Below are 144,179 nucleotides of genomic sequence, written 5' to 3' on the forward strand. Positions count from 1 at the left end.
GAGTCCATTAAAACTGTTTTTCCTTGTAAATTACCCAGTCTTAGGTATGTCTTTATTGGCATTGTGAAAATCGATTAGTACACCTTCTATCTCTGAACTGAGGAAGTTACTGGTTTGCATCAGTTTGGTACCATCAAGTTTCTGAGTGGCTTATATAGCTAATTAAGGGAAGACCTTAAAAAAAGTGACATAATAACTCACCTAATTATTATTTTTTAAGTGAATTTCCAGGCATGGGATATATGGCTAATGAGCACTACCATGATCTTCATAATTTTCAGGTTTGATATTACCTGATAATGAGAAAAATCATTACATGGATTTCTACCTTAGTAATAAGAATAGATTGGAATTGGGAGCACAAATTATTTACATCTCTCCTATCAACCACTCCAGTGACCCTATGCTTTCAAGATTGTTCAATTATATAGAATCACAGACAAGAAGGATACAGCAATAATTAACCTGGTCTCAGGTGATCCATCCTAGATGAATCAATCAAGATTTGTTTTAAGGAATATTAAAGAATTGGTGGCCAGGCGTGGTGACTCACACCTGTAATCCCAACACTTTGAGATGCTGAGGCAGGTGGATCGCGAGGTCGGGAGATCGAGACCATCCTGGCTAACACAGTGAAACCCCATCTCTACTAAAAATACAAAAAATTAGCCGGGCGTGGTGGCGGGCACCTGTAGTCCCAGCTACTCAGGAGGCTGAGGCAGGAGAATGGTGCAAACCCAGGAGGTGGAGCTTGCAGTGAGCTGAGATCACGCCACTGACCTGGGCAACAGAGCAAGACTCCATCTTAAAAAAAAAAAAAAAGAAGAAAGAAAGAAAGAATTGGCTTCCATGATTGTGAGGACTGGCAAGTCCAAATCCACACAGAACAGGTTGGCAGGTGGAGACCCAGGGAAGAGTTGATGTTGCAGTGCTAGTCCAAAAGCAGTCTGGAGGAAGAATTCCTTCTTTCTTCAGGGGACTCCAGTCTTTTTCTCTCAAGGCTTTCAACGAATTGGATGAGACCCACTCACGTTATGGAGAATAATGTGAATAATCTGCTCTACTCCAAGTCTACTGATATAAATGTGAATCTCATCTAAAAAAGTACGTCCACAGAAACATTTAGACTGATATTTGACCGAATAACTGGTACTATGGCTTAGGCAAGTTGGCACATAAAATTAACCATCACATTAGCATTCATATTTCCTAATAAAAATCATCTGATTTGGTCAGTTTGCTACTCTCTAATACGAAATACGGAAGTGGGAAATGTTTTTCACTGACATGTTAGAGGCCGTTGGCTCCTTTCAAGTTCACTGTGTAATACTCTTTATGCTTTCACTGATCCCTGGGATCTTTGATTGTGAGCCAGGAATCAGGGGAGGGTTTAAAAGATGCCTATGAACCATGGCAAACATTGCAAAGAGAACTGTTAGGAATCGTTTCCTTGGAAATGGGCAAAGAATAAGGCAGGCACTTAGAATTTCAGTATTTTCTCTCAAACCTGCATCCAAAATGTGTATGTCAGTTTGCAATTCTATCAGCAATAAATGTGCACTGAATAGAAATTTAGAATGATATTAATCCCTTTAAAATTTTCTCATTTCTCTAACAGGCATAAAATGAAATGCCAAATTGTTGTCATTTTCATTTATTTGAATACCAGTGAGGACAAACATCCTCAAGTGGTTTTTTTCTTTTTCCCCTTGAGCAAATGTTTATTCATATTATTTATCCATTCATCTGTTAAAATGTTGCAGTACTCTTTGTACATTTGAGTGAGATTTTTATGTACTGAAGATATTAACCTCTTTATACCTTTATCATATCAAATATAAGAATTTCACATTTAGATATTTTTCTCATATTTTAGTTGTATTTATTTTAATTCCAGAAGTAAAAAATCGTGTATTTTCAAATCTTTCAATTTGTTCTTTATTACTTTTTTCTTTTGTTTCAAAATGTATCATTCCTTTATACATCTAAAAAATATTCTCTTTTATTCTTGGCTTATATACATATATACGTACACATATATACATACATATATATATAAAAATTAAGTTTCAAGACTACCTACAGTCTATTTGAGAGAATGGTATCTATGCCATTTAACACTCAGTTTTCTTTATTCCTATATACTTGTGAGATTATATAATTGATTAAAAAGTAAGATATATATGTACAAATATGTGCATAAACATGTATATGCAATTATATGTATATTTATCTAATACATACATATGTATATATAGAAATGTCTATGTCTACCTATCGTCTATTTAAAAAGAAACCTCTTTTTCTTGACAAGGAATTAGCCATCTGACAAGGGATTAATAACCAGAATATATAAGGATCTCAAACTGAATAGGATCTGTTCAGTGGAACAGAAAAATAATTTAACAATTCAATTAACAAATGGGCAAAATACCTGAATAGACATTTTTCAAAAAAAAGACATACTGGCCACGGCACTCCAGCCTGGGCGACAGAGCGAGACTCTGTCTCAAAAAAAAAAGAGCAAACAAATATATAAAAAGTTTCTCAACATTATTGATAATCAGTGAAATGCACATCAAAACTACAAGGAGATATCATCTCACCCCAGTTAAAATGACTTTTATACAAAAGACAGGCAATAACAAATGCCGGTGAGAGTGAGGAGAAAAGGGAACTCTCGTACACCATTGGTGTGAATGTAAATTAGTACAGCCAAGATCCAAAACAGTATGGAGGTCTCCCAAAAAACAAAAATACAATTACCATGTGATCCAGCAATCTCATTGTTGGGTATATACCCAAAAGAAAGGAAATCAGTATATCAAAGAGATATTGCTTTCAATGGCAAAAATTGTAATTACTTTTATACCAACCTAATGTATGAACTCCCATTTTTATTGCAGTAGTATTCATAATAGCCAAGATTTGGAAGCAACCTGCGGGTTCATCATCAGATGAATGGATAAAGAAAACGTGGTACATATAAACAGTAGAATACTATTTAGCCATACAAAAGAATGAGATTTTGTCATCTGCAACAACATGGATAGAATTGGAGGTGATTAGGTTAAGTGAAATATGCCAGGTGTAGAAAATCAAACTTTGAATGCTCTTGCTAATTTATGGGAACTAAAATTTAAAACAGTTGAACTCAAGAAGATAGAGAGTCGAATGATGGTTACCAGAAGGTGGGAAGAGTAGGGTACAGGGGAAGTGAGAATAGTTAATGAATACAAAAAGTTAGTTAGATAGAATGAATAAGATCTGGTATTTAATAACTCAGTAATGACTACCGTCAACAACAATTTATTATACATGTAAATATAACTATAAAAGTATAATTGGCCGGGCATGGTGACTCACGCCTGTAATCTTACCACTTTAGGAGGCCAAGGCAGGTGGATCTCCTGAGGATAGGAGTTCAAAACCAGCCCCGCCAACGTGGTGACATCCTGTCTCTACTAAAAATACAGAAAATTAGCTGGGCGTGATGGTGGTCACCTGTAATCCCAGCTACTTGGGAGACTGAGGCAGGAGAATCCCTTGAACTCAGGAGGCAGAGGTTGCAGTGAGCAGATATAGTGCCACTGCACTCCAGCCTGAGCAACAAAAGTGAAACTCCGTCAAAAAAAAAGCACAATCGCACTGTTTGCAACAGAATAGGTGATAAATGCTTGAAGGGATGAATATCCCACTTACCCTGATGTGATGATTATTCATTGTATCAAAATATCTCATGTACTCCATAAAAATTTCAAAAAAGAAAAAAAGAGAAAGAAATTTCTAGTTGTCTAGTCAATATCCATTTCAAGGTGCATCATAGGGTTGGAAGTATGCCATTTTCTAAACTTACACAATTCCTATTTTGTTCGGGAAAACAGATGCTTAGTTATAAATAGTCATCCCTCCTTACTTTCCTACAATAGGAATAGAGATGTAACCACACCCTGGTCAATTAGATGTAAATAGAAATCAATGAATGGGGCACCTGAACAGTAATTTAAAGGGAGTCATATTTAGTTGGCATATTTCTTTAGCTGTTTATCTTTATCCTTTTCTCCTTTGTCCTATCTAGAATAAGGATCTGATACCTGAAGGTGAAACGGCTCTCTGGGGGAAGTGAGAATAAAAGCCACACATTGGGGTTGGTGTAACAGAAAGCTGGAATTTTCTGGGTTTTTAATGGCATCATGGAGAAGTCTTACCAGCCTTGACTTGCCTATGTCTCCCCCAATTTTGGTATGCAAGAAGAAAGACCTTTGTGTTGTTAAGCCAGGGTAGGCAGGTTTCTGTTTTCTGCAGCTCCATGCAGGCCTAACAAATGCGTTTACTTCTATCTAGGACTTGTAAGGCTTTTTATTTATCTATACCACAGAAAATAGCAAATAAATCACGCTTTTGCTTCTAAAACAATTACTAGTTTTGTTTTTAAACATTACATAAGATAATATAATGTTTATAGAGACACTTTAATTTTAAAGATAAAGGGAAGTTAAATAAAACAATGCATATTTCATCTCTGATATAGAAAGCACATTGATCTAAACCATGGACCCACATCTATAATTAAGCCATAGCCCTTGACACAAAGAACTCAAATCCTAGTGGGTAAGAAAAACATATATGGATAGTTGTGATACTATCTGATAAGTGCAATAAATATAATATTTCCAAAGCTCAATCCAAACCCTTCTCAAAATCATTTTTTTCTTTATTTTTTCTTTATTTCTCAAAATCATTTTCCTTTTATCACAGGACAGCATTTATTAACTCAAGTCCCATCACTCAACCAAGACTCAAATTTCAGAATCTTGTTTCTCCTCTATGCTTATAATCAATCCAATTTCCCTTAAGTGTGCACCACATCTATCTCCACTTACAGTACCACTGTTTATATTCAGCAATCACCTAAGAATTATTGCACTAGCCAGTTGACTGGCTTCTGTATCCTTCATCTTTTTTTAACTCCTTTATGTTTTTATACCTGTTACCATACTCATAAAAGCTTTTTTCTTTAAAATCTGTTTTTGTTTCCCAACATCTACCACATAAAACCTAACTCCTTAAGGTGACTGATGTGTTAGTGAGAGTTCTTCAGGGAAACAGAATGAATAGAGTAGTTACACATAAAGAGATTTATTATGAGAGGTTGGCTTATGCCCGTATGGAGGCTGAGAAGCTCCATGATCTGTTATCTGCTAGCTAGCGGGCCAGGAAAACCAGTGGTATAGCTCCAGCCCAAGTCCAAAGGCCTGACACCTGGGGAAAAAAAGGCGTAAGTCCATGCCCAAGTCAAAAGGCCAGAGAACCAAGAGCTCCAATGTTAGACGATAAAAGAATAGAGATGGTACAGCTCAGCAAAGAGAGTGAATTGCCTTTCCTCTGCCTGTTTGTTCTATTCAGGCCCTCAACAGATTGGATCATGCCCACCCATGCCGGGGCAGACGATCTTCTTTACTCAGTCTGTGGATTCAAATACTGACGTGCTTCCAGGGATACCTTCATCGACACACCCAGAAGTAATGTTTTACCATCTATATGGGCATCTCTGAAACCTGTTAAGTTGACACATAAAATTAGTCATCACATCTGATAAGGCCTGTCACCCAAACTAGGTACCCACAGCGTAAGTGCCAGCCCCGTGGGCAACTGGGAGTTCCCGGAATGTGTCATGTTCTTTCAGGGCCCCTCCCTGTGCTATGGGAACCCTTCTACTCTCTTCTCTATCTGACTTGTAAGAGTCTTTGTGGAAGCTTTTCTTTTCTTCCCTCGTAACTTTAGTTCTCTACCTTCTCCCGGCTCGTGGGATTTTCTTCATTTTTTCTTTCCTTGTCCCTCTCTCTGCCTTCCCTTCTTCCGCCTCTTTCTCCTATTCCCTCTTTCTTTTTCCCATTGTTCCCTTCCTTGCTTTCTTTTTTACTTTCTTCCTTTTCTTTCTTTCTTCCTCTTCTCCCTAATCTTTATACTAGAATTATTTGTTGATATATTTGTGCTTCATAAAAATCCATGAGGTCCTTGCAATAGGTCACTTTGTGTTACAAAGAATCTGGCTTTTATTTTTCTGATCAAGATGTTAAGATCTAATTTCAAAACATATGGAAATAATTGCATATATTTAACATTGCTCTTAAAAAATCTCTTAAATCCTTCAGGAAATAATAATATTATTTTTGAGACAGGGTCTCACTCTGTCACTCAGGCTGGAGTGCAGTGGTGTGATCACGGCTCACTACAGCCTTGACCTCCTAGGTTGAAGCAATTCTCTCATGTCAGCTTCCTTAGAAGCTGGGACTACAGGTGCGCTCCACCATGCCTGGCTTAGTTTTATTTTTGTATTTTTGTAGAGACAGGGACTCACTATGTTGCCCAGGTGGGTCTTGAACTCCTGGTCTCAAGCGATCTTCCTGCCTTGACCTCCCAAAGTGCTGAGATTGCAGGCATGAGCCACTGCACCTGGCCAGTATTATTATTAACAGGAATAATAACTAATACATCAATTATATTACTATGTGAGAAGTTTTGTGTTTGAGCAAATATTCAATATGTATTTGTGTCTGTACAATCTGGACAGTTATATATATTGATAACTATCTAATGTACACGATTATATGCATTAAATGAAAAACATGAGAAAATACATAATTCATTTGTTAAATTTGTATAATTTTTTGCTGAATTCAGTGTTAAATTTGTGTAAGTTAAATACATTTATATTGTGACTCACTTATATTCTGGTTTTTCATTGCCCCAAATTTGATTAAAATTTACTCTTTAATCTTTCTGAAGTGGGTTTAGTTTGTAGAATGAGGAGTAAATCTAATAAAGCTATTCAAGACCTCATCGAATTTTTCCCAGCCTTAAAAAAACAAAATCCAGAGAATAAGATCTAATTTCATAACATATGGAAATAATTGCATACCTTTAACATCACTGTTAAAAATCTCTTAAATCCTTTAGAAGATAATAATATTGTTTTTGACACAGGGTCTCACTCTGTCACCCAGGCTGGAGTGCAGTGGTAAGATCACGGCTCACTGCAGCCTTGATCCTCTCTTCACCAGCAACCAACCAGGCCTAGATCTCCAAATTCTGAAATCCAGAAATGCTGTCCTTTCTCATCTCAGTATTCAGAAGGTGGCAAAAAGCACTCTCCTTTTCAATCTTCAACTCCCTACCCCCAATACAGAGTTTCATACTGGCCTTGACTAAACAGCAGCTCTTCTCTGCACTCAGCATCCAGAGCTGCCCAACTTACACTCAAGAGGGCTAATTGATACCTGTACCCTGGTGGTAAAATGTGTTGTCCTTAGGAATGTGAAAGCTTGGCTGCCCTCCTAAGAGAGGTGAGAGACACCTTTTATTCCATCCTGAAGAGATAATGGCCACAAAACAAGGTCTGATGTAGTTTCTCCATAGGCCACCCTGCTAGTTTAACCTCTCAGTTACTCTCTCTGTTTTATGTTTCCTCTTTAAATTCTGATTCGGGTATTTTGACGATCTGCTCAAATTGCTCTTAGCTCAAGTCATTCAGCTGGGCCAGGTTTGGTAGCAAATATGCTTGTGGAACACCCAAGGCTAAAGACATGTCAAACAAACTGGGCATAAACGTAACATTAAATCCTACTTTTTTTTTCGGAATCTCCAACTCCCAAGTAATGTGTAGTTAAGGAGCACATTAAGTTTCATCTTAATAAAAACCTGCAAACCAAACAACAACTTTAAAGGTAAACTGATTAAACACAAGAATTTATATTCTCAAAAAATGAAGAACTTTATCTCTTCACTATGAGCTCCTAATAAGATAATGGGGCTTTGCAGACGCTGCCGCCGAGGAAATTCTTGTACTACTAGCCATGGTCAACCCTACCGTGTTCTTCAACATTGCCGTCGACGGCGAGCCCTTGGGCCGCGTCTCCTTCGAGCTGTTTGCAGACAAGGTTCCAAAGACAGCAGAACATTTTCGTGCTCTGAGCACTGGAGAGAAAGGATTTGGTTATAAGGGTTCCTGCTTTCACAGAATTATTCCAGGGTTTATGTGTCAGGGTGGTGACTTCACACGCCATAATGGCACTGGTGGCAAGTCCATCTATGGGGAGAAATTTGAAGATGAGAACTTCATCCTAAAGCATACAGGTCCTGGCATCTTGTCCATGGCAAATGCTGGACCCAACACAAATGGTTCCCAGTTTTTCATCTGCACTGCCAAGACTGAGTGGTTGGATGGCAAGCATGTGGTCTTTGGCAAAGTGAAAGAAGGCATGAATATTGTGGAGGCCATGGAGCGCTTTGGGTCCAGGAATGGCAAGACCAGCAAGAAGATCACCATTGCTGACTGTGGACAACTCGAATAAGTTTGACTTGTGTTTTATCTTAACCACCAGACCATTCCTTCTGTAGCTCAGGAGAGCACCCCTCCACCCCATTTGCTCGCAGTATCCTAGAATCTTTTTTTTTTTTTTTTTTTTTTTTTTTTGAGAGGGAGTCTCGCTCTGCCGCCCAGGCTGAAGTGCAGTGGCCGGATCTCAGCTCACTGCAAGCTCCGCCTCCTGGGTTTACGCCATTCTCCTGCCTCAGCCTCCCGAGTAGCTGGGACTACAGGCGCCCGCCACCTCGCCGGCTAGTTTTTTGTATTTTTTAGTAGAGACGGGGTTTCACCGTGTTAGCCAGGATGGTCTCGATCTCCTGACCTCGTGATCCACCCGTCTCGGCCTCCCAAAGTGCTGGGATTACAGGCTTGAGCCACCGCGCCCGGCCAGTATCCTAGAATCTTTGTGCTCTCGCTGCAGTTCCCTTTGGGCTCCATGTTTTCCTTGTTCTCTCCCATGCCTAGCTGGATTGCAGAGTTAAGTTTATGATTATGAGATAAAAACTAAATAACAACAACAACAAAAAAAGATAATGGAAAATTGCTTTATATTTTTATATCTGAAGGTGTACCCTGGGTGATTTGCGTAATGTAAAAACAGAGACTGCCCTGAAAACACATTGAAGTTTCTCTGAGGATAGAAATTGATTTCAATTTTTCTCTTCTTTCTCTATGTTTCCCAAACACCCCCCACCCCCCGCCACCCCGCCACAATTTAAGTGTCTAATTAGCTAGAGTATTTTGTTAGGTATAGCATTCCTTCAGAATGTACTCATATAAAATGTGAACATTGTCTATACTTTTGAATTGGTTGCAGTAAATCCAACCCTATGTTACTTTACAACTCTTGCAGTAAAATCATGGGATTAGAAAACTGTGCATTGGAATGAGCCTTATAGATCAAAAAACACTGAATTGGAATGTATTTTGCAGGCTATTGGATTCTAAATTGGATATAAGGAAAGTAAAGGAAAGAAATGAGATGATATAAGTAGGCCCCACAGGGAGAGAGGACTGTGCTTCCTAAGCTGAGATGGGAGATACGTGAGTTACACATGAGTCACTAAACTAAATACACATATAATTGGTTTACTTAAGGAAGAGGTCTAAGATACAGACCCTGAGCATAGTATTACAGAGATTGTATCACAGACACATGCTGTCTGGGTTATTTGTCTGAGTACCTACAACCAAAGTATTCTCTAACAGAGATAATTAGAGGAAAAGACAGGACATTCTACACGATTATTAAGGAGAATGAAGCAGAACAAAGTACTTGTGAAAGGTTCATACTTCAGAAATAGACGGTTTTCTATGGTTTCCATAGAAGAATAAAATAAATGATGAACCATCAGCTTAGATTGCTCTTAGAAAGCAAAGAAAACAGTGTGATGATTCTGCAGGAGCCTAAAACAGAACTGCTATTTGACCCAGCAATCCCATTACTGGATATATACCCAGAGGAATATAAATCATTCTACCATAAAGACACATGCATGCAAATTCTCATTGCAGCACTATTCACAATAGCAAAGACATGGAATCAACCTAAATGGCCATTAAGGACAGATCGAATAAAGAAAATGTGGTACATATACACCATGGAATACTATGCAGCCATAAAAAATGATACCATATCTTTTGGGGGATCATGGATGGAGCTGGAGGCCTTTACCCTTAGCAAACTAACACGGGAAACTAAAATCAAATACCACATGTTCTTGCTTATAAGTGGGAGCTAAATGATGACAACTCATGGACACAAAGGGAACAACAAACACTGGGGTCTACTTGAGAGTGGAGGGTGGGAGGAGGGAGAGAAACAGAAAAAATAACTGTTGGGTACTAGGCTTAGTAACTGGGAGATGAAATAATCTGTACAACAAACTCCCATGACATGAGTTTACCTGTATAACGAACCTGTGCACATACTCCTGAACTTACAAAGCTTTTCTAAAAAAAGAAAGCAAACAGCAGCAAAATAACACTTGTAGTCCCTGAAGACTCGTGTGAGAAATAGATCATCAACTGATATATGCTGAATGAATTAAAAAACCCAAAGAAAAGTTTTCTGTGTTGTTTTTTAAAAAAGACTCTGTGTCTCTCCGATAATATATTTGAGGGAAGATTTGCATTTTGGAGGTCTTCATATTACAGAAATTCAGCCCTTACATGTATTATTTTTATGTCTATAAAAGTAATGACTGAACCAACATGAGAATCATAATAGTGTTTCCTTATTATCTTCTGTAACCAGTTTTGGTCTTTAATGGGGATGATATGAAAATACATTATCAGTTATTATGCGCCTTTGTCTTGTTTACTTTGCAAACTTCTTGCAAACTTCTGATATAATATATGTGTGCAATAAATATTTGTTCATTGAGAAAGAAAGGCTATGGAAAAAAAGAGCAGGGAGAGATAAAAGTAAGGCTTTGAGTTATCAAAATGAAGTTGTCTAAAGCAAATTTTTTTGTTTCTGAGTTCTGGAAATACAGAAGAAAACACACAAATGAACAAGAAAACAATGAATAATTTCTGAAGTTTTCCAGTCTTAGGTTCCATCTGAGTATTATTTGTCCCATACAGAAAATCTCATTTTCCCTTCTTTTCCCTCTAATGCCCACCTACTTCTTCCAAATCAAATTAGTCTTTTTAAATCACGCTTAAGACACCACCGTGAATAAGTTATGGTTGTTTTATAGAATTATTTATTGACTTTCAAGAAGATGATTCTACCTTATTAACTGCTAGGTTCTGCACCGAGAAATTGAGAGTCTGTTTTCTTTTTAAAAGGCAACTAATTTAACAAGAAGGATTCACCAATCTCTTTCCTGTCATTTTCCAGAAAAAATTTTTGAATAATTTATTACCAGTTTCCTATTAGTAAATCAACACACAGCAAAAATAAACGGTTCCTTGTAGCTGGGGTTGTCCTTGTCAGTAGAAATAGGTAACCAGGGCCTTTTACATTTGATGATAAATGTTTTTCCAAGTATTTTGATTAACTTTTTTTTTTTTTGAGATGGAGTTTTGCTCTTGTTGCCCAGGCTGGAGTGCAATGGCATGATCTTGGCTCACTGCAACCTCTGCCTCCTGGGTTCAAGTGATTCTCCTGCCTCAGCTTCCTGAGTAGCTGGGATTACAGGCATGTGCCACTATACCCCGCTAATTTCGTATTTTTAGTAGAAATGGGGTTTCACCATGTTGGCCAGTAGTTATCCTGACCTCACGTGATCCACCCACCTCTGCCTCCCACAGTGCTGGAATTACAGGTGTGAGCCACCATGCCCAGTCTTGATTAACTGCTTAAATAAAATCAAGTGTTTACTCACTTTACTCTCCCCTGGATTCGGAACATTGGCAGAAGGTTAAAAGTATTGTTAGAAATTAATTGATCCCAGGCCAGGAGTGGTGGCTCACGCCTGTACTTCCAGCACTTTGGGTGGCCAAGGCAGGCAGGTTCACTTGAAGTCAGGAGTTCAAGACCAGCCTGGCCAACATGGTGAAACCTCGTCTCTACCCAAAATACAAAAATTAACTGGGTGTGGTGCCAGGTGCCTGTAATCCCAGCTACTCTGGAGCTTGAAGCAGGAGAATTGTTTGAACCCAGGAGGTGGAGACTGCAGTCAACTGAGATGGCACCACTGCATTCCAGCCTGGGTGACAGTGAAACTCCATCTCAAAAAAAACAAAAAGAAATTAATAGATCCCAGAGATCTCATCTAATATCCATAATGAAAGTTCAGGGTAGTCAAGATATAGGCCACACTTTTAGATGTCAGATATTGAATCAGATATGTCAATGTAGACATTATCCGCTCTATGGTAAGATACGTTGTATGCTGCTTGCTATGCCTACTGTAGGCGCTTAGTAAACAGAGGGGGATGGAAATGTAAATACATGTACAAATTCAATCTTAGATTGCAGGTTTCTCCTCAGGAAAAAAATACAAAAGACAGTTTTTCATGATTTAGCACTGATTAACATGATTCACAACTTCTTTCTTCTCTCTCTGTCTCTCTCTTTTGATGGCATAACTTTATTGAGTCCCTCAGCACTAGTTCTCTTTCTGCTGCCCGATCTTTGTTCCCTAGACTATCCAGTCTGGTGGACAGCAATGAGACTCACTTTGGCCAGTAGAGGCATCTCTGAGGATGGTGGAGGGCTTGCCGATGTGCTGGTGGCTGCCACCTCCGAAGTGATGTTCCACAGGGTTCATGTTCACACCCCACCCCATACTTGTGGCCAGCAGTTCCTCTTTGCCTTATATTTGTAGTGTGCCCGGCCAGCCTTCAAGATGGGTTTGTCAGTTTGGCCACCTTCAGCCACCACACCAACCACAGCTCTGTTGGCTGAGGAGGTAACCTTCTTGGAGCCAGAGGGTAGCTTTACACGGGTCTTCTTGGTCTCGGGGTTGTGGGAGATAACGCTGGCATAGTTCCCTGATGCCTGGGTCAGCTTGCCATGGTCTCTAGGCTTCTCCTCCAAGCAGCATATGATCATACCCTCAGGCATGGTGCCCACAGAGAGAACATCGCCAATGTTGAGCTGGGCAGCATTTTACTATTTCATATTAAAATGAGGTTTAATATTTTATAATGATGGTGGTAGAATTTCAATTCATAATTTGAAAATGTAACAAGAATTTTTTTTAAAGACTCTGTCTCTAAAGTCCTCTACAAAATGTGACATCTTCCTGCAATCAACTGAGACTTGCAATGACAAGTCCCTCTCTTGTTGAATTTGATTGAGCCACCTTCCATTGTGATTTCCATGGAGACTCTGGGCTGGTGCTGATGGAGCATTTTTTGTCATGGGGCAGGAAATGATCCTTTCAGAACATTTAGCAATAAAAGCAGTGCAAAAATAAATTGATGTCCCTGACCTTTCTCTCTCCCTATTTTTGGCACCAAACCTTTTGCTCCAAGTTGTCATTTTTCTACACATGCTGAGAATCACCTTCTTATTCTCCAAGTGTTCCTATAACTTCTCCATAAATTTCTCAGTGGCATCTCCGTTTCTTTCTGTTTCCAGTTATGTCCCCATGGTTGGGTTTGAGACCGTTAGTATTGCGTATTAACTATTCATCTTCTGTCACCTTCCTGCCTTACATTCCATTACTGGTACTAATTTAGCTGATTATTTTTTGTATTTTCAGTAAAAGTTTTGTTAAATGAAAATCCTTAAACACATATTCTGTGAATAGGGTCACACCATTATCTATAATAATAATAATACAGATTGAGTATCCCTAATCTGAAAATCCAAAATTCAAAATGTTTCAAAATCCAAAACTTTTTAAAAAAATTTTATTTTATTTTAGGTCCTGGGATATATGTGCAGAATGTGCAGGTCTGTTACATAGGTAAACGTGTACCATGGTGGTTTGCTACACCTATCCCAAAACTTTCTCAGCACTGACATAACATTAGAAGGAAATGCTCCTTGGAACATTTCGGATTTGGGATTTTCAAATTTGGGATGCTGAACTGTTATAATGCAAATATTCCACGATCCGAACAAATCTGAAATCCAGAGTGCCTTTGGTCTCAAGCACTTTGGATGAGGGATACTCAACTCGTAATAACAGTAGTTGTGGTATTAGCTATCATTCACTAAGTAGCTACATTATTCCTGGTACATTTCTAAGCTCTTTAAAACATATGTATTATCTTATTTAGCCCTTACCATCACTTGATGGAGTTTTATTGCAATCCCTGTTTTACAGAGGAGGAAACTGACGTGGAGACTCTAAAAGTAGCATCCCAGGCCACATGCTTTAGGCCTACAGTTCAAATTCAGGAGCTTCTGCCTGAGACTTTATACTTCACAGTACAGAGTTTACAGTAGTAACTCTATACTGCTCCTAGATGTGGGAGAGCTGACCCACAGGGTTTATATATTCTAAATTTTAGCAACGGATGTCAAATTAACCTCTAAGTGGACTCTATAAATTTAACTCCCATTATAGTTAGTAATAGTTATAGTTAGGAAGTATGAATAAGACCTACGATTTGATAGCAAAACAGGTGACAATAGTCAATAATAATTTAATCGTATATTTAAAAATAACTAAAAGAGTATAACGGCCTGGTGAGGTGGCTCAAGCCTGTAATCCCAGCACTTTGGGAGGCCGAGACGGGTGGATCACGAGGTCAGGAGATCGAGACCATCCTGGCTAACACGGTGAAACCCCCGTCTCTACTAAAAAATACAAAAAAAAAAAAACTAGCCGGGCAACGTGGCGGGCGCCTGTAGTCCCAGCTACTCGGGAGGCTGAGGCAGGAGAATGGCGTAAACCCAGGAGGCGGAGCTTGCAGTGAGCTGAGATCCGGCCACTGCACTCCAGCCTGGGCGGCAGAGCGAGACTCCGTCTCAAAAAAAAAAAAAAAAAAAAAAAAAAAAAAGAGTATAACAAGATTGTGTGTAAGGGGATGGATATCCTATTCTCCATGATGTGGTTATTAAGAATTGCATGACCGTATCAAAACATTTAATGTATCCCATAAATACATACACCTACTATGTAGCTACAAATATTAAAAATTAAAATTAAAAAAATAAAAATAAATTTAACTCCCAGAAATATTTAACAATAGTGATGCTTTCAGTCTTATTTTTATCTACCTACTAGATCAGGAAAACCAAAATCTCAGGTTTTAAAATGTGTATTCCTGGGTATCGAAGGCTGAAGGAATGAGGGTCATGATCAACTCGGTATACTACTGGAGGCTATATGACTAAACAGCAAACTGTTTCTCATGAAAGCAGGATGTTGGCAAACTGACAAACTGTGTCTGCCGCCCAGAAGGAATGCTGAGGGCAGTCACGACCCAGGTACAAGTGTTTCTTGTGATTAGGCACATCTGAAGTCTGTTAGCAATAATGTGAACCTGTGATCAATTAAGCAGCTGACCAATTGTTACCGCCTCCTCTCTGCTCATTCTTTTTTTGTTTGTTTGTTTGAGACGGAGTCTCGCTCTGTCGCCCAGGCTGGAGTGCAGGGGCCCGATCTCAGCTCACTGCAAGCTCCGCCTCCCGGGTTCAAGCCATTCTCCTGCCTCAGCCTCCCGAGTAGCTGGGACTACAGGTGCCCACCACCACCCCCGGCTGATTTTTTGTATTTTTAGTAGAGATGGGGTTTCACCGTGTTAGGCAGGATGGTCTCGATCTCCTGACCTTGTGATCTACCTGCCTCGGCCTCCCAAAGTGCTGGGATTACAGGCGTGAGCCACCACGCCCGGCCCTTCCCTGCTCTTTCTACCCAATAAATAGGAAGGGCTGTAGAAGCTTAGGACAGCTGCCTTTGCTCACTAGGAGCAGGGAGCCCTTTTCTTCTTCCCCTGGCCCCTGCCTTTAAAACAGTTTCTTTTGTCTTAAGTTTTCATTTATACCTTAGTCCCCCTTCATTCAGTCTCGTAATGATGGTCTCAAGTAGTAACAGTAGTAACTGCTGTAGTGACAGTCTCAAGTAGTAACCGTGGCAGTCTGCCACACCTGGCGGCAAATTTTACCCATAAAAATACACTGAATTCTTCAGTGCATTAGTCTGAATTGTTGAAAGTTGGGAGTGAAAGACTACAGAGAGGTACTCTAGCCTCCTACTATATGATGGTAAAACCTGAGTATCTGAGGGTTAATATGACTTCCTTAAGTTTCCACACAGAAATACAAGGTTTGGGGAAAGCTCAGATGTTTTCTCTATATCTTTTAAAATGCTATTTCTGCTCATCAGAAATAGCTCATCACTGCCTCCTATAACCACTTCTTTAGCAATTACACTCACTTACAGTATTTCATGTTGATTATTTGATAGATGTACCAAAATACTACAATGGACTTTGAATGCTCATGCTAGAGGTCAAAGAAGGCACCTAGAAGGCAGGATGTAGGATAATAAGTCCTCTTTTCTAACCTCTGGTACTATTCTCATGAAAAATAAAATACCAAGAGAATAGAAAATGAAGGAAAACCCTATATATGGAATCAGCCCGTACGTTTCTGGCTACCCACCAAACATATTTATTTTAGCATTTGTTTATGATACAGACTTTGTGATTACAAAACCAGCCATGGATTATCCAAACCATAATGTGAAGATGAGTAACAGAACTGTGAAATTGGAATGCATCCCAGTATTAATTTTAGATAAAGGCCTATCACGCCATATGACAGACAAGTGATCGAGGTCTAGAGATGTTAAATTACTTGCCCAAAGTAACACTGCTAGTTAGTATCGAAACCAGAATTTGAATTTAAGTTTTCTAAACACGCATTTCCATAAAAGTAAGAATCGATCTACTCAACCTGTTCAACAAATGACTATTAAGGGATTATTAATTGACAGACAATAATCTAGCCATTGACGATTTGATGGCAAGACAGATATCTTGACTATTTCCCTGGCATTTATTACCAGTGGAGTTAGAGAATGTGGAGAATGACTCCCCCACCTCCAAGTCTCAGCTCTTGGTGTTCACATCCATGTGGTGGGAGCACCACTAGGAAAAAGTTTCTGACCTCCCTCTGTCCATTAGGTAGGTAGAGGGAGGTTTTCTTGTCTGATCAGTGGGCTTGGATATGGAATTAGGCATTGCTTAATCAGCACCTCCTTTCCTTCCTATCAGGTAGCTTCTATTCTGCTCTACTTCTCTCCTAAGCATGATTAGGCCTCCAGTGGTCTAGCACTGTCTGTCTCTAGGTGAATGTCTTAGCCCATTTGGCTGCTATAACAGAAGTAGTATAAATTGAGTGGGTTATCAATAACAGAAGTGTATTTCTTATAGTTCTGGAGTCTGGAAAACAATCAAGGCACTGGCAGACCCAGTATCTGATGAGGGCCAGCTTCCTGTTTGAAGACTGCCAACTTCTCCGTATCTTCACATGGTGGAAGAGGCAAGGCAGTTCTCTCTGATTGTTTTATAAGAGCATTAATCCCATTCATAGATGGCTTCTCCCTCATGACCTAATTATCATCTCCTAAATGGTCCATCTCCTAATACCATCAAGTTAGGGGTTAGGATTTCAACATATGAATTTTGGAGAGAACATAAATATCCAGGCCATAGCAACAGATCAATCTATTTAATTCTGGAATTAATATCAGAACAACTCTTACCTTTAGATAGAGGCACCTATCTCTGTGAGAAGTAATTTCAGTAGTAAAAACAGCAGTTTACTCTTATTTGTTGACTATTTTGTTCTATTTTTCAGTTGGTTCAAAAATTGCTGAGGGAAAGGAGTGTTACTTTTGGGATTGCCATCAAACCTAACACAAAAATTCAGATCAATTGTTAAGTAGCAAAAGTCTAAGGCCCTATGGAAACATGCAAGAGTGGTTTAGAAGATATGAAGGCTGTACTATCTAATTTTAGGTCATATAATTCTGATTTGCTATCTATATTTTATTTGTGTATTAGTTTGCTTTTCGTTTTGTTTTGTTTTGTTTTTTGAGGTGGAGTTTTGTTCTTGTTGCCCGAGCTAGAGTGCAGTGGCATGATCTTGGTCCACTGCAACCTTTGCCTCCCGGGTTCAAGTGATTCTCCTGCATCAGCCTCCCGAGTAGCTGAGATTACAGGTGCCCGCCACCACATCCGGCTAATTTTTTGTATTTTTAGTAGAGTCAGGGTTTCATCATATTGGCCAGGCTGGTGTCAAACTCCTGACCTCAAGTGATCCACCCTCCTCAGCCTCCCAAAGTGCTGGGATTACAGGCGTGAACCCCTGTGCCTGACCTAGTTTGCTTTTAATAATGGGCCAGTCTTGCTTTTGAAATAGGCATCTTTTATACTGAAATGATATGATAATTCACTAGAAAGAGATTCATTATAATGTGTGCCTATTCTAAAACTCACCCAAGAGTTTCTTTGCTCGCGTAGATATAGGATAGTGACTCATTCCATGGACCTTTGAGACATAACTATAGCAAAAACCTAAAATATTTTCTTCTTTAAGAAAAAAAAAACAGTCTTCTGGTCAACTACATATTAAATGCACTTATTATTTTTATAGATGTAGTCTAAAATGGCAAATATATAGCATAAACTCTTAGAGCTAGCTCAGAAGAGCAAAGTCGGTCTGTGATGGTTATGAAGCTATGGTCTGTTTTAAACCTTACTTGTTATGTTCTGTCAACAGGGGGCACTAGAGAGTAACCGTCAGGCAGGAGGAAAAAGGAACTGTTCCTTCTTTGCCTTTCTGTATCTGTTAAGGTCACCCTGGCAATGGCAGTTGGTTCCAGTCTCCCCCTCCCACCTTCTGATTTGAAGAACTAGTCCCATTGAATTCCCACCACAGAAATCAGCACACCCCAACAGCAGTGCCCCCTCCATAGAGGTCTGGCTCACAGTTCCACAGCATCCCCCTGTTCCATTATCTGAATTGCGTCTCTCTTCAGAGGTCAGAGTCTCACTCACCTAGAGCTTACTGGATTCTAAGCAACCCTGACTTCTTGCCTTTGTCCTGGATCCCACAGGTGAGGCTGCTTCCTGCAATTACTATTCCCATCATCTTGGCATTTCTAGTCCTCTAATATTTGTCTAACCAATTCTCTATATTAAATTGCCCTGGTTGCTGTTTTCCTGCATGGACTCTGAGCAGTTGCCCAATGCTAGGCATACCATATACACTTAGGAAAAGTTAAAATTCCAAATGGTCTTTCTCCAACCATTCTGGGTCCACAGCTAATACATAACATTCAATATCCAAATCAGTTCTAGAACACATCAGCATCATCCACTCATCAAATCAGTAGTCATGTGAACAGACTGGTGCTCAGCAGCACTTCTAGAAGTAAAATGTTAAAGAAGAAAGTTCCCAAACAAAAATCCTTGACCATCATACTTATCGCACAGTATCTTTGCAATTAGGGCAAGGGTCAAAAGCCAGCAATATGAACTGGTTTCTGAGAAATAAGCTTAAATTATGTATGCATTCTTTAAAATTGTTTCTCAGATACATTATTTTACAACTAAAGTTGCCTCCAGGCAGGAATAATGAGAGAGAAGGAGACAAAGAAAAAGAGTGTTTGGGGGTATGGGGCAAAGGAAACAGAACTACTTGTTCTTGCCTTATGTTGAAATTCCATTCTTCAGACTGAGTTAGCAACTATAATAAAACTCACTCAGCAGTTTGAAAAACTAAGTAAACATTCTCCTCATTGCTTTTTCTTAGCCTGTAAAAGACTGTAGTTTCTAATGATAATCCATTCATGGAATCTTCCTCTGCCCACCATCTCTCCCTGTGATCAGGTTATATTCTGGGGCCCGGCTATAATCTACTTTTGATCTTCAGCACTCCTAGAGTTTCTAAATATGATAATCTCACCTATCAGCGTTCCTTTCCTTTCTTTGTTTGCATTTTCCTTTTATTTTATGGCTGTAGAAATAAACACATGTTGTGTCTGGATCTTCATATCAGGAAGGGGTATATGACTTGATAAGCTTTCTCACCAGCTGTTGAAAGTAGTCAGATTCCAGCCCAACCAAACTGGAGTTAATATGTTGCTTGCAAAAATATGTCAGACTTTTTATTATGTTACTCTTTTAAAAGGTTAATAATTGTAGAGTTTAAATGGTCAAGGTTAAGGTGAACCTTATTATTACCTGATTATGATATTTAGTGTCTTTAGTTGTGAAATCAGTTCCATCAGACACTGGCCCAGTGTCTACTGAAAGCTTTAATGATCTGGCCCGGGGCCCAGGCAGATTTTACTAGTACACTTAGGTACATGTGTTTTACAAGAAGGGTGGAGTCTCTGAGTTAAAATGATTGCACTTTGCAGCGTCTCTTCCGAAAATTAACTCATGGAGGAAATTCCGGTCTCCTATGGCACTTCTTCTGTTTTTCTTCTTTTGAAACATAAATTAGCATTAGCCCAAACACAGTGTCTTGAGGAAATATGTAAGTTAGGTATAAAGCTTCCATTGGTAGCTCTTGGCAATTCAGTAATTAAGGTGTAACAAAACTAAATGCATCTCTACTGATTTAATGGCTTATTTGTGACATGTAATGAAAATACACCTGTATCTTTACAAGACATTCCTGGGCTTGGATGGATTCTGATAAACGCTTTGGGAAAGGAACATGCGGAAGGAAGGCATAGTTAAACACCATAAAAAAAATTTAACAGAGCTTAGGGCCAGGTGTGGTGACTCATGCCTGTAATCCCAACACTTTGGGAGACTGAGGTGGGTGGATCACCTGAGGTCAGGAGTTCAAGACCAGCCTGACCAACATAGAGAAACCTCGTCTCTACTAAAAATACAAAATTAGCTGGGCATGGTGGTACACGCCTGTAATCTCAGCTACTCGGGAGGCTGAGGCAGGAGAATCGCTTGAACCCAGGAGGCGGAGGTTGCGGTGACCCAAGATTGCATCATTGCACTCCAGCCTAGACAACAAGAGCAAAACTCTGTCTAAAAACAAAACAACAACAACAATAAAAAAACACAGTTTATATCTAGAATGATAGAATCATCATATTTTAGAGGTGTAACTGTTCATTAAATTCAACCTCCTCTTTTTTTCTGGTAGGGAATCTGAGGTCCAAAGACAACATATGGCAATAATAAAACTAGAGAATAACCTCCTATTCCCAAGCCCAGTCTCCTTGTGCGACTCTGTGCCCTGTCTTTTGTCTCCAGTCATCTGCCTGACTCAGCTGCAGTGACAGGCATCATCTTCACTTCCCACAAATATGTGTGTGATCCCACAGACCACCAGGCAACTATCCAAATGGCCTTTAGATTTTATGTAGAAAAGTTGAAGGACTGTTCACTTGCAAAGATTCATTGGTTTTATATTTTAAAGACTTAAATGATCCCTGAAATTGCTTTCTTGGTCCCATGTTCTGTCTCAGGGTAGCAAAATATATAGGCATCCCTGTGACAGGACACAGACTTCTAAAATCAACACGATGTTTCTAACAACCTTGTTCAATGATATCCTCAACCCTACTTGGTAGCGATCATGAAAACCCTTTGCCATTAACAAGTTTATTTTAGAATATGTTGCATAGTCATTTCTAAAGGTATTTACATGGAGATAAATATGCACCAAGTTTCATGCATGGAATAAAGTTTCATAACTGGGTAAATAGATGTTGACAGCATGGAATGATGTTTTGCAATCACTGAAAACAACAGAACTTCAGGGCTTGGGACTCTGGAGGTGAGGTCTCCTTACCCTCTTGATCAGCATAGAATGTGAGCCTACACTGGAATCAGAAGAATAACATTGTGCTCTAATTTAGATCAGAGAAGGATTTGGGGCTGCTTTTGTGTTTGGTTAAACCATCATCACCTAAAATTATTGTTTCAGTGTGTGCTTCCTAGAAATATGTCTCCCAGAATATTTAAAAAATTTTTATTTTTAGAGACAGGGTCTTGCTCTGTTGCCCAGGCTGGAGTGCAGAGGGATGCAATTGTAGCTCACTGCAGCCTCGAACTCCTGGGCTCAAGTGATTCTCCCATCTCAGCTTTCCCAATAGCTGGGACTATAGACATATTCATGCCCAGCTAATTTTTATATTCTTTTCTTTCTTTCTTTTTTTTTTTTTTAGAGGTGAAGTCTTACTACTTTGCCCAGGCTGGTCTTCAACTCCTGGCCTGAAGCCATCCTCCCATCTCAGCCTCCCTAGTAGCTGAGATTACAGGCTAAAACCAACATGACCAGCTCTTCCAAGAACTGTGTATTATAGTTTCTCTGCCATGGAGTAGCTGTGGTTGAGAACACCTTCACTGTGCCTTCACATTCAGCTTAGTTAGATACTTTCTAGGCTAATGAGTTCATGCATTCTCTGGAATGAGCAGAGAAATGTTCCCTGAAAACCACCACAACTATTTTGATCAGATAGAGCTGTCATACCAGGTCCCTGGAATACTTGTGTTTTTATATTATGTTTCTATTAATATTTTATAACACTACTATGGTTTTTTAAATCTAAAAGCAAAGAGAACTGTAGATGTTTTATGCCTCAGGCTGGATTGCACTGTTATGCATAAAATCTCTATTACCTATCTTTCAAGAGAGACAAGAAAAAAAGGAAACTATATGCTGGCTAAGTTCTCTCTTCTTTATCAACAGTTTTCTAAGTTATGGAGATAATATTCTTTATTATGATAATTATGCCCATGTCTTAAACAGATAATTAAAATAGAAAAAGAGCAGTCAATACGTATTTTCAAAAATAGTAGAACTATGACTTCTGGATATATACACAACAAGTGTAGGAATCATGATGAAAAGACATATATGTGTATTCACACACATATATAAGCTCACATACCTATTCACAATTATTCATCAAGTTAGCATAGTTATTGCCTTTATCTGGTTCCAAGAAAATCTTCAAAGAACTCATTAGCTTTAGTAGAAATTCAAACTTTAGTCATCATCCACATTAATGAGTTTGTAGGAGATGGAATTCAGAGTCAGATGCGACCTGCTATGGTGAGGAAGCCTGGGGCAGTATGAGATTAATTCATCTCCAGTTTGAGGGTCTTTCTAGTTTATTGGGATGCCAAGGTTATGTGTTTTCAAGTCAATGATTCTCATATGGGGCCAGGAAGGGGAGTTGCTGGAAAATGCTTAAAAAAGCCTCTTCCCTGCCCCTTCCTTTCCTTTTACAGGCTTTCCCTTCTCTTCCTTTTCCCATTCCTCTTTATCTCCACCCCATTTCCTTCTCTCTTCTTGTTGAAGGTGGTGGTCCATGCTGTGTGTTCCAAGCCGGAAATTAAGAGCACTCTTGACTAAAGTTATACCTTTTTCTTTGAAAATGTACTTATTTGTTTATTCCTATTCTAGACTATTTCCCTCAAATTCAGGCAAGATCAGGAGTACAACTTCTAAATTTTATAAGGTTCCTCCCCCAAATTTTACTTCTGTTTGGAACCAGTTCTTAAATATTTTAATTTGTAGATATTGCCTCCATGTGAGACATTCTCACATGCCATCTTGCTCTAGGTATTGTGGAATGAAAATTTATTTATGTAATTCAGTACTTCAGGAAAATATTCTTTCCCAGAGGTAAAGGCTACCTGTGGCCAGGCACAGTGGCTCACACCTGTAATACCAGTGCTTTAGGGCGCCAATGTGGTAGGATTGATTGAGGCTGGAAGTTCCAGATCACCTCTTCAAAGTAGACCACTTCTTGGCACAATAGTAATAATAATAATAACAACAAAAATTAGCCAATTGTGGTGGCACACACCTGTGGTCACAGCTACTCAGGGGGCTGAGGCTGCAGGATTGTTGAAGCCAAAGAGTTTGAAGCTACAGTGAGCTATGATTGTGACACTGCACTCCAGCCTGGGAGAGAGAGCAAGATCCTGTCTCTAAAAAAATAAAAAATAAAGATTACATATGCTGTGCACAAATTGTTTCTGGCATCTTTCCTTTAGTTTCCTAACTTAAGGCATCAAATGGAGTGTAGATGGCACAATCTGATGTTGGAGTACCAATGCTGAGAGGTAGGAAGATTGTAATACTTTTATTGGGCCCAAAATATTTTTACTCTCCTTACATACTTTTCTTTTCATCATCTATTGCTTCTCCTCATAACATTACACGAAAAAAAATAAGGAAAATAAGGGTATGTCTGCATTCTATCAAATAAATATCTTCCATTTCAAGTTCAATTTGCTTCCTAAGTGTGGTAACAACAGAAGAAAGCCCTAATGGAATGGAGCGATGTCATCTGATTTACTTTACACCATGAACTCCTTTTCAAAAAAATGCAGACTGGTTGTGCCCTCACAATACAAATCTTCATTAATTTAGTTGTTTACTAGTTACTTATTGCTAGGCAATCTTCCCTTAAATGATAGGTAGTGTGACCTATTTTTAGGAAGCACTGTTTTGGGTCCGGAGAAACCACTCTTTGTTACTGGGTTCTGAACACTTTGAAATGGCAAAAAGTTGCAGGCAGAGAACATATATGTCACCTTTATTTTTGACAGTAGAATTAGGTGTGTTAAAACAAATGGCTTTGCCAACACTAAATCCTAGAATCAGACAGTTACCCATATCAGGGGAGCATGGGTCCAGGAGGAGTTCCCTAAGATGGGGAAAGTAGTGGGACTGGACAGCCCGTGGGCAATTTGCACATGAAAAAAAAAGGATTCCCAAGATGGGGAGGGTCAGGGATAAAAGGCACATGCCCAGTTATTCTTCCTGTATATATCAATCATAAAGGTGTCTTCACCTCTCCAGAGGCTGAGTGAATAAAGGGTTAGAGAAAGGTCAGAAGAATATTTAGGGGAAAGTCATTCCTCATAGGAAACAGTAGTGAGAAAAAAGCCCTTTTAGTACCCGACACTACTACAACAAAAATAATTTAGATTCAGGCTCTAGCTTCCTAACAACTAGCTCTAAAACCTTGGATTGTGGTTCTCAATCACATCCTCTATAGAAAAAAAGGCTGTAGAGTTGGTGAATTTTAGGGCCTCTTCACTTTTATAATATAACAAAAAATACTGTCATTTGTCATTTGTTGAGCACTAGTTCCAGGTACTGTCAGAGCATCTTGCACTCTCCTTTATTTAATTCTCAGAAAGTCCATCACTCTATAAAAATCCAGAGCATTAAATGGTGGTTTATGCTATACAACTTAAGTAGAATAGTCAGGATTGCAACTCAAGGTCAGTGAGTCACTCTGCTCTGCTCATCATATGTGAATTAAGGTGCCACACACAATACATGAATAAAGAAGCACTTGGTATCTTGGTATTTTTCTTTGAGTCTGTCAGCCACCAAATATTTCTCAAAATTACCCGAGATTTATATTACAACCAGCTATTAAAGTACAAAGTAGAAATCCGGTGTCTTCCCCAATCTGAGAGAAAAGAGCTCAGAAACGACTCCTACCTATTAGAGATTACTGAGTAAAGCTGTAAATTGATGAGAAAGACTAGCCTCTGCAGTAATACATCCTCAGTGCCTTCATTTCAGGTAAAAAATGATTCACCTTAAAAAGTCATAACCGTGACAATAATAACCATCATTATCATAGTTGTTTCCTGAAAGGTAGAATTCTGGACTTAAAATCTTTATTTTTTCTATTTTGAATGAAACCATTCCAGATTGAGAATATTTATTCTTTAGATAAAGAAACGTTAACATAATTCTTCGCATTAAATAGCAGAATCTGAATTGAAATTTGGGAATAGTATATTTTTGATTTAAAAAAATAAGAAAAGTACTTTCTACTTTTGAATAATTTTTCCTTTAAATATGTGAGACCCTAGAGTTTGAGGCAGTGGATAACTGCATCATCTAGAGTTTCCTGGATTCCAAACTATAAGATACAGAAAACAAAGGTGAGAGCTGAGCTTTAAATGCTCTTCTGATTTGTCAGTAACCTGACTGTAGATACACAGCTTGGGGACTCGCTGAGTCCTGTCAATCAAATTAAACTCACAGACCAAAAAAAAAAAAACAAGCACCATGGGCATACTGAGTAGTTGAAGACAGGAAACATTTTGTTAGATCAGCTCTGAGACAACACCTATGCACATCTGATCAAGAATTCAGTTTGTTTCTGATTCTAAATCTAGTCATCTAGAAACCATGATTCCAGCCAGCACTGATATAAGTGGAAATTTTAACATGGACAGTACAGTACTGGGGGTTATGGATAGAGTTCCATGATCTTGGAATATTGTCTCATAATGTTGGGAGTGGCCATATGGTTAATTGAACTGTCATGTGAGACCTCTGCTCATTAAGGGCCTCCTGGTAGGTGGAAACCATTTTCCTTTAGTGAATCACGTGTAGCACACTAACTGTATGATGAGAAATTTGATAGGCAGCTTGTGGTGAACGCAAAGAAAAAGAAAAAATTAAGAAACTCAATGGAGGCAGGGTGCGGTGGCTCAGGCCTGTAATCCCAGCACCTTGGGAGGCCGAGGCAGGCAGATCACTTGAGGTCAGTAGTTTGAGACCAGCCTGGTCAAAATGGCAAAACCCCGTCTCTACTAAAGCTATAAAAATTAACCAGGCCTGGTTGTGTGTGGTTGTAATCCCAGCTACTCAAGATGCTGAGGCAGGAGAATCACTTGAACCTGGGAGGTGGAGGTTGCAGTGAGCCAAGATCATGCCACTGCACTCCAGCCTGGGCAACAGAGCAAGAGTCTGTCTAAAAAAAAAAAAAAAAAAAAACTAAATGGAACAAAGAAGTTTCCTTGGGCTTAGAAAATATGTAGACTCAATACACCAATCAGAAAATATATTCTATGAAAGAAGGGTTCAGAAAGATAGTGGTCAGTAATACAGTTTCAAGATAGCAGGCAGAAATAAACATGAAAATTATGCTATATATTAATGCTTTTCATAGCATGCCAAATGTAGTAGCTTTATCAACTCTTTAAACTATGTTATAGAGTAAATTGTTAGTCATCTAAACATAAACTGTCTTGCATATACATTAAAACAGATTTTCATGGTTAAGTAGATTGTGCATTAAATAAATTCTAGGGTAGGGTTTTGTTTGATTTATACATTTGGGACAGAAGGTGCCTATTTATTTCGTTTTCTCGCACTTCTTTCTCTGTTGTCTATAAAAGTGAGGGGGGTATGCCTAATAAACACCTGGATGCTTACAGCTCCTTATAGTTCATATTTGGATTTGTAAAATTTTTACAGCTGTGAAAAGTGATACTTCAGTTTATAATCAGGGTTTATTTCTTATAAAACAAATGAAAATTGGGTGGTTATCTTTTATTTAGGAGGCAGAAAATTTAAGTCAACTATGCAGTGAAATTTACAGGAAAAGAAATTTAAGTTGTGTATTTTTAAATATATTTAAAACATCTTGGCTGATTTCTTGTCACTGGAGCTATGAACTTAGTGTGTTGTTTACTAAGGATATTCTTTGCTTAATAAAATTTAACTAAAATTGAATCAGACAGACTCATATGAATCCTCACATTCTATGGCTTTCTAGAAGTCTATGTGCTGTACAGGACTGATGCCTATTTCATTTTGCTATTCAACATTTTTATTAAAGTAGTTTGGAGAATGTTGTTGACTCTAGCAATTCCTAGAATGGGACCAACTTTATTTCTCAGTACTTCTATTTTTCTAAATTTTAAAAATTAATTGTTCATCAAAACATAATTGTTACATCTAAAAATCACTTTAAGATCCTAGAACTAGAAATACCATTTGACCCAGTAATCCAATTACCGGGTATACACCCCAAGGGTTATAAATCATTCTACTATAAAGGCACATGCACACCTATGTTTGTTGTGGCACTATTCACAATAGCAAAGACTTGAACCAACCCAAATGTCTATCAATGATAGACTGGATAAAGAAAATGTAGCACATATACACCATGGAATACTATGCAGCCATAAAAAAGGATGAGTTCGTGTCTTTTGCAGAGACATGAATGAAGTTGGAAACCATCATTCTCAGCAAACTAACACAAGAACAGAAAATCAAACACCTCATGTTCTCATTCATAAGTAGGAGTTGAACAATGAGAACACATGGACATAGGGAGCGGAATACCACACACTGGGGCCTGTTGGGGAGTAGGGGGTAGGGAAGGGATAGCATTAGGAGAAATACCTAATGTAGGTTGTGGGTTGATGGGTGCAACAAACCACCATGGCACGTATATGGTTATGTAACAAACCTGCATGTTCTGCACATGTACCCCAGAACTTAAAAGCATATTTTTTAAAAAAAGAAGAATCTCCAATCCTCATTTCCAAAACTTCTCCAAAGCTAACAATTTTTACGTAGACTGTGTTTTTGTAAAGCTATTTATTCTCTCTCTATATATGTACACACATACATATATACAATATACAAATGTATATTACATAAAGAAATGTTTATTTGCAAGTGGTTAAACACAAAATATGCCACTCTACGTAGTTTTATAGATCTAATTTGTTAATTTTATAATTTTTGTCATATTAATTTATATGGACCTATGCCACTCTTTTTATCTGTTGTAAAATATTTATTCATATGACTATATTATAATTTATAGTCTCCAATTGATGGACTTTTTCATTGTTCTCAATATTTCAGTGTCCAGGTGGTGCTGATGTGAATATTGTAGAACTTGGAAGAATGTTTTGGTAGAAGGGACTTTGAGAAGTGAATTTACCTTGTCATAAAGTGTGGGTATTTTAAATATTCACATATATAGTGGCTCTGTCAAATTCCATTTCCATCTGCAGTATGTGAGAATATATTTTTAAGTTGCCATATGATTAACTTTAAAAAAGTCTGCCAAATGGATGATGAAAAATAATATTCTGGTGTATTGTTCAACCTATTACTGAGGTTGAACACTTTTTGATATTTTTATTAAATCATTTTTTGTTAGTAATTGCTTATATACTTTGCTTATTTTCTATTGAGTCATTTGTTCTTTCTTTTTTTCTTTTTTTTCTTTTTGAGACGGAGTCTCACTCTGTCACCAGACTGGAGTGCAGTGGCGCGATCTCAGCTCACTGCACCCTCCGCCTCCCGGGTTCAAGCGATTCTCTTGTCTCAGTCTCCTGAGTAGCTGGGACTATAGGCATGCGCCGCCACGCCCAGCTAAGTTTTGTATTTTTAGTAGAGATGGGATTTCACCATGTTGGTCAGGATAGTCTTTTAATTTGTAGGAGTTCTTGAATATTTTGGATAGTAATTTTATGGTACATGTTGTATACATTATCTCTAAATCTGGCTTTTTTCCCCTATGCTTTGTTGCTAGCTTGATTTTCTCATTAACAGACTATTTTTGTAGGCTTAATATTTACAGAAACATTGAGTGGAAAGTACATGGTGTTCTGGTAGGCATTATCATCCCCCCATCCCTATACATGCTCTTGCTTTATTTTTAATTTCTTCATGATATATCTCATATGACCAGGAGCTTTTCATTTTGATGTAGCTATATTTACTAATCTTTTATTTTACAATTATTGTTTGTTTGTACTTACCTGAAAAAAATGTTTCCTATCCAAGCTCTTTAAGGTAATGTCTTATATTTTCTCTTTTTTATTTTAGACTTTTTTTCTCTACTTAAATTTAACTACACCTCTTTTCAAATTTGCCTGTCACCTCACACCCTTTTTTCCATTAAGTACTCATACCCTAGTTACCTTACCATTCAGATGTCACTTCCATGCCATTTCTTCCCCCGAGTGTTCTCTTGTTCTTCAGGTTAGGAGCAATCTTCTTGCCTGCCAGAGAGTCTTGCAAAAAAAAAAAAAAAAAAAAGTAACTTTCTTTTCTTCCCTTGAAGTTTTTATATTGTACTTAAAATAGTCAAGACAGTATTATGTTTGTTTCAGTATATTACTCTTCTGAATAGCTCTTGAGAACAGGATCTATAGATCTTGATATCTCCAAAGAGTCCTACTCAGTGTCTCAAAGAATAGGTTTAACATTAACTTTTGTAAGGAGAAAAAAAAATGTACATTTAGTTTGGACAACTGAATGCTCATCTGGGACACATGGTAATTATTTCCAAATACTTGAACACCTATTCTAGGTTAAAGGCATTGAAGTGGTCCTATATGGTCAATAGATCATTGCTAAAGGCAACTATACAGTATTTTTCTCAATATGAAGAAGACATTTTCAGCAAATAGAATTCTCTGAAAATTGAATGAGCTCACAAAGGAGTGACTTGATTATTCCCAGATATGTTCAAGCAGAAACAGTGCATTAATATTTCTTCTAAAGCCCTTTGTACACACATATTCCTACTGAAGGAATGAGTGATATATTAGCTCTATTTATATGCTTCATGAGTTTTAATTTTGGACATTGACTCTTGATATTGGAGATTCTTCCCCATCTTTCCAGACTTCAGCTACACCCATCTCTGGGGATCATTTTATTTTTCTTTAAACATGATTTGCTTTTTATTTACAAAAATGCTTGGGATGTTTTATCATGTTGTTTTCACCACTCAAATAGGTGATTTTATTTTTATTTTTTGGATAATAACTTACAGAGGTTAAATCACTTCTAGGAGGTTCAATATTAAATTTATTTAACTTCTGAAACCTTATTTACAGAACCAATGAATACACATACTGTGCTGAGAAACAAACATATATTTAATACTCTATGTACTCTTTATTAAATTGATTTATTTTATGTTTCCAAATTTCTGTATATCAATATTATTGTAGACATTCTAGTTGAGATAACCATAATATGTTTAAAACAGAACAAAACAAGTCAGAAGCTTGTGATTCCATATTGTACTTTTTTTGTTTTTTTTTTTTTTGAGACTGAGTTTCACTCTTGTAACTCAGGCTGTAGTGCAGTGGCACAATCTCGACTCATTGCAACCTCCGCCTCCTGGGTTCAAGAGATTCTACTGCCTCAACTTCCCAAGTAGCTGGGATTACAGGCATATACCACCACGCCCGGCCAATTTTTTTTTTTTTTTTTTTTTTTTTGTATTTAGTAGAGACGGGGTTTCACCATGTTGGTCAGGCTGGTCTTGAACTCCTGATCTTAGGTGATACACCCCCCCTCCGTTGGCCTCCCAAAGTGCTTGGATTACAGGCATGAGCCCCCACGTCCGGCCCCTTCTTTGTATTTTAAATGTAGACTCTAAACTAATATGGCAGGAAAGCAGCATTTTGACAATGCTATGTATATTGCCCAGAACATGGATGAAATTTTAGTAAATGTGAAATAAAGCATAAGGAAAGCCATTACTTCCAGTCAGAAATTTGTTTATTAACTAAGAATGAGGACATATTCCAGAGTCATAATGCAATAAATCAGCAAGGCAGGATAATAGGAGAATCCTGAACATAGATTAAACGTTAATTGTAAAGAGTCTCTAACAGTATTTGTTCTTCTTTCAACAAATAATTTTCCTGCTTTAGCTAATTCTGAGGCTTTTTCTTAGGCATGGAGAACAAAAGCTGAGTACCAGTGAATCTTGTTTTATAGCTTCTCTGGAAGAGAAAATTTGCTGAAGGCTTCTCTGGAAGAGAAAATTTGCTGGAGGCTTCTCTGGAAGAGAAAATTTGCTGGAGGCTTCTCTGGAAGAGAAGATTTGCTGAAGTCTTCTCTTTTTGAGCTCTAGTCACCATTGCTATTTGCCTGTTCTCACAATCAGTCAGTAAGAAAAGGATGAAATAGTTCAACTTATTATGTTCAAGATAATGTTATCTCTTGGCTTATTAGCAAGGTGCTAGTTAGGTAGTTGACAAAAATATTAATGAAAAGCAAAGCCATCCGAACGAACTTGCATGCTGGAATCTGCAGTCAAACCATGGAGGCCCCATTTCATCAGAAAAGGTAGGTGATAATCACACTGTCAGACAAGTGACAGTGACAGCCAAAGTAAGAAAGCTGGCTGGTGATGGTTGTATTTCAAATGGAGTCTCTTCGGTAAGTCCATTGTAATAAATCTCAGAAATAATGATGTTACCTTCAGGGTCAGCTTTTAGTACAAAGAGCAATAACAGAACAACAGAAAAAAAGAAAAGCTAGCAGGTGATACTGGCTGTGGTTAATAAGCCTGGGAGCTATATTTGAACCTAATGTAACGAGATTCTTAGGCTGAATAAAGAGATTCAGCAGAAAATTAGACATTCTACTACTTAGTAGAATCTTCCCCACTGGGCAATTTCCAGTTGCTATAAATTCTGTAAGTTGGTCAATAGCATTTCAGAGGTCTGCTACCACTGCATAAATACCTCAGAGGTGGAAAGGTACTGGGTATACAGCTCAGAGACCTGAAGCTTTGAGATAAATAGCTCAGTGGTCGGCAGCTCGTAGGCCTGTAGCTCAAATAGTGATAATTTCTCATTAAATAGCTTTGGGGTTGGCAGCTGTTGGAAGTATAACATAATGGTGAGACGTAGCTGGGTATGAAGCAAGGATTTTGGTAGCTTTTATACCCCAAAGTACTCAATCTGCAGTGGTTTAGAGTTTGGAAACTCTTGGATGAGCAGTTAAGCTGTCCAAAGCAGTTGGAACCATTGTGGAGGGTTTGGCAGGCTTTGGATGCACTTCGAGTGGGTGTGTGGCAATTGCATACATACCCGTTGATCTGAGTGCATGGGCTGCAGCTGGGGCTGGGTTTGATGTTGGTAGTTTCACAGACACTGAAGACTTGGCCTGCTGATGGGGAGTTGCAGGGCACAGAGGAGTCTGATGGGTCACAACCAGTGGTGCTGCAGATCTTGGGCTCACAGCTGGGAGATTTGCAGGTTGGTGCTTCACCGTAGGATTCTTGGCAGTAATCCAGGAGCCAGAGATTTCCTTGGTAGCTACTGGGTAAGTAGTGTCCACAGGCAGGGCTTAAATCATTGGAGCTAAGAGTAACAGAAGAAGTCACTGGGATATAACAGTGAGTTCGATATGATGTGCAGACCCCAGGATAGCCTGGAGTAGACATGGAGCCTGCATACATGCTCAGTGGTCGCTGTGCAGTGTGGCTGTGGCCTAAAGACGTTTTATACCTTCCCTGGTGATTGTCAAAAGCCTCTCCAGACTCTTCCTCCTCTCGCTTGGGGCGAAAACACAGCAACATCTCATTAGTGTGTTGGTTAGCCACAGAGGCTAATGTTTTCACACATGTAAAAATAAGTTTATTTTAATTCTTCAAAGTATCCATAATCACCACTTTGACCATCACCCATCACTCATTATCTGTAGACCATACCTTCAACAAATAGTGATTTTCATGTTAATAGGCAAACTCTCATCTGTCAATCAGAGGTTAACAAGAGTTCATGTGTCTATAGGCTTTGCAACATGGTTATTTAAAGGTTCACAAGGACTCAACTAAAGCAAGGAACCTGTATTTTTCCACTCTGTTAACTACTGGAAAACACTGAAGGACTTAATCATATGCTCTGAAATAAGCCAAGTAGTTTGCCTGTCTCAACATGGTTATTCAAAAGCAGGCATTGACTTTTCAAGAATCAGTTTCTCCAAATATGTGCTATACTCTTACCTGGCAGGGCCATATACTGGTAACAGCTTCTCATGTAATGTATTAGGAGAAGTCCATAGGTAAGACTTACAGCAATACTTGGGAAACTTAGTGACCTACACCAGGCTAAAAATGAACTTGTTCCCAGGGGGCATTGGTTGCTAAGCAACCAAGACTTCTGTTAAATCCCTTCTTAAAGAGTGTCTGCAATGTGTGCTATCAAATAAACCCAGTTTTGCAAGATTATACCTTCCTAATTGACTAAGGTTACCAATCACGTGTTCCATTGCCTGCTGTAAACCCCAATTGTTGTCAGATGTAAACGTTTTTCCCCAAATAAGCTCTCTTATTCTTAATTTGCTTTCTTTTGCACCTACCCTTTATTTTACTCCTGTGTTGAAAAACGCAGTTATTTTTAGTTTATGTCAACAAAAGGAAATAACTGTTTAAAAGTTTTATCTGAATAAACTGTGTAGTTCTTATGAGCACTGTATATATTAAATAGCACTTTTTGCTACTCAGGGTGAAGGCTAAATAATTTTTTAAAAGATTGTAATTTAAACTGAAGAATTGAAATTTTGTTCTTCAAAATATAAAATTATAATTTATACTTCCAGCCGCCATTGAATTGGAAACAGCGATGCATTTATTAACAGTGAAGCGTTCAGACAGAGAATAGAACAGACTTCTTCTGGTAGGATCAGCTATAGGGATAGTTTTAAAAATTAACTCTCATTGTAGCAAACTATGAGATTTCTCTCACTGTTTTTGGTTACTTTTCAGTTAGATTTTTCAAATGCACACCAATTTAAACCTACAGATATTCTCTTTTTTAAAATAATCTCCATTTTCTCAGTGCTTTTCTCAGTATATTTATTCTGTAAGTTGACAATAAGCAATTCTGTATTAAACATGTTTTGCTGCCTTCTGCAGTTTCTCTCAGGTGACAAAGGCCACAATCATGAAACCGTATTTCCAGCAAATTGTTTGGCTATAGGGAGCCTTGGGATTTTGTGCAGAAAATGTTAGTCCTGAGGCAGGCAAAACAGGAAAGAAGATACATAGTTAGTTGATGGCCAACTTTCTGCTACATTACTGAGCTCCAGTGATACACAGAAAAGCCAGAGGTTGATGAAGTTTTATTTCTACGCTTCTCTATCGTATCATTGTTGCCTCTAGTCTTTTTTTTTTTTTTTTTTCCTTAGGCATCCTTGAAGCAGGTTTGAGGGCTAACACCATTAACAAACACAGAATGAGTTAAGTCAATTACCTGTAAATCTCACATTCTTCCCTTCCATCTTAAAATTAAATAGTGAGGTATTTTGAATTAATTTTATTCACACAGGTGTAAGTCAAAAAAATAATGTGGAACATCATATGGCATGATCAATATTCAAAGCATGAGCCATTACAACATATTTCAATTGATTTCAGTATGATAATATTCTAAACACATAAACAATGAGATTTGAGAAAGCAACCCTAGCTCACCTCCTCTCATTTGCTTTTATGTTTCATCTCCTTCCTTACTCAGAATATCACACACCTATGGAATCATCACCCCATCCCATTCACGCCATCATTTTCTGTACGTGATACCTCTGCAGAATTGTCTCCTACCCTAATCTCAACTTTTGAAAGAGATGGAGCACACCACATCAGAAATATAGCAAAATATAGCAAATACCAGCTTCATAGTGATGGCAGGCTTGAATAGAAAATAAACACCATTGTCGTTTGAGTGGCATTGTGGTCTGAAGGCTTTGGAGAGGCATATGCATTTCTCTGTTTTCACTTAACTCCTAAAATAATGTTTTCTTCCATTAATTTCCCTGTTACTAGTATTTATTGTGTGCAGAAGGTTAAATAATGTACCCACCCAAGAGGCCCGCTTTCTCATACTGGGAAATCTGTGAATGCTACGTGACATGGCAGAAAGGGACTATGCAGGTGTGACTAAAGTAAGGATCTTGAAGTGGATGATCTGGGTGGGCCTGATGTAATTTCCAGAAAATATGAGGATGGAAACAGAGTTTGGAATGACGTGGCCACAAGCTAAGGAATGTCAGCAATTGTTATAATCCAAAAAAGGTAGGGAACGGATTTCTTCCTGGGGATTCTAGGAGGAATCAGCACTGTGGATAACTTCGCTTTAGGTCGGTGAAGCAGATTTTGGACTATTAGCCTCTAGAACTGTAAGCAAATGCACTCTTGTTTCTGCCTTTCCACTGAGTTTGTGGTAAGTTGTTACAGCCGTCACAGGAAATAAATACACTATGCCAGAAAAGTATAGGAAAATACAATAGATAGCCCTTACATAGTTTGAGAAGTTTGTGCTCTGTATTCAGGGAGAGTTTCAGATGTAAGGAATAAGCTTTCTAGCCATCAGATAATTCAGAGAGATACCAATACTGTCTGTGGAATAAGCAACAAACTTCTTGTATCTAATGAGCCAGTAGATTCCTTTCCTCATTAAAAAAGAGTTATGGAACGCTTTCCCAGTTTTATCCAAAGGTTAAAAATCCTTTCGGGTAAACAGAAGATCAAAGAAAGCTAAATTTTCCAGTAAATGGCCCTTAAACAAAATAATAGAGGACATTTTCCTAGTCTTTTAGGTCAAATAAAATTTTATATTCTCTTTCGCTACTATATATGCAATAATGTATTTTTCCACTTGCCAAAATGGTGTTAAATTAGGTAAAACTGATCTTATGATTGAAAAAGCAAAATGTTTGTGAATCCATACTTATATAACAATTGAATTGCAAATATTGAGTCAAAAAGATTCTTAAATTTAGCGTTGGTAACCTAAAATATTGGTTACTTGCTGTTTACAAGTAGCATTTATATTGCAGTAAATGTAATGCTGCTTTTACATTGTTGGCTTAATAGATTATTAGTGGTTTAAAAAGCTGAAGAACAGCTGAGAAATATAACAATTTTTAAGAACAAAAAATGAAGGTAAAGCGTTTAAAAATAACACAAATGGTGGAAAGATAGGAATTTTCATGTTTAAATTCAGGGAAACATGGTATATATGTAATGAAATACAGCTGTAGTAAAAGTTAAACATTTTTAAATGGAACTATCAGGACTGTACTTAATGAGTTATGCATTACTTTCTTGCTGACTACCATTTAAATGTATTTATTAGCATGTGCCCTTGGAAAATTGTTCTCTCCCAGTACATCAGTATCTTCTTATGTAAAACTAGAGCTAATAGCATGTACTTTGCAGGACTTTCCTGCAGATGCAATGAGATAATAAATATGAAAATACCTAGAAAAGTGCAACGGACATAGTAGATGCAAATTAAATCTTTTCTTTCTAATTTTCTAAAGCTCCACTTCAGGGAATTCCAGTCACCAATTAGACTTAAAAAATATTATTCGCAATTTACTTTGATGTTGTAAACACACAGTCCTACAATAATCATTGTGTCCTCTAAAAGTAAATGCTAAAATTGAACAATTCTACCTTGTGTAGTTAAGAAAAATGACTTGCGGCCAGGCGCGGTGGCTCAAGCCTGTAATCCCAGCACTTTGGGAGGCCGAGACGGGCGGATCACGAGGTCAGGAGATCGAGACCATCCTGGCTAACACGGTGAAACCCCGTCTCTACTAAAAAATACAAAAAAACTAGCCGGGCGAGATGGCGGCCGCCTGTAGTCCCAGCTACTCCGGAGGCTGAGGCAGGATAATAGCGTGAACCCGGGAGGCGGAGCTTGCAGTGAGCTGAGATCCGGCCACTGCACTCCAGCCTGGGCGACAGAGCAAGACTCCGTCTCAAAAAAAAAAAAAAAGAAAAAAAGAAAAAAAGAAAAATGACTTACTTGACAACAGATTACTAATGACTCCTCTTGTATAACTCATATCCTTCAGTGCCATATATCATTAGCTAGTTCCTGAAAGCCGCATATGCATTGCTTGCAATAAAGGCTCAATGCTCAAATTCCCTGGATACTAATCCTGTTTCTGATGCTCAGTTTAACTACCATGTGCTTCTGTAACTTAATTTCCACATCTTCAAAATAAAGTTAATAGTAGTATTTGCTCCATAGGTGGCTATGAGAATTAAATAGGTAGCTGTGAGAATTAATAGTACTATTTGCTCCATAAGTGGCTGTATTTATTGAATTAAATAAATACTACTAATAGTAGTATTCACTCAATAGGTGGGTGTGAGAGTTGGTCAAGCACAGCATAGGAAATACAGTTTTGTGTAGCTGATGTTTTGATGTTAACCTTTATCATTATCATCAGCCTATAATGTTTGTTAGTATTATTATTTTTTATTGTCATTATTGGATCTCATCTAAAACCCACTGCATTTCGTATGTGTACATCAAAAGCAAGAAGAAAGATAGAAAAAAGAAAAGAGGAAGGAAGCAAGAAAGGAAGGAATGAAAGGAGGGAAGAAGGAAGGGAGAGAGAGAAGAAGGAAGGAGGGAAGGAGGAAAAATGGAAGGAGAGAGAGGAAGGGAGGAAGGAAGGGAGGGAGGGAGGAAGGAAGGAAGGAAGGAAGGGAGGAAGGAAGGGAGGAAGGAAGGGAGGAAGGAAGGAAAAACAGAAGGAAAAAATCATGCCAGAATAGGCTGTTTTAGGCTAGGTAACTTGCGATAATGTGTATAAATTATATGTTGATCTTAGAAATTAAATTTGGAGGGATTAAATAAGTTGAAGGCATTTACCACCATTTACCTGGGAAATAAGGATCCCAGAGAAGGCATACCCCATAAGGGTACACACCATTAAAGTTAGTCCACCTAGAGAGAAAAGCTGGGCAGGGGCTGTGACTGAGAGGATTGAAATTTAGATTTGTTATTCTAGAGTTGAAGATTATGGTAACCAAGCAATTGACAACTTCCAAGTGGCTTCTAGATTAGTCAAAACCTGAATGAATAAAAATAGAGACAGTATGAAAGATAAAGAAAAGTCTTTGAAATATAACTTATGTAGGTCTTCGGGCAAATTTTTTGACCTATTTAAATTTTCTTATCTGTAACAATGGGGATAATAGTATCTTTTCATACATGCATTGGAAGATTATTGATCATGCAGTGGTATGCCCAGTCCATTGAAGATGATCAATATGGTGGAATAGTTACTGGAATATGAGCAGTTGCTTGTAAGAAGAACAAGTTCCCAGTGAGGAGGTGGAATAACTGAATTAATTAGTTACATATATATAACAGAGAAATAGGTTCAAAGTAATAACAATTTTCTCTATGCAAGGATCCATGGGAGGGCATGGGGGAGGACTTAAGTTTAGTTCAAGAGGAAAAAATACTGTGCTGTCCATTGTACAGAACTAAAATTTATGTAACCCCTTTGTGCTTAATCTTGTGGGGCAGACTGGGCATTGTAACTTGCTCTGTTCAATGGTAATTTAGAAGACATATGTAGTGCTGATGAGCAATTAATTTTCCTTACTATTTTCCCTCTGCCTCTACTGGCATTATTCCTGATAGTGAAGATCCTCTATGTCTGGGTTCCAGAATGAGAATGATTTGGGAGCTGAAACAATGAATGTGTAGTAGGGGTGGTAAGTACACCATTCTAATTTTAAGCATCTGGAATTTTGAAGTTGTTGGTTGCTATGGCAAAATGTAGTCTATTCAGGCTAAATAATTCTCTTTCTAAGTGTTAGAAAATACAGGTGCATATTTAATGTTTACATAGTAGGACACGTGCATTCAGATTCTTGAAAGGATCTATCTTGCCTGCCTTTTCCAGATACTCTTTCTTTTCTTTCTTTGCATTATATTTCTTTAGTGAAACTAGCTGTCCTTAACTTCATTGAAGATAATGAAGAACCAAAGATACTCTTTTCTATATCATTTGAAGACAGATTATTTATAAATAACCATGAAACCTTGTCTTCCTATTAAAGGACATATTACTGGAATAGAAATCAAGAATCCCTGGCAGTGAAAATTTTCTAGTGAAGAAACAATTAGAATCTCTTAGAATTTGAAAAATTTCTAGTGAAGAAACAATTACAGTCTGTTAGAACTTGATCACATAAAACAGGACATGTTAAAACAGCACCTGAACTATAAACACAATGATCCATCAGCCTAAGAGCAAATCTTCAACCTAAAGATAAAATTTCTGTAAAATGCTGTCAGGCAAGACACTGAAATAACAATTCAGCATGTTCTTCTACGAAATGGAGATTGCCAACCCACAAAATCAGAACAAGCTGGTTGGAAACTGCTGTGCATGAAGGAAACAGGTTGGAAATCATGAGACACATAATTCAGGGCTGTGAAGCTGTTGAATATAGAACCTATAGGTTGATAGCCATAGGAGAAAGAGCTCAAAGGATAGCAGGTCCTGGACACAAAATTCAGCGGTTGACAGCCACAAAAAATAAAGCTCAGTGATTGACAGCCATAAGAGATGTGGTTTTGGGAGAGGCAATTACTGAAAAAATAGTGTTGAGATCTGTTATGCATTGAGAATTGGCAGGAACTTAAGAATTAAAGATTGATAGAAAAACAGCTAGTTGAGTAGCAAGGTCTGGAGACACAATAAGTAGTAGAAAGTAGCAAGAAATTTCACAAATTGCAGGCACACAACTGGATGAATGGTAGCTGGAAGGTTTACCACACTTCTCTGGGGAGTTTTCTAGAAACCAAATTCAGCATTGGTTGGAGAAGCACAGAGCATGGCTCCAGTTTACATGAGTAGGGCAGAGTGCAATGGATGAGGTTGACAAGAACATGGCAGTAACTCCCATGACAGCAGAAGTTGTAGTTTCCATAATAGCAGATGCTGGCTGACATGACAGAGTCTGAAGTAAGGCTTTCATTCAGATAAGTAATAAAGAATAGCTTATCTAAGTCTACATCAAACTAGACCAAATTGCTTCTATACCTTGATAGCTATATACCCAGACTCTCCGCCTCCCAATATTTTAGATTAATTTGCATCATAGTATCTCATGAATTTAGTGTTGTGTTGCCTATGAAGATAACTTCCTTTCCATCCATAAAATAAGTTCGGTTTTAATCTTCTAATATCTACAATCCTAATCTTTCTCCTGTTTATCAGGTTTGAGAATGCATGTGATGTAATTACTTGTATATTTTTATCTGCTTTGCTTCTGCTTCCACCCCCCAAATAATGCTTAATTAAAAGGAGTCCATCTGAATGGATGTTTATCCTATTCATTATCTACAAGGAACCCCACAGTTAGGAAGGCATAGTCCTCATCCTGGAAGAAGAGATACAATGTTGCAATGCTTAGAGGAGGTGTATGTCCCAAAATAGTTTCCATATATCAAAGTTTCTTGAGTTTTCCAGACAAAATATCTCATGCTATTCTCTGTTTTTCATACTTAGCTGACAATCTAATTTTGTGATGTTGCTATCTGTATATTTGTGTTGATAGTCAATTTTATATAAGCATGTTAGGGTACATTTTAAAGAGCTCAGCTCTGACAACTTAATATTTTACATACTTAAAAGTTGTGTTTGATTTCCAAAGACTTGAGAAAAGACACATAATATTTCTACATGGTAACATTGATAACATACTTACTTTTACTAGTACAAATATCTTTACATGTACCTGTGGTCTTCAAATAAGAGGATAAACATGACATAAATAGTCATCAGCTTGTGTACTAGCTTTCCAGAATTAATGGATGTCTTCATCTGAAAGAATTTATCAGGAAGATCAATTTGGTCTTCATGCAATTAGCTACACAAGGATTACGCAAAACTATAATATCATATAAAAAAGATGTTCGAACACTGCTTACTTGGATACTATGGAAGGAACAACCATCTTTATTTTGACTTCTTCCCCAAAGATGCAAGTTAATGTTTACAGGCATCTATTTCCTGGAGTCACTTGTCTTCCCAAACCAAAACATTCTATTCTCAAGCATCTTCTCACTTATCAATGTTGAGGGAGTTGTTTATGAGCAGAGGACACTAAAGATTCCAAGTAGCCACTTGACATCTTAGAGTCATTGATGATCCTTTTGTTGAATACTTTCCTATTGTACAATAGTGCTATTGTCCCTGCATTGTTCACTGAAGATTCTGGAAGGCTGGTTATTATTTTATTTCTGAGGAAAAGATAGTGAAATATCTTTTTAATTGGAAGGTTTTACAGAGCATTCAGGAAAGTGAAGATATCTCATCACCCGTGCAACATGCACAAAGGAAGAAAAGAAAACAGAGACAGAGAAAACACACTTATGATATATTTTTCATATTTATTGACATAAACATGACATTTGATACAGATGTAATATAAGGTTCTTCCTCTGAATTTCACATTTTTTTTTGTTTCAGATAGTGAAAGAAAAAATGTTTGACATTTCACATGGGAAATTTTCAAAGTCAGTGTGCTACATTCTTGTTAAAGAAAGCCTCAGATCACATCAATGTAAAAGAGGACTATTACGGATAAAAAGGAGCAGAAGAGATTGGAATCATCAAGGATTGAGGTAAGTTTGAGAATCTGTCTGACATTTTTCCATCTTTTCTGAGAATTTTAAGCACTCCAGATAACTGAAATCTTTCAAATCCTTATATGCTTCCAAAGAAGATTCCTCCAAAGTGAAATATTGTAGTTCAGGTGTGTGCACCTCACCTAAATGCCTCATAATTTAGTTGAAGTTTTATGTTCGCTTCTTATATTCTTTGTGAAATTTGAAAACAAGTGGTAACCAACTAGTTTATAAAATATTTTCCTCAGCATATCGGCATGTTACATATGGGTTTCAGAATGAAAATTAAAGTTTTTCTTTTTAAACCATAGTGAAAATAGATTTGATTGCAATAGAATTGCTATTGAAACATATCTGGTAACTGGAAAGTCATTAGGGCTACAATTATCAAACTAAATATAATCCCATCATTAACCATCAGTAATTAAAATTTAAGTCAGATGTGGGGCATGTAAATGAGAGAAACCTGGTATCATCAAACAATGTATTACATCTTGATGACAAATGCCAGAGAAGCCCTATACATATACTTACCTGACACATGTCCTGATTTATTATTTCTAATTCCATTTATAATTTCTCCAAATGTCTGTAGAGACTAATGGTTCTTTAAGTTTAAAACATCTCCATGTAGCTGCCTAGCTTAATAGCCTGAGATCAAAAAAGCTACTGAGAAGTTATATATTTTGTTTGAAATGATTGGTGGGGGATATGATGAAATTAACATAAAGTAATAAAAATAGCATTTAAGAGTTCACATTTTCACCTTGGGAGGCTGAGGCAGGAGGCAGGCCGATCACCTGAGGTCAGGAGTTTGAGACCAGCCTGACCAACATGGAGAAACCTCTTCTCTACTAAAAATATAAAATTAGCCAGGTTGGTGGCACATGCCTGTAATCCCAGCTATTCAGGAGGCTGAGGCAGGAGAATCGCTTGAACCTGAGAGGCGGAGGTTGCAAGTGAGCTGAGATCACGCCATTGCACTCCAGCTGGGCAACAAGAGCGAAACTCTGTCTAAAAAAAAAAAGGAGTTTACATTTTCATTCTCACATACTAATTAACATGCTAAATCTTATTTAGAGTTTATAAGTCTAATACATCCTCCATATTTTCATTAGAGTTCTTTGTAAAATACAGATTTTAATGACTCCTAATTGCCTATTTAATAAAGTACACACTCCTGAACAAGGTTCATAAAATCTTCAATATTTGGGATCAACATATATTTTCAACTTTTCTTCATGATCCTATTCCAAAACCGCCTTGTTTCAATTTCAATTTAATGTTCAAATGTCATAAAACCCTGCTTTTTAGTCACAGAAACTCTGCATAAGCTACACTGTTCTGGAATATCCTTCTCTATTGTGCCTCTGCAAATTACTTTACATTTTTTAAAGCAGGTTAGAAATGGCTCTCTCAGAGATATTTTCTGCATCTTTTTACCCATTTCCATGCATTATGCCTCAAACATTGTATTTGATTTTCTCCTGTCACTATAGAGGTTGGAAAAAATATTCATACTGGCCTAATTTTCTTGGTTGTGTGCAGAGATAGGGAGAAGGATCACTTTTTGTCAATTCCTCACTCATCCTTTCTTAGAGATCCTCTGACTTAATAGAGTATTGATCCCAACATAATGATTTATAATTATTTTGTTCTTGTCAAATGTATATCAACTTGGCCCAGGATGAATAATGCTTATTCAAGAATTTAATAGCACTATTCAGTACATCATCACATCTGAAACATCACATACTTTGAATGTATACAATAGGCAAATAATACCAACCAAGAACCGTATCAAGATGAGTGCTCCCATTTCTTTCCTTTCCTTCTTCCTTTTATCTATAGAACTTTATTCAAAAATTAATTAATGCAATGATACAGGATACTGAACCTGTTTGCTTAGGTTCAATATCTACATGATAAAGATATCTTATAGGCTATCCCTCTAGTCTCTAAGACTTCGACCTCCTTCAGGCCAGAGGTATGTCTTACTCATATTCATATCAATTTTACTAGTTGCCAGTTCCTTAAACAAAGTAGACAGTCAATAAATGTTTTTGAATGTAAGATGAATGAAATAAACTATTTTTTACATTGAGATCAGATTTTTAAAAATCCAAGCCGCTTATTTGACATTGTTCCTTTGATTTTCTTCTCTCTTTTTTTATATTAGCCACTGAAATTTAATATCTAGAGTCAAATTATTGATTCTGGTCCTAAAAATTTCCTCTCCTATATTTCCTTATCTTAGTAAGTTGAAATTTATCTACTCGATTTCTCAAGCCAGAAATCAGAGTATCAAACATGATTCTTTTATTTCCCTTATTTACCACTTACAAACAATAAGCAAGTACTGTTTCTTTCTTCTGAGTGTATCTCAAATGTATCTGCTTCTCTCCATATATGTGATCTCATCATAAATCCTCCAAGCCTTCCTCATTCTCACAACTGCACACCTTACTGATCTGCTCCACTCTACCCTTCTACTCTTATTTCTCCTTTAAATTTCTTCCTCTCATTAAGTAAATTCAAGTTTCTGACCTATTTCATTTTCTTTTGTTCCAAAGAACTTCTTTTAACATTTCTTCCAAGGCAGTTCTCCTGTCAACAAATTCCCACAATTTCTGTTTGTCTGATGGATAAGTTCACTGGATACAGAATTGTAGGTTAGTTTATTATTATTTATGTATTCACTTATTTCCATAGCATTTTGGGGAACAGGTAGTATTTGGTTACATGAGTAAGTTCTTTAGTGGTGATTTGTGAGATTTTGGTACACCCATCACCCAAGCAGTATACACTGAACCCAATTTGTAGTTTTTTATAAAAAAACCTTTCAATATTCTGCTTCACTTTTTTCTTGTTTGTATGGTGTCTGATGAGAAGTCTAATGTGATTCTTATTCTTGCTTTTCTATAGGAATGGTGTTTTTCTTCCCTTTAGTCTCTTTCAAGATTTTCTCTTTACTTTGCTTTGCTTTTCTGTAGGTTGACCATGCCTAGCTGAAGGTATTTTGGTATTTATCTTGAATGGTGTTTTCTGAACTTCCTAGATCTGTTTTTCAGTGCCTATCATTAATTTTTTTGAAATTCTCAGTCATTATTGCCTTGCATAGTTCCTCTGTTACTTTATTTTTTCTTCTGATATTCTCATTATGTATATATTACACACTTTTTGTAATTGTTCTACAAAGATGACCTCCAAGCTTTTTTTTTTATTTTTTTTTTTGAGATGGAGTCTTGCTCTGTCACCCAGGCTGGAGTGCAGTGGCACGATCTCGGCTCACTGCAAGCTCTGCCTCCCGGGTTCACCCCATTCTCCTGCCTCGGCCTCCTGAGTAGCTGGGACTACAAGTGCCTGCCACCATGCCCGGCTAAATTTTTTGTATTTTTAGTAGAGATAGGGTTTTACCGTGTTAGCCAGGATGGTCTCGATCTCCTGACCTCGTGATCCACCCGCCTCGGCCTCCCAAAGTGCTGAGATTACAGGTTTGAGCCACCACGCCCAGCCAACCTCTAAGCTTTTTAAATGCTGCACCAGAAACTGGAAGTTCAGATTTTTTTTTTTTTTTTTGAGATGGAATCTCACTCTGTCACCCAGGCTGGAGTGCAGTGGCGCAATCTTGACTCACTACAACCTCCGTCTCCCTGGTTCAAGCGATTCTCCTGCCTCAGCCTCCCAAGTAGCTGGGATTACAGGTGTCCACCACCATGCTCAGCTCATTTTTGTATTTTTAGTAGCGATGGGGCTTCATTATGTTGGCCAGGTTGGTCTTGATCTCCTGACCTCAGGTGATCCACCCACCTCTGCCTCCCAAGGTGCTGAGATTACAGGCGTGAACCACCGTGCCCAGCAGAAACAAATTTTTTATAACCAGACAATGGCAGTCTCTTATTTAAAACTGTAACAAGCATTTTATTACCTGAGAGTAAAATGAAAAGCATGTATTTCACAGCCTTAGTAATCTGAGCCTTGCCGACATCTACAACCTCATATTGTACTCCTCTCCCTTTGTCTTTCACCACTCTAGCCACACTAATTTCTGTTCAGTGTCTCAGACTGACCGAGCTCTTTTCAACCACTGGTTCAGGCACATTTCATTTCCATTGCAAATCATGCTTCTTCCTGCACTTTGCACAGCTAATTTTTTTCATCTGTCAGGTCTCAAGACTTCACTGCTTAGAGAGAATCCAGTTTATTCCATCTCATTTGCAGTCCCTCTACCTAACTTTATATCTCTACAAATGAACTCAATATATTTCCTTCATAATAACTATGATGAATTATCATTAGGAATAGAATTATTTACTTTTATGTTTACTGATCATCTGTTTTACCAGATGTCAAGTTCCATGAGAGCAAGAATCAGTTCTACTTGCTCACTGTTGTATCACAATACACAGAGTAGTGGTGGAATAGGCCGGGCGTGGTGGTAATCCCAGCACTTTGTGAGGCCAAGGCGGGTAGATACCTGAGGTCAGGAGTTCGAGACCAGCCTGACCAACATGGTGAAACCCCATCTTTACTAAAAATACAAAAATTAGCTGGGCGTGGTGGTGGGCGCCTGTAATCCCAGCTACTTGGGAGGCTGAGGCAGGAGAATTACTTGAACCCAGGAGGCGTGGGTTGCAGTGAGCCGAGATGGCACCACTGCGCTCCAGACTGGGTGACATAACGAGACTCTGTCTTAAAAAATAAAAGAATAGTGAATAGCATAGGTCACATAGTAGTTATTCAATAAGAATTTTTTGAATATAGCAGTGAATGGAGAGTTATCTATTTTTTAAACATCTGTGTAATTTACTTAATGTAGCTATAGAACTGAAAAAAATAATTGTTATGATCATTGATTTAGGTACCCTAAGTGGGGACAGAGTATTCTAAACATTGCAGGGAATGACTGCACCTGCCCAAGACAGAGGCTCCAAAAAAATGAAAAGGCATTTCACAATTGAAAATATGCCTCTTATATTTATATGATCTAATCACATTTTCCTATATTGGATTATATTTTATATTTCTGAATGGAAGGAATCATTTCTAAGTGGATGTTTGATAAAATTAGTCACATATTTCCTATGTTTGTAGAACATGTTTACTGTTTCTATTAGCTGTGAACTATTCAATTATGTTGAATTTTAATCTTCGGTATTGTTACAATATGATGTTCTGCTTTTTTGGTCTCTTTGGAGACTAGTAACATAATCAAAATTCACTGGTATATCAAACTGTATCAGAGAAGTAACATTAGTATTCAGTTACATGTCATGAGAAAAATAATATTGCTTTGAATTCAAATTTGAACTCTCTCACTTACTAGTAATGAAATTTGGGTATGAGGTTTAATCTCACTAAGGCTGTTTCTTCATCAGTGAGACAGAACTAATGTTAACAATCTTGCAAGTTGTGAGAAAAATTAGGTTTAATATTTATAAAAAGCCTGGCACCAGATATGTGACAAAAATTATACATTTTTTCTTCCATTATTTTTTCTTCAGGGACTGGTGTAACAGCAGAACTGAAATATTTGAAAATCAAATAAATGATTGTAAAATAAGGCATATGTTCTAGAACAGGTGAATGTGGTTTTGAATCTCAACTGTGCCTAAAACTTTATGTATGTATGTATATATGTGTATGTACATGTGTGTGTATCTCTATTTATCTATATTTTAGTTTACTCTTTGTTTATTCTGAACCTAAATCTTCTCGTTTGTAAAAACATAATAATTTTGGAACAGGATAGTGGTTATGAGGATTAATGTGTTCATATATAAGACGTGCCAGGCCCATAGTAGTTATTCTCCATGCTTCCCATCCAATAGTAGACACTTCCGTCAGGACCAATCAAAATCAAGCCATGGTACCCACTTAATGAGCATCAAGTTGATTTGACAAAACAAGTAACTGAGAAACTGCAGTTTGAAAAACAGCAATTTTAGGAAAGAGAGCTTTAGTCCTGTAGTTACAATGCACATTAAAAGCAAAATGGAACAGCGTAGTATAACAAAGCAAGAGCATCAAATGTTTGAATTCTGCCAAAGTTATATTTTTCATAGTTATATCAGATCTTTAGATACAATGTGGTAGCAGATGTAGATGTTCTTTTTTTTTTTTTAATCAATTCTCTCTCAAATTAGTCCCTGCTGTAGATGTTCTACGAGTCTATGCTCTCCTCTTCTTTCTGGACACATGATTGCATTTTATATATAAGAGCCTCTTCTGAGGTTAGGAAAGGCCAAGCTGCTGAGTTCTATGCTAAGCTGCAGTTGAGTGCAACCTTCGGGGCAATGCTGAGAGCCACATCATAGTCAAGTCTGCCAACTAATTCCTGACTGCATGGGGGGCTTCTCTGCTGATTTTGTTCCTGCCCAATATTGTCAGAAGAACAAGAAGTTTAAACTATTGCATATTTGTGGGCTTACTTGTTACAGCACTTAACTTATTCTTACTTGCTCCTGCGAGCATCCTGCTTAGTCTAAATTTACTATTACTCGAAGGATACTGATTTCAAATTCCAAATGTAGCCACATAGTGCATGAACACTTTGGCAGTCACTAAGTCATATTGCTCCATGTACTTTAATATTTTTTCATAGGTCCTTTAATAAATTATTTTTTCTACCTCTGGAAACCTTCAATAGTCTCCACAATTAATTCAGAGTCTAAAAGTCATCCATGTTACATAAAGTGATTGACATATCTTAATAACTAGGCAAAAAATAAGGTACATATAAATTATAACATATGAAAAAGTATGATTTGTATGCCAAGATATGATTTATTAGAAATAAAATAGATGAAAATAGTTTTACCCATATTGAAAAACATCAAGCTTTAAAATAGTATATGTGTGCATGTATGCATGTGTGTGTGTGTGTGTGTGTGTGTGTGTGTGATAAGAACTCCGGAAGCAAAGAAAAGTTGTTAAGAATATTTGATGTAGAATTGAAAGAGATAACATAACCCATGTAGAATAAGAAGCCATTGATGAATGATCTATCAAAGCCAGTAAGCACGAGTTTTTGTTCCAGCTATTCATGATGATTTTCTTTCATAAGGATACTGCCAGTTGCTCAAGGAAAAGAACTATGGTTGAAAGCTGCTATATGTATAGCTTATGGGTCTCTAGCAGTCAGACTTGTCGCTAAGAGGTTGGCATCCATAGGACAGATTTCTTAGGGGTTGATAATCATAAGTCAGGTAGCTCAGTGGCTGACGGCCACAGGGAAGGGAGCTCAGTCGCTGACAGCCATCAGATTGGCAACTTGGAAGATGGCAGTTCAAAGACTGTCTACAGGATTCTGAACAATAAGAACTGGAACCACAGGATGAAATAGGAAGACTAGTTCCTTGATGGGATACAGACCATCGGAAACAATCGAAGAGTAGCCAGAAGGGCTGCAGGCACCACCCTCACCACATGACTTATAACAGTTGTCATGGCACGTGAGCTCCACAGCTCACCTTAGTTATGCAGAGAGCACTGGGTGAGGTGACAGGAACTTGGTGGGGGTTCCAAAGGGAGTGAGAGCTGTAGTTTTCAAAGCAGAAATTGCTGTTAAGACATAGTCGAGACAGAAGATCAAGCCTTGATTGAATTGCAGAGAGCAGGTTGCTGAAGTATAGTTGTTATCTATGTGAACTATCATTTCTGTATACCCTGAATGCTGGGTGTTGGTTTCCTCTATAGCCCATCCTCCTGCTCCTATTTTGGAATCATTTGTATGACATCTTACTAGATTTTTACTTAGTCGCCTACCAAGCAGTCTTCCCACCACTGTATAAAATATATATTATCAATATCACATCCTTCAAATAACTGTCATTCCAAAGTCAATCTGGTCTTCCTTGCTTAATCTTTCTTACAATATAGGTAAACTGCTTCTTTAGGAATCATGTTCCTTTGTCAGTCTTGATGATTCCTTGAAGTCACTGCTAAAAAGCCACAAATGGATCTGCATAATTGGAGATAATTTCTTCACGGTCACTTTTTTTCATAGAACCAAACTATCTATATATATAAATATTTGAAAGTATTAGTGAGATATTTTTAGAAGAGCTAAATAATGAATATTCTTAATTTGGGAACTGAACCTTATTTTGCATTCTTCTGAGATGTAACCTAGATCCAAAACCTAATTCATCTCTGGGAAATTTGACATCACTTTAAAGTGTGTCTTTCCAGTGAAGAATGTTGGCCTCAAAAGCTTTGACAAGCTTTGCTAAGATCCACACCCAATGAACATATAAGTCACTGTTCTATATTTTGTCAGCATGAAATTGAAGGTGTTTTGATAGATGCTGTATAACAAAGAGGCCATCTCGCCTTGGATATTTACTAGGTAAATCTCAGCATGACATTGCAAATATAAAGAGAATGTTTATGTTTGTAACCTGTTTCTATATTACTATTTTCTGAGGAATATATTCCTGTACATAAAAGATTTTGAAATAATTCATGTTTTTCTAATTATTTTGCTAAGAAAGATTGTTTAATTTACGATTAAGTTTTTTCCAAAGATACACTTTTTGGTTGATTATTGGAGTCAGAATGTATTTACACAAGGAAAGGAAGTGAAAATTCCTAGACTAGTCTTCCCCAAAGAAACATATGTTTAGCCTCATAACATAAATGAACTCTACAACTCAATTTTGACCACATTAGGATACATGGATCTTACTACTTCCTTGAGGGGTTTCATTTGAAGAGACTACTTAGATTATGGCACCTCTGAAAACCTGCTTTTGGTGGTACACATTGTGGTGGGAAAATAGATCTTATCTAGAACAGCGTTCCTCCTCCTAGCTCTCAGTGTTAGAATCATCCTTTTCAATCGTGAAGGAACAAGAGCTGACATTTATGGTTCAAGCAAATGTAGCCAGAACTCATGATTTGGCACTATCTAGTTATAAAGCTCTCAACATAACTTTTCTACGTTTCATTTTTCTTGACTATAAAATGGGCACATTAAACACCGTTTCACCAGTATTTTTAATGATTTAATTTTTAAAATGTACATGAAAGATCCTGAGAATTATGCACTTAGCACACCCAGGATGAAGTGGGTTATGCAAATTAGTCTGACTGAGACATGAGGCACAGTGTATTAGTCAGGGTTCTCTAGAGGGACAGAACTAATAGGATAGATGTATACATGAAAGGGAGTTTAGTAAGGAGAACTGAGTCACAGGATTGCAAGGTGAAGTCCCATGATAGGCCGTCTGAAAGCTGAGGAGCAAAGAAGCCAAATAGTAGCTCAGTTCGAGTCCCAAAACCTCAAAAGTAGGGAAGCTGACAGTACAGCCTTCGGTCTTAGTAGCTCAGTTCGAGTCCCAAAACCTCAAAAGTAGGGAAGCTGACAGTACAGCCTTCGGTCTGTGGCCAAAGGCCTGCGAGCTCCTGGCACACCACTGATTAAGTCCAAGAGTCTAAAAGCTGAAGAACTTGGAGTCTGATGTTCGAGAGCAGGAAGCATCCAGCGTGTAAGGAAGTTGAAGGATGAGAGACTCAGCAAGTCTCCTCATTCCACTTTCTTCTGCCTGCTATTTCTAGCAGTGCTGGCAGCAAATCGGATGGTGCTCACCCAGATTGAGGGTGGATCTCCCACTCCTCGTCCATTGACTCAAATGTGAATCTCCTCTGGCAATACCCAGAAACACCCAGATACACCCAGAAGCAATAATTTTCATCCTTCAATCCAATCAAGTTGACATTTACTATTAACATCACACACAGCAATCATGGCCCACACAGAATTGACTGAGCTGGTTTTCTAGATTGCTGTCACATGTTGCCTTGAAACTCAGCTTGTGGAAAAGGGCAAACCTTCCTCCACCGAGGAGAGACATTTCTTAGTTGAGGGTACATGAGTAGCTGAACTTTCTTGCTCAAAGCCTTAAAATCTCTCATGACTCATTTATGCAAATTTAGTAATTAGATAAAGTATTTTCCCCATTTGAGACAACAGGAAACTTCCACACTGGTGTTGAGTATATATCAGTTCCTGTGTATGCATATTCAACAGTCATATTTATATGAATCCCAATAATATTGGTAGCACTATAAATACTTTTTATGATCTTTGAATAGACTGGAAATCAAGTAAGTCAGGTTGTAATTATTTTTATTGAGTGTCTGTTGTAACTAGCAACATACTCCACCCTCCTTGCCTTGAAGAGTGGAACATTTATTTTTACAGTTTGGCCAACTGACCATTAAATTTAAAAAATGGATACCACAGGCAACACATCTTTCCTAATCCTGCAAAGAGATGTTCTCTAACGATTTAAGACCCTCAAACCAATTCAGTTCTCACATACCCACAAAAGTTCAAGTGTCTCCATGATTCACAAGGATTTATCCTTTATATTTATCAATAGCCAACCCCATGGTTCGTTTTGGGTGAGTGGATTGTGCTATTGTGTGAGTGGATAGATTAGCCATGGTTAGATCCCCATCATCAGATACCCATGACATAACTAACTGGGCATCACTCTACATAAGGCTTGTTTTTCCTTTTTTTTTTTTTTTGAGATGGAGTCTCACTCTGTCACCTGGGCTGGAGTGTTTTCCTTTTTAAAATTCAGTTAGTACACAAGACCATATTTAGTGAAGTATATAATGCTGATTTACCTCCAATATACTATATTTTCAAGTACATGTATGAAAAAAAACCCCACAAGTATCAAAAGAATGGAAACGTTACTATCTTCTCCCTGAGGCTATAAAAACATAAAAGAAAAACAAACAAACAAAAACAACCGAATTATTTGTAGCTCTAACTGCCTTCTAAAGCTGGGTCTACTTACAAGGAGGTTGATTTGTTATTTTGAGAACATGGATTGGTGCAGATATCTAAATTTGGAAGTAAGATTTAGAGAGTGCTGAACTTTTTTACATTTGAGAATGAGAAGATTTTGGAGCTCCCAGAATTAATCCAAATGTGAGATAACTGGGGACAAAATAACACAGGGGCTGGTATGGGAAAGAGTTATGCTATATGCACTGTTACAAGGCCCCACTATTTGAATAATCTTTAGAGTAACATTATTGATTCATTTCTTCTGGAAAATAGTAAAGGGCTATATACATCTTCTGGGGGGATGATGAGATAACTAACCAGAATAGAATCAGCAAACACACTGGGCCATAACCCCAGGGAATTAGTAGAAATGGCAAGATGGCATAAGATTTCACAGACCATGGAAATGGTAGGGATCAGAGTCAATTACAGCCAAGGATGAAAAGAGGACAAAATTCTGCCACCTTTTCTAGCCCTATCTGTATGTCATATCATGAAGTTGTAAAGCTAGGGGAGATACCAGTAAACCACCTTGTTTTCTCATTTTACTTAGAATTTGATTCTCTTTATGTCATAAGGATAGTTTCTGTTTCTGTATTTTGAAATTTAATAATATTTTCTTCTGCAGTGTCTAATCTTCTGTTAAAGCCATTTATTGTATTTTCCACCTCACTCATTTTAGTTTTTATCTCTGTAATTGTGATTTGAGTCTTTGTTGATATCTTCCATTTCTCTACTTAACATGAATAATATTTTCTCTAGCTTCTTAAATATATGAATACAGCTGTATTAATTTTTTAATGTCTTTCCTAACAATTCTGTCATCTGTGTAATTTCTGGTTAGTTGTGGTTGATTTATTTTCTCCCTATTATAGGTCTTATTTCTCTGCTTCTTTGCCTGCTTGGTAACTTTTGATTGAATGCCAGATATTATGATTTAACATTTTGTGTGTGTTGTATTTTTTATATTCTTATAAATACGCCTATGATTTGTCCTGGAACACAGATAATTTACTCGGAGACAGCTTGATGCTTTTGAGTCTTGCTTGTAAGCATCATTAGGTAGAACGAAAGCATCATTTAATATAGGATAATTTTTGCCCCAGCACTGAAAGAAAACCCTTCCTAGTTTTATACCAGTTTTCTACTTTGTCTGTTGAGAATATAAACTATTCTCAGCCATCTTCGGGCTCTGATTATCTCTCTTCTAATTCTTTTGGGTGTCCCTACACTCAGCTTCATGCAGTGCACTGATGGTTATGACTCAGTGAAGGCTTTGATGTATCTTCTGTAGATCCCTGAAACCCTCTTTCTATTCAGCTCTCACAACTGTCTTTCATGGAATACTGTGCTTTATTTGCCTATTATCCAAAGTCCTAAAACCCATGTTTTAGATACTTATCTAGTTATGGTATTAATTCAGATGGATGAATAATCTGTCTCTATAACTCCATTTTGTTTGGAAGCAAGTCCAAATCATCTCATTTGAATCTCTGTTTTCGTACAGATAAATATTGAATAAATAAAGAAAATCAATTTACCATAGTTTTTGAAGATAATTAAATACAGACTTTGTATTTTGTAGAGTCATAGAGATAGTTTTTCTTACTATAAAGATCTTGTTTGTGCTCAACAATCACCATTCCTATTTTATGTTAATCCATTGTTTTCACTTATGGTTATTTTGAGTATGAAGATCCGTTTCTTAGGATACCTTTCAAGCAAAAGAAATAAGTTACGCTTCACTTTAGGCCAACAAGCCCCACTTCTTTATTCTCATATGTATATAAAAGTTCTCAAGCAATTTCTTTGCTTTTTTTTATTGCCGTTATTGTTGTTTTAGAAAAACGGGGAGCAATGTTCTACCAAGAGACTCTCAAAGGCTGAATCTGGAAAGGAAAGTAACTTCTCAGCTAACAAATATTTAATTCCCTACAAATGCAATCAAAAATCATATTGTCATTGAATAATTCTTCATATATATTGCGTGGTCATCCATGTCTTGGATGTAGCTTTTTCTCTTCTTTTTCATAAATATTTTTATTCAATGATATGTCAAACATGATATCATAATAATTACCAAAATGGATAAATCATTATGAAATATAAGTTTACTATGAAGAATATTTTGATGAGTCTTTAAGCAACACCTTCCTCAGGCCAAAGGCTCAATGAATCTGCAAGGGTTTGTGATGTCTACAACATTATCTGCTCACATGGAATATATATACATATACATATTCCTCACAGGAAATATACAAGATGAAACTAGAGACCTTCTTCTAGAAAGAAGGAGTGTTCAACAACACAATGAAACAAAAGTATGAGGTATGTTAAAAAGACACAAGAGCCAACTAATGTAGCTCTTAATGGTCAAAGCTGGAAAAATTTGAGCAAAAAATCTGCACGTAACATTAGATTATAACCCAATGTATTGTATTTATGTATTTATACTGACATAAATAAATAATTGTACAAACAGAAAGTAGAAGAGAATAGGCAAATATTCGAATGCAGAAGGACTCCAAGTAATATACACAGATACTCCTTCAAGAGGTAGAGAATGATTCCTGCTTAAATGTGAACTGCACACAGCAGCTTTCTTCCAATACAGTATGAAAAGGGGGAAAAATGAGTAACTTCACAGCGGAATCTTGATGAACACTACTGCAGCAAAGTGACCGAGGTTAACACCAATAGTGATTAGTCATGTTGATGTCATATGCTCTTGATGTGGAATTTTACCTCTTTGGTCTTTCTCCTGCAAACCTAGAATTCTATTCTAATCCTGAGAAAGATATCACCCAAATCTAAATTGAGAACAATCTATAAAATTCCTGACTGACACTCCTTAAAAATGTCAAGGGCATCAAATGCAAGGAGTATCTGAGGAACTATCACAGACAACAACAGCCTAAACAGACGTGACAATTAAATGTAATGTACTATCTTGAGTGGGATCCTAGAACATAAAAAAGATATTAGTTAAAAACTAAAGAAGTGTGAATGAAGTATGGACATTAGTTCATACTAATAAATCAACATTGGTTCATTAATTGTGACAAATATGAATACCAATGCAGGCTATCATTAATAGGAGAAACCAGGTGCAGGTTATATGGAACTAGGTACTACCATCATGACTTTTCTGTAAATATAAAACAGCTTAAAATAAAGAATTTATTTATAATGCAAACAATAGGTTAAATTCTTTACTAATGAAAAGTCAAAGGGATTTGTTTATTTTACATCTTCATTAGCTTATTCCAAAGCTACTGAGGCTTAACTTTTGTCAAATAAGCTAACATTTAATTATAACTCACATTTTGGTACCATTCAGGTACTATTTATAATGCAGTTTCTCATATTTCACTTCATTTAATTTTTGTGATAAGTGTCTGAGGCAGCAAGGCATGTTTGTTTTACTGATGAGAAGATAAATTTAAAATTTTACTCAACTTATCCAAGTCACAGAATTATTAACAAACACAGCTGAGATTATAAATCAGCTCTTGTGATACCTTACGTAGCATTTCTTCATATTCCCCTTAAAAAAACCTTAAAAAGGAAAATATCTTTTCCTCTGACTATAGTCATAGAGCAAAAAGCATATTACTATACTGTTTTTTGAATGCAAAATAGCAGTATTGTGGCCTATAAAACAATGATGATAATACACTTTCCTAAGTGACTTCCTCATACATAACTTTACTCTCCCTCTGGTAATAAGAACTGGGCAATTGACTGTACCTTTTATTTCTTCTACTTTATTTCTCAGGAAATGAAGTAAAGACAATGGGCTTCATGGTAAGAAACTTTGTTATTATGGTCTCGACATATCACCAGGCAATATTCAAGGGAAGAAGGATTTAACATTTATGACAGTTCAGTGTCTCTATTTCTTATGAATGAACAGCAGCTGTAAACATGCCTTTGGTAGGTGTTTTCAAAGTCTTTATGAGTTTTGGAGGCTATTTACTTGAAAAACACACAATTTTCTAATTATAACAGGTTATAGAAAACTAATGCTTTACCAGAATATCTAAATAGGCCTGTTGTGACATCACTATATACTAAGTCATGTGACTAATTTACTAGAAAGAGTAAAGAAAGTACTGAGGAAAATTTCACCCTCTGCACACATTGTATACTTCTCTATACATTGCATTTGTATTTTAACTCCTAGAATTTATACAGTTTTTAGTAACTGGTACAATACATTAATTTTAGGACACCATCTTGTAAATAATGAGCACAATTTTTCTAGTTGTAGAAGAGTTGGTGGAATTTTAACAGATATTAATTAATTATGAGGAATTTGCACATACATTTTATTTGACAATCACTAATGGCTCTTCCACACCTATATCCCACCATGTTTGCTTAGCAGTTTTATGCTTTTAATCACAGTGGCCACTTGAAAATTCATCAGTAAGGTACACAATTATAATTACTTTCCATCTTTGAGAAACATAAAAAAGTAGCATAAACCCTAAGCACAGTCTTAACTGGGACTCTGTGAACCACTGTTGAATGAGGTTTAATCCCTTCTAGACTTAGTCCCATGAAAGTCTCAAAATAAGGATTTGAGTGGCTTTAGTCAGAGTAATTTATAAATGATAAGAAAGCCTTAAGCCTGGCACAGTGGCTCATGCCTATTATTCCAGTGCTTTGGGAGGCAGAGGTGGGAGGATCACTTGAAGCCAGGAGTCGGAGATCAGCCCGGGCAACATAGTGAGACCATGTCTCTTAAAAATTATTAAAAATTAGCTGCACATGGTGGTTCATGCCTGTGGCTCTAGCAACTAGTCGATGACTGCTTCAATATTAGGAGGCAGGAGGATCTCTGAGGCAGGAGGATCTCTTGAGCCCAGGAGTTTGAGGTTATAGTGACCTATGATCGTGCCACTGCACTTTTACTCCAGCCTGGGTAACAGACTGAGACCCTGTCTTAAAAAAAGAAGAAAGAAAAGAAAAGAAAAAAAAAGAAAAAAAAGAAAAGAAAAGAAAAAAAGAAAAGAAAAGAAAAGGAAAAAAAGAAAAGAAAAGAAAAAAAGAAGAAAGAAAGAAAAAAGGAAGGAAGGAAAGAAAGAAGGAAGGAAGGAAGGAAGGAAGGAAGGAAGGAAGGAAGGAAGGAAGGAAGGAAGGAAGGAAGGAAGAGAAAAAGAAAGAAAAAGCCTTAGGAAGAGAAACATCCAGAAGAATCCAGAGAAAATATTACAACACACTACCTGGCACACTTTTGAAAGTTAATGAATACTTGCTGAGTGAAGAAGTCAGCAAATCACTCAAGTTACATTTGTCATTCTTTATCAAGCAGCTAGAGCTCTCTCATTAATTAAAAGCATCATAAATTTACTAGAATTAACAAATAAGTATTAACAAAAGTCATATTTTCAGTACCTGAGGAAGCACATTTATTAGGTGTTAAAACAAGTCTTTTCTCACTTGGTGGAACACACAAACAAAACCTGAGGGACTGTGCTTGCCAGGAGAATCTTGAAACAAGTTGTACAAAAAGAAAGAGTTTTATTTGGAAGAGTTTTGTAAGAAGTGATATATGGCAAGCTATAATTAGCAGGAAATCTCAATCCTAATATTGATTCTGCTTAGCCAAACTTACTGGAAGGTAAATGCCAGGTCCTCCAGAGAGAGCACAAACTTTAGAAATCACCAGAAGCATAGCTCAGAGATCTGAAGTTAGCTGACAATAAGGTTAATGGTTGGCATCTGCTATGCGTCTGGTCAATGGCTGGCAACAACAGAAGACATAGGTCAAAGGGAAGCCACTACCAGACATACAGTTCAAGATCTAGTAGATACAAGAGAAGTGGGTCAGTGGATGGAAGCTGTTAATCGAGAATCTTGGCATCTGGTGTGTGTTGGTGGATGCCCCGAACTACAGACACAGGAAGTGGCAGGAACAAAGTGAGTTTCTTGGCAGAGTCTGGACACATGACAAGCAGTAGAAGGGCCGCAATAGATTTCACAGTTGCTGAACCCACAGTTGGCTGGCTGGCAGCTGGTGGGTTTGTTACTGTTCTCTTGGCAGTTGTCCAGGAACCAGGTTGGAAACTGCTAAGTAAGCAGAGGGCACCTCTTCAGCTCACTCTTCTAGAGCAGAGAAAAGCAAATCAGGAAAAAAGAATGTAGCAATAACTACCCAAAGAGCAGGCGCTCTCATTTCCAAAGCAGCAGTTGCTGAAAGACATGCATTTCAGAAGAGGTAAAGAAGCTTTTTCAAATGTGTTCATCACCTTCTAAGCAAATTTCCTATATATCCTCACTGTTTTCTGGCAGTTCTATATACTCACTCACATCCGAATAGTTTGTTCGGATGTCCATGAAAATGCCCTCCAGCCTTCTTGTATAACTTTACTTATAATTTTTAATGTCCCAGCTATTAACTCTCATTCTTTTCATTATGTCTAGGAAATGTTCAGAATCATAACTAGCTGAGATGGAATTCCTTCTTTAGGATATGGTGCAAGGAAGAGGGTAACATAGGTGCTCTTCTCCACAGGTGGTGGATACAACATACTGAAGAATAGTTTAGTGACTTGCAAAACAAAGATGACTTCTCATTCTTGAAGGTTTCACAGTTTTTTATCAGCAAAAAGAGAAAAAAGGTATACAATGTGGTGGGTTTTCTATAAACTAAACTCTTCAAAATAAAATATTATCATTTATTCTAGGATTCTATCCAGATTGTATCTCCATATAGATTCACACATTTAAATAACATACTAGGCCAGTGTGGGGGCTCATGCCTGCAATCCCAGCACTTTGGGAGGCCAAGGTGAGCAGATCACCTGAGGTCAGGAGTTTGAGACCAGACTGACCAACATGATGAAATTCCATCTCTACTAAAAACACAAAAATTAGCTGGGCATGGTGGCGAGTGTCTGTAATCCCAGCTACTCCAGAGGCCAAGGCAGGAGAATTGCTTGAAGTTGGAAGGCAGAGGTTTCAGTGAGCAGAGATTGCACCATTGCATTCCAGCCAGGGCGACAAGAGTGAAACTCTGTCTCAAAAGCAAAAACAAACAAACAAAAACTAGCATGTAAAATTCAAATTCATTGGAACCCTACCTGAGGTGAATTGGATTCCAAAGTCCTGAGAGATTTTTGCAAATGTTTTGATAGACCCTTGTGAGAACTAGAAAATTTACTAAGATTTATTTGGAAGGGGCTCTTATTTCTGGTTTATTCTGATTTAGTTTATTATTTTATTTAAAAACAACATAACCTATTGAAATCATAAGATATTTAAAAGATTTTTGATACATGTGTCCAAATCCACACTTGGACTACAGTGATGAGTATCTGGTTCCCCGCCTCCTCAACACCACTAAGTATTGTTAGCATATCTATTTTGATGGTTTGATGTGAAAAATAGTATTTAATTATTGAGCTAATAAGTATTCATTAGATGACTGGTGAGGCTTTCTATTTTGGTATATTTGTATTGATTATTTAGCTTCCTAGTTGTAGATCTTGATTGTCAGTTTTAATATCATTCAGTAAATGTATCTTTGATTTTAAAAAGAGATATTTTTCTTAAAAAAAAAGAAAATGAACATTTTTAGAAAGAGTAGTTTTGAGGGATTTTGTATTGTCAAATAAAACTTTGCTTTGAAAAATATAGTGAGTTTTTAGAAAAGAAAATAAAGCCTATTCCTGGCCTATCACTTAGAGGCTGGGCCTATATTTAGAGAGCTGGAATTGGACCTAAGAACTTGATTTACTTTGAGGATACATCTCAAAGCCTGGTTAGAAATCCACTGGATGAGAAAATTTCACAGGCATTTGACAATCATCAAAGTTTCTGATTAGTATGGCTATATAAAATTAAAACAAAGTCATTGCATTCCAAAAGATCTAAGATAGAAACAATTTTCCATTGAAACTTCTTGGGGAAAGCTCTTACACAACTTTGACCAAATATTTTCTTTTGCAGATCTCCCCCCGACACACATATATCAAACTGCTTTGACATTTGATAGATAGATTAGATTATAGAGTGACACACTGGATTAAAGGTTTAGTAGTGTGTGGCTTCCATATACCAAAGCATTAATATGGTAATTTTTCTAAATTGCTTGTTTATAGATGTAGAAGATTCAGTAAAATTAGTATCCATGAAAATGAACTGTGGTCAGCCCCTAGAATAATGCTTAGTATATAACAGCAACTCAAAAGTATTTGTTGATTAAATGATGCTGAATGATGTGTTTGAAAATATAATTTTAAATAATGGTATTCAGCTGTGTTTCAGCAAACATGGTATGAGACTCTATCCCTGAGGAAAATTTATTTTTCTTTCAAGATTTCTCTCTCCCTGTCTTCCTTTTTCTTCTTCATTTTTGCCATTTCTTCACACTACTGGGAAGGAGATAGAAAGTATTTTGTTTTACTCACAGTTTCACCCCAATAATAAATAGAGTAACGAAGTGTAGGTCTCTTTATAGGAAACAAGGCAACAAGTATGCTTTAAAATATAGCAGTCTCTTTACCCTGTCGTTGAGAAAGTTCTGTAATCAATTCATAAATTTGTGTTACAGATATTTCTTGCAGGCCATCATCACCTCCAGAGATACAGCTCATGCTGACTTGACAATACCAGATATTTATCGACCAATAAGAATTTCATAAAGAAAATGGAAAGTGCTCTTCTATTTTAATGGAGAATGAAGGCTCATCAATACAACTGTCCCTGGAGCAAACAGGAACAGACAACGTGTTATGTGTGGGCCACATAACATTTCCTTGTGTGGTCTTTTTTTGTCCACTGTATCGTTACATCTGATAATTGTCTATTTATATTGGGAGCCAGAGGTAGATTGCACTTGTATATGGAATTAAAAGGAATAGAAAAAAGTGAAGAGGCAGCAAAATATTATGTTTTTGTGTGTGTATCCTTTGAATTTGCCTCTGAAGTCATTGGTCTTGAGTGCCTATGTGTGGCTAAATTGCTCTTTGGAAGGTTCTATAAAAAATTCCTTATTAAGTACACTACATTTTTTTAGGTCATGGAAATAAAACAATTTTGACATTTGCAATAACGCTCTGATTTGAGTTTAGAAGAAAACATAGCCTGCAATTGATTTCGCTAACTGGAGTGTGACCTATATTGCAAACCCTATATCCTTCCTTTAATTTTTAAATAATTAATTGCCAAGATATGCAAATACTAAAAAATTTTTTTTGATTTTTTCTTCAGAGAATAGTAATGTCTTTTGTCTTTTGACTTTGGATGGAAAAATAAGATAATAGCAGAGGAAATACAAAGCTAAAACACCTGTGATCCAGCGCAACTGTGGGTTAGAAAAGTACAAGTCAATGTCCATAATCAGCTTATTAAAATTAAGCAGGTGCATCAGAAATGACGACAGGTACTTGTGCATAAGAAAGTACGAGCTTCCATAACTGAACTTTTATTGCTCGACATCTTCATGTGGACCTACTTCATAGAACCATTTTAATGTGAATGTTTCTATCATAAAAGGGATATGTTATGTTTTGCTAACTAATTTTATCTACATGTTGTAATAGAGCTGGTCAATATAGATATAATTAAGAAGGCAAACCATAATTTATTCAATATTGCGTTAGTTCACAGAGTAATTTTAAAAACTTGACACTTTATTGACTGTTCTGTAATGAGGCATTAAGTAATAACAGGGTTTTTATTGTTAACTTCAAATTTAGATAAACTTAACATGGGCTTTAAAGAATTTACTGAAGAGGATTAAATACATTTTTGAGGGGCCACACTATTATTTGGTTAGATTAGATTACTATAGAAAGTAGCTTTAGACTCATTTTCTAGTACTGAAAAGTTCCGGCATTTGGTTGAAAGATCTGTATATCAAATGTCCAATTTGCAGTCCTGTTAGTCTGGATTCAAGTGAAGAACCTTTATCAGAATGACCTGGTCAATACTGCACTGTCTATACAGAATGGCTGTTCCTCAGTTCACCCTTGTTGGGATATGAGCTTTGAAGGTTTCCTTTCAGTTCATCCTATAGCCTCTCACTAGTAGCACTTTCTGTATATGGCATGATATAGGTGCCTTGTGTGCAGTAAATTGCCTGCTTATGTCGTCCCGGAGGCCTAGATGTCACATAAAGGGCATTCATCTACTTGAAAAAGGTTACTGCTTTTCATAGTATAAAAGTACTGGAGTATGCATAGGACATGAATGCTTTCAGTAATCCATGGGATTTTTCCTAATTAATGCTATCTATCAAGACAATTGTTAGACACCTCAGAGTATAAATAGCCACATAATTGTATTTTAAAAGTAGATCTCTAGTTTCATTGCCAGATATCTCTCAGCACAAACTAGATTAGTATGAGAACAACCTGCTTTTGTTTCAATACACAAACAAAACTTTGAACATCTGCATTCCAAGTACAAAAAAACTCCATTGTAAATATGTCAGCAAGAATTAATATCATTAATGACATATGCTTATTTGATCAAATGAATACATTAAAATATAGAGTAATTTCCTATGAAAAAACGTAATAAGACCAGTAAAAAGGAACAGAAATGTCCAAACAATTCAAGAGAAGAAAAGTGCTTAGACTTTGAACAAGGTCACAAACATTTAAGTACTGTCATGGTAATATATGTCTGAAAAGTTATAGAATTAAGAAAGTTTTATTTTATGTATTTCCTTTAAAGCTTGCAATCAGGTTTACTCTGGTATCTTAATATATGTTTTAGTAATTTGTTAAGCTTTAAAAAGTGAGTAAAATGTTTACAAGGTATTGGCTGAGGAACTTTGTGTTGAAAGTTAGTAAATATCAGTGTCAAATTTGAAAGATTTTGCATATTGCAAGGAAAAAGTAACTAGGCTTTCTTACTTGGTTATGAAGGGCACTTCCATATGATTCTCCCTTCTATTGGTTTAAAAATTACACAGACTATATATTCTTCTATCACAAAATAACTTAGAAGGATTTATTGAAAAGTTCAGAATATGCTGTTTTTGTTTTTATTCCATTGATGAGATAAATTCATGAATGGGAGTAACAGAATATATTAACACATCTAGAGAAAAAATATTGTTGCTTATCCCTGCATAGCTGCTGGTACATCACAGATAGCAACAACAAAAGTCCATAACCAGTGCTATGATTTGGATGTCTTCTCCAAAACTGATGTTGAAATTTAACTGCCATTGTGATGATCTTGGCAAGTGGAGGTTTTAAGTGGTGATTAAATGGCAGAGTCTTCATAAATAGATTAATCCTGTTATTTCATGAGTGGTTTAATTATCCAGGAGTGAGCTCCTGGTAAAATAATGAGTTCCCCAGGATACCCTTTTTCTCTGTCTCACAGGCTCCTTGGTTCCCTCCCATCATGTGATAGCTTTCACCATGTTTTCACACAGCAAGGGGATCCTTATCAGATACAAACCCTCTATCTGGAATTTCCAGACTCCATAGCTGAGAACTGATAAAAATTTCTACTGTTCATAATTTGCGCAGTCTGTAGAATTCTGTTACAGCAATAGAAAATGGACTAGGACTACCAGCCAAAATCTTAGGTCAGAGCCTAAAGTGACTCCAGTGAGACATTAGATGAATAACTGATTAACAAATCCTAAAAATTATAATTGCAATATTTAAAAAAGAATAATTTTATGAAAGAATAAGTCTTGTTATGTAACATGGACCACTTGGATCTTACTATCTAAGCAAGATGATATAATTCATAGCAAGCAAAAATTAAATACTCATCTTTAATTAGAAGTCTATCTTGTTGAACTTACTCTACTTTTGGAAAACAACCAATGATGGCTAAATACATTTCAGACATAACTATTTGAGGCGACCCTGTTGTTGGCAAAGACTCTAATGTATTGAACACATTGGCAAACTCTCTGATCCTGCTCTTTCTTCACTCACTACCATCTAGCTGCACTGGGTTCCTTTTATTCTGCATTCTCTCCAAGTTCTTGCCTTTGATCTTGTTTTCCATGTCTAAAACTGTTGATTGTAGGGCACTCTCCTTTTAATATTTCTAGATATGATTCAAATGAAATTGTTGTTAATGCGAAAATATCCCAACTGTGTTAAAATTAGCCAGCTTCCCTCTTTTTATAACATAATTTGTATCCCCTTCATACTGTTTTATGTACTCTTATATTATCATATTTCTTTATCAATATTTATGATTTATTTTTTGTCATTCTCCCAGATTGAGTTATTATTGTATTTCCAGAATGTGGAAAAGGGCTTGACATATAATAGAAATTCCTTATTACTGACTGAGTGCTTATGCATGCTGAAATTACTTCCAAGGATAAAAATGGCATTTATCAAATTGTACAATGAATCACTGACTGAATTACCAATATGAACTGTTTAAGTAGATTCTCCCAACCATTTCAGGGAAAATAGTCCAAAAAAAAAGCAAAGAAAATGACTGGTTTAATGATTTAAATGATAAGTGGAACAATGAGTCGGTAGTCATGTCACTGCATATGTTTTAAATATTTTACTCCATGCTTTTCTTGCATGCATGACTTCTGACAAGGAGTCTATTGTAATTCTTGTCCCAGTTTCTCTATAGATAAGGTATTTTTCCCCTGGCTTTTTTTTTCTAGATTTCACATCATTTTTATTTATCTGAAGTATGAATATGATATGCCTAGGTCTAATAATCTTTTTGTTTTATTCTAAAACGCTGCTTGGTGTTCTCCGAGCTTCCTGAATATGTGGTTTGGTGGTTTTCATTAAAATTAGAAAGTTCTCAGTCATTACTGCCTCACAATCTTATTTCTTCTCCTTTTGACATTAAAGTGAAGAGTATATTATATGTTTTGAATTGTTCCATAGTTTTGGATGTCCTCTTCTGTGTTTTGGTGTTTGTTTGTTGTTGTTGTTTTCCTTTTTTTTTTTTAATCTTTGCATTTCAGTTTGGGAAGTTTCCATTGGCATAGCTTCACGTCCACTGATTCTGCCCTTCATCATGTCCAGTCTACTAATGAGACCATTAAAATAAGTATTGATTTATATTGCAGTAATTTTTATTTCTAGCTTATTTAATTCATTCTTTAAATTTCTATCTGCTTTGATCTTGTTTTCCATGCTGCTTTGTCCTGCTTCCATTGTCCATCTGTCTTTATATGTTATTATATCTACTTTTCCCGTTAGAGCTCTAAATGTATTAATCAGAGTTATTTTAAGTTATGTCTGATGATTCCAATGTCTATGTCATATTTGAGTCTGATGTGTATGCTTGCTTTTACTTTGGAGGCTGTGCTTTCATTGCCTTTCAGTGTGTCTCTTAGCTTTTTTGTTGAAAGTCACTTGTGTTGTGTTGAGTAGTAGGAACTGAGACAAATTGGCATTTAGTGTTAGGTTTGAAATAATTCTGGCTAGAAGTTGGGCTGTGTTTAATATCTGTTGTAGCTGTAGGTGTCAGAGGATTCAGAGTTCTCTAGTACCCTTAATTTTTGTCTACCCTCTTGGCTTTCAGCTGACCTAAGTACTCCTCCTCAGAGACGATCTGCGTCATGGAGCCCTTTCAACTATAATCCACTGTTATTCAATTGGAGCCTTGCCAGTGTGGGGGGAAAGATGGAGGAGAGGGGAAGCATTTCATAATCTTATAATTAAACCTCAGTCTTTTACTGGACCTGTATCCCTGAGCTGTGACCTTCACTGGTATTTCTTAGTCCTCCCTACTTAAGTGAGCCAGAAAAAGTAGTGGGGGTGTGGTATGGAGAGGGAAAATACCATTTCCTTGGATTGAATAAGGTCCTGGTAAAGTCGTTTTTCCTGAAGAGTAAGGATTTATTATGGAGGAGGTTCTGAGCATGCTTTCCTAGGATTATTCCTCCCTTTCTCTTGACAGAGCCATCGGGGCATCATCCTTGGATTTCTTCAATGAGAAACCTGTGGGATCCCTAGAGGCAAAACCCATGAAGTATATGAGGTATGAGGCATCCTTAAGACTGTGGCAGCTAGGAGGGTTTGATACACATGCTAGTACACACTCAGCCTCCAGAAATTCCTCAAAATTTATGATTTAATTGTTCCTACCAGATGATGACTTCAGCAATTTTTGCTCTAGGAAAGCATACTCCAGATGTGACTCTAGACTCACCTGTCTCCCCAGATTTTAGAGTGGAATTTTGCCCTCCAGACTTAGCTCTTTGATGGGTTCAGGAAAAGTCATTGATTTTCAAGTTGCCCAATGCTTTCTTGTTGTAAGACAGGAGTGGTGACTCTTAAGCTCCTTACGGGTTGGAATTGAAACCAGAAATCCATACATTCCTTGAGTCATCATCCCCTATGGCATCACTTTAGTTAATTTCTGGAAAAATTCTCTAAGCAAAAATAAAGTTTCAGTGGAGAATGAAATTAATGTTTATACTGGCTAATGACTATTCAGAGATAAATTTAGAGAGAAGACTCAGAATCCAAATTCTACCCTCAAAATGTCTGAATAATCTGTTAGACTAACTCTGTTTTTGTTTTTCTTATGTATGATTGATTTAAAGACTCTGATAATTATTCAGGTATATATGTTTACTTTTTCCTCAACCCATTTAGATCAAGATAAGGAAGAAGATGATTCTGTGTGTCTTTCTTATGTATTTGGCATGTGGAGTCTGATCTTGAAATTAAGGAAAAATAGTGATGCTTCATAATTGCTTTTGATAGAGAATTATGCTTTCTTGTTTAAAGTTCAGCAGAAAAGGGCAATGTATTATTTGAGCTTACAGTTTGACAAAAGGACGTCAGCTTTTGTAAAATCCAGTTTGAAAATGACTACATCCAGAAGGTTAATCACAAGGAACACAATGGTACTTGAATATTAATAAAGAATATTTAATTTTTTGTGAAAACAGGAGCCTAAAGACCTACCCTTCATTTATTTTAGTCATGGGAATAAAACCTATATAACTGGAAGGCAAAACATATCAGATAGTACGTTGCCCTTTAATGAACAAATCTTTATATTACACTTGTAATGTAGTTTACGAGAGAAACATGGACTTTGAGAAAACTTAGAAATTAATCTCAGACAAGTAATTTACAATCTCTATGATTGTGGCTAAATTAAGAACAATTAGAGCTACTGTGCCAGATATTAAGGAAATTAAATTAATAAAATACTAAATCAGACATAGCTGGAACACACAATTATCACACACGAACGAAGGTATAGCTATTAGCAGGTCCTGTCCAGTCATGGGATATTGGATACAGAACTTTCCTTAATTCTTAGCTCTCAGACTTGTAAGCTGCAGAGAAATGAGAAGCAAACATTTGTTTCCCCCAGACTCAGGAAAGATAGCATAGAATAAAACTTCAAAGGAAAAAATGTGAATTTCTCATCACCATCCAATCAAAAGACAATTTACTGTCATTTAAATCAGTAAACATTTACAGAGAGCCTAGGCATGGTACTGCCACAAAGGCAGCCTTTAAAGGGCTTAAAGTCCAGAGGAGAGATTATAAATGCAAATAAAACAATACAAAATAAAACATGTTAGTGATGTAACGATAGACAATTTGTCAACAGAACAGAATAGGGTCTAGAAACAGACCCATACATTTAAAGATAATGTATTTATGAAAAAAGGGACACAGAACTGCAGAGTAGTAGAAAAAGGAGGATGTTTTAGGAAATGGTGGTGTTTCAACTAAAATTTTGGCCCCTAACTCACACCACACACACACACACACACACACCCCCCACTTTTCATCGATGGTGTATTTAAATGTTGAAAATCAAACAAAAAAGTTTCTAAAGTTAATATTTTTATTAATTTGGGGTAAACAAAGATTTATTTAAAAGGATGATAAAAGTACTAACTATAAACAGAAAAGCAATAAATTAGACCCATTTCTATTAATCTAAATACACCATTAAGGGAGTAAAAGACAGGGAATAATATGGAAGAAGTTATGCAAAATATGTACAACCAACAAAGAGTTAATATCTAGACGATGTAAAGAACTATTCCAATCGTAAAGACAGACAAACCTACTAAAAATAGGGACAAATGATATGAATGTTACTTCACACACAAAAAAATGTAAATGACCAAGAAACAAAAAACATTGTCTTAAAAAACTGTTCAATTCAATGGACCATCAAGAAAATTAAAAATAACACAAACATTTGTTAGAATTTCGTTCTCACTAGAAATGCTACACGTAAATAGGCTGACAACTTCACATGTTGGTGAGGGTGTAGAACAACTGGAATTCTCACGCTCTGATAGTAGAAGTCAATATTAGCAAAACTGCAAGGCATAACTTTGTAATGGTATAAAATAGAGTTGAACAAGCACATCCTACATAACTTAATTCCACCCTTACACATATTGCCAAATAGAAATATCTCTAGATGTGTATTAAAATATAGTACAAGTATACAAGAACACTCTGTACATTAATTCTAATAGATCCAAACTATTAACCTAAATGCTCATCAACAAAATAATGTATAAATAAATTTTGGTGTTTTAAACTTGAATATTAGACACATAAAAAAATAAAAAGACTACTGGTACATGTAACAATATGGAAATATCTCACAAACATAATATTTAGTTCAAAGAGACAGCAATGGGTAGATACTTTATAATTTCATGTTACAGTTCAAGAACATTCAAAAATTGTTATGTACGTCGTATGTTAATGAAAATCTCATTTCAAATGATGCCAAAATAACAGTTCAACAAGATTAACAACAGATGTATGGCTGAGATAAAAGGCAGGCTGAGCCAATGTGTGATTAGGGTGAGGGGCACAGAGAGGGCCAGGGAAAGGCTGCAAAAAATAAGGGGATACAGAATTCACAAATTCAAAATATCCAGGAGAGCAAGCAAATAAGGGAAATGATGAACCAGAATGAAATTAACAACAGCAGCATGATCATGATAGTAAGTGGAACTGACATTCTGCTTCATTGTCAGGAAGTCTCTAGGGCAAGATGGAACTGAGAACCACAAGTGTGTGTCTTGTCTAAAGGGAACAGCTGAGAGTTAGCACCTGCCAATCACTTTCTTACACAGTGATACAGCTTCTAGCTTTCCTAGCTATTCCAGTTCCTCAAAAAGGTAAATATTCATGCCTTTACAACTTTATTTTAATTTGTGAAGTATATACTCACACACATTTTAGGTTGAGTGAGAGTAAAAATGTATCTTTAATTGTTACATGTCCCATAGCATATAACTTCTGATAAATTCTGCCATAGTTCAGGACTGTTTTGTTCACCTCAGTATCTTTTGTGCCTGGCATATAGTATGCAAGCAGTACATTTGTTTCTGAATAAATCAAAAGATTAATTAATGAACTCAGACTGGGTTTTTAAAAAGCAAGTACGCATTTTCAAAACAGAGCTGAAGAACATACTGCTCTCAAGGATGACATATGCAAAAGGCTGGATGATTGTAAAAAGCATGTGTTTGGGGACCTATGTGTAAGACAGGATTACAGAAGCTTAGTTTTCTTATTTGCAATACTGAGCAAAAGATGATGAAACCAGAGAGGTGCGGGAGAGAAAGAGGATGGGGGAAACTAGGTGTCATGTTAAGGGGTTTGAATATTTATCTTATGGGAATAGATTATAGGAAGCCAACAAAGGCGTAAGCAGAAACGTGGTTAGGTTTGCAACTAGAAAGAACATTCTGGTGGAAGTGTGTTCAGTCAGATAGAGAGATAAGAGGCATCATTCCTAATTTTTCCTTTTCAAAACAACTTTCCCCAAGGACTTTTAGGGTCTCTCAAGTACACAGGGTCAGAAGTATAAAAAGCAGCTTAAGGAATAAACCATCAAACAATCCCTCTACTGTCAGGCAAGAATATATGGTTCAGTATCACCTGTCCAATTCAGTCATCTTGCAAGAAATTGACGTTGGTCATTTCTGTGTTAAAACTAAGTCATGAAACACAAACCACTGAACCACATTCCTAATTCGGATTTAATCGCATTTATTATAGTGCAGATCAAATACATTCTTCCCACAACAGAGCAACATTGAATAGCATTGTAAACTAATTTTTTTTGATGTCAAGGAAAGACGAAAGCAAGATAAAACATGTGACAGAAGCATCTTGCATTAGATCAGGCACAGTAAAACTAAGAAACATCAGTTGCTACTAGCAAAGAAGCAAAAGTCCATGGAGTTTGAATTTTTGTTTTGGATCCTCAGAGTGATTATTCACCAGAACAAAGAAGCTACTGGTTTCACAGTCCACAGCAAGATGGACGACACGTGTTGATCACATGGGTCAGAGGTTGGCAACCACTGAACAGAGGCCTCAGAGGTCTGAGGCTGCTGGACACAACGTGAAGAGTTTGAGGACCATAGGCCAAGCAACTCGAGGGTCGGCATCCAGAAGTGAGGAGGTTTTGGGGCTGGCAACTGTTGGAGAAGCAGGATTGGGGGCGACAGCCACTGGGCACACAGCCTCCTATGGGCTGGTAACTATTGAGCTGCAGCCTCAGTGGACGATAGCCGCTGGACACGTAGCTCTGTGGTCTACAGGACAGTGGAAGGCACGAGCTGGAGATGAAAGAAGAAGCAGGAAGAAAACTGCTTCCTTGGCAGGGCCTGGGCACGTAGTAGGCAGTGGAGGAACTGCAAGAGGTTTCAAGGTTGCCGGTCTCACAGTGGGCCGGCTGGCAGCTGGTTGGTTCACCGCAGGTCTCTTGGCAGTTGTCTGTGAGCCAGGTAGGGTCTTGAGAGCTAGTGGGTAGGCAGAGTACATCTCCATAGCTGACGTTGGTAGGGCAGAGGGCGATGGAGGTGAGAGGAATATGGCAGGAGGTTCTGAGAGATCCTGAGCTGCAGTTTCCAGAGCAGTAGTTGGGGCAAGACATAGTGAGGTTGTGAGAGCAGGCTGTGGTTGATGGCAAGAAGCGAGTGTCTCAAGTTTGTTCTGCCCTTCCTTGACTTGACCCTTTATATATCCCTAGAAGGTGTTGCTTCTGCATACAGACTCTTCCTCTTGTTGTATGAGGATGCATCAGAACTCTTTATTATAGCCAAGGAAGTGATGCTTCCACCTTCCATAAAACTGGATGCTCCTTGCAATGCCATCCATTGATTAAGTCTATCTATAAACCAATGTGACTGCATTTTAATAGGACCTATCCTTTTTAAATTATCCAACAAAACAGACACATTTTAAAGTCTATGTACTTATTCCAATGATAACCAGCATTGCACAAACATTCTTAACATTCCTGTCTTAGAATTCTCTTTGAAAATTGTAGCCAAGAAACAGGAAACATTTTATTTAAAAAGTGCTCAATTCAATGGACCATCAAGAAAATTAAAAATAAAACAAACATTTGTTAGAATCTTTGACAAACCTGACAAAAACAAGAAATGGGGAAAGGATTTCCTATTTAATAAATGGTGCTGGGAAAACCGGCTAGCCATAAGTAGAAAGCTGAAACTGAATCCCTTCCTTATACCTTATACAAAAATTAATTCAGGATGGATTAGAGATTTAAATGTTTGACCTAAAACCATAAAAACCCTAGAAGAAAACCTAGGCAATACTATTCAGGACATAGGCATGGGCAAGGACTTCATGTCTAAAACACCAAAAGCAATGGCAACAAAAGCCAAAATTGACAAATGGGATCTAATTAAACTAATTAATTCTGCCCAGCAAAAGAAACTACCATCAGAGTGAACAGGCAACCTACAGAATGGGAGAAAATTTTTGCAATCTACTCATCTGACAAAGGGCTAATATCCAGAACCTACAAAGAACTCAAACAAATTTACAAGAAAAAAACAACCCCATCAAAAAGTGGGCAAAGGATATGAACAGACACTTCTCAGAAGAAGACATTTATGCAGCCAACAGACACATGAAAAAATGCTCATCATCACTTGCCATCAGAGAAATGCAAATCAAAACCACAATGAGATACCATCTCATACCAGTTAGAATGGTGATCATTAAAAAGTCAGGAAACAACAGGTGCTGGAGAGGATGTGGAGAAATAGGAACACTTCTACACTGTTGGTGGGTCTGTAAACGGGTTCAACCATTGTGGAAGACAGTATGGCAATTCCTCAAGGATCTAGAACTAGAAACACCATTTGACCAAGCCATCCCATTACTGGATATATACCCAAAGGATTATAAATCATGCTGCTGTAAAGACACATGCGCACATATGTTTACTGTGGCATTATTCACAATAGCAAAGACTTGGAACCAACCCAAATGTCCATCAATGACAGACTGGATTAAGAAAATGTGGCACATATACACCATGAAATACTATGCAGTCATAAAAAAGGATGAGTTCATGTCCTTTGTAGTGACATGGATGCAGCTGGAAACCATCATTCTCAGCACAAGAACAGAAAACCAAACACCATGTGTTCTTGCTCATAGGTGGGAATTGAACAATGAGATCACTTGGACACAGAAAGGGGAACATCACACAATGGGGCCTGTTGCGGGGTCCCACAATGCGGGGGAGGGGAGAGGGATAGCATTAGGAGATATACCTAATGTAAATGATGAGTTAATGGGTGCAGCACACCAACATGGCACGTGTACACATATGTAACAAACCTGCACGTTGTGCACATGTACCCTAGAACTTAACGTATTAAAAAAAAAAAGATATGCTAAATGTAAATAGGCTGACAACTTCATGTGTTGGTGAGGGTGTAGAACAACTGGAATTCTCATACTCTGATAGTAGAAGTCAATGTTAGCATAACCGCAAGGCATAACTTTGTAATGGCATAAAATAGAGCTGAATAAGCACATCCTACATAACTTAACTGCACCCTTACACATATTGCCGAACAGAAATATCTCCAGATGTTTATTAAAATATAGCACAAGAATACAAGAATATTCTGTACACTAATTCTAATAGATCCAAACTGGAAACAACCCAAATGCTCATCAACAAAAGAATGTATAAATATATTTTGGTGTTTTAACCTTGAATATTATGCAGACAAAAAAATTAAAAGACTACTGGTAGATATAACAATATGGAAAAATCTTATAATATTTAGTAAAAGAAGACAGAAATCAATGGGTAAATACTTTATAATTTCATTTTACAGTTCAAGAACATGCAAAAATTAGTTATGTATGTTATATGTTAACTAAAATCTCATTTTATAACAGTTCAACAAGATTAACAATAGACGTATGACTGAGATAAAATTCAGGCTGAGCCAATGTGTGATTAGGGTGAGGGGCACAGAGAGGGCCGGGGAAAGGCTTCAAAAAATAAGGAATACAGATGTCACAAATTCAGAATATCCAGGACAGCAAGCAAATAAGGGAAATGATGAACCAGAATGAAATTAACAACAGCAGCATGATCATGATAGTAAGTGGAACTGACATTCTGCTTCATTGTCAGGAAGTCTCTAGGGCAAGATGAAACTGAGAACCACAAGTGTGTGTCTTGTCTAAAGGGAACAGCTGCGAGGAGCACCTGCCAATCACTTTTTTACACAGTGATACAGCTTCTAGCTTTCCTAGCTATTCCAGTTCCTCAAAAAGGTAAATATTCATGCCTTTACAACTTTATTTTAATTTGTGAAGTATATACCCACACACATTTTAGGTTGAGTGAGAGAAAAAAATGTATCTTTAATTGTTACATGTCCCATAGCATATAACTTCTAGTAAATTCTGTGATAGTTCAAGACTGTCTTGTTCACCTCAGTATCTTTTGTGCCTGGCATATAGTATGCAAGCAGTACATTTGTTTCTGAATAAATCAAAAGATTAATTAATGAACTCAGACTGGGTTTTTAAAAGCAAGTATGAGTTTTCAAAATAGAGCTGAAGAACATACTGCTCTCAAGGATGACATATGCAAAAGGCTGGATGATTGTAAAAAGCATGTGTTTGGGGACCTATGTGTAAGGCAGGATTGCAGGAGCTTAGTTTTCTTATTTGCAATATTGAGCGAAAGATGATGAAACCAGAGAGGTGCAGGAGAGAGAGTGGGGGAAACTAGGTGTCATGTTAAGAGGTTTGAATATTTATCTTATGGGAATAGATTATAGGAAGCCAACAAAGACTTAAGCAGAAACTTGGTTAGTTTTGCAATTAGAAAGAACATTCTGGTGGAAGTGCGTTAGTGGGATAGAGAGGTAAGAGGCATCATTCCTAACTTTTCCTTTTCAAAACAACTTTCCCCAAGGACTTTTAGGGTCTCTCAAGTACACAGGGTCAGAAGTATAAAAAGCAGCTTAAGGAATAAATCATCAAACAATCCCTCCACTGTCAAAAAGAATATATGGTTGAGTATCACTTGTCCAATTCAGTCATCTTGAAAGCAACTGACGTTGGTCATTTCTGTGTTAAAACTAAGTCATGAAACACAAACCACTGAACCATATTCCTAATTCGGACTTAATCGCATTTATTATAGTGCAGATCAAATACATTCTTTCCATACCACAGCAACATTGAACACATTGTAAACTAAATTTTTGGATGTCAAGGAAAGATGAACGCAAGATAAAACGTGTGACAGAAGCATCTTGCATTAGATCAGGCACAGTAAAACTAAGAAACATCAGTTGCTACTAGCAAAGAAGCAAAGTCCATGGAGTTTGAATTTTTGTTTTGGATCCTCAGAGTGATTATTCACCAGAACAAAGAAGCTACTGGTTTCACAGTCCACAGCAAGATGGACGACACGTGTTGATCACATGGGTCAGAGGTTGGCAACCACTGAACAGAGGCCTCAGAGGTCTGAGGCTGCTGGACACAACGTGAAGAGTTTGAGGACCATAGGCCAAGCAACTCGAGGGTCGGCATCCAGAAGTGAGGAGGTTTTGGGGCTGGCAACTGTTGGAGAAGCAGGATTGGGGGCGACAGCCACTGGGCACACAGCCTCCTATGGGCTGGTAACTATTGAGCTGCAGCCTCAGTGGACGATAGCCGCTGGACACGTAGCTCTGTGGTCTACAGGACAGTGGAAGGCACGAGCTGGAGATGAAAGAAGAAGCAGGAAGAAAACTGCTTCCTTGGCAGGGCCTGGGCACGTAGTAGGCAGTGGAAGAACCGCAAGAGGTTTCAAGGTTGCCGGTCTCACAGTGGGCCGGCTGGCAGCTGGTTGGTTCACCGCAGGTCTCTTGGCAGTTGTCTGTGAGCCAGGTAGGGTCTTGAGAGCTAGTGGGTAGGCAGAGTACATCTCCATAGCTGACGTTGGTAGGGCAGAGGGCGATGGAGGTGAGAGGAATATGGCAGGAGGTTCTGAGAGATCCTGAGCTGCAGTTTCCAGAGCAGTAGTTGGGGCAAGACATAGTGAGGTTGTGAGAGCAGGCTGTGGTTGATGGCAAGAAGCGAGTGTCTCAAGTTTGTTCTGCCCTTCCTTGACTTGACCCTTTATATATCCCTAGAAGGTGTTGCTTCTGCATACAGACTCTTCCTCTTGTTGTATGAGGATGCATCAGAACTCTTTATTATAGCCAAGGAAGTGATGCTTCCACCTTCCATAAAACTGGATGCTCCTTGCAATGCCATCCATTGATTAATTCTATCTAGAAACCAATGCGCCTGCATTTTAATAGGATCTGTCCTTAAATTATCCAACAAAACAGACACATTTTAAAGTCTATGTACTTATTCCAATGATAACCAGCATTGCACAAACATTCTTAACATTCCTGTCTTAGAATTCTCTTTGAAAGTTGTAGCAACTTCTTTGAAACAGTGACAAGTTAAATTTTTTTGAAGAAAAATTCTTTTCTTCTTGGAAATTGCCAAAAGTACTTGGAAGCAAGTGTATGAGAAAATGAAAATCCTTACAAACTATATGACAGAAATATGGACAATTTCAGTATATTTTGCTTGATTAGAATATATTTTTCAAAGTTATGATTTGTGTTATTTCAGAATTGTGTTCGGACTTGACTTTCTACCAAAGTATCTTTATTCAAAAATGTGTGCTCATTTTACTCATTTCAATAAATAAATAAACCAACTCAAGCTGAAACCTTGGCTTATGTTTTAGGTATTCTTGAATATAGATAATGAAGTTGGGTTCAGTTAAAATTATGTATCCTACTGCAAACAAAAGCAAATAAATAGACCCCTTAAAGAAAGTCAGGCAACTTGATATTTTTCATGATTATTTCAAGCTTATGTATTGCATCATTTCTCATATTCCAACTGAAAAAATATTGTTCTTGGTTAAAAAAATACATTGAATTTGACATGAGTTTATTTTGCTTTCTACATTGGTCTTGATGTCAATTTCCAAAAAGGAGCTTCTAAACTGCTTTACATAGGGAATAGCATCAGGATAAAGTATTATATTTTCCTAGGTTTGAGTACTTTAAAGGCCATTTGAGAACACGTATTTCTGGTAAAAGTTGTTTTAAAAAATGTATGATTGTAGTTAGTTTCAACTATCCCTCTGTATTTTTCTCATACTGACATACCCAGTGCCTCCAGTAGCTATTTTAATGGGATTTTAAATTATCTGCTGGCTCTAAATTCCAATTCCTTTTGGCTAAATAGTCAATTTAAATCATAACATTTTCTTCTATTTTGGTGTTTGAGGGACATGCTTGTGCTTATCAAGTCTCCCTCTGTCCTGGAGGGGTAAAATCTCTGAAATAGAAGTCTGGTTTCTCAATGAGGCAACACTGGACTATTTTACTACCAGGGGGAGAAATACAAAAATAAAATGGTATCATCACTGAGGTCCTGTACTAACATGTTGAATTTATCTCAGTATTTTAGGTCAGATGATTTGTACCTGATGTACCTCCATCCCCAGGCTCTTACTACCTAACACTCTTTGTATAACCGAATACTTTGTATACTTTGGACCCCACTTGATACTCTGTGTATACAGCTGCTGGAGTCTTCTTGTGAAATCCTGGATGCATCAGCGGAATGGCATTTGTAATAGGTACAGCCATATTTGGCTGAATGCTTATGAAATTGTATGTTGATACTCCTTATGTCTGCTCTTCTCTAATATAAAGAGCCCAATACCTATATCATTAGTGCATCAATACGCCTGTGTGTATGTGTGGATAGGTGTGTATGCTACATGTTCTATGTATACTTGGATGATTTTCCATGAAGAGAAGGGCTGTGGAATAAGAGGAACCTGGCATTCATGGAATGCCTATTCTGAAAAACCTTTTGCTATGGGTGCCCACATGTACCATTCACTTTGTCCTCACAATTCTATACAGTAGATCCTATTATTTCAAGTACTCGTATGAGAAAACTTGAGCTTTAGAAAGTTACAGTAATAGATACTAAGAAAAACATTTGAACAAAGGCTCCTTGACTCCCCAAACAGTTTTTCTCTCTATCCAATATGGCATTACATAGAGATGCATTGATATTATCATTTAATAACCAACAACCCTGTGAATCTGGGTAATTTGCATAATTGCTCTGTCCCCCAGTCATTATCAGTATAATTTTATGAACCAATGGAAATATTAATAGTATCTACTTTTCAGTGACATTTTAGAAATATATTGAGATGTCATTAAAAGTTAAAATAAACTGTAAAACGTTATACAAGAGTAATCTATTTTATTGCTTTGGCATTCTTAACCCATTCCGGAGAGTACGACCTTGGGTTTAATTTCTTTAGAGCACCACCATGAGTTTCTTGTGTGTGTGTGTGTGGGCCGGGGGCGGGGGGGCGGGGAGGGAGGGAGCCAACAGATTTTCAGAAAGTAAAGTGCCCTGAATATAAGTTGTCCTTCATGTAATATAGGTTGAACTAATATTACTTCATAGTGGCTGTGTCACTAAAAGAGAAGTGCTTATTTCGGTATAATATGAGGTACCTCATTAGCAGGATCCTATAACTACATGTTTCAGGCTTCTCTTCTGATTTAAGAGCCCAGGGATAATTGGAGGAACTGGGAATCCTGTGTGATTTCCCAGATTTTCCCACTGTGTAGCTTTGACTTGTTTTAGTAAATCGTGGATCATTGTCTCTCCTACTCTAGAAGGAGAATTCTGAGTTTCTCTGTCTTGGAGACAAAAAATCCCCAGAACATTTCAACAATAAAGTTGTGCCAATAAACAAGGTAATTTTAACTCATCCATTCAGCAAATATTTATTGAGCATCTAGTATGTTCAAAACATATGATAGATGCTGGCAATGGAACCAACATTAAATTGGCTTCTGCGCTCAGACATATACTAGCTAGTAAGCGTGGTAAGACAAGTGCATAACCCATGTCAGTGTTTACTAAGTTCTGTAAGTAATGTACAGAGAAGAGCAAACATAGTTCATTCACCTTACCAAAAAATTAACATTTGATATTAATTTTGAAAAATGGAAGGGGCTTTGGAGAAGAGGAAAACACTTTAGGCTATGGAAGAAGATGTAAAGGTAGAGAAAATGACAACATAGAGCTTCCCAGTGAAGGATTCTAAGAAGCAAACTCATATTCACATGTTGAAATTACTGAGGGAAGTAGTCAAGATATTGTTCTAGAGGTGTGGTGATCCAGTAATGTGTTTCAAGAAGAGAGTGCTGAGGTTAATTTGCAGCATAGATTGGAAAGTGGGAAAACCTGTTATAATGCTTTTCTCCCTTTATCTTCTAAAACCATATATTTCTTTCCGTTTTTCCTTTCTGCTATCATGGCAATAATAATTTAAGTCAGGCTTTTTTGTTCTCCTTCGGTGAATTTCTTACTGCCACCTTTCACTTCTATCCCTGTGGTCTTCTATTTTGCCTAAATAATGCATTTGAAATAATACTCATGAAATTAATTTCATCTTTCTCAAAAAAGTGGATGACTTCACTTTGTCGATAGAGAATTGTTCTGACACTTGTCTGGTCCTTCTCTACTTCCCAGTAAAGATTCTCTCCTACTTTTTTGGGTTGCCTGTTAATATTTCCAATTACACCATATCCATCTTTTCCCCACACTATCTCCCTGCTTATCCATCCTCCCTCTCATTTAGAATAATTTAAAAATTTTATCTACCCTTCAGACTTCAGCAAATTAGCTCCTTTGTAAATATTTTACAGATCATTCCTGCCAACCTGAATCTCTCCAGCTTTTAAATTTGTATAATTATCACTACCTAATTCTTTCTCACAAACGTATTTTTCCTGTCTCTCTCTCTCTCTCTCTCTCTCACACACACACACACACACACACACACAAATTACTTTGCAAGCAAAACAGTCTATGTGTCTTTTCCCAACTATATTATAGAACTCTTACTATCTGCTATTTACTGCGTATTTAGCATATACCAGACACTATTCTGCTGGTTTTACATGAATTAGATGATTGAATCCTCAAAACATCCCTATTCGAGTACGGATTTGTGATTATTATTCTCAATACCTGTGAGAAAACTTAGTCTATCCTTAATAAATATGTGACACCAATCACAAAATACAACTTTGAGTTTCCTTATCAAATAAAAATTTACCTTTACTTAGTCAATAACCTCTTTTATATACTTTTCTCACCATCTGTCCATTCTCATTAGAGAAGGTCAACTTCTAAGGAATATTAAAGAACATGAGAATAGAAGGAGGTTCAAGGGGACTGCACACCCTTTGTTAAGTTCTTGTCTTTCCATTTCTAGTATTGGTTAATATTCACCTTAGCTTGGCTTAGAGAAGCCAACCAATTACCTAGAGTCAGTTCATTGTAGTCTACAGCATGGTAAAGTGACCGATTGTAGCACCCCCTGTTGGATGCCATGTGTAAAATTATTGAATTATAATCAATTCAAATAATGAATTCCCTGATCAGCAATGTAGATTTCTGGGTAAATGATCAGGCTGTCAGGCAGTAACTTACTTTCAATTGAATGATTAATTACTGCATTATAACATCCTTTAGTGTGGAAACTATATATACATGATTTGAACAACATTTGCACCCCTCATTCCCCTTTCATTCACACACAAAATCTTCCGCAGGTGGTGCTAAAAACTGCTTTGCATGAATTAGGACATCCTTTCATACACGTATTCAAGACACTGAAGTTGGAAGTATTTCTTCCACTTTTCATAGTTAAGCCTTTGAGTTATATTCCTTTCATCTTTACAAGGTCTTTTAAATTTTCCTCCCTTTGCCTATTTACTTATTTTGTAAATGTGAAATATTTTTATTTTTAATTTCCCCCCAGATTTTTTTCACATACAATTGGGAAATAAAAATGATATATATTTAAGGTATACAAGGTGATGTTTTGATGTACATCTACACTGTGAAATAATTACCACAATCAGGCAAATTAACATTGCCATAACTTCATGCAGTCTCTTTCTTCCTCCCTTTCTTTCTCTTTCACTTTCTTTTCTTATCTTTTCTTTTCCTTTCCTTTCTTTCCTTTCTTTTTTTTCTTTCCTTCCTTCCTTCCCTCTTTCTCTCTCTCTTTCCCTCCCTCCCTCCTTTCTCTTTCTTTCTTTCTCCTTCCTTCCTCCCTCCCTCCCTCCCCCCCTCCCTCCCTCTCTTCCTTCTTAAAACATTAAGATCTAATCTCATATTTTTACTACAGATGGGGTTTTGCCATGTTTGCCAGGCTGGTTTTGAACTCCTGACCTCAGGTGATCCACCCAGCCACACCCAGCTACTCAGGAGGCTGAGGCTGGGAGGCAGTTTGCAGTGAGCCGAGATTGTGCCATTGCACTCCAGCTCGGGCAACAGAACAAAATTCCATCTCAAAAAAAAAAAAAAAAAGTTCTCTCTTAGAGAATTTTAAATTTTGCTGAGAGTATATTACAGAATACATTAGCTATACTAACATACAGTATATCCATGCTGTGTATTTTAGATCTTCAAAATTATTTATCCTGCAAAACTGAAACTTTGTACACTTTGACCAACATATCCCCATATTCCCCACCCCCCAGCTCCTGGCAATCACATTTCTAGTCTCTGCTTTTTTAGGATTGATTTTTTTTTCTTTGGATTCCACATATAAGTGAAATCATACAATATTTGTCTTTCTGTGTCTGGTTTATTTTACTTAGCATAATGTCTTCCGGGTTCATCCATGTTGTCACAAATGGCAAAATTTCTTTCTTTTGTAAGGCTGATAATATCCACAATTTCATTATTCATTCATTCGTTGGTGCACACATGCCTTGTTTCTATATCTTGGTTATTGTGAATAATGCCGCAATGTACAAGGAGTACAATCATCTCTTCAAATTACTGGTTTCATTTACTTTGGATATATCCCCAAAGGTGGGATTGATGGATCATATGGTAGTTCTATTTTTAATTTTTAAGGAGGCCTTATTATGTTTTTCAGACTGAGTATATGGAATTCACAATCCCACCAACAGTGTATAAGGGTTCCTTTTTCTCAACAGCTCCACCAAGTTGTTTGTTTGTGTGTGTGTGTGAGTGTTTTTTAATAACAGTCATTCCAACAAGTGTTGAGATGAGACCCCGTTGTGATTTTGATTTTCGTTTCTCTGATAATTACTAATGTTGAGGACCCTTTCAAATATCTCTTGATCATTTCTATGTCTTCTTTGCAAAAATACCTATTCAGGTTATTTGCCCACTTTTAAATTGAGCTTTTTGTTATTGAGTTGTAAGAGTTTCTATATATTTTGGATATTAACCACTTACCAAATGACTGAATGATTTGCAAATATTTTTTCCTGTTTTCTAAGTTGTTTCTCTCTTTTATTGTTGCCTTTGCTGTGTGAAGCTTTTTAGTTTTATGAAATGCAACTTGTCTATTTTTGCTTTAATTGCTCATGCTTTTGGTGTCATGACAAAAAACTCATTTCTAAGACCAATGTCAAGAATATTTTCTCTATGTGTTTTTTGAGTAGTTTTATAGCTACTGGCCTTGTGTTTAAGTGTTTAATACATTTTAGTTGATTTTTGTATATGTTGTGAGATACTGGTCCAGTTTCATTCTTCTGCAGGTGGGTATGCAGTTTTCCGAAAATCATTCATTGAAGAGACGACTCTCTCTGCATAGTTTGTTCTTGGAAACCTTGTCAAGCATCAACTAACTGTAAATGTGTGGATTTATTTTGGGGCTTTTAATTCTGTTACATTAGCCCATGTGTCTGTTTTAATCTCAGTGCCATAATTTGATATTTGTAGCACTGTGATATGTTTTGAAATCAGTAAATGTGATCCCTCTAGCTTTTCTTTTCTTGCTTAATATTGTTTTGCCTATTTGGGTCTTTTGTATTTCCTTATTAATTTTATAATTTTTTTTCTACTTCTGTGAAAAATGCCATTGGAATTTTGATAGGGATTGTGTTGTACCTGTAGATTGCTTTGGGTATTAGGATTTTAACAGTATTCATTCTTTAAATCCATGAACATAGAATTTTCTTCCATTTGTTTATGTCTTCTTCAATTGCTTTCATTAATATTTTACAGTTTTCAGTATACAGATCTCACTTCTTTGATTAAATTTATTTCTAAGCATTTTATTCTTTTTGATGCTTTTTTAAATGAGATTTTAAAAATTTCTTTCTTTCTTTTATTTTTGTTTTTTGAGATGGAGTCGCCCAGGCTGGCGTGCAGTGCCGCGATCTCGGCTCACTGCAAGCCCCACCTCCCAGGTTTACGCCATTCTCCTGCTTCAGCCTCCTGAGTAGCTGGGACTACAGGCGCCCATCACCACGCCCGGCTAATTTTTTTGTATTTTTAGTAGAGACGGGGTTTCACTGTGTTAGCCAGGACGGTCTCAATCTTCTGACCTCTTGATCTGCCCACCTCAGCCTCCCATAGTGCTGGGATTATAGGCGTGAGTCATTTTTTTTCTTTCTTTTCTTTTCTTTTTTTTTTTTTTTGAGACGAAGTCTCACTCTGTCGCCCAGCCTGGGGTGCAGTGGCATGATCTCCACTCACTGCAACCTCTGCCTCCTGAGTTCAAATAATTCTCCTGCCTCAGCTTCCCAAGTAGCTAGGATTACAAGCAAGTGCCACCATGCCAGGCTAATTTTTGTTTTATTTATTTATTTATTTTGGTAGAAGTGGGGTTTCACCATGTCAGTCAGGCTGGTCTTGAACTCCTGACCTCAGGTGATCCACCCATCTTCGCCTCCCAAAGGCCTGGGATTACACGCCTGGGATTACAGGCGTGAGCCACCTCACCTAGCCTAAAATTTCTTTTTCAGATAGTTTATCTATAAGGTATGGACATGCTACTGATTTTTGTAGGCTTATTTTGTATCTGGCAACTTTGCTGAACTCATTTACTAGTTCTAATAGTTTTTTGGTGGAGTCTTTAGGGTTTTTAATGTATAGCATCATGTCATATGCAAACAGAGACAATTTTACTTCGTTATGATGTGGGTGCTTTTCCTTTTCTCTCTCTCTCTCTTTTTTTTTTTCTAATTGCTCTGGCTAGGACTTCTAGTACTATATTGAATAGAAGTAGAAAGAGTGGGCATCCTTGTCTTGTTCTTGATGTAGGAGGAAAAGCTTTTAGGTTTTCACCACTGTGTGTTTTACCTGTGAGTTTGTCATATATGGACTTTGTTATGTTGAAGTATATTCCTTCTATGCCTAATCTGTTGAAGTCTTTATCATGAAAGTTTGTTGAATTCTGTCAAATGCTTTTTCTACATCTATAGTGATGATAACTTCTATCCTTCTTTCTGCTAACTTGGTGTATCATATTCATTGATATGCATGTGTTGAATCATCCTAGCCTCCCAGGAATAAGATTCACTAAATCATGTTGTATCATCCTTTGAATCCTGCTTGTTAGTATTTTGTTGAGGACTTTTGCATCATGTTCATCAGGTATATTGGCTTTCAGTTTATGTTTTTGTTTCTGTTTTATCTTTTAGTATCCTTGACCAACACTGGTATCAGGATAATGCTCGTTTTGTAAAATCAATGTGGAAACGTCTAAAAAACAACAAGCTTTACTTCTACAAATCTTTTTGAATTTTATAAAAAATTCTCTATTTGACTTTTTTTCTGCTCTACTTTTATTATTATTTTTTTCTTCTACTGACTTTGGGCTTAGTTTGTTATTATTTTTCTAACTTCTTGAGAAGTTACGTTGTTTGAAATCTTTCTTTTTTCAGGTAGGTATATTTGCTGTAAACTTCTTAAAATGGTTTTCAGTGCATTCCAACGTTTTTGAATGTTGTGCTTCCATTTTCATTGTCTCAATATTTTTTAATTTCTCTTTTGATTTTTTCTTTGATTTATTGGTTGTGCGGTAGTGTGTTAATTTTCACATATTTGTGAATTTTTCAATTTTCCTCTTGTTACTGATTTCTAGTTTGGTGGTTTAATATCATTATGGTTGGATGTTTAATATGATTTTAATTTCCTTAAGACTTTTTTGGGGGCTAACCTATAGTCTATCCTGGATAATATTTAGTGTGTGCTAGAAAAGAATGTGCATTCTTCTCCTGTTGGATGAAGTGTTTTGTATAAATCTGTTTGGTAAGTCTGCTGTTTCCTTTTTGATCTTCTCTTTGGGTGATGTATCCATTGTTGAAACTGGGGTATCAAAGTCTCCTATGATTATTATACTACTGTCCATTTCTCCCCTCAGTTCTGTTAATATTTGTTTTAATATTTAGGTATTCCAGTGTTGGGTGCATATATATTTGTGCTTGTTATATCCTCTTTATGAATGGACTCCTTTTTCATGATATAATGACCTTTGTCCTATGATAGTTTTTGGTGTAAAGCCTATTTTGTACAATATAAAATCTAGCCACCCCTGCTCTCATGTGGTTACCATTTTCATGGAATAACTTTCACTTTCAGCCTATGTGAGTTCTAAACTCTCAAGTGGGTCTCTTGTAGACAGCATTTTAGTTGGATCTTTTAAAAAAATATATTCAGCCACCCTGTATCTTTTAAGTGGATATTTAAATCCATTTACATTTTAAGTAATTGTTGATTACTTTACTGCTGCCAAGAACTTACTATTGCCATTTTAATTATTTTCTGTCTGTTTTGTGATTCATTGTTCTTTTCTTGCTCTCCCACTGTCTTTCTGATTTGATGGTTTTTTCTGTAGTGGTATGCTTTGATTCTTTTAATTTTAACGTATTTATTACAGGTTATTCTTGGTGATCACCATAAGGCTTACATAAAACATTATTTTAAGCTGATAATAATTTTACTTTGATCACATACAGAAGCTCTACACTTCTTCCCCCCACACACATATTTTATGTTATTGAAGTCATAATTATATCTTTTTATATTATGTATCTATTAACAAATTATTTTAGCTGTATTAGGGTTCTTCAGGGGATCAAAACTAATTTTATATATATATATTTATATATATATATATAAAAGAGGACATTTATTATGAAAATTGACTCACATGATTATGAAGGCCAAGAAGCTCCATACATGCCATCTGCAAGATGAAGAACCAGAAAAGTCAGTGGTGTAATTTAATATGAGTCCAAGGGCCTGAGAACCATGGAGGGTTGGAGAAGAAGTGTTGGTGTAAATCCTGGAGTCCAAAGGACCAAATACCAGGAGCTCCAGTATCCAAGAGCAGGAGAAGATGGCTCTCCAAGCTCCAGAAGAGAGGAAATTTACCTTTCCTGCGCCATTTTCTTCCCTCCTGGGCCCCACTGGATTGGATGAGGTCTGACTAGATTGGTAAGGGTGGATCTTCTTTACTTAGTCTACTGATTCAAATGCTAATCTCTTTCAGAAACACCTTCACAGACACATCTAGGAATATGCTTTGCCCACTATCTTGGTAAATCCTTAACCAGCCAAATTGACACATATGATTAACTATCACAGTAATTACAGTTGTTTTTAATACTTTTGTCTTTTAACTTTTATACTAAAGTTAAAAGTGATTTATATATCACCATTACAGTATTAAAGTATTCTGAATTTGAGTAGATACTTACCTTTAACAGTGAGTTTTATATTTTCTCAAGTTTTCATGTTTCTTATTAGTGCCTTTTCATTTCAAGTTGAAGACCTCCCTTTAGTATACCTTATAAGGCACATCTAGTGTTGAGGAACTTCCTGGGCTTTTGTATATCTCAGAAAGTCTTTATCTCTTTTTCATTTCTGAGATCCAGCTTCACTGGGGATATTATTCTTAGTTGGCAAGTCTTTGTTTGTTTGTTTGTTTGTTTCAGCACTTTGAATACATCATTCCACTCTACTGGCCTGAAAGGTTTTTGCTGAGAAATTTCTGATAGTCTCATAAAATTTCCCTAGTTTGTGACAAGTCATTTTTCTCTTGCTGCTTTCAAAATTATCTCTTTGTCTTTGACTTTTGCCTATTTTATTATAATGTGTCATGCTAAATACTTCTTGACATTCAGCCTATTTGTGGTTCTTTGGGCATCATCCATCTGGATGTTCATTTTCCTCCCCAGACTCAGGAAATGTTCTGTCATCATTTCTTTAAGTAAGTTTCCTGTCCGTTTCTCATCCTCTAGTTCTTCTGAGAATCCCATAATGCATACATTGATTTACTTGATAGTGTTCCATAAGTCATATAGCCTTTCTTTACTCTTTTTCTTTTTTTTCTTTTTGTTTGTCTCACTGGATAATTTCAAATGACCTGCTTATTTTTAATTCTGCATAATTGTGTCTGCTGATGGAGTTCTCTTTTGAATTTTTCAGTCATTGTCTTCTATAGCCCCAGGATATCTGTTTTAATTATTTTTTATTGTTTCCTTTTTGTTCCCCAAAATTCTAACTTTGTTTATGGATTGTTTTCATAATTTTACTTAGTTATCCTAATTCCTTTGTAAGTCATTGAGCTACTTTAAGACAATTATTTGAATAATTCTTTGAACTCTTTGTCAGATAATTCATAGATCTCCATTTTAAATACTGTTAATCACAGTAGAGCAGTGCTGAAGCCCGATCCTGGGACTGCTTTATGGATGGCAGCTAGGTCCAAGGTTTGAATTGCTTATATATTTTATCAACTTTATCGAGATATAAGTGATGCAGAATAAACTGAACATATTTAAAGAGTACAATTTAGTAAGTTTTGATATATGTATAATGAAAATAAGGATAGTTATTATATTAATTATCCCCCAAATCTTTGTATGCCCCTTTGTTGTTCCTCCATTTTACCTCTCTCCATCTCACTTCTCTTATGCCCAGGCAACCACCGATCTTTCTGTCATTTTGGATTAATTTACATTTTCTTGCATTTTATACAAATGGAATGAAATAATGTAGTATGTAATTTTTTGCTTCTATTTTTCACTCAGCATACTTAATTTGAGATTCATTCAAGCTGTAACACCGACTAACAGTTTATTTGTTTTATTGCTGTGCAGTGCCTATTGTATAGATATAACAAAATTTGTTATATCTATCATGTTGATGGACATTTGGGTAGTGTGAAGTTTTGGGGAATTACAAATACAAGTGTTATGAACATTTGGGTACAAGTTTTGACTGAACACTTGCATTCATTTCTCTTAGGTAAATACTCAGGAGTGAAATAAATTAATCACATAGTACATCAGTGTTTGACTTTTTAAGTAGCTATTAAACTTTTTTACAGGTAACTGCACCATTTTACATTCCCAGCAGCAGTGTAAGAGTTCAAGTTTCTTCCAACATTTTGTGTACTCAGGCTTTTAAAATTTTAGTCATTCTATGAAGTTATAATGGTATTTTGTAGTGGTGTTAATTTACTAGTGACTGATGCTGCTGAGCAGAGTCACTGATTATTTCTGATTTTGACATCTTATTTAGCAAAGAACCTGTTCAAGGTTTTATTCATATGTTTATTTGGTTTTTGCTTTCTTATTACTGGGTATGGAGAGTTATTTAAAATTTTTTTTTTTTTTTTTGAGACGGAGTCTCGCTCTGCCGCCCAGGCTGGAGTGCAGTGGCTGGATCTCAGCTCACTGCAAGCTCCGCCTCCCGGGTTTACACCATTCTCCTGCCTCAGCCTCCCAAGTAGCTGGGACTACAGGCACCCGCCACGTACAACTCTTTTGTTAGAGTTTGGCCGTGTCCCCACCCAAATCTCATCTTGAATTTCCATGTGTTGTGGGAGGGACCCAGTAGGAGGTAATTGAATCATGGGGGCAGGTCTTTCCTGTGCTGTTCTTGTAATAGGGAATAAGTCTCACGAGATATGATGGTTTTAAAAAGGTGAGTTTCCCTGCACAGGCTCTCTTCTCTTGTCTGCTGCAATGTGAGACATGCCTTTCACCTTCCACTATGATTGTGAGGCTTCCCTAGCCATGTGGAACAGTAAGTCCATTAAACCTCTTTCTTTCATAAATTGTCCAGTCTCAGGTATGTCTTTATCAGCACCATGAAAACAGACTAATACAGAAAATTGGTACAGTAGAGTGGAGCATGGCTGAAAAGATACCTGAAGATGTGGAAGCAACTTTGGAACTGGGTAACAGGCAGAGTCTGGAACAATTTGGAGGCCTCAGAGGAAGACAGGAAAATGTGAAACAGAAAGTGTGCAACTCCTTAGAGACTTATTGAATGGCTTTGACCAAATGTTGATAAAGATACGGACAGTAAAATCCAGTCTGAGGTGGTCTCAGAGGGAGATGAGAAACTTGTTGGGAACTGGAACAAAGGTGATTTCTGTTATGTTTTAGCAAAGAGACTGGTGGCATTTTGCCCCAACCCTAGAGATTTGTGGAACTTTGAACTTCAGAAAGATGATTTAGGGTATCTGGTGGAAGAAATTTCTAAGCAGCAAAGCATCAGGAGATGACTTGAATTCTGTTAAAGGCATTCAGTTTTATAAGTGAAGCAGAGCTTAAGAATTTAGAAAATTTGCAGCCTGACAATGTGATAGAAAAGAAAATCCCATTTTCTGAGAAGAAATTCAAGCCAGCTGCAGAAAGTTTCATAAGTAACAAGGAGCCAGATGTTAATCCCCAAGACAATGGGGAAAATGTCTCCAAGGTATGTCAGAGGCCTTTACAGCAGTCTCTCCCATCACAGGCCCAGAGGCCCAGGAGGAAAAGTGGTTTTGTGAGCTCAGCCCAGGGTCCCTGTTCTGTGTGCAGCCTAGGGACTTGGTGCCCTGCATCCCGGCTGCTCCAGCCGTGGCTGAAAGAGGCCAATGTAGAGCTCAAGCTGTGGCTTCAGAGGGTACAAATCCCAAGCCTTGGCAGCCTCCATGTGATGTTCAGCTTGCGAGTGCATGGAAGTCAAGAATTAGGGTTTGGGAACCTCTGCCTAGATTTCAAAAGATGTATGAAAATGCCTGGATGCTCAGGCAGAAGTTTGCTGCATGGGCAGGGCCCCATGGGGCACTGCTAGGGCAGTGCAGAAGGGAAATGTGGGGTCACAGCCCCCCAAACAGAGGCCCTACTGGGGCACTCTCAGAATGGTAGATCCACAGACAGCTTGCAGTGTGCCTAGAAAAGCCATGGACACTCAACACCAGCACATGTAGGCAGCCAGGAGGGATGCTGTACCCTGCAAAACCACAGGGGCAGAGCTGCCCAAGATTATAGGAACCCACCTCTTGCATTGGCGTGACCTGGATGTGAGACATGGAGTCAAAGGAGATCATTTTGGAGCTTTAAGATTTGACTGCCCTGCTGGATTTTGGATTTGTATGGGGCCAAATCTCATCTTTAATTCCTACATGTTGTGAGAGGTACCCGGTGGGAGGTAGCTGAATCATGGGGGCAGTTTTTTCTGGTGTGGTTCTCATGATAGTGAATAAGTTGCATGAGACCTGATGGTTTTAAAAAGGGGAGTTTCCCTGCACAAGCTCTATTCTCTTGTCTATCACCATGTGAAATGTGCCTTTCACCTTTTGCCATGATTGTGAGGCCTCCCCAGCCACATGGAAAAGTCAAATAAGCCTCTTTCTTTTGTAAATTGCCCAGTCTCAGACATGTCTTTAACAGCAGCATGAAAACAGACTAATACAGATACAAATTTCAAATATATTTTACCGGGCTGTGATTGTCTGTTTATTAATGTTACAGTGAGCTTTGAAGTAGTTTAATTTTGATGAAGTACATTTTATTACCTTTTCCTTTATGGATTGTGTTTTTGATTTTGTATCTGAGATATTTTTGCCTAACCTAATGTCTTAAAGGTTTTATCCTTTTTTATTCATTAAAAAAATCTAACTTTTATTTGCACCAATATTTTAATCTGTTATCTTAAAGATCACCAGTCTACACCCAATGTGTATTTTTACCTTCAATCTTAACTCAGTGGCACATTTGATACTGCTGCCCATGCTCCCCTTTCTGAACTTTGTCCTACTTCAATTTCAACAGTGCACTAATCTCATGGTTCTTTTATATCACCATCAATATCTCTTATGTCCTTCACGTTTTGTCTCTTTTTGCCTCCTATCCACCAGAATACAAATATTTATCAATCTCTTCCTGCATTTTTAGCAATCTGCATTTCATCTATCTTAAGTGTTCCATGAATAGTGCTACATGAATTTTTCTATATTCATAATCACATGCCTGCTCTCTTTCCTTATCTCTGTTTCTTCATTTGTAATTGTCTGCTAGACTGTCCCACTGGGAATAACTTACACTGCAAATTAAGTATTTATACACACATACTGTTTTCTCCAAAATTGGTTCCTCCTCCCATTAGCTTGATTTCCACTCATATTATCTTAGTCACAAGCTTAAGGTGTAATAAAACGGTTCTTATGAATAACCCTATCTCTATCACATTCCCTAAGGTGAGATTAATAGCAAAATGTATCTCGGGTAGTATCTCTCCTTTAACCACAGTTATCTTGAATACCTCTCTATTGCCCACAGAATTAAACCAAAGCTCCTTAAGCCGTCATTCAAGGCTACATATAATATGGCTTCAATATACATTTCCAAACATGCTCCCCTCAGGTCTTCTTCATATGAAATTTCAGATGGCCGTATTTGCCATTCTCAGTAAATGTGTCACTTACATTGCTGGTTTCCTTTTATTTTTGTTTTGGATGTTCTACCATGTCTGTGCTTATCTATATTCTACTTATTCTTTTTTTTTTGGTTAGTTTTTTGTTTTTTTGTTTTTGTTTCTGTTTGATTTTGTTTTGAGATGGAGTCTCACTCCATTGCCCAGGCTAGAGTGCAATGGCACAATCTCGGCTCACTGCAACCTCTGCCTCCCGGGTTCAAGTAATTCTCCTGCTTCAGCTTCCTGAGTAACTGGGATTATAGGTGCCTGTCACCACACACCCAGACAATTTTTGTGTTTTTAGTAGACACGGGGTTTCACCATGTTAACCAGACTGGTCTTGAACTCCTGACCTCGTGATCCACCCACAGTGGCCTTCCAAAGTGCTGGGATTACAGGAGTGAGTCACCGTGCTCAGACTATTCTGCTTATTCTAATAGCTCAGGTCAAACATAACTACTAAAAGGAAACCTTTATTTTTACCTAACTGGAATTAATTTCTTTCCCGTTAAACTTTTTTCTACTTTACATGTCTCCTATATATGCTTTTATATCTTATATTTTATTCAACTTACATCTTATTTTTGCTGCTAAGTAATGATGGTATTGAAGACATAATAGCCTTATTTGTGTTTGTATTGCTACAACTGCCCAACATGCTAACTACTTTTGTAAATATTTATTCAAATAATAAATGAAAAAGCCTTAGTAATTCTTCCCTCTTTTAAGTTCTTGCATTTTATTTTCTCTTACTTTACTCCAGGTATTTCTCTTATTAGAATAAAAACTTGCATACAGACCAATGTATATGATGGAAAATGGCTGTTGAGGAAAATAGAATAGAAACTGACAGAGTCTATCTCGACTTAGGTAATGTATTCTGGTAGCTTATAATCTATTCATGATTGAATAGATTATAATGTAATCTATTATATTACAATAGAGATGAAGACGTCTATTTTCAGCACTTTTGGCCCTTAGTTTTATACATTAGAACCTTTCATTATCTTTGGTCCTTTGAGAGCTTTTTTGTTTAGAGTGAAAGCAAAGATTTACTATAAACCTAGAAAAAGTGAGGCATGGGTCTATTATGTTGCTTGTCGCCAAAGTCTTGGAACTTCCCACTTAACACACTTTATAGCCAGGGGAAGAATTCACTTCACCTTCTAGGTCACAGATAATGCTTGTTCAGTTATTTCGCTGCATATCACAAGTACCTCTCCCAGCCTCTTTATACTCCAGACTTTCTAGACACACAGGAGCTCTGGGGATAGACTTTACAATCAGAAATGTCATTTTGGGGTATAGAAATTTTCTTAGTTTATTTTTATTTTTTATTTTTAGTTATTGCTTAATAGAACATGAGAACAAAATAGCAACGCTAGAGTTTGGCAGCCACTCAACAGTCTCACTAAAATCAATTGATGATCTTTGGAAGTCTGGCCCTAACCAACTTTTATCCTGCCAGGTACAACAGCACTCAGGACAAATTAAAACGCTGAATTGACTAAAACATTTGTTTCCTCTGAAACATTATTTTATAACACTTCATAAAAGATAGAGAGTCACTATTCTTCAGTGGAAAGACTGACATTTAAGCAATTCAAGTCTTTATCCTGGTCTCTATCACAGGCCATTTCCAGGCTCAGATAAAATACTTTTCTCTGAATGAGGGGATTTTTTTCCTGCAAGTTTCCTTATGTTTAATAACTTCTTATTTCTTTCTTTGATGAACATCTTTAGAGAGAGTCTTAAATGGAAAGAAATTAATTTGTGATGGAATACTCTGAAAACCTGAGAGTTAGTCATCATAAATAGCAGCTACATTTTGTGTTCATGTTTGGACTAAGGAAGAAAGATCTGTTCAGCTCCAAACTGCCTTATCTCACCAAGAGTCCTTCTCCAGAGAAATGCATAACTATTTTGAACATAATGGAGACCACATATCTATCCATAATGCCTGTGGATTGGATTGTGTAACAAATGACCCTTTAAGCAACATTATATATCCTAAATCAGTAGATACCTTGAAAGTGATATGAAACATCGCTAAGACTACAGAAGAAATAATTTTATGATAAAGAAAGTAGTAGCGTTCAAAAGAGCTATCCATTAGCTAGCATTTAACATAAGGGTTTGGCATGAATAAACTGAGTTCAGATTTTAAAGGTCATGCATAAAATTTAAGAAATGGAATGAAGAAATGAAAACCCAAAGACTAGAGTGACCACAGGTATAACAGAGCATGTGTCACCTACTCTGCTTGCCTAGTTGTGGCTTTCTTTTGACGTATTGACTTGACTTGGAAATCAGTATGTAAAAAATATAATGTTGCCAGACCTAATATCAAACCAGAAACAAGTGGCTGATTGTCTTCTATAAGAAGCTTAATGAATTTTCAGCCAAAAAAAAAAAAAAAGAGAGAATTGGTTGGATGAGCTAAGTAGTCACAACAATTCTGTACTCTGCTGTGACTACTCTCATACATTCTCATCTTTCTCCTAGGAAACAAAGATGGAATGTTGACAGAGACATGACTTTTTGGGAATAATGGGGAGGAGAACCTTATAGGCTAATGGAATTTAAGGGAAGTTCATTAAGACCAGTAGTGAACCTGTTGACCAAATTGAATGGTTAATGGGGTAATATATGATTCTCTACTTTATTGTTTGTTAATTAGGAAGAATTGGGGACATGATTCCTGGAAAACAGGTTTAAGGACAGCTGAGCTAAGTGTCTTGATCTAAGCCAGAGGACTCTTCTCTAAACAGGCAGCCAACCTCAAGTTTCCCACAATGTAATAATTAATACAAAGATTCATCCTGGTGGGCAGAGGTTCCATCCATTTGCAGACAATAGTTACAGAACTGTGCACATACACTGAGCTTAAAATATGAAAAACTCACTATTACAATGAATAGAATTAGTTAAATTGTTAGGACTCAGACTAGTTCTCTTGGTGGATAAAAAAGTGGGGTGTTTTTTTCTTCAAAAAAATGGGAACAGTTGGGCCATTTCCAGGCTCAGCCCCTCGTGAAGTGTGACCACATTAGACCCATTTGGAGATGATGGTGAAAGCTCAAAGAATTTTTACAGTGGATTTAGGCTGCTATAAGGGGGATATGATTCTCTTAGGGAAATTTCTCTGAGATCGCCAAACTCCTGCGGAACACCAGCAATGACACATTGAGTGGCTCAGATTGGTTTTATAATGCTGAAGAAGATAAATCACTCTCGAATGAGGAATTTACTATAAGAATTTTAGCTAAACCCTTGCAGTCAGCCTCACCACCCTGGAAAACTTTTTTAGGCTTTACTTTGAAACTGAGTGAATAAAAAAAAACAGATGTTACCTTCATAATGGGGGAGTAGATACTCATGATTAACAAACACGTCTCTCAAGTCTCATGTAGCCAAAAGGTACAACCTTTGTGTCTGCAGCAGGAAAGCAGCATGGCTGCAACTGCTGGTCCAATTATTCCAGGGCTTAATTAAACTGTGTCAATAATGATTATGTTACTGCTTAATATAGAACATTGGGTGGACTAAAAAATTACAAGTTTGTTTGTTTAAGCCCCTAGCAGATGTCTTGCTGCCAAAAACTACAAGTAAAGGCATCTTGTTTTCTGGTGCTAAGCTGCTATCTCTCTCTCCACACCTGCTAACCTCTTCCTCCTTCTCTACCCTGACGTAAGTCACTTTAAGGAGAAAGACGTCTATCTTTCCCCAAGAGAGACCGAAGCTGTATACACTCATTCAGATATGTTGAGGAACTTCAAGAAAAAGAGGGACTCAAACTTTTGTGGCTCTCTTGGATACAGGTGTCCAAGTTACCATTTTATTCAGTCCAGTGGAGGCGAAAGGGAAATACTTGAATACAGCTAATGAAGCTTTGGAAGAGATTACAGCTGGAAAGGGAAAATAATGTGACTTTCCAGGTGGAGCCCTTTGGGTCAATTTAATGTACAATTGTACCTTGGCATCCTTGAGGTACTGGTTCCAGAATCCCTACAGATACCAAAATTTATGGATACTCAAGTACCTGTTATAAAATGGTATAGTATTTGCATTGAATTCACACACATATTCTCATCTACTTTAAATCATTTCTAGGTTACTAATAATAGCTGATACAATGTAAGTGCTATATAAATCATTGTTATTACGTATTTTTTAGGGACTAATTATAAGGGAAAATGTCTGTATATGTTCAATACATATGCAATCATGCTTATTTCCGTTAATGTTTTCAATCTGTGATTAGTTGAATCCACAGATGGTGAACCCACAGATACACAAGGCAAACTATACTTTTGCTGTTGTGTCATATGACTATATTACCCTGTTCCATAAATTACAAAAGGCATTCCCCTGATTGTGAAGATCTGAACATGTAGAAGTGCTAGTACTTTTGGGGTCTCTTTGAGTTACAAGTCACTGTGACTGATGATTTTGCTATTGGAGCACTTAGCACAGGTAGACGCCTCCACTTACGGAATGCTACTTGGAGTCTTATTAAGAGTATTCTAACCTGAATGATATATGAGATATATTCAGTAGATTTGGTTGCAGCCTCTGTTGGTCAGACTAATCCGAGTGGTCAGTGGAACGTCAGTCTCATGGGAAAATTCACCAGGAGCAGTGCAGTGTAGAGATAAGAGTTGGGTATTGTTTCAGGGAAAATAATCCCCATGGGTCTCTTGCATTTCTGCATGTCTTCAGTGCAGAGTCACTGGCTCCCTTTGTTCTAAATTAACTTTTCAAGTATGTTTTTAGAGAAACAGCCTTGGAAAACACATTTAGTATTTCTCTCAGGGTCAAATGTCAAACATGCTTACTCTTCATTATGTCTATGATCCAAGGTTCCTAAACTCAACGTTCCTCTCCTGTGAAACAACTTGCTGCATAAGCAGGTGTCCACTGGCCCTATGGGAACTGGAGCTCAGGGATCTGGTGTCAATGCTAACACTCTGACTTCTGTTATTGCCGTAAATAATAGAGGTCTTTGTCTCTAACCTAGGCTTCTTATGTCTTCTGCCTGCATTCCTGCAACTATGATGGGTTAACTTGTTAGCATACAAATAGTATAAAATATCTGACTTTTCACAGTTCTCAATGCCCCTTCCACAGATTTCGGTTTTCTAGTTGAAAGTGTGATACTGCAATGTCATCGTAATCACCAATTCTATTGCTTTGACAATCTTTTAATAAGACACAGACATTTTAGTTGAAATATAATAATCATAATAACATTGAAATAATTATGGGCAATTTATGCAGTAATAACTTGTAGAGATTAATTGAAGCTATTAGAAGATAAAGAAAGCAACTTGATACCATATTGAAAATACGTCTTAAAGGCTTGCAAGGAATTAAAAGAAAAAGCTGACAAAGAAAACGGGCACATGTGAACTATGGTTTAGTTAATAAAGTCTTCTCATGGAATAGGAGAGCAATAAATAGGTCTGTCAAATATTTTTTAAAGCAATCCAGCCATATAACATAGTCTTCCATGAGACTGCCCATTTTCCCCAACTATGCTACATAGAAATGTTTGGATAGTTTATTTGGGAATTGGCAACTATGAGGGAGTACTCAAAATACTCCCATGAGCTATATAAGCAACAGCTTTTGCCCCTGACTTCCATATTGTATATAATCTGTATAGGTATACAATATGTATAGATATGGCAATATGTATACAATATGTATAGATATGGCAATATGTATACAATATGATGTATATGTATACAGCAGGCATAGGTATACAATATGTATATGTATACAGTATGCAAGTCAGGGGCAAAAACTGTTTATTATATAGCTCATCATTTGTTAACAAGTGAAGGTGCTGCACAAGGGGGCAGCAGCTGCTAAACCCCAATCATGAACGAGATGCAAGAGCCAGCCCAGGGGTTAATAGCTCTAAGACTAGTGAATCCTGGGACAGCCACTGCTGTCCATGTAGTCCAAAACATTGAGTGCAGATTGCTTGGTGGGAGGAAGCAAAGACTTAGGACGAAAAAGGCAGAGGTTGATTGTATGGCAGGTTCTGGACATATCACAAGCAGAGGAGTACAGGGAGCGGTTTCACAAGAGCTGGGTACGCAGCATGCTGTCAGCAGCTGGTGGATCCCCTCGGGTTTCTTGGCAGTAGTTCAGGAGCTGGATTCTGCCATAGCTGCTCCTGGCTTAGCAGAGGACATCTCTGAGGGTCACATGAAAAAAGGGGCTATTAGAGGGGAAGACAGGCCGGGCGCGGTGGCTCAAGCCTGTAATCCCAGCACTTTGGGAGGCCGAGACGGGCGGATCACGAGGTCAGGAAGGAGATCGAGACCATCCTGGCTAACACGGTGAAACCCCGTCTCTACTAAAAAAAAAAATACAAAAAAACCAGCCGGGCGACGTGGCAGGCGCCTGTAGTCCCAGCTACTCGGGAGACTGAGGCAGGAGAATGGCGTGAACCCAGGAGGCGGAGCTTGCAGTGAGCTGAGAAGCGGCCACTGCACTCCAGCCTGGGCGATAGCGCGAGACTCCGTCTCGAAAAAAAGAAAATAAATAAATAAATAAATAAATAGATAAATAAATAAAATAGAGGGGAAGACAGCCCCTTGGCAATAACCCCTGAGGGAATGACAGCTGTGGCTTTCAGCTGAGCAATTATTGAAAGACAAGATGATCTTAGTTTAGATTCTAGGTAAAGTACTTGCACTTACTTAGTGCTATTTCTCCTTCTTTGCTGTGGCTTCTAGAATTTTTTAGTAATGACTACTAGCATTCCGTGTAGGTTTTATTCTGACTCATTATTTCAAATGTGGTTATGAACATAGCTCAATTATTTAGATGTCAGGGAAAGTGGCTACTTATAACCATGAAAAAAGTACTCAGTGAATTTCTAAAGCAAGAGAACTGTGGTCTTATTTGCTGTTTTACAAACCATGCATCTAGAAAAGCAATATTTCAAGTTTTATTAAAATATATTTTAAAATCTGTGGAAAGATGAATATTTATACCAGGAACATTAATTTAAGATAGGTTACATTTAAGACCTAATAAAGACTTGTGTATGTGGTATGTGTAGCCTTTAAGGTACATATGGGGTTCATTAAAATTATTGTGCTTCATATGTTTAAATATTTCTAATAAACTTCTCATGAGAGATACTTCAAGGTACAATCAGTGGGGCACTAGGATGAGTATCACATGGCTTGAGTTCTAGCTCTAACTCGACAGGTAATGAGCCATATGAAATTCAATAACTCATTTAATCTCAGCAGATGTATTTGCCCCACTGCAGAGTAAGTTTTACTAAATATATTGTACACATTTAGACATGATTGTGATTCTATGAAAACATAACTGTGATAGAAATGAGGCAGTATCAGAAGAAACCATGCAAAAATGGTCAAATGGTCTTTGCCATAAATACAAAGACCACAACATTTCACTCAGATGTGATGGAAGCTTGGGAAACATTTAACTCTGATTAGGCATCTTTCAGAGCAAAACATAGCTTGGGCTGATATTTGCCCTCTAAGGAAATCTCAATGGCTCAAAGTATAGAATATTGGGTTTTTTTATTGCCTAACATTTCATTTGTAGCCTCAGGGCCCTGGAGCGCTGACCTTGCATTAGAAGCCCCTCCAGGACTTTCTCAAGATCAATGGTTTGATCTCCACCATCATTCATTGCTGGAAATTAAACCAGACTCCTGGGGACCAAGCCACCATCAGCTGTAGCCTCAGGGAGATGGGAATCTGGGAGCAGGTCCACTTTCAGCAACCTGCTGAATAAATATAGACTTGAAAAATTAAAGAACCACACTGAAGACTGTTTCTATTTTCTAAGAAAGATATATTTCTTTCAGTGGTAATGTATATTCTAAGTTTAATCTGGTAAGTACACCTGTAATCACTACAAACCCTTGTGAATATCAACAGAGCTAAAATTTAAAATTTATTTATTGTACTTGCTCCTGCAGTTTAATTTAATAAAATATGAGGTCTAGAGGAAGGTACTGTGTTCCTGAGAATCTCAACGTGCATTATTCGATTGGTTTCCTAACATATAGAGTGTGAAAGTGAATTAGCTCATGCCAAGTGGGAGATAACAATGGCTAACAACTCTACTCTAAGTTTTGACACAGTTTATTGTGAAAGAGGACTTTTTCATCCAGGTGTTTCACTCTGCACAGTCAATTTAAATAAGGAACATGCAACTGTCCATAAAGTAATAGTGACAAGGCACTGCAATACCAAGGGCAATGCTATTCTTAGCTTTCTCTTTGATTTTCAGCCTTCTTTTCTCATTATGTTTGTCAATTAGTGGTTACTAAACTCCTTCAGGGCCAATGACCCAGTACCATTGAGTAATGTAAGAATAGAAATTGGCTTAACTATTTTCTGAAATTTACCCTCAACATTTCTTTGTTCTTAAGTCTGGATGCAACTGCATTAGTTTTGCCTCTGGGATCCAAGGGACAACTCTCTTTCAATCCCATTAGTGACTTTTTTCCATAAAGCTAGAGAAAGTTATATAAAAAGTCAGGCAAATAACTTATTCTTATGCAACTACATAAAAATTTGCATTTTTTTAAAAATTCAGCTTTAGATATTTAGTGTATTTGTACCTATCTACCTATGGTGCATTTTATACTTCATCAAGGTCAGATCTCTGATATAACCAGAATATGATTTATCAATTATATTAGCTATTATTCTTTCTTAACTATTTTTTCAATCAACGATTATTTGAGTCCAAGTAGAAGATTCTAGAACAACTCTCTAGGTAAAGGAATTTCAAATGAGGAAGTAAGACTCCTGGAAGTAGAAACAGAAAGCACAACTAGGGAAGGATATTGTGGCTTCAACAGAGATGTGAGTGATTCTCATCTAACATGGAGCAAAGTCCTGTCCTATCCCATTAGTGTCTACAATGACTTCAAAATTTTTAAAAGAAATATTATTTAACTAAAAAAGAATAAGGACTAAAGGACATGGAAAATGAAAGTACTAGCATTACGGCAATAGTTATATTGTAGAGAGTCTGACTCCATGCCATCTAAATCCCTTTCCTAGCATCTAGATTCTATTGATTACACATGACTTGTAGTTAGTATTTGTTCTTTTCTAAGATATTTCAAGTGCATAGTATTTTACAAACTCTAATGAAAATATGTTCATTTCCTTTATTGCATTTATTTTTGAGTTACAAACGAGCCATTCAGTCAACAATATTCAGTTCTCTGGGTGTTTCCTCTGCAGCCTCACAGCAATACAATATAACCAGACCAATCATTTTTAATCAAATTATTTGTATCGGTTCTCCACATAGCACAGATATTTCTTCCACATTTGAAGTTACTCTAATGACTAGAAGTATAATATAAGTCAAGCATAATTAAGGTAGTAAAGGGTTATACTCAAGCTTTAAAGATTAATGGGTTAAAATCCTTGTTCCACCATTTACTTCCTGTATTGGAAAACTTACTTAAATTACGGAGTAGGAAGTAAGTAAGATTCTTGAAAGTAGAAAGAGAAAGTAGAACTAGGGAAGGATATCGTGGCTTAAAGAAAGATATGCGTAATTCCCATCTAACACAGAGCAAAGTCTTGTCTTCCCTAAAACAAATTTGTGCCTTTGTCCTCACTGGAAAAAGGGGGATTTACTAATCTTATTTATACCATTGGGTTATTTGAGTTTAAAATGATAAAATATGTACAAAGTGTTACATAAATAATAAGCACCCAATTAATAAGAGCTATTTTGTGGCTCTCGACCCAGTACTGTGTAGGCAAGAAGAAATTCTTGATAGTCATAATGCCTGACTTCTAAGAGAAAAACTTGTGGTTAAACTACCAATGTCTTGAAGTGTTTAGGACACCAATACACAAATCCTACCATTCCTTGTAGGCAGGAAGAAGTCCCTTGGTCTATGAAGAATGCTCTGTAGCAAGCATACACCCACCGGTATGTTTTGACATTGCTTGAAAGTGAGTCTTGCATGGAATATCCTGCTTATGTCCCATACTGCTTCCATCCTTTACACATGCAATGAAATGATTTTCTTGGTCTCTGCCCTGAATTCAAGTGCATTATAGACAGTCATAAAAACAAATTGATATTGAGGCCCAAGAGAAAAATATCAGATGAAGTAACAAATGATACCTAGCATATATTGTGCTCTTATTATGTGCCAAACACTCCACTAAACATTTAACTGGAATCATGCCATTTAGTTGTCATAATCACCCAATGACTTCAATATTATTATCTCCATTTTATAATAATGGAACGAAATCTCAGAAATGTTAATTTGGGCCTGGTGCAGTGGCTCACTCCTGTAATCCCAACACTTTGGAAGGCTGAGAGAGGTGGATCACTTGATGTCAGGAGTTCAAGACCAGCCTGCCCAGCATAATGAAACCCCATCTCTACAAAAAATACAAAAATTAGCTGGGTGTGGTGGCACGCATCTGTAATCCCAACTACTTGGGAGGCTGAGGCATGAGAATTGCTTGAACCCGGGAGGCAGAGGTTGCTCTGAGCCAATATTGCACTACTGCACTCCAGTCTGGATAGCAAAGTGAGACTGATTCAAAAAAAAAAAAAGGAATGTTAATTCATCCCAGAGCACATAGCTTTTAATGGACAGAATTTGGAATTGAGTAAGGTCTAGTCATACTATAAGACTCATGTCCTTTTCCTTACACTAAATTTCCTACCAAGGTCTCCTTATACAATTATGGCATTCCATATTCCAATATCAAAAGTCCTTTGTACCTGAGTCCACATAATTTCTATTAGGAGCTCTAATGTGCTCCATGTTGAGTTGGATTAAATACTGGCCCCTTCTTCAGCTAGCATCTCCTTCGAGGAGTGGTCAAGCTCAGTCTGGAAAGCTAATGTCTAGAATGATGAGCAGAATAGATGGAAAAGTGAAACTTAACATCACGTCGCTCTCTCCTGGCACACCCCTGCCCCACAACACATACCACACATAGCCAGTTTTCACCAAAGTCCTGTTTTCTCAGCAAGCTACACCCAGTAAATAATATATACTTGGAAGGCATATGGAATGGGTAGGTTTTCCTTCTTGTCTTTAGAAACAGTGGCCCAAATGAATTGAACTTTTTCTGGGCAACCCAATTGGCATCGCATTAGTAAAAATCCTCATTGTGAATGAACTTGATCTATGTTCACATGATTGGCTGTGACTAGAATCCTGAGAAGCTGCCACGAGATAAATTCTGTCTTTACTGTTGCCAGTGCTGTGTTACTGCCATCAGTGCTGTGGACGGAAGCTTTACGTCAATGTTGTTTGCTTCAGGGATGTTCTGCTACTGAGGCTGCCAAAGGCTCAATACTCAATACTGAATACTATTGATGGTATTGAATAGTGTTGGCCTCTCTCAGACTTCCCTCAATTCTATCCCTCTACAGAGCACCTGTATAAGTGGTGGTTTATAGATTTTAGGCTTAAATCTTCCTCTTTGAGATGATCTGTGTCTAGCCCACTGTATTATTCAGGGCTACATAGAGAAACAGAACCAATAAGATAGATAGATAGATAGATAGATAGATAGATAGATAGATAGATCTACATAATATATATATTTAACTCACCGTATATATGTATTTGTATACGCATGTATGTGTGTGTGTGTATGAAGAGAGAGAGTGAGTGATTTATCATGAAGGATTGGCTCACACAATTATGGAGGCTAAGAAATCTCATGATCTGTCACCTGCAACTTGGAAATGCAAGGAAACCAGTGATATAATTTCAGTCCAAATGTGAAGACCTGAGAACCAAGGGAGCCAATGGTATAAATCCAGTCCAAGGGCTGGAGAAATCCAATGTCCCTGCTCAAGTAGGTTTGCAGGAAACATACAGGGGCACATTTCTCCTTCCCTGATCATTTGTTTTATTTAGACCCTTGATGGACTGAATGATTCCCATCCACATTGGAGAGGGCCATCTACTGAGCACACTTATTTAAATGCTTATCTCCCCTGAAAACTCTCACAGACACACTCAGAAATAATGCTTAATCTGGGCAGCTGTTGGCTCAATCATGTTGATACATAGAATCACCATGGCACCCACCCACAGAACTAACTGGTAAATTGTCAATAGCATTAGATTTGCCATAGATTCGGAGATAGTTGCCAATTCACTTCAACTAGATAGGGTTTGAGTTTCTTAATTCTCTCCTTTAGTAGATGATGCCACCTGCATCTTCCAAAACACAAAACAGCTGATCTCTCTTTTGTTGGATGACTAGCTTTCCCAATCTGTCATGGATTTCTGGGTTTATTTACAAATCCCCACTACCTCCTCCATATTGAGTCTCTGAGGTAGCTGAGTTGCTAAATCTGCTATATACATGGTAATTTTTTAAGCTTTACACTTTCAATTTATTAACTTATTAAGGCTCATACTTTTGAAGTTGAAGAAACTGAGGTGGTTAAATAACTTGCACATAGTCACACAGTTGGAATTTAAACAGTTGTCGCTAAGCAAAGCTAAGATTCCAACTCAAGAAAATCCATCTTCAGAGTTCATGCTCTCAACCATTACCTTACTTTGCCCTGAAAAAATGAAAGATCCAAGGCTGGGTGTGGTGGCTCATGCCTGTAATCCCAGCACTTTGGGAGGCTGAGGAAGGCAGATCACGAGGTCAGGAGATCGAGACCATCCTGGCTAACACGGTGAAACCCATTTCTACTAAAAATACAAAAAATTAGCTGGGCGTGGTGGCGGGCGCCTGTAGTCCCAGCTACTTGGGAGGCTGAGGCAGGAGAATGGTGTGAACCCGGGAAGCGGAGGTTGCAGTGAGCCGAGATCATGCCACTGCACTCCAGCCTGGGCAAGAGAACGAGACTCCATCTCAAAAAAAAAAAAAAAAAAAAAAAAAGATCAATTTAAGAGCATACCAAAAGTTTCAGAATAGCTAAGCTATCTAACTAAAATTAATCAATTTCACACATCTGACTCTATGGTCTTATGATATTCATATGAGTATATTTTCCATCTTCTGTTGACCACCGTCATGAGTTACTCCTTTCTGGTTCACACTACAAAAATTAGAACAAGAGGATATGTTCTCTTTTCTTCTAAATATTTATACTATTTTCATTAGGTAACAAACAAAGAAACAAAAACCCTGTAACATAACACCCACAAAAGGATTGAATAAAAATAATAGTGTGACAAGTCCAAATTTTGCTTCCAAACAAAGCCAATTTATTTAATACAAAGAATATTTTCCAAACTCAAAAAATACTTAAGAAAAAATGAAATCAGGAAAAAAAAAAAAAATCAGCGGGAACAAAATGAAGATGCTAAACTTCAGTTCATTCTATATAAAGCTTTCTGGTTGCTATGTCATTATAAAGCCCATGGAGGTGAAATTCAAAATTACCTTGCACTATTCAAGCAATAGACTTAATCTTATAGTTAGTTTAAGAATGTCGTGATTCAATGGCTAAATTAACAGATGGCCAGTGAATAGGTCTGGATTTTAGTTGTGGTTCTGATGTTATTAACTACTTGGGCAACCTCTGATAGGGTTGAACCTATCATAATTCATAGGACTAGGTTGGCTTTTGGGTTTGTTTTAATTCCAATATTTTATGAATTTCTGAGACTAGTAGCACATTACTTAATAAGCCAGATCCAATGCTAAGTATTTCCAAAGAAAGCAACTCGCAGTCAAAGTGTGATGTTTCCTTTAAGTATTCATGTTATTTCCTGGCTACAAATCTTATTGCTTAAAAACAAATCATATCCTACTGTTCTAAAATAGTTAGCATGCTTTCCAACCCCAGATTACCACTAGGCATACCCAAAAGAACAACAAGAAAAAAAATCTTATCTTTGGAGAGAGTAGTAAAATAAGACATGTTCATTTACTAACAAACACACGTACAACATTTTGTATGTAAAGAAATACAAAATATCTAAGTATCTCAAAAATAAATTTATCCAAATGAGAATATATGCTATCTCCCCTACAGATCTTCACTTACTAGGCAATTGAAAACCACCAGTAACACAGCAAGTTGGTTCATAAGTGCTGGAAGAAGGTTCCAGGAGTTGTGGCTCAGGTGTTACATTGACCAGAGGTCTACAGGAACTGGATTCAGGGTTCTCAGACTGACATTGGCTAGATGCACATTCCAGAGTTTGGCAATTTTTAGACTCAGAAGTCTTGGGTGGGCAACTGTTTCCCTTGAGGCTTGCAGGATGGCAGCTCTGGGCTACAAAACCCATCTGCTGAGTGCTTTCTGATTGGCAAGGCTGAGAAACACAAGCCAGCCCTGCTGAAGAACTTTCTGATTGGCACGCTGTCCTTTCGCAGGGCCTGGAACTGGAGTAAGTTGTTTGGACAACTCCGGGGAGGCAGGTACTTTGCACACAGCTATCATCTGTGAATAAGTCCTGTTCACAAATGGTCATTTGGCAGCTGGTGGTTTCACTGCAGGTTTCTTGAAAGTTGTCCAGGAGCCAGGTTCTGCTATGGAAGCTGCTGGGCAAACACAATCCATCTTCAAAGCTTATAGGATTAGTGCCATGTGTGATGGCAGAGAGTGGTGGGGCATTGTGGAAGCTTCTGAGTGAATGGCAGTGGCTATGAAGCATATTGCTAAAATCCTTAATTAAAGATGGTCATAAGGACTCAACATGCTGAGTTTGAAAATTAAATTCTTTGGTGGAGTGATTATATACTCAGAAACCTGGGTGTTGGCTTCTTCTCAAGACTTTTTTGCAACTCCTTGCTTAAACTAATTTGAAGGATAACATCTCATTAGCACTTTGGTTATATATGAAGATGATGTCTTATTAACAAAGATGTAAGTCCATTTTGAATCTTCAAAATGGCTTTTATGTTAGCTCCAAAGATGACTCATTCAAGGTGGGGTTGGTCAAATAAGAGTCTAAACCTGTTCACCCAAGCTAACATTTTTTTTTTTTTTTTTTTGCCACCATGACTCTGAACATTGGTAAGTGGACAACAAGAAATGCATAAGGCAGTGGCCAATTGAATACTGATTAACATTTAGCACTGGTTTTGAGAGCTGCTAATGTAACAGAATGTGGTAATTTGATGTTCAAGACATTTAAAGGTAGAATTGGATCCAGTTGAGCCCCATCTCATTCCACTCAGATACTGTTTTCTCCAGTGGACCAGGCTGTGAGAGGACTTTGTGATCACATTCCTTCTCACTGTTCATGCAAACTACTGAACGTGGCCATTGCCCAAGGAACACCTGTCTTTTGCCTAATATTTCATTTCCCTCATCTCCTTGAAAGCCAAGTTTAAATGCTTCCTTTTCCTGAAGTCTTTCCCCATCTTCCCATTTAGGTGTTATTACTTCCTTTTCTGAATTACTAATAGATTTAATTCCTTTTTTCTATACTTGACAAAGTGGTTTGTTTGTGTTTGTGCTTCTCAAAGGTTGATTCCTTTCCTTTACAACAAACCTTCTTCCGATGTGTTTTTCATCTTTCTCTATTCTGTGTTTTTTTTTATTGACTGCAGACAGATGAGCAGCTCCTTTGTTTATTGCATTAGGACATCGTTCTTAGCATAGTTTCATACTCATGGCACAGAACCGACCAGCACAATTTCTGTAACATACTCTATAATATACTTGGCTCAGCTATGACAATAAAATAGAAGTATAGTCTTAGCGCACTATCTAGACTCCCTTTCCAAGGTCTGAAGAAGCCCAAGAACATTCAGCAATTCTCAGTAATTCTTATGCAAACACTTCCTTGATATGTGAAAGGCGGAGGCTATTATAAATATAAAGGGGCACATCTGAATACTTTCAGCTTTATAGGCTGCACACTCATCTTGTATACAATACCTTTGTAACACATGCAAGTCATTCATAATTTTGAATAACCACACTTGTATGTTTAAATACTTCACTGTGCCCTCCACATGAACTCTACAGCCACCCATTTAATTCTTACACATATTTGTATTTATTATTGCACAGAGGCTTCATTATTGCACGGAGGCTTCATTATAGCTTGTGATTCTCTTGCTTAAAGATACCAAATGGATTCTCATTGTCCTTAGAATAAGATCTTTTTCCTTTAGACTTCCCTACAACATCTTATAAGACCTAGCCATAGCCTATTTTTCTTTCTTCGTCTTCTTATTTTATTTTTTATTTTTTGACGGAGTTTCGCTCTTGTTGCCTAGGCTGGAGTGCAATGGCATGGTCTCGGGTCACTGTAACCTCTGCCTCCCTGGTTCAAGCAATTCTCCTGCCTCAGTCTCCCGAGTAGCTGGGATTACAGGCGCCCACCACCACGCCCAGCTAATTTTTGTATTTTTAATAGAGACAGGGTTTCAACATGTTGGCCAGGCTGGCCTCGAACTCCTGACCTCAGGTGATCTTCCCATCTTGGCCTCCCAAAGTGCTGGGATTACAGGCATGAGCCACCACACCCAACCCTATTTTTCTAAGTGTAACTCTTGTCATGTGGCTCTGCCCAACATGCTTCATCCTCACAGGCCTTATGCAGCTCCTTAGCACACTAAACCTTTCCTTGCCTCTGTACTTTGCACACGCAGCTGCCTGTCTGTTTCACCCCTCCATTGTCTTCTCCCATTCTATCTATAGTTCTCATCTTTTGTGTCTTAAGAGTTACTTCTTTGAATGTCTATCATCCTTTATGAAAAAATTCCATTATCAGGGTCTAATATTTTTCCTTTTTAAAACTCATCTTAACTTATGATGATTTTATTTATTTCTCTTTTGTGCCTTTGCCACTAATTGTGAATTCCATGAAGAGGAGAAGCATGTGTATCTTCCTCCCTTCCATACTCACAACACCGAGCCTGGTGTCTTGTTGCCATATCACGAGATCTCCATAAATGTATCTAGCTTCAAAAATTCATAAATAGAAGGTGCTAAATAAAAATTGATTCAAATTATAACTAAATGTCTGAAGAAATATAGTTTTGAAATGTTGGCATATCCAAGATTTCTAAGAATTGGCAAGAGTATTGAACTCAAAGGAAAAAAATTAAAAACTATGTCTATCTTTTGGCTACCCCTTTGTTTAATAAGAACAAAATCATTAAGAAAGCTACTTATTAGCATGGCACAAACTTATTCAACTATTTCAAAATCATATTTATTTGTAGGTTATTTATTTATTTTTTTATTGTTTGAGACAGAGTCTTGCTCTGTCATCCAGGCTGGAGTACAGTGGCGTTGATCTTGGCTCACTGCAAACTCCACCTTCTAGGTTCAAGCCATTCTCCTGCCTCAGCCTCCCAAATAGCTGGGATTACAGGCGTGTGCCACCACGCCTGGCTAATTTTTGTATTTTTAGTAGAGACGGGGTTTCACCATGTTGGCCAGGCTCATCTCAAACTCCTGACGTCAGGTGATCCACCTGCCTTGGCCTCCAAAAGTTCTGGGATTACAGGCATGAGCCACAGTGCCCAGCCATGTAGGTATGTTTTTACCATGAAAATGGGAACCAGTTTTCAATATTTTCAATGCCAACACAGGGTCCTCTTGCCAAATTGTGTAGGCATAGGCAGGACATCCTATAGTCTGGAATTTACAGAACTGTCTCCAGCCAGCAGCCTTCCTATTAATTTCACAATATGCAGTCAATCAGTGAGTACTTGGGCAGTCCCTTCAAATCTCAATATGGTGATGTCAAGTCTGTCATTTGTGAATAAGGTCACTCCATGAGTTATTTTCTCTTTGGAATGAGGCATTCACACATTTTATTTAAGTGAGTGCCAAATTAATAAGTGTTTCAGTATATAATTTTGATTCAATGAGTAAACACAGATTTTGGTTGTTGCTGGATTTATAGAGGGAGTTACCTGGTTTATTACTATGGGATGACGTAGGCTAGAGCAACTGGTCACCTTGGAATTGTTTACATGCAGCCTACTTAAAGCTAAGTATTAGCTTTGTAAGCATTTGAAAATTTATGATTATGTAGTTTATCTGCTGGTATTCTTGGGAAATAGATAGAACTGGTTACCTAATTGCATACAGCAACTGGATACTCTTGCTACTAAGGGTTGAACAATTCCCTGGTCTCTCCTGGACTTGAAATCATTCTCCTGGAATGATTGCAGCTGCAGTGGCACCTCCTCACCACCAGAGGGTGGAATATCAACATTTGGTATGAGGATGCAATTAAATGTAAGAATTCTAGAGTGAGAATGCTAGGATTCTAAGCCAATATTTACAATCTCAAACTGTAACTTTGAACAGGTTCAATAAGTTTTCTATGTCATGGCCTTTTCATTTTAAAAACTAACATAAACGTGATATTGTATATGGTACCAGATTGCCTGCCACATATTGAATGATAAATAACAACAGCTATTATTACTGATTAGGTTAGGAATCTTCATGCAGACTAAGATACTTCTCATGATAACGTCAATCTAGGATTGATATAAAATTATAAGTGAAAACAAGCACCGTTTTTTATGTTTATGATTATGTTGTTGATTTATAATTATGTGTTTTCACATTCCATTCCTTTAAAGGTTGGATTATACTTATTCCCATTAAGGATGGAACTTGTCTCCATCTCTCAAGAGCTCAGCACTTGGTAGTTGTACCATTGAATAATTTATATGTCCTTTATATTTGATCATATGGCTATGCTAAACTTCTTAATCACTTGTTTATAAACATTAATGTGAAATAAAAAATAAAATAACCATTCTTTTTTTTTTTTTCAGAGGCAGGGTCTTCCTCTGTAGCCCAGGTTGGAGTGCAGCGGCGTGATCACAGTTTGCAACCTTGAACTCCTAGACTCAAGCAATCCTCCTACCTTGGTTTTCTGAATAGCTAGGACTACAGGCTCACACCACCACACTTGACTATTTTAAATCATTTTGTAGATACAGGGGTTTCACTATGCTGCCCAGGCTGGTTTTGAATCCCTGGACTCAAGTGATCCTCCTGCCTCGCCCTCCCAAAGTGTTGGGATTACAGGCAAGAGCCACCATGCTTGGGCCTAGTCACTCTCTTCATCTCAATGGTACCATAATTTATTTACCTCATCCTTGTCTTAGTTTTATCTCATCAACCAAACTCATACCAAATGCCCTAAGTTAATTTTAATCCATTCCTCTTCTCCATTCACCAAATGCCCTAAGTTAATTCTAATCCATTCCTCATCTCCACTCAAGAAGTTTCATAAAGAACAATTGCATAGCAATGGAGGAATACTAGAAAAAGCGTGAAAAGATCTGGCTTTCAGCCTTGCCTCCATCAATTCACTGCATAAATTTGGACAAGTCACTCTGCCTCTCTGGATATCTTTTAAGACAATGAGTTTAGATGAGAAGCTCTCTAAGGTCCCTTCCAGCTGTCACATCCTATAATTTTCGGTCAGAATCTTAATAACATAGAATTAACATTACATGACATCTTGTCAAAACTGTCTGTTGAATGAAATCTTCACTTGCATTTAAGACCATCTGATTTTTATTAAGATTACATATAAAATTTTAACAGGACAGACCAAAGACTGAAGTCAGTACATTATTAGTTCCCACAGATGCTAGTCAAGATCCACAACTGTAAAATTAGTAATCTTATAGTATTAATCTTATATTAATTCATCTTATAGTATTAATCTTATAGTATTTGAGAGCAACTCTTGAGAATAAATTAAAAGTATATTTCTGCAGTCAAGTGCACATTAGTCTACCACAAAAGAGGCTTTTGTTGAGGAAAATGAGTAACTTCTCTTAAATATAACGTTCTATGAAATAAATCAAGCACCATATAACCCTTCTCAGACACTGTAATGCACATAGAAAAAAATTTTAAGTTATAGAATACTTCAAAATTCCTATGTGGAATATAGAAATGGTATTTTGCCAGCTTTCTGTTTCTAATGAGAAATAGATATTTTATAATGTGACAAAGTAAAGTATATGTGACACCATTTGTTCTCTGAGACTATCTCTAAATAATTTTGCTTCTTTGGCTAGTTCTTGGTCATTTACAATTCAGTTATACGACACATTAATTCAAACAGCCAAACAAAAAATAAAAGAAGTAAAACATAAAAGTTGGAGGATTACACGGTGTCTATGCAGCTCTTAACAATAAGTAATTGGAGAAAAGAATGAACCACAGTGTTTTGAACATCTGAGTATTATAGTCCACATTTTCCGACCCTTTGTCCCATTGTATCTTGGATGTGAAAGCATTATAGTTTATTGTAGTAATCATACCCTTGTTTTTGCTTCTTTCCTCAGATATAGTTGTTCTTGCCTTCCTCTGAGGTTATCTTTGAGTGAAGCTATTTTTCCGTTTTTGTGTGATCCAGAAATGTGAATTTGTTTTTGAGTTGTCTCACTTCTGTAGGCACTGGAGTTGTGACAGTGTGTCATTGAGACATTGAGATTGTGCTAAATCCATTGTGATGATGATGATCAGAGGATTGGTGACAACTAGCTTATCTAAAAAGAGTTCCACCGGCAAAAATGAATGCGTGTTTGATGTGTCATTGACATATCCTGGGGACTGTCACCTAGCTCAATTCCATTTATTTATTCAATATTTATTTATCTTTTATTGAGTACAGGCATACCACATTTTATTGTGCTTTTCTTTATTGCACTTTGCAGATACTGTATGTTTTACAAATTAAAGATTTATGGCAACACTGAATTAAGCAAGGCTATTGGCATCATTTTTCCAATAGCGTGTGCTCACTTGATGTCTCTGTGCCACATTTCGGTAACTCTTGCAGTATTTCAGACTTTTTCATTATTATTTTGTCTGTTATGGTGATCTGTGATCAGTGATGTTTAATGTTATTCTTGTAATTGTTTTGGGGTGCCACAAACCACATCCATATAATGAAATGCGAAAAGTTCTTTTGTTCTCCCTTGCAAGGCATGCAGTGGGGTTGTGGCTTGCTTCTTTGGTGATCGCCTGCTCAAACCTCTGGGGAACAGGCAGATGGACAGGTTGTGGGGCTCCAACCCTACAGCAGTGTCTAGGAGTGAATGTTTACAGCTGTAGCCCCCTTGGGCGTGTGTTACAGTGTTCTTTCAGTTTCGCTGTCCGTGGGCAGCTTGTGTTAGTCAGCTCAATTACACCCTCTGCCTTATCACAAAGACAGGGGGCTTTCTGTATCCCAGAGTTTGTTGCCTTGGTATACCAGAAGAATTAGAGCACATGTGGGCTTGGAGAATGAGTTGAGTGCAAGTTTTATTGAATGGAAGTGGTTCTCAGCATATGGGAGAGCCAGAAGGGAGATAGAGTGGGAAGGTGTTTGTACCCTGGAATTGGGCCCGCTCAGTGACCAGGCTCTCCTCTAACTGCCCCGGCCAAACTTCGCATTGTTCCACCAGCTGATGGTCTGCAGGTCTGCCGGGGTCTGTCGGTGTGCTCTTACACCAGTGCATTCCTCTTGATGTTCAGCCACTTGTGTCTTCTTCTGCTGGTGTGTTCCTCTTGATGCCCAGCTGCTTGTGAGCATGCCCACTAGGGTTTCGGGTTTTTTATAGGCACAGGATGGGGGGCGTGGCAGGCCAGGTGGTCTTGGGTAATGCAACATTTGGGCACAAAAATCAGAAATGTCTGTCCTCACCTAGGTCCGTGGGCACAGGCCTGGGGGTGGAGCCATAGCCAGGCACCCACCTTTCTCTACCCAGCACTTCCCTGGCTGCCTCCCATACCAATAAGACAACAAACTTAATAAATCAAATGACGTGTGTGTTAGAATTGTTCCATCAAACGGCATGCCCCTGTCTCTCTCCCTCTCTTCAGGCTTCCTGGTTCCCCGAGACACAACAATATTACAATTAGTCCAATCAAGAACCTAAAATGGCCTCTGTGTTCAAGTGAAAGGAGGAGTCACATGCCTCTTATTTTAAATCAAAGGCTAAAAATGATTAAAAGCTTAGTGAGGAAGACAATGCTGAAAGCTGAGACAGACTGAAAGCTAGGCCTCTTGCATCAAATAGCTAACTTGTGAATGCAAAGGAAAAGTACTTAGAGGAAATTAAAAGTGCTAACCTATACTAATGAAAAGAACGATACTCTACATGAACACACAAATGATAAGAAAGCAAAACAAGCTCCTTGCTGATATGGAGAAAGTTTCAGCGGTCTGGATAGAAGATCAAACCAGCCACAACATTACCTTAAGCCAAAACCTAATCCAGGGTGAGGCACTAACTCTATTCAATTTAATGAATACTGAGAGAGGTAAGGAAGCTTTAGAAGAAAAGTCAGAAGCTAGCAGAGGCTGATTCATGAGGTTTAAGGAAGGAAACCATCTCTATAACATAAAAGTACAAGGTAAATCAGTAAGTGCTGATGGAGAAACTGTTGCAAGTTATCCAGAAGATCTAGCCAAGATCACTGAAGAAGGTGGCTACACAAAACAGCAGATTTTCAATTTAGATGAAATAGCATTCTATTGGAAGATAACATCATCTAGGACTTTCATAGCTAGAGAGGAGAAGTCAATGCCTGGCTCCAAAATTTCAAAGGACAGGCTGACTCTTTTTTAGGGGCTAATGCAGCTGGTGACAAGTGCAAGCCAATGCTCACTTACCGTTCTGAAAATCACAAGGCCCTTAAGTATTATGCTAAATCTAACCCACCTGTGCTCTGTAAATGGAACAACAAAGCCTGGATGACAGCACATCTGTTTACAGCATGGTTTACTGAATATTTGAAGCCCATGGTTGAGACCTACTGCTAAGGGAAGATTCGTTTCAAAATATTACTGCTCATTGACTATGCACCTAGTCACCCAAGAACTTTGATAGAAATGTACAATCAGATTAATGTTGTTTCCATGCCTGCTAAGAGAACAGCTATTCTGCAGCCCACAGATCAAGAAATAATTTTGACTTTTAAGTCTTTGCAGTGGTCTGGAACCTGCAATATCTCTGAGGTGTGTCTGTATTAACTGCTGGCAAGATTCTGTTAGACAAGATTCTGTTTTGTTCATGGAGGGTACAATGAGGGTAAACAAACAAGTAAAAAATAGTAGTGAATAAAAATAAGACTTTTAGTTAAATATTAAAAATTGGTACATATATATAACATATATATATATATATATAATATATATATATATATAATGCTAGTATTGTTTAGGAAATAATCAACTTTACTGACTATAGAGTTTATTTAAAAGGGGTAAGCCAGGCATGGTGGCATGTGCTTGTAGTCTCAGCTACTCAGGCTGAGGAGGGAGGACTGCTTGAGCCCAGGAGTTCTGGGTTGTAGTGTGCTCTGCTGATTGGATGTCCACAGTAAATCTGCATCAATATGATGACCTCCTGGGAGCAGGGGACCCCTACATTGCCTAAGGAGGGGCAAACTAGCCCAGACTGGAAATGGAGAAGGGAAAACTCACTCTGATCCGTAGTAGGATCATGTCCGTGAATAGCCACTGCACTCCAGCCTGGACAACATAGTGAGACCCTGTCTCTTAAAAAAAAAAAAAAAAGCAACCAACCAACCAACCAACCAAACAGGGTGAGAAAAGAGATATTTCTGTGAACTCTGAAGGGAGGATATATATATTCCTGTAATAGATCCTAGGCTGTATATGAGCTCAGTCCTACACCATGTGTTCATGGAAATGGGAGTGGGTAGCATTGATGGAGTGTACGTTGGTGAAGTGTAGGTAGGTAAAGGAGTGGTGAGAAAGGGGCTGGAGGGAAGCCAGAGATGGGCTGCAAATGGCCTTTACAATTATATTAAGGGGACTTCATTGGGAAGGAGGATTGTTGAAGATTTTAAATGAGTGTCTCATTTAAAAACATGTTAGCTACAAGTAACAGAAATTGTAATTCAAAATGGCTTAACCAATTAAGAAATGTTATTGGCTTACATAAACCAGTGTCCAGAAGTGAGATGGTCCAGGCTCTGTTCTCCTGCATTTCTCTTGGTTCTGGCCTCTTTCATTTGATGATTTAATTTTCAGGTTAGGTCGGGCATGGTGGTTCACACCTGTAATCTCAGCACTTTGGGAGGCTGAGGCAGGCAGATCACTTGAGGTCAGGAGTTCGTCAACAGCCTGGCCAACATGGCAAAATCCCATCTTCACAAAAAATACAAAAACTAGCCAGGCGTGGTGGCATGCACCTGTAATCCCAGCTACTTAGGAGGCTGAGGCAGGAGAGAATCGCTTGGACCCAGGAGGCAGAGGTTATAGTGAGCTGAGATTGTGCCACTGCACTCCAGCCTGGGCAACAGAGGGAGACCCTGTCTCAAGAAAAAAAAAAAAATCAGGCCATATGCAAAATGGATGCAGCATTCCACATATAACAAAATCCGGAGGTAGAGAGGGTCCCTTTAAGAAACCCCAGAGAAAGAACTTTACCAGAAGCATAGTTCCGCATGGCTCCTTGTTTCTCATTGGCTTACATCAGATCACATGCTCATTCCTGAACCAATCACTTTCAGTAGGTACTGGGGTGCTCTAAAGTAGCCAAATTCAATCCTAAAGCCTAAGGCATAACCACATTCATTTGCAGGACTCTATGTGGACGAGGAGGGAGGCACAAACGAAATTCAATTTCCATAGAAAGAAAAGCGAGAAGGAAAACAGCTGTGAGAGCAGTGAACGATGAGCTACCCACATCCACTCAGATATTTGAAAATGTAGATGATTGTGTTCCACTTAATGTAAGAATGTAATGGACTATCTGGTTCTACATCCAGATACAAGCCCAGGATATCAACAGGTAAAGTCTTACTTCTCAGTCCGTGTCACCTATGCATGATACTGCCAGGTCTCAGACAGTTTTCAGGTGACTTCTACTATAACATCAGATGACTTCATAGTGACCAAATAAAAGGAAGAGGGAGTGAAGCACCAACATTAAAAAGAAAAAAAACTCTTAGATATTATATTCTTATTATAGTGGAATGCATACATGTTTAATTTCATCCATACCTAAACCGTTTGTTTCATGACACTAGCTACTGAAGTCAGTTAAAATCCTGACCTCAGAATTTTATTATGGCTTATATATGTCTAGGAAGGAAGATTACAGAGGTAGGATTTTGATAATTTTCTCATAAAAACAGCCAGGCTAGTACTTGCTAAAACAACACTGCTGTCTCTGGATCTTTTCTTCCTAGATTAGACCCATTAGTAGTTTAACCAAAGTGAAGTGTCCTGATTAGGCTTAAATGGCCATGAATAGAAAAGCAGAGATAATCTCTTGTCCAATCTCTGAGTCTACTTAGCAGAAATTCCCAGGAACTAGCTCTCTGTTGTTAGAAAACTCTGCCTATCAGGGAACTTACTCCTTTCCTACAAAGTGAGTATTTTATTTTTAGACAAAAAGTGGGGATTTCAAATTTCTAATAGACATCTTATAAAGAAAATTAACAACAAGATTTGTGATCTGATACCAGATTAAATGAGTTTATTTGAAGAAAAAGAAATCAACCCTTGATCCATTTTTAACTAGAGAAGGAAGGGGAAAATACAAGAAAACAGAAGAAAAAGAGATGAGTATTCTATGAGAAAAGTTATTTTAATATCAATAGGTTTTAAAAAATTATCTCTTCTGGTTAGTAGAATATAGATTCTATCTAGATAATAGCTGAGATGGACTTTGAGATAAATAATTGCAACGTGGACATTTGGAGCCCTTAGCAAGTTGATCGGTAGAAGCCAGATCCACAAGTTGGTCTGTAATAAGAAGACTGGAATGTCCTAGAGAGAACATATGTTAGGGGGCAGAATCCAGATCCACAGCCCAGGGAAGAGATGCCACAGCCTCCATAATGCAGGGATCTGAAGCCACTGGACCCACAGCCCACTGAGTAGCAGCTCCTCGATCCATAGCCCAGGGAGTGGCAGCTGCTGGATCCAAAGCCTAGAGACCCAGAGTAAGTTGTCTGGCAGGGACTGCAGAGCAAGGAGGTTCTGGGGCGGTAGCAGGTCTGGCAGGGGCTGGACTCCACACAGGACATGTGGCAGCTAGGGGTGTCCCAGCAGATCTCCTGAAAGCTCTTATAGAGAGAAGAACCCAGCTGACAGGTGCCGGGAGAGCAGAGGTCAGTGCTGTAGACCAGGTTGCTGTGGTATAAGGAGCCACAGAAGTAGCCTGGGTAGTGCTGGTAGACCCCAGAGGAGCAGGAGGAGAAGTTTCCAGAGCAGTAGTTGTAGGATATGTTGACAGGAGATGTGAGTTCAGCTGAGTTGCACTGAGAAGATGCCCTCATGTCCCTGCCTGTGCCCAGTGATGTTTATACCCTCAAGCTGCTGGGCGTGATGCAGTATCTGGGACACCTCCAAGAATGGGAATGTGTTTTCATCAAATGACTAAGTAACCTAGGTTATAAATATAACTCAACACAATCATTTGTCATTAACAGTAGTGTATTAATTCCGGTTTATAGAAGCCCATTGGCTTCTCTCTCTGTTTCTCTCTCTCTCCCCCCTGCCCCCATCTCTTTGTCTATCTGTCTGTCTCTCTCTCTGCCGAAATAAGAGTCAAGCTCAATAAAAGGGGTGGTCATGATACACATAGTGCCTCCCCACCCTTTTATTGAGCTTGACTGTGGGTATTCTGAGCTTCAGCCTGCAAATTCCTACCAGTACTCCTAACAGTCATCAGCACCCACCCACCCCCATTATTTACATATGCTTTATTAAGCATTAACTACATGCACAACATTTAAGAGTGTCCTGTGATTTAATCTTTGCAAACATCTTATGAGATACAAATGGTCATAAACAATTTAGAAGTGAGGCCATGGAGGTTTCGAGAAGTTATGTAACATTCAGGTAATAAACAAATCATGGACCCCATGCCATCCCAGGGGGGATATATCTGTCTTTAAGGTCAGCAGAACCACGCTATATAGACAATTTGTGAAGCTTGTAATTTCTGCTCCCCGAATCACATGGACAATTGAGTATGCAGGTGAAAAAAAAAAAAAAAATTTTCAAGGTGTTAATATTTGCATTTCATCTGATATATCTACTTGAGTATTCTTACCCCTTTTATGAATTCCCCAAATATAGCCAGCTGAGGGGACAGCTTCTTAATTGATTTTGGTTATTTTTTTCATATTCAAAGTTGCTCTAGAGATGCTTTGTTACAAATTATCTTCTATTTGCCCTCTCACTCAGCTTATCCTCTTTAAGCAACTCATGTTTTATCCACCATGGAGTTATTAGATTCTTTTTCAGTGTGAGGCAGAAGATTCTTTGGCAAACACAGACTTTCACTGGGACTAGCTGTTAAAAACTGATATGCCTTTAGTGAGTTGACTACCAATAAAATACATTTGCAGAAACTTGAATTTTAATAGGGTGCCGACCTTTTGCCAACTCAGTTGGGAGTGAGAAATATGACACCTTCGAGAGTGATTCATTTCACTCCCTGCTCAGCTTCTCCTGTTCATCCTTTTAGAAAGACAAAGCAGCATAAAATTTACCATTATATTAAGTAGTTAAAATTATCTTTACCACTATAAAACATCAATGGTATAAAGAAAAATCTTGGAATTAGAAATGTCTTTTTTCCCCACTTATTATCATATCCAACTTCTGCCTTCAAGCATCTTTTAGAAACTGGAAAGCAAAAAGCTATTTATGCAATTTGATCTTTTCAAACTGTTTCATAGATGATTGTTTTTTGTAATCTCCTGTAGTATTTGCTTATCTGGCAACAAGGGAATATTTTGTCCATGGTTTTGCTAACAAATTTCTACCAAATGCATTGCTCACATTACACCAAATCCGTTTGTGAAAGAGATACCAAAATGGAGTCATTTATGTCAACCTCTAACAAAATGGGGTCAAGACAAGCCACAAAAAAATCCTCATGCACACAGGCCTGTAACAAGGCTTATCACAAGAACTTCTTCAAATTGCAGTATTCCAGATAAATAGCTTCCAGGACAGCTACCTAGCAACAGCTGTCTTTACCAATAAACAAATGTCAATTTCTGCAATGAGCTTTTGACCAGTGAACCTTGTCTCAAAGCAGCTTACCTGGACCTCTCTTTGTATTTAAAAATGTCTCCTGTGCCCTGACCCCTTGGATATGCCTATGATCCATCATCCAGCATAGCATGCATGTTCCCAGATTGTACTTCTCTGCTCTTTCCAATTAAAACTCATTTGTTCTGAAAAGCATGTGTGAGTTTCTTTTTAGGTTGACACTTCTCATCCCTCAATGCCAAAATCAAACTCCTCCTATCAGACAGGTGTTCATCTCAACTAGACTTTAGCTCTTCAGGAACAAAGATCTCAGTATTTGATAGTCCAGTTGACACACACACACACACACACACACACCACACACACACACACACACACACACACACATACACACACACTGTGGAGGAATTGCAAGGGATGTATCTTGAAATGGCTCATGCAGGGTGAGTAGTATTTCAGCTTGCAGGGAAATTACATATGTGAGAAGAACACAATATGCAGAAGTTTTGTGGGGTCAGTGATGGTGCTTAGTCTTCTTTGACCTAATTCCTGGAACATCATGGGTGCTCATATATTATTTATATCAAATAATTTACTTTTATTTTACTTTCACTCAAGATAAATGTATGCATGTGAAAATAATGTTTCTGCTTTTAAAGTTACCTCTAATTAAAAGTGAAATGAATATTAAATCTATCTTTTATAAATTAATATATCCCCAAGTTAATCATAACCAGTAAGCCAAGGCCTATTCAGATAGACTGCCACTTAGAAGATGAATGGAGGATGGAAATTAAGGTTTTAGTGTGTAGGGGCACTTCCTGAACAATCTTTATAGTCCTTGTATATGAATGTGCACTTGTTCTCTTCTCATTACACAAGGCAGCAGGATCAAATAAACTATAATTGGTAAAGGTGATCAGTTAGCTTAACCAGAAGTCTGGGTACAACTTTACAATGCAGTAATATTTTAATTAGGGCTTCTTTCCATTATACTACAGATGCAAAAAACCATACACACTACCCAAGCATTTCTCTTAGCTCAAATTCTCCATCACAACCAGCTATATACCAATTTTCCTGAAACATTGTGGTATCAAAGTCTTTTAATTAGTTTTCTTCTATTCCTGTAGGCATATCAGTGTTATTTAGGGGATGTCCAGGAGTCTACCATAGCCACTATTAATCTCAGCTATTTTATAATTTCTCAAATTCTACGTAATTTTTTTAAAAGATAAAAATAACTATAATTTTTAAAAATTAAAAATTTACATAGGTTACTTTTGGAACTTAAAATACTCTTCTGAAAGTAGGTACCACTGTAATTTTTTCAAAAATTAAAATTCATCATATATGTAACAAGGCAATGCAAGTTTGTTTTATTTATTTATTTATTTATTTATTTTTGAAACAGGGTCTCACTCCCATGGCCCAGGCTGGCGTCCAGTGGTGTGATCTTGGCTAACTGCAGCCTGGAGTTCCCAAGCTCAAGTGATCCTCCCACCTCAGCCTCCCAAGTAACTGGTACTACAGGCATGCACTACCAGGCCTAGCTTTTTTTTAAAATTTTTAATAGAGATGTGGTCTTTCTATGTTGCCCATGCTTGAGCTCAAATGCCTGGGCTCCCCACCTCAGCCTCCCGAAGTTCTAGGATTACAGGCATGAGCCACTGCGCCTGGCTTTATACAATAGTTTTAAATATAAAGAGCCACTTCTTTATTAAGTAAATTAGAAAACATCTCTCTAAGAATTTAAACACATTTAAATAAATTTTGAGAAAGGTCAAATATTATGGTTATATATTTACTAAATTAAGAAATTTTGCCAAAATACTTTGCATCACTTCATAAAGCTGTTTGGATCTGAAAGTGCTTTCGTGGATTTCACACTAACACTTCATACCATTGAAGGAGCTATAATCATAGAATAATAATTTGTCAACTGAGGATACGATGTCATGTAGTCAAAAAGCTGCGAGCTTGGGATTGGAATGCACGTCTCTGGCTCTGAGTCCAGTTCTTTCTTCCATTAGGCTGGTGCAAAAGTAATTGTGATTTTTGACATTAAAAGTAATTGCAGAAACTGTAACTACTTTTGCACTTTACATGATGCAAATGCATGAACCTTAAGAGAAATTGTATATTCTCTTCACTTTGTGTTTCCATAAACATGGCCCTCTAGCATGCATCTCATATTTGTACATATTCTTGAATACGTCTCATTTGAAGTGTTTAATTTCCCTTACTTTGACTATATCCATATGTTCACTTTAAAAATCAAAATCTCTTACAAATTTCAGTGCTTGAAGTGATGCTCAATATCTGTCCTCAATCCATACCCCAAGCAAAATTGCCTTTGGGGCCTTCCTCAATTATTTTTCTTTCTCTTTCCAATTGCTTCATTCTCTTTCATTCTAATGGTTCTTTTATTTTCAGCCTTATAACCATGCTCAATCTTCTTCAATCCAAAAATTGTAAATAGTGCCATTTTCTCTATGATTATATAGCTCTTATTTTATATCAGGATTATCTAAAGAGGCATGCAATCAGCTTGTCAGCTACCTCACTTTTAATTCTCTTTTCAATAACTGGTATGATTAGGCTTTGTGTCCCTGGCCAATTCTCATTTTGAATTGTAATTGCAATAATCCCTGTAATACCCGTGTGTCAAGGGAATTACCAGGTGGAGGTAACTGAATCATGGGGGCAGTTCCCCCATGCTGTTCCTGTGATAGTGAGTGAGTTAGCACAAGATTTGATGGTTTTATAAGGGGCTCTTCCCCTTTCACTCAGCACTTCTCCTTCCTGCCTCTTTGTGAAGAAAGTGCCTTGCTTCCCCTTCGTGATTGTAAGTTTCCTGAGGTCTCCTCAGCCATACTGAACTGTGAGTAAGTTAAACCTCTATCCTTTCTAAATTACCCAGTCTTGGGCAGTTATTTATAGCAGTATGAAAATGGACTAATACAGTTACCATCTTGTTTCTGTCTGGTTTAAAACTCTTCTGGAATTGCTGTGATATGGTCAGCAGTAGCCTCAATGCTGCCAAATGTGATGTATGTTTTTAAGATGATCTCATGTGAACATTTAACCATATTCAACACAGGCGACTATGTCCTTAACCTTAAATCACGTTCATCTATAGACTTCCATGAGATTACAGTTCTAGTCCCCTATCGAACTTTGACTAATTCTTTGTTACCATTAGTTGAATTTTTTCATAATATTCCTTAAGACTTGGTATTGATCTCTGGACATATTCTCTCTATAGAGGAGACACCTCCCTTCCATGGCTTCAACTACCATCCATATTCTGTGACATTTAAATATTCAAATTATCTTTCCAGTCTGTATAGTCTTTTTCTTTTTTAATTCTAGACCTAAATATCCAAGTACTTCTTGCCATTCCACTTAAAGGTTTCATAAGGGTGTTGAACTTTTATGTGTATGACATTGAACTTCTGCTCTTCTCTTGTGAGGCAGAAATATTTTTGTCTCCTATTAGTAAACTGCATTTCCACCTATCTAGTTGTTTAACTCAAACAATTTAGAATCCTCCTAACATACACAATCTACCCTGAGCATTGGCCATTTTCTTTCCCAAATCTGTCTTACATTTATCCACTCCTATTACTGCTTTCTGTGTAGTTCAGGATTTCTCACCCTTGGTACCAGGGGCATTTAGGGCTGGATAGTTTTTTGCTGTGGGGAGATATCCTGTGCATTAGAAGGCAGTTGGCAGTATTCTTGGCCTCTACCCACTAGATGACAGTAGCACACCTCCCCTTTAAAATTACAATTAAGAATGTCTCCAAAAATTGCCTAGGGGAGAGAGCAAAATTAGCCCTGGAGGAAAAGCATTGTCCTTGTCTGAGGTAGTCTCCTTTCTTGGTGGAGCAACCAAAAATAATGTCAAGATTGTCTGCTTCTTTTTTTAAAAAAATGTCTCCTCCAGTCTTTCTTCTACACTCCTGCCTGATTTTTTCTTTTTTTTTCTTTCTTTTTCTCCTTCCTTCCTTCCTTCCTTTCTTTTCTTTCTTTCTTTTCTTTCTTTTTTCTTTCTTTTTCTTTCTTTCTCTCTCTTTCTCTTTCTTTCTTTCCTTCTTTTCCTTCTTTCTTTCCTTCCTTCCTTGCCCTTTCCTTTTTCCTTTCCTTTTCCTTTTATTTTTCCTTTCCTTTTTTCTTCCCTTTCCTTTTCTTTTTCCTTTCCTTTCTTTTCCATTTTTCTGCCAGATCTGAAAACAGAAATATAGTCATATCACTTTCCTGATTATAACTTCCTAATTGATTTACCATACATTGAGGATGAAATAAATCCTCTATATGATCTGTAAAGCTGTGGAATTGAGTCCCTGCTCATGTCTCTGACTTCATCTTCATACAGTGTTCTTTCTCTTTCTCACAAACACACTGGTCTTTGTTCCACATTAAAGTATCTGAAGCTATTTTCTAATCCAAAGACACACTCTTCTCTCTGCCTTGAACATTTTTTCTTCATCTGGATGAAAATAATTAAGTCTTTTCTCACCTCAAAACATTATATCTCAAGATAAAGTAGGTTCTCCTGTTATGATTTTTAAATTATCTCTGTACTTAATTCTAATTTAAAAAAATATTTATTTCTTAGACTGTCTTCTAGACTACAGCAGTGCTACTAAACAAACCAGTCCATGACAGTTCACCAATTGACCATGAGTTAAGTGTGTATATCAATATGTAAATGAATGCATGGCTACCTTCCTTAAGAAGCCTTGCATGATTAAAAATTTCAGCTTAAGGAAATCATATGTCAAACATACCTGCTTTACCCTGTACCCTGACCTATGATCCACTCCTTGAATGACACATTTCTGAATTGTAATATCTAAAGTTGAGTTGGGGGCAAATACTATCTGTGTTCTTTCTTATTTGACATGAAATTCTCAGCTCAAGAGTAATCAAAGTTAACAGCTATTGTTGTTCAATAAATACTTAATGATAAACTAGATAATTACTGGTTTTATCATTGCTGAATATCTCCTATCTTATCCTGTTCCTAGACCTCTAACCTCCTCTTGGATGTTTTACAACAGTAAACTCAGAGGAGTCTCAACTGCCCTCTTAATCAGTACCACCAGGTCCAGACTTGCTTCTATTCCTTTGCACCCTCACTTAGCTATAATATACCATCTACAGTCTGAATACTAAATAAACACTTGTTAAACTGAATCATCCTGTCCAATTCTTTAAATATAGCAATGTGAAATTTGAAAGCTAGAGAGATTCATTTCAAGTAAATTCAGCAAGCATGCAGTGAAGTGTAGGCATTGTGGTGAGAGGTGAGGATAGGGAGGTGAGAGAGAGAGATAGCCCTATCCCTGAAGGAGGCATGTCTTAATCTTTCTCTGGAAAATGAGTGGAAGTATGTTAATAGAAGATAAGTGACTTTAGAGACGTGTGTCATACTCCATTAAATTCAATCACTTTTGCTGTTCTCTCAGACCCTGAAGCTACTAGTTAAAGCTAAATAGAGTCTTAGATCCTTTGCATTCACATATCCTGAATTATTTGGAACCTTGTTAGTGTTTTATGTAGAAAAATAGTAATTCTTGGATTAAAAATTATTGTAGGCTATGGAATTTTTTCCCTACTTGTAGAAAGTGGGCTGTCTTTTCACGTTGCTTCTGACAAAATCAACAGCCAAGTTATCCAAATAGTAATTCGTCATAGTAAAAATCATGCAACTTCAGTAAGCCAATAACTAAAACGAGCTCAAGGAAAAACTGTTTATACTTGAATTCCTTACAAGATTGCTATATTAAATAATAACATTTCTGTCACGTTGTAAACTAACAAGAACACATGAAATACCCCCTAATTTCTATTATATATAATTTCTATTTTCAGACATAAACTTTTAGTGTAGTTTCTTAATGTTGATTTTTTTTTTAATCATATAATGGTGATAGAACCTTTCTCTCTGAGAGAAACTAACTAGTTTATGGTCAGCCAGTTCCTAAAACGGGGTTTGTGGAGATGAATATGAGGGACAGCAACATTTCCTGGCAGTGTATGAAGAGGCATTAGGCTGATTCGTAGAAGCCACGCCTGTAAATTGGTCTAAGTAAGTTGACAGGCTTTTCCTTGTAGAGAAGTAGTTTGGGTGGCAAGAAGCTGGAACTGTAATTCAAGCTTTGGGTACTACTGGGTCTATAACTTAAAGATTGGAATTCATTGAATTCATAGCCTAGAAAGCACCCTGTCATAGAAAGCACAATATATGGCTGCCGGAGGGCTTATAGTAGCTCATCTGAGAGTCTTACAGAGAGACCCGTCTTGGTGGAGACTAGGAAAGCAGAGGTCAGTGGGATGGACCAAGTAGCTGGGGTAAGAAGAGACACAGGATTAGAACGAGTAGACCAAGAGTTCCCCAAGTGAGCAGGAAGAGACGTTTCCAGTGTAGCAGCTTAATGTGTGACTGCTGGATCTGATTCACTTTTTATTAGTGTCAAAGGGTGTCTAAATGTCACCTTATTGCCTAGAAGCTTATGTGCTCTGATGCTGTGGGTATGATGTTTTAAATGCCCAGCTTTATTATTCTTCTGCCCTACAACTTGCCTAGGAACATCTCCTTAGTGTGCTGTCCAATTTCAGCTGAATAGATTAATACCATCATAACTATGCATACCGGTATTTTATAACCAAAAGCCACTTTACTCTCAGTCTTGGACTTCAGATGATTGTTGTATGGTCAAAGCAATTGGATCGATCATTGGTGGCTTAATTCTTGACTGAGAGGATCACTTAGAGGATGCTGAGATATAGCTCTTTTTTTCCTCCCTGCTTACAGTTTTATATTTTGTTGTGATTCTTTTCTCAGTCATTCCTGATATGGTTTGCCATATTATCAAGCACATGTTTGTCCTATATTGTAACAACTAATATAGGAGATAGAAATCATCACGATACTCTACAAAAATTGAAAAAGTTTTATTAAAAAATAATTCTACTTGGCTCTCTTTACCAGTTGGATGGATATAGAATGCCTTATATAAGTGGACTTAAATTACATTAGCTAAGAAGATGGAAATTTCAGGCCAAATACTTTAAAAAAGCATTCTCCGTTGGGCACGATGGATCACGCCTGTAATCCCAGCACTTTGGGAGGCCAATGCAGGTGGATTGCCCAAGCTCATGAGTTTGCGACCAGCATGGGTAACACGGTGAAACCCTGTCTCTACTGAAATACAAAAAATTAGCCGAGTGTGGTGGTAAGTGCCTGTAATCGCAGCTACTCTGGAGGCTGAGGCAGAATAATTGCTTGAACATGGGAGGCGGAGGTTGCAGTGAGCCAAGATTGCGCCACTGCACTCCAGCCTGGGGCACAAAGTGAGACTCTATCTCAAAAAAAAAACAAAAAAAAAAGTAATCTCTCAAATTTACCATGTGGAAACTTTTAATGGCCCCCTAGGAACTGTGTTTATAAGCAGTAAAACAAATACGAAAGTATTTTCTTCAAGCACATTGAAAATTGCTGAACAAATAAAAAGTTCCAAAGTAATGTTGTAGATAGTCACATTTCCCTATTATGAGAGAGAGGAAATTACATCTACAGATGAGCCTAGATATAGGAATGTGGTGGCCTGGAGAAGAGCAGACATTGGTGAGGACAAGAAATTAATGGCAAAGAAATGGATCTAACCATAAGGATCATAGAATAAAATAAATTTTAAAAAATGGATACAAAAAAGCATTAAGGGAATGGCGACTTAGGTTACACCCAGGATAAAAATACAAAGGAAACAGAATAAAACGTACTTTTGTTTACATAGGTATGATGTTTGGGAGGGAATGAATTACACTATTGTGTACTCTAGTGGATACATTAAATGTTTAGAAATTGACATGGGTACCATATAAATGTTTAGAGGCTTCTAAACATTTAAAATGTGCCAAACAACTAATACATGTTGTTAAATACTAAATACATTTTAAAGGTATAAAATCTGCTAAATATTTATAATTTCTAAACGTTTAAAACATTTTCAGCAAAAAAAAAAATGATATGTTTAGGATAAATATTTCATTTTAGGTTGCATAAAAGAATACGATGTGTATGGCTCACTCGAAGCACCCATGTGCATTTAGTGTTTGGCCATCAGTTGCATACATTGATAGTCTAATAACAGTTAACATTTATGGAGTGATTTCTGTACTTAAGGAATTCTTCCGGCTGCTTCACTTATCCTACCATTTGCCTCTCATCGTAACCCCATGATCAAATTGCTATCATTCATTGTCTCTCTTTTACATTTAAGGAAATTAAATTTTTGAGAGGTTCCATAATGTTTACAAGGCAAATACTGGTGTTAGAGTTGGGAATTCAAATAAATAAATATATATGGTGTTTCTTCAGGATTTACATGCTTTGACAATTTAAATGGGTTCAGTCTCACAGCAGGCAGAGTAAAGTGCAGGTAAAAAAATACATTATTAACTTAATGCTTAAATCTTCTAAGGAATGTTTCTAAAGCACAAAAACTGAGAAAATCCTGAAAGTACAGAAACCATAGTGGGGACCTTGAGCATGACATTCTGATGATCAACCACTCCTATTATCTGGAGGACAGCATGGGAGACCAGGCAAAACTTGGGATATCAGTTGGTTACTAGACCTAGCAGCCCCAACTCCTCTGTCTATTTAAGCAGTAAGCAGCTTGATCCTTACAAACTCTTTACCTTCCACTAGAACTATCCTAGCTCTTCTTTCATTTTAGGAAGAGTGTTACTGTTGGCAATCAAGTTATGACTTACAAAAGACACTTAGTCACTCAGGAATCATATGCCTATTAACAGGCAGGACTCCTTTGGACAGTATCAATTCTACATGATTTCAGCAACTTGAGGGTAATGCGGCTATCCATATTGGAAAGCCTATCCTTTCCAATCAGTTCAGCTGGCAAAGATGATAACTTATGGTGTCCATTCGTTTTGAGTTTCAAGACCATCATTAAGCTATGTCTTGTTTGGCATCCCCAACAGAATCATAGTAGATGTTCACTATTTGGGTAATGGATACACTAAAAGCTCAGACTTCATGACCATGCAAAATATGCATATAAGAAACTTGCATGGGTACCATCTAAAAATATAAAAATTTTAAAAAAAATCATGGTGTATTCATGATTATCTGTTACCATCAAGAATAGAATGTGTTAGTTATGCTGGTAGTCGAATGGGTGCCTGGTGGCATTCTGTTTTAATGTTGGGTTTTTTTTTCCTAACTTTTTAGTGGCTCTCATTCCATGCTGCAGTAATTAATAGGGGTTTGCCCAGAATAGTATTTCAACAGGTAAAAGATTACTTTAAAAAAAGGTTTATGCGCTTGTTTGTTTTTCTACCTGTTTTACTCAGATCCAGCATAACAATCAGTTAAAATTTAGAAGAGCAAATATATTAATTTAATTACAAGTAAACTTTATTAGACAACATTTATTTTTAGCCATAGCTGAAAAAACAATAATTTATTTGCTTATGCTTGAAATAGCAATGCCCTATGGGAATCTCAGTAATGCTGATCAAAGTCTCTTCTATGCTCTTCCTGCTTGCTAAAAGGAGACGAACACTGACAAATGTATGCGAATCATATATCGAGGGGAATGTGCTCAGAAGAACAAAGATGCAATGGACAAAGATGCCTGAGGCACAGTACCTTCAAGAAATTCAAAATCTAAAAGTTCATGCTCTATATAATTATCATATGTATTTCTTGTAATAGACTTATGATTTAACTAATATTTTCATTTCTCAGATAAAGATATAGAGATATATTAATTTGTTAAAAATTAGTTTAACAAAAAGTTATAAATCCAAAATGTCACACTAGTTCTGTCTGTCTGTCTGCAGATATTTCATTATCCATCCCTACTTTCTGTGTTTGTTAAGCCATGATATAAAGACAACAAACGCTGAGGACCAAATGTATGACACAGGTGAGGTGATTTTATTATTAAGCTCCTTAGCACTTAAAACTCCTCAGAAGAAGGACAAAAGTGGAGGGAAAGAATAGACTATCCCAGACAGAGTACTAATGCAAATATGCAGATGACAGAAGGTAGGGAGTAGAAAAACAAAAGGCAGGTCATTTTAGAATCCATAACCATATTCTTTTCTTGCCTAGAATTTCAAAATAAAACCTTGCTGAGTAGAATTCCATCTCATGGCTTCAGTAAATGTAGGCTTCTGTACAAAACATTACTCTCCATGTGTTCACAATTGATTAAGAGAACATTTCTGCATCATTTTCCCCAGAATGAAGTTTGCAGCTCCCAAGGATGTACTAAATGTGGTTGACTGTTTTTCCTGTTCTCTCTAGTGTAATAATAGACCACGGTAAATTACCCTAAGATTGTCAAAGCTAAAGCATTTTTCAAATTTGGTTGATAAGCTGGAGAATATGAACAGCCAGTGGCACCTCTTCACCTTACACTATCCATAGAACAGAGACAGTGAAGTCTTTGGAATCAATTTTATAGTCAAGACATTAACCTTTGTGGTCATTTGCCCAGCAGAAAAAGTAAGCTGTTAAAAAACACAAAATCAGTCACTATTCACTTCTTTTTATGATTATGAGTGTGTTAACAGCTTTCCCTTCAATTACATGACTAGGGTTATTTTGCCAGTAAAGTACCAAAAAGATAATATATATCTGAAGCAAATTTAGATATTGTCTCTTTGCAGAAATGCCCTGAAATGAGGGCAATCACTCATTAACTTGAGTATAGATTTTAACTAAAATTTGTTTGACTGAAAATTACAATATTATCTAGCCCAAAGAAACTTGGGAAAACCAGTGTTGTGTTTCTTTCAACTCCACTGTCCAAAAGAATAAAACTAGAATTCTCCCTCTCATTGTTTTGGAAAGTCATGAAACACTTGAGCATATTAACAAACTTTCACAAAGGATAAAAACAAAACTGATGAATGTGGTTAGTCCAAATTAATCATATAAATATAAACTTGGTATCCAATCTATTAATATTTCTTAAAACCAGTGTCTCAAGCAATTAATATTTGAGGAGAAGGGCTTTAGTCATTTGAGGTTGGAATGGAATGATATTACTGGCATAATTCAGGAAACAAACTGGAGATTAAAGGGATACCTACAAATACTAAAATAGACATGTGGCAAACATGAAAGAAAAGAAAAAACCTAGGGCAATTTCTAACTCTTTGACTGTGCTCACTACTTCTATAGTCACCCTTACTAGATTAAGAACTTCCTACATCAGTAACTGCATCTTCTTCAATAACAATCAATCTGATAAACAAATCATCAACTCAATTCCATTTACAATAGCTACAAAAATAACTAGGAATACATTTAACTGAGAAGGTAAAAGATCTCTACAAGGAGAACTATAAAACACTAATTAAATAAATCATAGATGACACAAACAAATGCAAGATCATCCTAATACCCACAGATTGGCAAAATCAGTATCATTAAAATGACCTTACTGCCCAAAGCAACCTACAGATTCAGTGCAACTCCTATCAAATAATAACATCATTTTTATAGAATTATGAAGCCTAAACTTCATGTGGAATCAAAAAAGAGCCCCAGTAGCCAAAGCAATCCTAAGTAAAAAGAACAAAGCTGGTGCATCACATTTCTTGATTTAAAATTATACTACAAGTCTACAATAAACACAACAGCAGAGTACTGTATAAAACCAGACAAATAGATCAATGGATCAGAATAGAAACACAGAAATAAAGCTAAATACCTACAAAAATATACACAAGGGAAAGGACACCCTATTCAATAAATGGTGCTAAGAAAACTGGATTGTCATATGCAGAAGAATGAAACTGAATCCATGCCTTTCACTGTATACAAAAATTAACTCAAAATGGATTAAAAACTTAAATGTAATATCTGAAACTATAAAAATCCCAGAAGAAAACCTAGGAAATCTCCTCTAGACATTTACATAGGCAAAGAATTTATGACTAAGACCCTCAAGAACTAATGCAACAAAAGCAAAAATAGACCAATGGGACTTAATTAAACTGAAAAGCTTCTGCACACCTAAAGAAATTGTCAACAAAGTAAACAGACAACTTACAGAATGGGAGAAAATGTTTGAAAACTATGTATCCAACAAAAACTAATATCTAGAATCTACAAGAAACTCAAACAACTCAACAAGAAAAAAATAAATAACACTATCAAAAAGTGGGCAAAGGACATGAAGAGACGTTTTTCCAAAGAAGACATACAAACAACCAACAAACATGTGGAAAAGTTCTCAATATCATTAATCATTATAGAAATGCAAATTACAACCACATTAAGATACCATCTTACAGTAATAAGAATGGTTATTAAAAAAGCAAAAACAACAGATGTTGGCAAGGATGCAGAGAAAAGGGAACACTGTTGGTGGGAACATAAATTAGTACAATCTTTATGGAAAACAGTATGAAGATTCCTCAAAGAGCTGAGAATAGAACTACCATTTGATCTAGCAATCCCTACTATTGGGTATCTACACAAAGAAAAAGAAATTGTTATATATATAAAAAACCCCTGCACTGGTATGTTTATCATGACACTATTCATGATTGCAAAGTCATGGAATCAGCCAAAGTGTTCATCAATGAATGATTGAATTTTAAAAAGTGATACAAAATTGCAATATGATACTACTCAGCCATAAAAAAGAATAGAATTGTGTCTTTTGCAGCAAAATGGATGGCAATGGAAGCCATTATCCTAAGCGAAATGACTAAGAAACAGTCAAATACCACATGTTCTCACTTATGATTGGGAGCTAAACAATGTGTATATCTGAATATACAGAGTGGAATAATTGACTTTGAAGACTCCAAAAGTTGGGAGAGTGGGAGAGGGGTGAGAGGTGAAAAGTTACCTATTGGAGACAATATAAGCTATCTGGGTGATGGATGTACTAAAAGCCCCGAGTTCACCACTGCATAATATGTCCATGCAACAAAACTGCACGTGTACCCTTAAGTCAATAAAAATAAAGTAAAATAGAACTTTAGAACAGAAGAGCTTCCATACATCAATAACTGCATCTTCTCACTTTAATTAACAGACTTTAGTATTCTTATATTAATCTCCCAGAAATGCCCGCTAAAAACCTTATAACACATCCTATTAATGAATAGAACAAAGAGCTGATGTCACTTGGTGTATTAAGGTCATTAGGAGTGGAGTAATTATAAATGAGCTTGAAAGCAATTTATCCTTTCCACTCTGCTTTTTCTTAGCCAATGATGGGAGTCAGCCTTCCATTACATTCTCTGTTACCATCATACAATGTAGGCATTGACCCACAGTTACCAGGTGCCTAAACTTGACAGCACCCTAAAGGGTGAATGTGGAGAGGAGCAGAGTGTACATAAAAGGTGAAAAATCATAGAGAGAAGAAGAGAGAGAGAGAAGAAAAGCAAAGAGAAAAGGTGAGAGAAGAAAATAAAAAATAGTTGGAGATTAGCAGAGATGAGATATTAAGGAAAGATTACTCATGCAGAAAATGGAAGAGGCAAAGAATATTCATTTTGTCTGATCCCTGAAACCTGAATCTTCACATTATACTTTGAAAGGTTTAAATATTGAAAGTATTCTAATACGTTAATTTCCTCCTTTACTCTCTGCCTCCCTGTTTCAATTGTTTGCATTTCACTTAAAGATTGCATTAGAATGGAGGAAATTCTTCAAGTCACTACAGAATTAGATTCTCTATGTCACTGGACACCCCTTCCTTCTATCATGGGATTGCTGCATTTTAAATATTTCTCTGTGCCCATCTCTCCTTGCAAGGCCTGGTGCCTCCCGCATTTGAAGTTATGAGCCTCTAGCTCTCAGGACTTCCTTACTGGCCGTGCTACTGTGACCCCTTTGAGTTTGTTTTCTCAAATGGTTTTTATAATCCACATTATACTCATTCCACATTATTTAAAGATGAATTAGTAGTCCACCTTCAATGCTAATGGCATAATTCAGACTCATAGGACCTTTATGTCTAACAAAAATTTTTAATTATGTGTTTACGCCAACGTCAATGAGTAGTAGCACTGCACTTCATGACACAATTGTTTTTTTTTTTTGAGTGAGAGTCTCACACTGTCACCTAGACTGGAGTGCAATGCTGTGATCTTGGCTCACTACAACTTCCACCTCCCAGATTCAAGTGATTCTCCTGCCTCAGGCTCCCAAGTAGCTGGGATTACAGGTGCCTGCCACCATGCCCGGCTAATTTTTTGTATTTTTAGTACAGTCAGGGTTTCACTATGTTGGCCAAGCTGGTCTCAAACTCCTGACCTTGTGATCCGCCCACCTCGGCCTCCCAAAGTGCTGGGATAACAGGCATGAGCCACCGAGCCTAGCCCAACAACACATTTTTATTAATTGTAAATCTTTGTATGCGAGTGGCAGAAGTCTTAATTTATTTTAATTATTTTATTTAGTTTAAACCTAAAGAAGACTTTAATGACCCATATGATCAAAGCACTTAAAGAATGAATACAGCTGGCTTAAGGTACTTGGGAATCAGACGCTTCAGTGTTGCCGGGAGTTTCTTCCTGTGTTTCCCTTCTCTATTCTTCTAGTTTTTGTGGCGGGCAGATTTCTATAATCAGAGGATGTGGTTCCCACACTTCCATGCTTAGCCCATATTATCTCCCATATAAGAGAAAAGATACCCTCTTTTTTCAGGTTTAATTTTAAAAAGCTTAAGGAAATGGAGTCAGGGAAAAAAAATCAATTAAAGCTCATGACATATTATTGGAGGAAATCATAATCTTTGAAAGTTATTTTCCCATTCATGGAGAGTTGTTACTAAATATTTTATGAAAAAGTTTTAACTGAATTTTTACACTACCTTTAGCCTCTGAAAAAAATCACTTGCTCAAATTAAAATAAACAGAGAAGGTCTTATGTCTCAGATGTAAATAGCATCCTACAAATATTTATCTTTATTCACACTGTCACTGCTGAGCAGTGGATTCTGGGGATACTGAGGGAGATTATAAGATCTAGAACATTGAAAGTAATCTAATTTTAACTCCCACTCAATGCAGAAATCACTGAAAAATAATACCTTTTTCCTTGTTGAGAAACTCAATAACCCAAAGAAAACACACAGGTCAAAATAGTTCTATAAATTTATAATTTATCAATATACACTTATAACAAACCAAAGTATTTCTCCCTATAACTGTTTCCATTACTCACAGTTGTAAACCTTAAGTCTTTCTGTCTTCTCTGCTTCTCTCTCTCACACACACACCACAAACACACACATACACTGAATAATTCATTTTCTCCTATATTTAAACACAACCATAATGCCCTCCCATACCTAACATTTCCTGTTTTCCCTTTTCCATCATAATATTTCAGATTTATTCAAATGTTTTACATTTTATATTTAATTGCCTAGTTGACATTTCTGAGCAAACTCGAATACTGTTTTAAAAATGTAAACAAAACACAAACATGATTGTCAGCAAAAGGTGTCTTCCTTGAAAAGACACCACCATTATGAGCATACTCTCAATAATTCTGTTAAGAATCCAACCAGTTTTCATGGCAGAAGACATGCACTTGCTGTCTTTTAGGCAGTGGAAGGCCCAAAGAATCTTTGGGAGGCCGAGACGGGCGGATCTCGAGGTCAGGAGATCGAGACCATCCTGGCTAACATGGTGAAACCCCGTCTCTACTAAAAAATACAAAAAAAAAACTAGCCGGGCGAGGTGGCGGGCGCCTGTAGTCCCAGCTACTCGGGAGGCTGAGGCAGGAGAATGGCGGGAACCCGGGAGGCGGAGCTTGCAGTGAGCTGAGATCCGGCCACTGCACTCCAGCCTGGGCGACAGAGCGAGACTCTGTCTCAAAAAAAAAAAAAAAAAAAAAAAAAAAAAAAAAAAAAAAAGAATCTCCCCATACACTAGGCCTTACGATAAAACCTACGGAAACGGATGTCCAAGGAAAAGACATCTGGGGGCCTGGAGCCCCCAAAACAGATCACAAATCAAACTTTGAAAACCAATAAAAGACAAAGAGAACATATTGGAATCAACAGTAAATGGATTTATTAGGTGAAACAAAACTAAACTTCCATATACTTTATAAGATGAACTTATGTAATAACGAATCACTTGTTTCAAAATTATAGACATTTGACTCTATATTTTGCTCATTCATTAATTTCACAGTCTGAAAGAACTAGCCTGTCCAGCCAGTACTTGATGCCAGAGAAAGGATGAAGAGCTAGTAGTAAGAGGTGTTAGCTCACATTGCTGGAAAAGCCTATGATAACAGCTCTACGTAGAGACAGGCATTTTGCTTAAAAGGTCTGGAAATTCAGCAAGTTGATCTACAGAAGACTGATCCATAGGCTGGTCTGTAACAAGGAGACTGGCAGCTCCTAGAAGCCAAGTAGGTTGGGCGGCAGAATCCAGAGCCATAGCCTAGGGAAGGGAAACCACAGCCTCCATAACCCAGGGATCTGAAGCCACTGGACCCACAGCCCACTGAGTAGCAGCTCCTCGATCCATAGCCCAGGGATCTGAAGCCACTGGACCCACAGCCCACTGAGTAGCAGCTCCTCGATCCATAGCCCAGGGAGCGGCAGCTGCTGGATCCAAAGCCTAGAGACCCAGAGTAACTCGTCTGGCAGGGACTGCAGAGCAAGGGGGTTCTGGGGCGGTAGCAGGAGGTCTGGCAGGGGCTGGACTCCACAAAGGACGTCTCGCAGCTGGTAGGCTCCCAGCAGGTCTCCTGACAGCCCCTGGAGAGAGAGGAACCCAGCTGGCAGGTGCTGGGAGAGCAGAGGTCAGTACTGGAGACCAGGTTGCTGGGATAGGAAAAGCCACAGGAGGAGGCTGGGTAGCACAGGTAGCCGCCAAAGGAGCGGGAGGAGAAGTTTCCAGAGCAGCAGTTGTAGGACATGTTGACAGGAGATGTGAGTTCAGCTGAGTTATAGTGGAAAGATTATCTGAGTTTGAATGTCACAGTCTGTACTCCAAGCTCTATATGATCTTAGACCTACCTGGGTGTGTCTACTGTCTGGACACTCCCTCCTCCTTGCTCACCTTTTATTATAAGTATGCTTCTCTAGGTTGTTGTTTATCACATCTTCATATACTTAGCTGTACTTTAGTCACTCTGGAACACTTAGAAGGACGCCACTCAGTTTTTTTTTTTTTCTGGAATTCACTGTGGTTTGACCTTCAATGTTATATGTCATCACATTTATGAGTATCTTGCCTCTTATTACTTGAGTACAGTAAGTCCTTACTGTACCAAATGGAATCACACAAAATTCTTTCTTTACTTCCATTAAGTTATCAGGAGCATAAGTGGTTACTACTGAAAATAGTTTGTCCTTTTTTTTCACACAAGCATATTACTTGTTACTAGAAATAGTGGATTTCTCCAAATACTAACTATATTCAGTAGTCTCAGCAATCTGTCAGTTAAACCTTTTAGTGGTATCTTAAGAGCTCAGGATCAGAATTGAGGAGTGCATCATTATCTCGGGTCTCCATACCAGGCATCTTCCTTAACAAGAGGTTACGTTAGATGATGCTCACTTAGGAAACAATAAACACAACCTTTTTAGTAAGACTTTAAATCGAAATTTCTCATATATTTTCTGATGAGCTTATCTTATAGCAAGCATTATTCTATGGTTATGCTCTAAATCAACTCATAGTTTTTTGTTTTATTTTTCAATTATTCTTTTCTGGATGAAAGAACAGATTCTTAGCTGCAATCATTAATTTATACTTAAACTTTAAGGAATTGTTAACATTTTTCTGAGGCTTTTAACTTGAAGTATTAGAGTTATATGGGTCTTTAAACATCCTCTGGTCAACCCATACATGGCAAAATTACCTCTCAGAGAGCTTCATTAACTTTTCTCTAATTTCTCAGTAAGACAGAAGCAAAATTGAAGCTTTAATCATGGTTTTCTTATTCAGAGTCAAGTTGCAAATACCTTGCAAACATAAAAGTAAATTCAACTTTAACTTGTCTCAGAAAAGAAACTATTAAGCTTATTTATACTAACATATAAAAGCCTAAGTCTTATTTACCTTTCCTAAGGATATTCACATTGAATAGTGTTCAACAGGGGAATTCTATGCCTTACTGATCTTTATACATTTGAAGTGTATTTCACTTCCTAACCCAAGAAAAAGAAAACAATCTTGGTAATCCATGTTTAGATAAATGGGAGGAAGAGGCTTCTTATCTGTGCCTATTCTTCTTCTTTTGAATCTGACATTTTATTTGGTTTAACTAAGGGAAATGGCATTCACAATTGTTATCGAAAAGAGAGCCTCTTAACTACCTGAAAATTAACTTGCTTTATTCCAAAGCACGCTGCTTCAGAGCACTTAGTTACTTTGTTTTATGATTATCTCTCCCATGCAGAATCCAAAGTGTGGCATGCATCACATGAAGTGCCCTTGTGCAATACTTAAACCATCACTCTGATTCACTGAAGTAAAATAAAGCTGTGCTTTATGAATGGACACCTATTAAATTTACTAAAAAGTATGCACCACCCCCAACACGTGGGATTCCTTATAATGGCAGCTTTTAACACATTTAAAATGAGAAATATTTTTCTTTTTTTACTACATGTTGATTCTGCTCCAAAAAAAAAAAAAAAAAACTTTCTAATATTGAAAAGTTCTTGCCTTTCTAGACCAGCTCCCTATGTCTGGGAATAAACACTAAAATAACTTGGGAATAAGTCAATTCCAATTAACAGTCCCTCCACCCATTCCTAATTGGGTTAACACTTTTTATTAGGAGTTACTTGTGCACTTTGTACAAATGCTAATGAACAACTCACGAATGCTAATAAATGTGTCCATCTGAAAGGCAGAAAAAGCAAAACAAAACTAGAGTAACCTTAACAGTTCAAAAGTGGATTCTGAAACTAGTAAAACACTCTATGTGCTCTACATACATAGGCAAAGTGTTAGTATAGAAGGAAAAATTCACTATCTTGGTATGTCAGGGAAAATGTGATATTGAAATCTTTTCTCTCTTCCTTCCTTCTTTCCTTCCTTCCCCTCTTTCCCTCCCTCCCCCTTTTCTTTTTCTTTTTTTCCTCCCTCCCTCTTTTTCTTTTCTTTCCCTCCCTCCCTCTCTCTCTCCCTCCCTTCCTCCCTCCCTCTCTCTCTCCCTCCCTTCCTCCCTCCCTCTCTCTCTCCCTCTCTTCCTCCCTCCCTCTCTCTCTCTCTCCCTCTCTTCCTCCCTCCCTCTCTCTCTCCCTCCCTTCTCCCTCCCTCTCTCTCTCCCTCTCTTCCTCCCTCCCTCTCTCTCTCCCTCCCTTCCTCCCTCCCTCTCTCTCTCCCTCTCTTCCTCCCTCCCTCTCTCTCTCTCTTTCTTTCTGTCTCTTCTCTCTTTCTCTCTTTCTTTCTTCTTTCTGTTTTCTCTTTAGAAATTTAGGCATAACCACACTAGAAAGAATAAAATTATCATTAGAGTACACAGTAGCCACAACTAGCTTATGATCTGAATTACTTGAAAAGTGATTGTTTTTCCAAGTTAACTTAGTAATGTAGCAGAAGCTTTAAACTGACAATCTTCTATTGCAATGTTTCCAGAGATTCAAATTAGCCAAATATTAAGCAGTAGTAGAAACAGTAGAAATCCATATATTCTGCCCTACACCTTTTTTTACTTTCTGTTCACTTCTTAATTTTGTGGTTTCTCTAGACTTAGAAGAGCCTTTTTATTGTCTGGTCACTAAAGAATCTTCTTCATAACAGCTGCTTTACACTAGATTCTATTTTTAAAATTCTCACCCAAGGGGAAGTATCTATTAAACCTTAATGCTCACTATGAAGGACCCACTACTGAGTAAAGGGCTTGATGGGAACTCCCTAGACTATCCTGTTCATGGTCTCTTCCCCAGTCCCCCCATGCAAGTCTACCCAGGCCTGTGGCTTTCTCGGAGGTCATCCTGCCTCATTGTTTGTGAGACTCTTCCAGGCCCTGGCACCTCCTCTAACTTCACTACAGCTCTTCCTGCTTCAAATTCATCAATTTTTATGTCTTCAGACCCTCATCATCCATGACTTTCATTTGAAATAAAAAGGTCAGGCCGGGCGCGGTGGCTCACGCCTGTAATCCCAGCATTTTGGGAGGCCGAGGGAGGTGGATCACGAGGTCAGGAGTTTGAGACCAGCCTTTCCAACATGGTGAAACCCCATCTCTACTGAGAATACAAAAATCAGCCAGGCGTAGTGGCGGACACCTGTAATCCCAGCTACGGGGGAGGCTGAGGCAGGAGAATCACTTGAAACCGGAAGGCAGAGGTTGCAGTGAGCCGAGATCATGCCACTGCACTCCAGTCTGGGCGACAAACAAAAGGTTTATAAACGGCTCTGCTTACACACCTCTCGGTTCTTCTTATCTCTTCTGAGACCTTACCCTTGCATTTACTGAAAACATATAGAAAATTAAAGGAAATTCTAGAGTAGTTTTCTGGATGCCTAAACTCACAATTGTCACCATGTTGTCAGATTTGCGTTCATCTTCCTCTTTTTTATTTTAAATGTTTATGGATACATGAGAGTTGCACATATTTATGGGCTACATGTGATATTTTCATACAGGCACACGATGTGTAATGATCAAATCTGGTAACTGGCATATCCATCACCTTAAACATTTATCATTTTTTGTGTTGAGAACATTCCAAATCTACTTTTTTAGTTATTTTGAAATATGCAATACATTATTGTTAATCACAGTTGCCCTATTGTGTTACTGAACACTAGATCTTATATATATACATATATAGAGAGATATATATAGATATAGATATCTAACTATATTTTGCACCCATTAACTAACACCTCTCTGTCCTTCTTTCCACTACCCTTGCAAGCCTATGGTAACCACCATTCTATTCACTACCTTACAGAGAGAGACCCCTTGTGGGCCAGTCTCTCAGTCTGATTCTTCTTCACATCTTTCCAAAGGCATCACAATAATGCATTCATTTTTGCATAACATTCCAGGAAATTGTCTATACATATATTTATCAGTTTATACCATTTTTTGTTGTTTTAAGTTACAATAATGTCATCTTATTGGATACATATATATATATCTGTACCTTTCTTTTTATATTAAATGTATTTAAATAAAAATATCTAAAACATATCCAAGTTGACATTTATATATTTGGGTATTCATCATCACTACAGTAGCACTTTTAAATGCCAGGCACTGGTCTTAGCACTTTATTACAAATATTAACTCACTTAATCCTCATAACAATTCTACACGGTACATATTTTATAGATGAGAAGTTGAGACACAAACAGGTTGAGTTACTTGCCCAAAGTAACCCATGTAGTTAGTAGCAGAGATGAGATTTGAAGTGCGATACTGACACCATTGTCAGACTTTATACAAATAACCATGTTGCTATGATACACAGATCTAGTTTATTCCTTGTTACAAATTTATAGAATTCTACTGTATAAAAATATTTTATTGATCTATCTCCCTTGATTTTTTACTGTCACAAACCATGTGACAAGAAATATACTTCTGTATAGGCCCTTGTACCCACTGTCTAGGGCTTCTGGAACGTATATATTTAGATGCAATTGCTGGACATACAAAATTTCAATTTTAGCATGGTAGTTAGGATCAAGGCTCTTGGATTTAGGCTGGCACAGTTTGAATCCTGGCTCCATCACTTAGCTGTATAACCCAGACCTGTTTTAGTTTCTCATATTTGGTTATCTTTTAGCCATTATTCTACGGAGTCTTTCGTTCTTTCAAATGTATTTTTAGAGATATTTGTGCATTCTTTTTGTATGCCTTTGTCTTTCATATGTTGCTAATATATTCCTCTGGTCAGTTGTTTGACTATTTGTTTGAAGTCAGATTTATGGATATACAGTTCCCATAAAATGAAATTCACCATTTTTAGGTGTACAGTTCAATGAGTTTTTTCCTTTCTGTTCTTTTTTTTGGTGGAGGGGGCAAGGGCTTGCTTTGCTGCCCAGGCCAGAGTGCAGTAGTGTGATCATAGCTCACTGTAGCCTCAAACTCCTAACCTCAAGTGATTCTCCTGCCTCAGCCTCCTGAGTGGTTAGGACTACAAGTGCACACCACCACCCCTAGCTAATTTTTTTCTTTCTTTTTTTTTTTTTGTAGAGGCAGATTCTCACTGTGTTGTCCAGTTTGGTCTCGAACTCCTGGCCTCATGCAATCTTCCTGCCTTGGCTTCCCAGTTCAATGAGTGATGACAAACTTATAGTCACGTAATCACCAATTGACTGAGACAGAGTGTTTCCATTATTTCTAGAAATTCTCCTGTGCTCCTTTGGATCAATCTGCTTCCCCAATATTTAAATTTCTGTTCCTATAGTCTTATTTTTTGAACTGCATGATAAATGGACTTATACATTATGTTGTCTTCTGTGTTTAACTTCCTTCACAGAGCATAATGCTTTTGAGATTCATCCACGTTGTTGCATATTCCGGTAGTTCATTCCCTTTTATTGCCAAGTGGTACTTCATTGTATACACGCTATACACTAGAAAATGGACATTGAGATGATTTTGAGTCTGGAGTTACTGTGGATAAAACTGCTATAAACATTCACATACAGATAATCTTGTGGACATGTGTAATATGGTTTGGCTCTGTGTGCCCATTCAAATCTCATCTCTAATTCTAATCCCCACATGTCGAGGAAGGGACCTGGTGGCAGGTGATTGCATCATGAGGATGGTTTCCCTCCCGCATGCTGTTCTCATGATAGTGAGGTATTTCTCATGAGATCTGATGGTGTTAAAAGTCCCAGTTTCCCCTGTGTGTACTCTCTCTCTCCTGCCACCATGTAACATATACCTTGCTTCCCCTTCACCTTCCACCCTGATGTAAATTTCCTGATGCCTCTCCAACCTTGAGGAACCGCGAGTCACTTAAACCATTTTCTTTATAAATTACCCAGTCTCATGTAGTATCTTCCTAGCAGTGTGAAAACAGACTAATACAGAGAATTGGTACCAGCACAGTTGGGTACTGCTATAAAAATAAACTGAAAATGTGGAAGCGACATTGGAACTGGGTAAACAGCAGAGGTTGGAACCGTTTGGAGGGCTTAGAAGAAGACGGGAAGATGTGGGAAAGTTTGGAACTTCCTAGAGACTTGTTGAATGGTTTTGACCAAAATGCTCACAGTGATGTGGACAACGAAGTCCATGCTGAGGTGGTCTCAGATGGAGATGAGGAACTTATTGGGAACTGGAGCAACAGTCACTCTTGCTATGCTTTAGCAAAGAAGCTAGTGACATTTTCCCCCTGCTCTAGAGATCTATGGAACTTTGAACTTGAGATAGATGATTTAGGGTATCTGGTGGAAGACATTTCTAAGCAGCAGAACATTCAACATGTGACCTGGCTTATTCTGAAAGCATTCAGTTATATGTGTTCATAAAGAGATGGTTTGAAGTTGGAACTTATTTTAAAAAGGAAGTAGAGCATAAAGATTTGGAAAATTTGCAGCCTGACCATGTGATAGAAAAGGAATACCCATTTTCTGTGAAGGAATTCAAGTTGGCTACAGAAATTTGCATAAGTAACGAGGAGCTGAACGTCAATAGCCAAGATAATGGGGAAAACATCTCAGGGGCATGTCAGAGACCTTTACAGGAGCCACTCTCATCACCAGCCTGGAGGCCTAGGAGGGAAAAGTGGCTTCATACATCAGGATCAGGGTTTGGCTGCTCAGTGCAGCTTTGGGACTTGATGCCTTGTATCCCAGAAGCTCCAGTCATGGCTAATAGAAGCCAGAGTATAGCTCCAGCTGTTGCTTCAGAGGGTACAAGCCCCAAGCATTGGTGGCTTGCAAGTGGTATTGGGCCTGCAGATGTGCAGAAAACAAAAGTTGAGGTTTAGGAACCTCTGTCTAAATTTCAGAGGATATATGGAAATGCCTGGATGTCCAAGCAATAGTCAGCTGCAGGGGCAGAACCCTCATGGAGAACCTCTGCTAGGGCAGTGCACAATGGAACTGTGGGGTATGAGCCCCCACACAGAGTCTCCACTGGATCACTGTCTGTGGAGCCATGAGAAGGTCACCATCCTCCAGACCCCAGAAATGTAGATCCACCAACAGCTTGCATTGTGCACTTGGAAAAGCCACAGACACTCAATGCCAGCCTGTGAAAGCAGTCATGAGGACTATACCCTGCAGAGTCAAAGGAGTGAAGCTGCCCAGGTCATTAGGAGCCCACCCCTTGCATCAGTGTGTCCTGGATGTGGGACATGAATTCAAAGGAGATTATTTTGGAGCTTTAATAATTAATGACTGCACTACATGGGGCCTGTAGCCTTTTTGTTCTGGCCAATTTCTCCCTCTTGGAATGTGAACATTTACCCAATGCCTGTACCCCCATTGTATCTTGGAAGTAACTAAATTGTTTTTTATTTATAGGCTCATAGGCAGAAACGACTTGCCTTGTCTCAGATGAGACTTTAGACTTGGACTTTGGGGTTAATTCTGGAATAAGTTAAGACTTTGTGGGACTGCTAGGAAGGCATGATTGGTTTTGAATTGTGAAAAGGACATGAGATTTGGGAGAAGCCAAGGGCAGAATGATGTAGTTTAGCCCTGTGGCCCCACCCAAGTCTCATCTTGAATTGTAATCCCCACATGTTGAGGAAGGGACCTGGTGGGGGGTGATTGGATCATGGGGGT

General features: G+C 37.5%; 8 protein-coding genes and 1 pseudogene across 9 annotated transcripts; 1 reads left to right on the top strand and 8 right to left on the bottom strand.

Annotated features, from left to right (window-relative positions):
• The first annotated feature begins 7,814 nt into the window (after positions 1 to 7,814).
• On the top strand, positions 7,815 to 8,413 carry LOC117095667 (peptidyl-prolyl cis-trans isomerase A-like). Its single transcript, XM_033232273.1, has one exon. The coding sequence runs from the start codon at positions 7,857 to 7,859 to the stop codon at positions 8,352 to 8,354; it is 498 nt and encodes a 165-aa protein (XP_033088164.1). The 5' UTR covers positions 7,815 to 7,856; the 3' UTR covers positions 8,355 to 8,413.
• Positions 8,414 to 12,467: 4,054 nt separating this feature from the next.
• On the bottom strand, positions 12,468 to 21,359 carry LOC117096752 (annotated as a pseudogene).
• Positions 21,360 to 28,922: 7,563 nt separating this feature from the next.
• On the bottom strand, positions 28,923 to 106,166 carry LOC117095662 (keratin-associated protein 27-1). 2 transcript variants are annotated; one of them, XM_033232268.1, is made up of 2 exons: positions 105,479 to 106,166; positions 28,923 to 29,581 (listed from the first exon to the last, which is right to left on the bottom strand). In XM_033232268.1, exons 1-2 carry the CDS (start codon positions 106,089 to 106,091, stop codon positions 29,490 to 29,492), a joined length of 705 nt encoding a protein of 234 aa, XP_033088159.1. In that variant the 5' UTR covers positions 106,092 to 106,166; the 3' UTR covers positions 28,923 to 29,489. The 2 variants fall into 2 exon arrangements, with proteins under 2 accessions (XP_033088159.1, XP_033088158.1); XM_033232267.1 differs by lacking the exon at positions 28,923 to 29,581 and adding an exon at positions 75,961 to 76,128.
• Positions 31,068 to 32,806, bottom strand: LOC117095664 (keratin-associated protein 24-1). The gene has a single exon (XM_033232269.1). It carries the CDS (start codon positions 32,776 to 32,778, stop codon positions 32,020 to 32,022), a length of 759 nt encoding a protein of 252 aa, XP_033088160.1. The 5' UTR covers positions 32,779 to 32,806; the 3' UTR covers positions 31,068 to 32,019.
• LOC117095668 (keratin-associated protein 25-1) lies at positions 39,425 to 39,781 on the bottom strand. Its single transcript, XM_033232274.1, has one exon. It carries the CDS (start codon positions 39,761 to 39,763, stop codon positions 39,455 to 39,457), a length of 309 nt encoding a protein of 102 aa, XP_033088165.1. The 5' UTR covers positions 39,764 to 39,781; the 3' UTR covers positions 39,425 to 39,454.
• LOC117095666 (keratin-associated protein 26-1-like) lies at positions 70,542 to 71,722 on the bottom strand. The gene has a single exon (XM_033232272.1). The coding sequence runs from the start codon at positions 71,448 to 71,450 to the stop codon at positions 70,815 to 70,817; it is 636 nt and encodes a 211-aa protein (XP_033088163.1). The 5' UTR covers positions 71,451 to 71,722; the 3' UTR covers positions 70,542 to 70,814.
• On the bottom strand, positions 74,975 to 76,098 carry LOC117095665 (keratin-associated protein 26-1-like). The gene has a single exon (XM_033232270.1). The coding sequence runs from the start codon at positions 75,889 to 75,891 to the stop codon at positions 75,256 to 75,258; it is 636 nt and encodes a 211-aa protein (XP_033088161.1). The 5' UTR covers positions 75,892 to 76,098; the 3' UTR covers positions 74,975 to 75,255.
• A 10,688-nt stretch (positions 106,167 to 116,854) lies between the features above and the next one.
• LOC117096677 (keratin-associated protein 13-1-like) lies at positions 116,855 to 117,690 on the bottom strand. The gene has a single exon (XM_033234113.1). The coding sequence runs from the start codon at positions 117,686 to 117,688 to the stop codon at positions 117,113 to 117,115; it is 576 nt and encodes a 191-aa protein (XP_033090004.1). The 5' UTR covers positions 117,689 to 117,690; the 3' UTR covers positions 116,855 to 117,112.
• Positions 117,691 to 135,495: 17,805 nt separating this feature from the next.
• LOC117095669 (keratin-associated protein 13-2-like) lies at positions 135,496 to 136,466 on the bottom strand. Its single transcript, XM_033232275.1, has one exon. It carries the CDS (start codon positions 136,375 to 136,377, stop codon positions 135,790 to 135,792), a length of 588 nt encoding a protein of 195 aa, XP_033088166.1. The 5' UTR covers positions 136,378 to 136,466; the 3' UTR covers positions 135,496 to 135,789.
• Between the last annotated feature and the right edge of the window lie 7,713 nt (positions 136,467 to 144,179).

Source organism: Trachypithecus francoisi, unplaced genomic scaffold (assembly GCF_009764315.1).
Source record: "Trachypithecus francoisi isolate TF-2019V2 unplaced genomic scaffold, Tfra_2.0 Lachesis_group14, whole genome shotgun sequence".
In the NCBI taxonomy this organism is placed as follows: domain Eukaryota; kingdom Metazoa; phylum Chordata; class Mammalia; order Primates; family Cercopithecidae; genus Trachypithecus; species Trachypithecus francoisi.

Excerpts from the sequence above, each read along its gene's own strand:
- LOC117095667 (XM_033232273.1), top strand. The coding sequence starts at position 7,857 with ATGGTCAACCCTACCGTGTTCTTCAACATTGCCGTCGACGGCGAGCCC.
- LOC117095664 (XM_033232269.1), bottom strand. The coding sequence starts at position 32,778 with ATGTATGCAGGCTCCATGTCTACTCCAGGCTATCCTGGGGTCTGCACA.
- LOC117095668 (XM_033232274.1), bottom strand. The coding sequence starts at position 39,763 with ATGCATAACAGATCTCAACACTATTTTTTCAGTAATTGCCTCTCCCAA.
- LOC117095666 (XM_033232272.1), bottom strand. The coding sequence starts at position 71,450 with ATGTCTTGCCCCAACTACTGCTCTGGAAACTGCAGCTCAGGATCTCTC.
- LOC117095665 (XM_033232270.1), bottom strand. The coding sequence starts at position 75,891 with ATGTCTTGCCCCAACTACTGCTCTGGAAACTGCAGCTCAGGATCTCTC.
- LOC117095662 (XM_033232267.1), bottom strand. The coding sequence starts at position 106,091 with ATGCTTCATAGCCACTGCCATTCACTCAGAAGCTTCCACAATGCCCCA. Across the intron at positions 76,129-105,478 it reads TGGTGGTTTTCAATTGCCTA|ATAGAATTAATCAATGGATG; the intron begins GTAAGTGAAGAT and ends ATTGGTTTCTAG.
- LOC117096677 (XM_033234113.1), bottom strand. The coding sequence starts at position 117,688 with ATGAGGGCATCTTCTCAGTGCAACTCAGCTGAACTCACATCTCCTGTC.
- LOC117095669 (XM_033232275.1), bottom strand. The coding sequence starts at position 136,377 with ATGTCCTACAACTGCTGCTCTGGAAACTTCTCCTCCCGCTCCTTTGGC.